The 137,657-nt window shown below is 37.9% G+C and overlaps 2 protein-coding genes across 5 annotated transcripts; both read left to right on the forward strand.

Annotated features, from left to right (window-relative positions):
* Positions 1–46,957: 46,957 nt before the first annotated feature.
* LOC149240533 (protein ENHANCED DOWNY MILDEW 2-like) lies at positions 46,958–103,971 on the forward strand. Of its 4 annotated transcripts, none has more exons than XM_089373747.1 (20): positions 46,958–47,184; positions 50,132–50,499; positions 50,636–50,776; positions 50,892–50,988; positions 55,668–55,721; positions 55,849–56,012; positions 65,659–65,755; positions 65,958–66,056; positions 72,720–72,961; positions 73,079–73,162; positions 73,290–73,778; positions 73,973–74,120; positions 74,247–74,348; positions 74,666–74,758; positions 75,311–75,352; positions 77,365–77,475; positions 101,203–101,274; positions 101,478–101,596; positions 101,812–101,881; positions 102,053–103,971. In XM_089373747.1, exons 2-20 carry the CDS (start codon positions 50,147–50,149, stop codon positions 103,757–103,759), a joined length of 4,284 nt encoding a protein of 1,427 aa, XP_089229873.1. In that variant the 5' UTR covers positions 46,958–47,184; positions 50,132–50,146; the 3' UTR covers positions 103,760–103,971. The 4 variants fall into 4 exon arrangements, with proteins under 4 accessions (XP_089229873.1, XP_089229876.1, XP_089229874.1 ...); XM_089373748.1 differs by lacking the exon at positions 46,958–47,184 and adding an exon at positions 47,210–47,566; XM_089373749.1 differs by lacking the exon at positions 46,958–47,184 and adding an exon at positions 47,614–49,260.
* LOC149240534 (uncharacterized) lies at positions 95,665–98,950 on the forward strand. Its single transcript, XM_089367323.1, has 2 exons — positions 95,665–98,003; positions 98,121–98,950. Exons 1-2 carry the CDS (start codon positions 97,049–97,051, stop codon positions 98,783–98,785), a joined length of 1,620 nt encoding a protein of 539 aa, XP_089223449.1. The 5' UTR covers positions 95,665–97,048; the 3' UTR covers positions 98,786–98,950.
* Positions 103,972–137,657: the final 33,686 nt, after the last annotated feature.

Below are 137,657 nucleotides of genomic sequence, written 5' to 3' on the forward strand. Positions count from 1 at the left end.
GCCCTAATCTTCGCACGTGTGAGGGTACTTGTTGTAGATATAGGGCTTCTTCTAACTTCGCTTGAGGTCCTTCTCTCTACGCTTGGATAGGAGGCCTAGTAAGCCTAGTTTGAAGCCCAAACAATGATATATGTGAGACTATAATATTACTGCTATTGTGACCGAAAATATGGCTTTGTTCCTCTCATGTGTGACTAGTTTTCACCTTAGAAACAGTCCCTTTGACTGCGGCTTTAACTTCTTCTCCTTCGTTGCACTAGAGGCTCCTCAAACTTGTCTTCTCTCCACCTTTATTCATCTATCCTTCTTCGCTAATTTCAGAGCTTGATGATGTGTTGTATGAGGAGTGGACAACCTCTATAAATATAGGTTTGTCCCTCCTCTTTTAGGCCGACTTGATAATTCATCTTTTATTTATCATTCTGCTGCTTGGAGACTTCGTTGAGGCTAGGAGAGGATTTGACTTTGCTTGGAGATGTTCCCATGACCTTGTACATTGACATACATGATGTACCATGCCCTCAAAGAGTCCCATCATAATTACATTTTGACTTTGACTCTCTAGAAGAACTTCAAAATGTGCTTGACCTATTTTCAATGAGCAAGAAACTCATTGACAAATAATATCAAAATAATTTCTTTTGTTCTTGAATAAGTTCAAATATCAATATTACATTTATGAAGACCTAGCCTAGTTATATTTCCTTCAACAGTCATCAGGAATCATCCTTGTGAAGGAATGATTGCTTACGCAGGCGAATGGCATGAAGAGGTTCCTGGTCTTATGTGGAATCAATAAACAAGAATAGTCATGACAAATATACAAGGTTAGTATCATATGGTTATGAGTTGATATTATGTGATTATATTACATCTATGTTATGGAAAGGTTATACCGAGAGATACAACAGCGAAATGAAAGTAGTGTAGTCTGTGACATGCTGGGACAAGCATGGATAAGACATTGAAAGCAAGGTTTCTTGGTAAAGACAATATGGTTTTGGATGTTTGGTACTATTGTTGTGCATGTGTTGCATGTGTGATGTTATGTGCATGTAGTGTTGTGTGGATATTGCATATGCAGTGCTAGGTATATATGGTGCTATGTAGATGTTGGATATGCAGTGTTGTGTACAAATGATGTTATGTACATGTTGGATATGCAGTGCTATGTAGAGGTAGTGTTGCGTGCATGTTATATATTTAGCGCTATGTGCATATGGTGTTGTGTGCATGATTGTTAATCCAGGTGGATATTGGTGTCCACCCACCTATTCCACCTAGACCTCTAGTCGGTTTCATTTGTTTCCTTGTTTATTTCAACATTTACTATTTGTAGCAATTTCTCAGGCCTCGAACTTCCAGAGTAGTTTTGACCCCCTAAACGATTTTTTTTAGGTCTGTTGCAGGCCCTTGCCCATAGGCATAAAGCAAAAATTGTAGTACTCAGAGAGACCTTTCCAAAAAGCTATCATACGCACCAAACAGAGATAATATGACCAAATTATGACCCCGGGCTACCCAACTAACCCCAATAGGGCCCACAAACTCTTGACGTTACCTCTCCTGGGGTTAGGGTTTTGGTTGCTTATAGTTTTCTCATGTTTTTTAACAATAAATAGGCCCTTGAGCCTCATTGTAACATAGTTTAGCGGCATGTAGTTGCCACATCTCTTCTCAGAGATAAGCTACCATCGCCCGAGCTAGTCTTATTTCCATTCTATTTGTAAGCATATTTCAATATTTGATATTAATGAAATGAAGTGTTATTTCTACTGCATCTTTGTATTTATGGTTATATTTGTAATTTGTTATGTTCATGTTTAAATTCAGATAAGTGGTATTAGATCGGTCTTCTCGTTCTCCGTTTTTCTTTGCATGTCCCCAGCAAGGTCCAGATATAAGGGGTTAGGGCTTGAATTGGTCGAAACTTTGCAAGACCAGCCTCACAAATCCTGACGGCCTCCGATGGTGAATGAAAAGAAAGACGAGGGGGTAGGAGATCCTTTCAAAATCTCGCCTGAAGAAGCCCTCGAGCGACAGAGGAACACAATGATGGACAACTTTGCTTAGATCCTTCAACAGCTACCCAAGGGCGACACATCTACTTATAACAGTTACTCTGGAAGTGCCACACCCTTTAAGGTACAAGTTAACTTCGACATTCCCATATTTGAGGGTCAGATAGATGGAGATACCATAGATAAATGGTTAAATCTGCTAAAAGGACATTGTTTTAGTTCATGATTTTTTCACTCGGATAAATATTACTTTTGCTCTTCTCAAAGCTGCCCCCCACATCAAGGACAAGTGGGAAACCTACTATGAGCAGAAGGATGAAAGTACGCCCTCACTATTTTCGGCTGCACCCACTTGGGATTCGTTCCAGGATGCCATCAAGCAGCAGTACTACCTTGTTGGGAGCTATGAGAATAAATACATAAAGTGGACCACACTGCGATAGGGAAGGGACCAATATCTCCCTGAGTTTACCAATGTTTTTCATACCCTTCGCACGAAGTTGGGTATCAAGCATTCTCAGAAACAGTTGGTACTCAAATGTCGTGACTACCTACACAAGTACATCTAAGATGATATGGAGTTCCTGGACATCTCCTCGCTTGGCACGACATATCAATACATTGTCAAGACTGAGTAGAAGCTTAAACAAAAAAAGCGAGACTTTGGATCTGTGAATCCGATGCAAGGGAAAGCCACCCCCAAACCATAGAGCAAAGGCAAAAGCCAAGGTGGGGCGACCCAAGATAACCCGTTGAAGTCATAAGCAAAGAAAAACACCATGAATACAAAGAAGGACACAGTAATGTGGTGTGAGTTCGATAAGAGCTACACTCACAACACAACTGAGTGTCGGGTTGAGCGGTCACTGGTGGTCGGTTTGAAGGCTTCTGGATTCGACACATGTTCCGACTCAAAGTCAGAACCTGACAAGGAGAATGACAAAGGGAAATAGATCATTAATGTGAAGCCCAGTGCCACTGTGGCCACCACCAAGATCCAAAAGATTGAGCCTAAAGATCCATAAGAGGGGGAGCGCCTATTCCACTCACAAATGTCAGTGAAGGGTTCTCCGCTGCAATTCATTTTTGACAGCGAGAGCTAAAAGAACCTTATTTCAACAGAGGTCGTGAAGCGACTGTGCGTACCGACTACAACACATCCACGGTTGTACACCATCGGGTAGCTTCACCAAGGACGAGATCTCCATGTCAGCTAGAAGTGTCGCCTTCCCTACAACATCAAGCCCTTCATGGATGAGGTACTGTGTGATGTCGCTCCTATTGAAGATTGTGATATATTATTAGGACAACCATAATTATGGAAGTGACATGTTGTAGATGAGTCTAGACCTCGCTCTGTTATTATTTCTTTTTTTACTAAGTTATGCAGGATATCGGAGGTAGCCCCCCTATCACCATCTCTTGATCTCTGGTAACCAATGCAGTAAGGTCATCTCCGAGATTGGGAATTTTTTTTTTCTTTCTGATTCGCTCTAAAAGTAAGGGGAAGATCGTGGCCACATCCATGGCCCCCAATAAGGGTTCCTCCAAGCAGTAGAATTACGTGGATACGACTGTGGAAGAATACTGGGACATCTTCTCCTCACCCACAGGGGTACCCTTGCATTGTTAGTTCAAGCATTCAAATGATTTGACTCCCGGAGCACCTCTAACCAACATGCTGATATATCGTCACTCCATTTTGGAAAATGAAGAGATCAAGCGGCAAATCCAGGAGTTGCTGCAAAAAGGGCACATCCGACCAAGTTCCTCACCTTGTGGGAGCCCAATTGTACTTATAAAGAAGAAGGATGGGACCTGAAGGATCTACATTGATTATCAGGCATTAAACAAAATCACTGTCAGGAACAAGTATCCAATCCCGCGAATTGATGACCTACTAGATCAACTCAAAGGGGCTAAGTATTTTACCAAGATCAATCTAAATACTGGTTATCACCAAGTTCCAATAGAGGCCATAGATGTATGGAAGACCGCCTTTAAATCAAAGGAAGGCCTTTTCGAATGGTTGGTTATGCCCTTCGGGTTGACAAATGCCCCTGCTAATTTTATGAGGCTAATGGATGACATCTTGGAGCCCTTCACAAACTTGTTCATGGTGGTTTATCTGGATGGCATCCTCATCTTCAGCGAGAGATGGGATAACACTTGCAACACATTTGGCAGGTCCTTAAAACCCTTCGGAAGCAAAAACTGTGTGCCAAATTGGAGAAATGTACCTTTGGCACGAGTCAGGTCCAATACTTGGGATACATCATAGATGAGCATGGCGTGCATATGGACCTGACTAAGATCCAAGTCATTCGGGATTGGCCAACCCCGCCACTCTAATGGAGCTTCGCATATTTTTGGGCCTTGCAAATTTTTATCAGAGGTTCGTGTTGGGATTCTCCCATATTACTTCGCCTTTCAGTTAGATTACTAAGGGCGGGGTGAAATCAAATTTTTCCTGGTCCGAGTTCCAACAGAAGGCATTCATTGAGTTTAAGCACTACCTCTACTCTGCACCGGTACTCACCTTGCCAGACCTGCAACATCCATTTGAAATCAGGACAGACGGCTTAGACTATGCTATTGGTGCAGTCCTCACCTAGCACGGGCATCTAATGGCCTATCATAATGAGACACTTTTTGATACAATTCAGAAATACCCCACCAATGATAAAGACATGTATTCCATTGTGCAGGCTTGTCGACAATGGAAGCACTACATTATGGGGAAGGAGACAGTCATCCACACAGATCACCAACCTCTTCAATTTATATAGACATAGGGGAAGTTGCAGGATAATTGCCATTAGAAGTAGTATACATATCTGCAACAATTCCACTTGAACATTAAATACAAAAAGGGCAGCACTAATCATGTTGCAAACTGCCTCAACCAACCCCCAGTTGCAACACTGACTACTGTTCTCAACTCTTGTGATCATGAGACCTATAGATGGCCATAACTATACAAAAATGATCCAGAGTTCGCCTCCACTTACCAGATGCTAGTAGATGGAAAGAAAGTTTTTGATTTCCACCTTGAGGATGCATTATTATGCTACCTAGTAAACCTTTGTGTTCCTTTAAGTGTGTGTGCCAAGCTGATTTGGGGTTGATTACAAAGAAAACGAGAAAGAATCAAAACTTGATTCTCTATCTTTGGTACAAAGAGTAGACGAGTTACAACAGAAAGACGGTTCATCTTTCAAAATTAAAGAGGAACACAAAGAATCCCCATACAACAGACATATTGTAGATAAGTAAAAGGTCTCTGATGTTTATGACCATTCCAATGATCACCCAACTAAACTTTTGGAGTAGAATCATGTAAGGAGACAGCACAAAGGAGGTCGTGATGATGAAAGTGGGCGTAAGAAAAATCAAAAGGAAATATCACCATCTAGAGAAAGAATAGATAGACTAGACACAGAAAAAAATTAAAGGGGGAGATATGAGAAAGGTAGGCATGAAACAGACAAATGTGATAAAGACAGATCTAAAAATGAGAGGCATGACAAGGGCTAGTTTGAAAAACAACGAACTGCTACATCACCACCATCAATGACAATGGAATTTGGGAAGCATCAAGATTCAGATAACTTTTAAGAGCAGGGTTATTTACTTATCAATGCCCCCGAGAGTTTTGGGAGGGTATATGAGCAAGGACCTGGTAATAGGGAAGACCTTGTTAGAGGACATCATATTGGTTCAACTAATTTGGGGTAAGAGTTTGTAAGAGGTTACCAGGGAGTGCCACCTAATAATGTTGATGAAGGTTATAGTATGGGTTATCGTAGGATATATGGTGATGTAGATGGTGCTCTTGGAAAAGGAATGCATAGAGGAGTTTCTTAGGAATATGGAAGAGGGTTGAAACTAGGTCGCCCTAGTAATGTTGAAGAGGAATATGCAGCTGGCGAAATAAGTAGAGGTATTCACAGGAATTTCCTCGGTAGTTAGGGATCAGAATATTCGGGGTCTCCTACAAGAGTGGCGGCAGATATTGATTGGGGCTCCCATGTAAACAATATCTACTCCAGAAATTTGGATCTCGTGCCTGATATCCCTTGCTCGTTAATGCTATGGCAACAACATGAGGGTTCCCCTCAATTCTGTTCTAGATTGTTGTATCATTCCGATGCTTATGAATGCACAGGGTTGACCTCATCTGCAATGGATCGTTATGCTCCTCAATTGGATCAACAAATGAACTATACAAGATCAAGTTTGCACCAAAGTGATCAAGCACCTAGGAACATTTATGGGGCTGGATCCCAAGATATTCCTTTCGATTCACGGGGTATTGCACAAGGATAGAAAAATCCCCATCCACATCAGAGTTCATCGGGTTGGATTGATGACTAAAAGTGGCAGATCCTCAAGGACTTGCATATTTTAATATATTCTTTCTATCGCTCTTTCGCCGCATGCCTATGTAAAATTGTTTACATTTAGAAGATGCCTAACATTTTCCAAGATCATATTTGTAGCCTTAACTTTGAATGCTTGTAATCTATTCTTTTTCTAGTGTATTGGACACCATAAATTGGCTCAATTGTGGTAACAAGCTATTATGTTAACTATTCAAAATGCCAACTCTAATTGTTGTCATCCATAAAATAGTGCGTCCAAATGCCATGAAGTTTGAAGCCTCAATTATTTGCTTGTGGGAGTGTGATTGCAGAAGCTGTGTTATTTCACTGACCTGACTGTTGTTCAGTACTGCCTCTAATATATTTACCATCACTTCATCTCAAATTGATGTATGTTTTCAATCTTTGCATACCCTTGAAATGTTGGTTATTTGTTTTATAGCATCACTTTCTATCCTAATGATGTTATTTTCGTCTGTTTATTATTTAAATTCTTGTTATCACTTTTATGTCAAGCATCTAGTTCAGTTAGGCTTTTCTATACGAGCTAAATACGTGAGTACTTTATTGGGAAACTTAATTCACTGGCCTTGTAATTATTTAGGTTCAATTGTTCAAGTAGACAACGATTCCAAGGAACATATAACATTAAATGCATAACACTTTATTACCAATAATGTACAAATATCTTGCTATTTTATTTTATTTTTTGGGGTCATACCTTCCATTTTTAGATATCAAATCGTATGCTTCTCTTACAATCGAATAATATAGAGAGTTAAGGTTATGCAATAAAACTAGTTAAATGAGTTGTGGTATACACTTGCATTGGTACACCTCTATCTCTTCCCATACTCTGCTACAAATATCTTACTATTTTATTTCCATTTTGGGGTCATACCTTCCATTTTCAGATATCATATCACATGCTTCTCTTACAATTGAAAAATATACATATTTAGTTTATGGAATAAAACTAGTTAAAATGAGTTGTGGTATACACTTGCATTTGTACACCTATCTCTTCCGAGACTTGGTCTATACCCCATCCAAATGACCTCTTTAGGAAGAGAAAATGTTGTATCCACTGACCCGCACCTACACCCATGTGCATATATGTAACTTAGATATTACATCAATATGGGTCCCAAATTGGAAAATTGTGAGGTGGGTGGGATTTCCCAGGATCCATGTCCAATTAAGGAGTTGTCAAATTCGTTGTGATCAAAGACTTGTTGTCCTGTTTCTATGCGAAATTCTTAGCCCATGAGTGTAGCTAATGGTAGGTGTGCATGGTCCCTTGTGGGCTTAATGCCTACCGAGGGTCTTCTTCGATTAGTATCAACCTAACCTTCCCTTAGCCTTCCTATGCGGGGAGGGTGAAGGATAGAACTGATCACCCATCTTACCAGAGACAACAAAGTTGTGTGGGAACGATGTTGAGATCCTCATTATATGCTCTACTCAAAATTGAGGTGTCAGAAGGGACTTATTCCAAGGGGACTTTCATCTGTTGTGTTGATTGATTCTAAATCTTAAAGTTTGGATGCCATAGTTGACTGCTTGAAGCAATCCACAAATTAAATGTTACACAAGAAAATGTGTTCTCTACTTTTTAGCTAATAACATCCTCATTTATTCTAAATTCTTAATTTGTGTTATTACAAGGGTCTTCATCGAAATTTGTAAGTTATTACAAGCGTCTCAAGCTAGATAGTTTATACTCGAGAACAATATCCCCTGCCTTTTTAATATATTTGCTCATCTTTTTCCCACATGTGAATAACCAGCTTACCTGTTTTATAAGTTGCATCAAAATCAACTACTAACTAGAAGGCTAGAAATGCATCCGAGGCAATGAACCTTTGACCTTGCTAGTGATCCGGATTTAAACAGGAACGCAGTAAAATATAGAGATAACCATAAAGATAGATATGCAGTGGAAATAATACTTCATTTCATTACTGTAAAATACTGAAATATGCTTACAAACAAAAATGGAAATAAACTAGCTAGGGTGATGGTAGCTTATCTCTAAGAAGATATGTAGTGGCTACATGCCTCTGAACTGTCTTACAATGAGGCTCAAGGGCCTTTTTATTATTGAACAATAAGAGCAAACCCTAAACAACCAAAACCCTAACCCGAGGAGATGTAACACCAAGAGTTTATGGGCCCCGTTGGGGTGAGTTGGACAGCCAACTACCCGGGGTCGCGACTTGGTCATATTATCTCCGTTTGACGCGTATGATAGCCCGTTGGAAAGATCTCTCTGAGGACTATGATAGAAAATATGATTTTAGACAGAAAAATCGTTGGGCCTCAAAACAGCTCCGGAAGTTCAGGACACAAAAAACTACTAAAAATAGTAAATTGTGCTACAATTAAGGAAACTGAAAAGCTGAAAGAGACAGTTGTGGGGTCCAAATGGGATAGGTGGGTGGCCACCAACATCCACCTGGATCAGCTGGTTAGTCAGTGACATAGGCCATGGACACCAGGAATGTAATGGCTCATTCAATCGCCATTAAGTTGACAGTAGAACTTATAACTGTTAGTCGGTAGCATGGGACATGTACAACTAGTATGCAATAGTCTAATCAATCACCAGTGTGTTTGAGCTCGAGTGAAGGCACTCCCATGCTAAAATTTGCAAGATTAAATTTATATCAGTTATCACTAGAAATTGAATTTGATAAATCCTTAGCACATAAGAGATCTGTACTCTGCGTTTCAGTTGAATGGATTTGGATACTAAAGGATTACTAGCAATCTAATGTTCAGCGATTCTTTTATGATTGTGCTAATTTTAAATCTGATGTTGAACTACTCTCTTATGAGCATGCCATTCAAAAGCTTGCGATTAGGATTTAGTGTGAAATATTGTTTTTATTTTTCATTTTTTTTAAATAAATATCGACTAGGTACTGGGTGTCATGTTTATCTTCCAGAGAATGACAATCATTCTATTATAGTTTCAATCTAGTTGGGGGATGACATTTTCCCTACTACAAGTGTCCAAGTTTTGATCTAGTTGGGGGATGACATTCTCCTTAGTGCTAGTGTCCATATGTGATACACAACTTAAAACATCCAAGTGTCACTGGATAGCTTTAGCACTGATCTACGTGGTGGATCAGAAACCCCTTCTACAATGCTAGAAATGTTGTTAGATGAACAACAACATGGTGGGATTTGACAAGGATATGGACTGATCAAGGAATCCACAGAGGTGACAGTGAAACCCTAGCCACAAATGAGTACTCTTGATTTAGTATAGCTCATGGTTGTTAAACCCCAGCCATAAAGAATACTCTTAAATTAGTATAGCTCATGGTAGGTAATTGGTAGATGTTTTCAATTGTTCTACTTTGTTATGCGGCATTCGGTGAAGTTATATCCTCAGATTTTTGTTGGTGGTTAGTTGGTGGATGTTTTCAATTGTTGTACTCTGATTGAAGGATCATATACCCCTTCTAGAGAAACAAAAATGTTGTCATATGAGCAACAACATCGTGGCATTGGACAAAGACATGGAACAACCCAGAAAGAAACCATACCCATAAATGAGTACTCTTAAAGTAGAATAGTTCATTGTGGTTAAATCCTAGCCACAAATAGTACTAAATTAGTATACCTCATGGTGGTTAATTGGTAGATGTTTTCAATTGTTCTACTGTGTATTATGTGGCATTCACTAAAGTTTTATTCTCATATATTTTTTGGTGGTTAATTGGCAGATGCTTTCAATGTTCTACTGTGTTATGTGGCATTCAGTGAAGTTTTACTCTCATATATCTATTTCTAGTGGATTTCTCAAAAAATGTCTCCAATATTGGTAGATGTTTTCAGTTGTTTTATTCCATGTGGAATTCGGTAAAGTTTCTTCCATTGCAGATTTTAGTCTCCAAATATCAATATCTATTTAAATGGATTTGAGAGAAATCTATTCAACAATTTTTAAAGTTGTAGATAATTTCAATTGTTCTACTCTAGAAAATTTTCACTCACAAATATTTTTTTTTTTTAATATACACACACACACACACAAATATATATATATATATATATATATATATATATATATATATATATATATATATATATATATATATATATATATATATATATTTTCACGTGTGGTTCACGGATACCCATGGTCATTGGGTAGCCGCTACGTCCACGGTAATAACTGCGTAGATCGACCCCGAAGGGGATCACACCCCTCGGCTTATATCTAGACTTGACCCCAAGAGCTTTCGGGATTTGACCGGTTGAGCTAACTCTTAGGGCTATATATATATATATATATATATATATTATTTTTTCATCTTTAAAAAAAGTGATGAGAAGTTTTGGAGAATCGATAACTTTGAAAGATTGGGTACCACTATTACACCAGATACAACTTTTCATAAATGTGACTGATGGGCCGGATACAACATGTCTCTATATACTTGAACCCACACAATTGAGGAAACAAATTGTTCACCAAAACACCTTATTTTTTGTAAGCAAGCCAAAATCTTTATATTTTAAAAATTTTACATAAATACAATCATAAAGGTCTAGAGTAGTTGGTATAGGAGAGTTATTTGTACACAAAAAAAGCATGTCTGTCTTGAGGAGAGAATTGGAGAGATCATATGGTCCCCCAAAGGGGGTTCTGAACCATGATTGTAATGGTTTGGCAACATAATAAATCAAATATAATTGAAACTAAGTAGACAAGAGCAACAAAGTAACATAGAAAATTAAGACACTAAGAATGCATGTGTTGGAAATTTAACATGCTTGTTTGGGCCAGTCCTCATCCTGGTCCATCATGGTTTGGGTGAGATGCACTTGCTCCCTTGGAACCTTGCCTTGTTGATCCTTTTCCCTCCTAGCCATTCTTTTTGCTATAGGTAAAGGGGTCATCGAATCCTTTAGGAAGCCACGGGGCATGCTCCCATTCGATGAACGCTTTACTTGTGTAAGTCAAGCTCCTTTCGTGAGGGTTCACCATTGGTTCGGCCCTCAACACATGTTTGGTTGGCCAAGCTTGGCATGTGTCCAACTAGTTTTGGAGAGCTATGGTAATCGACCGCCTTTTGTTTCTTACCCTAAGGTTTTGGGTGAGCTGGACTGCAGGGTCTTTTCCTTGATGAGAAGAGTCCTCTACTTTTGTTACATCATTCAAATTGGAGGACGTCGAAGGAGGGAGAGGAGGGGGAAGGGTATTTCTATTGCTCTAGACGAATTCCTCAAGGTCATGCGCATGTGAACTAGGTAGGTGTTGATTTCAGTTATTTTGCCTTCGACTATCTCCCTAGCTTCTTGCTCTTGGAGTTGTCTTCCAAGGAATTTCTAAATGGCCCAGTGGCCATTGCATGTGTTTCTTCTCTCTTGTACCTCCATGGAAGCAACAAGATGGTAGACGTGCATTGCTATGTCCTCATCGAATTGTTCTTTGCCTTGACCATGCCAGGGAGGGAGAGGTTGGCGCCTGCGACCTCTTTCACCTCTTCTAGGTTGTCCCCTTTCCTTCCCTCACCATGATAAACAAACCCATATAATCTTTGCCTCTGACTTGAAACCACTTAGCCTCATCGCCCAGCCAAACCCCTAAGGACTGTCCACTCGCAAAGCAGAGAGGCTGAGGGAATGAATGTTGAGTTGCATAGTAATGGAGAAATTAATGTCTCACTCGATGCGTAAATGCCTTGACCTCGCTTGAACAAAAGCATGTCTACTATTTGTTTCTTTTATTTTTGTTGTATTTCGAGTTAGTTGCATATTTTCCATTATGACTTCAAGTTAGTGCATATTTGTGTCCTCGTTTAATCTGTCACAATTTAAGTTTGTTGATTGGATACAGATTGAAGTTCTTGAATGATTTCCCTTGTTCATATTCGTCACCAAGGTTTGCAACGCATTACATTATGCTTTTATTACAAAAGAACATGTGAATAAACCATGAGGAACCATCATTCTTAAGAACCCTCTTAGAGTAGTCAAGGTTTTGGGAATTGGCCATTCCATCATCGCTTTATTTTTGTTAGGTACAAAAATTCCACTTCATAAACCTCAAAGACAAAGACACACTTGGAAGGATTTGCATATCATTGTTGCTTTTGCAATAGTTTAGGACCATGTCAACACACACACACACACACACACATATATATATGTTCTTTGCAGGATTTGTTGTAGAGGAATATATCATCAAAAAATATTTACACAAATTTTCCAAGGGAGGTATGAAAATACAATCCATCAAACGTTGGAATGTGTAAAGTGCTTTAGTATGGTCAAACAACATTAATAAAAAAATGACCATGTGTTGTAAAGGTTATTTTAGCGATGTCTTATTTTTTCGTTCCAATACGATGTTATCCAAATTTGAGATTTAAGTTTGTAAAGAAAATTGCTCTTTGCAATTCATCTAATCATTCAATAGTGATAGTAAAAGGAGCAAGGAACAAGTTTCTTTCTCATGGAACTAATGGCACTCAATCTTGACTTATCTAGTTTCATATATGATTGTTTTACCAAGAATACAAGTTTGAGACTAATCTCAAGATTAGTCAGAAACCCTAATTTCCATATTGTATGTTTCAAAAAGTATAGTTAACTAGAAACTAAATTTTTTATTGTTTATATTTCACTATGTCTCCTTGGGTTCCCAAAATTTCATTATCTGAAACTTCCCCAAAAAATAATAGGAAAAATACTAAAGCCACTTATTGGTTGTTATGATGCTAATGTGTTGGTTGAGATAGAGAAGGAGATGGAGATCATCATAATGAGGTTGCAACATTAGAATTTGGGGTAAGAGCATATAGTCATACATGTATGTAAGTTAAGGATTGTTATACGCATTAGGTTTATATACATGTCTATTGAAGTTATGGTTACATACATAATAGATTCTAGTTGATTAGTGTAGTCATACGCACATGTGTCAGATAGTCATGAACGATAGTAACCTATAGTTGTATGCATTGCTATTGTTGTTTTAGGTTAGATGACTCAATGATTATGCTATATGTTTTTGATGAAATCTCTTATGGGTTAACTTGTTGTTAAATGATAGTTAGCTTGATGACTAGTGTTATAACATTTATACCTTTGATGTTATGCGTATCACACTAAGTTGGATTGGCTTATGCAGATGGTTATGGTTATGATAGTTAGGTATAAGATGACATATTCGTGATATGGTGTTGTACTAATCTAGATTTATTTTGCTTATGTGTAAATCATAATTGTTTATGACTTAGGATGTGAACATGTTAGTTAGTGATTATTATGGATAGCATGATCTTATTTATGTTTAAGCCGATGTGTTGAGAATTTATATCGTGTTAACTAGCTTGATTATGCAAACAAGATATCCTCCCTTGAGATACAATAACATACGAGGGTGCTTATGTCGTATATTTGATGCTTAACTATTTGATTATGTCGTCTAGTTAATTTATTTAACATGGTATGTTGCAAGTTGGTTGAATGTTTGATGAATTGCATAATATGAGTATGTGTTCAAATGGTTTTGTTTTAAGATGATTGTACTAACATATATGTGTTGAGATAGTTGATATGTACTTGAATGTAGTTTGACAATTATAACATTATGTCTAATGACTATGAGTTGACTATGGATTATGACATGATTGTCTGTAAAATTCAATTTCAAATTGATAGCTATGATTGCCCTAATATTTGGAACAAGTGGTTGACATGTGTGAGTAGTTGCAGGGTAATGTGCTCCATATTAGCAAGACAAGGTAATAGTTGATGTGTTTATATAACTAACAGTTGGGTGGTGTGACAATACATAGTAAGCCTCGATTCCAACAAAGTAAAAAGGTAAAAGGAAGGAATTGGACAAGAATTCCTTTGGATATGTTCGGAAACCCTAACTCCAAATGAATGAGTGCTTTGAATACATGAAGTCTCCTTAACCTCGATTTTGTCTAACATTATGTGGATATGTGCTAGTCTATAGTTACAAGTGGATCTATCAAGATAATTAGAGCACCTTAAGACATGGCACAAATGTGATTAGATAAAAGGAAACATGCTTGGCACAACAAGATAATGTAACTGGTGAATGGTTATGTTCATTTATTCACTGACATTATGTGTTTATGGAAGTATAATGCAAGGATTTGCATGGCAAGAGAGATTTCCATGAATCTTGAAGAAGGCTCAGGTTGAGTTTTCCTTGGGAACCATGGGGATTGAGTCATGGTGTTTGTTGTTAGTCTTGTGCTTTTATTCTTTTGAGATTGTTGCACTTGATTTTCAATTTTGCATGTGTCTGTTGCATAACTATGCCACTTTGTTGCAGTGTCATGTTGTTATTAGTTTTCATGGTTTTGCTTCTTTTTGTTTCTTGGCATTTCCTTTTATGTTTTGAGCCTTGGGAGTTTGCTGGGAAAGGAGGAAGTTAATGGAGCTCTAGGAGATCTATGTGGTACTTAACATATGATGTGAGACACAGATGAAGATTGGTGCATGAGTAAACGCAGCGAAAGGTAAGACTATGACAGTCGGTTGGACTGGTCCGGTCCATTGTGGTAACTAGATGGTGGCATCACAGACATGAGAAAGGTAACCAAAAAATGTAAAGTAAATGGATCTGGAGCGTCAGATGCCTTGGCCAAGCTGGGAATTGTGGTTCTCAATGTTGTGCATGTTATGCACAAATACGGAAGTTCTCTTAACCTATACCTTATTTTATCTGGTAATTATGTTATGATCATGATTATGCTGATGTTTATATATGTATACATGGATGTGTGTATGTCGTTGTCTGACATAATGATGATTGTTTTAAGTTAATGATAATATATATATGTATGTATCTATGTATCTATGTCAATATTTGATAGGGTCATTGTTGAAGAATCTAGGGCAAAGTAGTGTTGTGATGATTCTTCGTTACTTGATAACAATTTTGTAGAGTCTTTTTACTTTTATTGTTAGCTTATGCTTCTTCTTATTATTAGTGCATATGTGTGTATTTCATCAAACTACTATCAAAACAAAATAACAAGAACACAAAGTTTGTCTCTCTATGAGGGGCAAAACCTCTCTACTCTTGAGAGGAAAACCCTTTGTAAGTTTTCTCTTATTGAAGCTTCTTATTTGAACAACTTTCCAAACCCTAGACCCTTGAATAGGATATCCCCCAAGCACAAGTCAAATCCTTCCTCTTTTTGCACTATAAATTATGGCACATGGACCTCTGTTTTCCTTCTATAGCAAGTAGCTCTTCTAGGAGAGATACCCTTTACTTAGTGATATCCTTCACCTAAGGATATTAATTCTTTATTTGGACCATTCGAGTTCCTTTTGATGTATGGTAGTAGGCTGAGTGTGACAAACTGCAGCCCTAATCTTCACATGTGTGAGGGTACTTGTTGTAGATATAGGGCTTCTTCTAACTTCGCTTTAGGTCCTTCTCTCTATGCTTGGATAGGGGGCCTAATAAGCCTAGTTTGAAGCCCAAAATATGATACATGTGAGACTATAATATTACTGTTGTTGTGACTGTAGAGATGGCTTTGTTCCTCACACGTGTGATTGGTTTTCACCTTAGAAATAGTTCCTTTGATAATGGCTTTAACTTTTTCTCCTTCACTACACTAGAGGCTCCTCAAACTTGTCTTCTCTCCACCTTTATTCATCTATCCTTCTTCGCTAATTTCAAAGCTTGATGATGCGTTGTATGAGGAGTAGACAACCTCTATAATTAGAGATTTGTACCTCCTCTTTAGGCTGACTTGACTGTCCATTAGGCCGACATGATAATTCATATTTTATATATGATTTTGCTGCTTGGAGACTTCGTTGAGGCTGGGAGAGAATTTGACTTTGCTTGGAGGTGTTCCCATGACCTTGTACATTGACATACATGATGTAACATGGCCTCAAAGGGTCTCATCATAATTACATTTTGACTTTGACTCTCTAGAAGCACTTCAAAATGTGCTTGACCTATTGTCAATAAGCAAGAAACTCATTGAAAAATAATATCAAAATAATTTCTTTTTTTCTTGAATTAGTAGAAATATCAAAATTACATTTATGAAGACCTAGCTTAGTTACATTTCCTTCAACACTCCCTCTTAACTAGGGAGGTATTCATACAACATTACAAGGTTTTAGAAATTTTTAATCTTGAAGAATTCACATAAGAGAAACTGGATTTGCAATCCATCTGTTATAGCATCATATCCATCAACATTTTCATAATGCAAGGCCTTAAATAACAACTCCATCTCTTTATAAGACCATGAGCTACAGTGCTAGCGAGATCAATGATTTATAGACACCTTCATCATTGTCTCTCAAGGTACGTACCCACTTGGGTGTTCTTCGAGTATGACCTTCTCGGACTATTCTTATCTTGGGTTCCGAGCCCTTAAAGAATATCCGTCCTCTTGCCTACTCTTGTCTTGGATGCCTACACATCCTAAAAGAGTATCAGATGCCAGATGATTACCTAATCCTTCCATTCTTTCTTCCCAAATGAAGACAAGAATGTTGTGTCTAACTCGTGTCTACATTTCCATTCATGGACTTCATCTAGACTTATGGTTGTTAGTCTTGGTCTAGTGCATGGCCCATGAAATGGAAAACACAATTTTCACTCCTTTGTAATCAGGGGTGATCCAAAAAACTCCCTCTTGATTAGGGACCTGTCAGAGCTCCCTCTTAACTGGAGACTCTTTCCTTCATCAACAACTTCTTCTTCGTGGGTCCTTCAACTGCTTGATTTCCTTTCTTTCTTGATGTCATGAAGTCTTTATTCAAAATTCTTCTAGGTATGGCACCATCCATCTATCACTTTCATTCTTGGTTTTTCATGTCATTGCTTCATGGGAAGTGACTATCAGGTTTTCTTGTCATCTTGGCTACTCCTTTGTCATCTTGTCCATGCTTCATAATACTCTTCTCATGGATGCTTTATAGCACTTGCTAGGTTACATGCTTTGACCTAGTAGACCATCATGACTTCATCCTAATATTGCTTCAACGTTGCTTTTTATTTTGTTGGATGGCTTCTTCGCCATGACATCTCTATAGAGTATAATCAATTATTTACACCTTTTCTATCTCCAAGGTCTTCATAGGTGTCAAGGGTCCTTTCATTATCAGAGTTGTCCTGCCTTCTTTCGGGAGATATCTTAAAGGCCTTTGTCAAATAGTGATTCTCGGTGATCATGGTGTTCTTCACATGTTTGATCTCTTTTATTCATTTGCTTCTCCTCAGATAGATAGGCCAGCCATTTAATGCTTTTTGTGAGAGCATTCCTTTATTGCTTGCTTTTTGGACTTGTCAGCATTTATTCTTGCTTCTTAGTTAGCAATCTTATGCTCCTTATGTGAGCATATTCTTTTGTTGACCTTCATCGCATTGTAGTGCATGCATTCAAGCATGTCCTTTGTGAAAGAGATTCTTTCATGCTTGATCGTGTTATAGAACTGTACCAATGACTCAATAATATACAAATGATAACATGACTTAAACTTTGATGCATACATACCTCATCTTGATTCTCCTTTGATTATCCTTGCTTCTCCTTTGATCATCCTTGCACCATCTAATTAACCTTGGTGTGGCCCTTTTTGCTTCATCTTGGCTTCCCTATATATCATCCCTTTTCTTGAATCCCATGAATGGGATTCCCAATGAGACATCTGCCTTGGTTAATGAACCTTCTTTTGAAGATTTCATCATAGGATCTTAAAGATCATTTCCTTGCAAATGTTTCCCTTCTTTTGATCAAGTAGGTCTTCTAAGATTCTTATCATTATCATTTTTTCTTTCAGCATGTATGAGGTCCTATACTAGGTATTCTTCTTTTACACGAATATATTGAGCTATATATGCCATGCTCCTATATTCTAGAAGATATTTCGACTTATGCATTTTTGTTATTATCATAAATGCTACATCTACATGAGTTTCTAGAACTCTATGTACATCATGCTGCTAGATTCTAGAGGGTGATTCTAGCCATGCAATTTAATTTATTCCTATATGCTCCTATTCTACTCAAAACTTTGAAAGAAGTCTAGAAGTAAAGAGTTTGACCTAGTAATAGTAGAGATCTGGAGGATCTTCCTTATTTTTCTTCTTTCCTTCTTCTTTCATCTCTTGAGTTATGTGAGCTTCTTCCCTCTTCCTTTTGTTGTTGTTTCCCTTACTAAGTTTATGACAATTCCTTTTGTAATGTCCATAATCTTGGCATCCAAAGCATTAGAACTTGGACATGTCTTTGTGTTATAGACAATTTTGTGCCTTGCAGCATCAGGCATGAATTGTCAATAATCCAAGGGATCCAAAGTCCCTAAACATGATGTTCCTACCCCTAGAGGAACAAGGTCAGCAAACCAACAGCTCTCAGATCAGTTCTCCACCTGAAAACACTCAAAAACAAGCAATCCTGAAATCAAAGCAGGTGCTCCACTAGGCTTCTGCGCTGAAACTCAACTCCTCCATGGTGTACCTGCGTTGCAAAGCAGGTAGAACAAAGGCCACCTGCGCTGAGCGAGATGGGACAAGTGGCACACTGAGTCATTGCTCTGGAATCTTCCAAAAATGACACTTGGATCAGGGATTTCGCCTTGTGATGAGTCAGAGGCTCTGTTTCTCCAAGTGGAAGCAAGGTTCTCCAAGTGGACTCAAGAACTGAAGATCAACTGAAGAGAGAGAGGACACAAGGCAGCTACACATCAGTTGCAAGCTGACTCATCCTTTCTCAATTCATCTATATATTGAGCTCTCTCCTATGAGCTCAGGAGGCTGGAATTTTGTGCAAAGTAATGATATGTTGTTGGTTTCACTATAGAACTATTGGGTGATTGCTTGAAGGAGGTGAAGAGGAGAAATTCTTTCTGCTGGGAGGTGTTGCTGGATTGGGGCCTTCAACGGTTGTAACACTCTCAGAACTTTACTTCTTCCATTAATAAAAGCTATTGAGGTTCTTCTATATGCACTTGTTTCAATGATGTATTGTGATAATTGTATATTTGATTTATGCTAATCCTTGAATCAGTTATGATTGCATGCTTCTTGTAGTTTCCTTCTTTGTTATTTTGCAGGATCTCATCGTAGCTGGGCCAACAAAAGAGCAAAGAGCTGGGAGCAAGCAGCAAAGAGAAGAGTTTGGATTCGACATTAAGCGCAAGGCAACGGTTAGTGCATTTCTTCATTCTCTCTTGCTTTCGTAAAGAAGTAAACCTTAAGTGGTTTTTCTTTACAGTTGTTGCTGAGGTACTATCACCCTTAGAGTGGGATAGGGTCATCCGAGTCGGATACTTTTCCCTACAACAAACTGGCGACCATACTGGGGAACGTATCTGTTTGATTGTTTGTAGTATTTTGCTATTCATTTCCTGAACAAAACAGTACCAAATCGAAAAGCTTTTGACTATATCAAAAGCGAAGTAGAGGGCAACTACTCTAGCTCATTTCTGAGCATGTTCATGATTTGAAGAGCTGATCTACAAGGATCCTTGTAAGCTCTTAGTGATAGCTTTTCATCTTCCTTGTCATCCCTTAGTGTTTGCTTGACTGATAGCTTCTGATTTGAGAAAAAACTGTGAATTTTTGAGAAAATTGTGACCCGGAAACTGAGAAAACGCAACTTTCGTTTTCCAAAGCAGGTAGTACACAGGCTACCTACTTTGCAACGCAGGTCCCGAAGGGGCTACCTGCGCTGAGAGCCAGACTGGCTGTGCAGCACTTGCGTTGGCCCAATTTTGCCTTGTGCATTTGGGGTTTCCTCCCTTTTTCTTGCCTGTTTTCACTATAGATTTTGCAGCCAGTTACCAGTCTTGTACCTGTTCTGAAACCAACCTTGCCATCATTCCGCCTCTGTTATATAACGAAATTGTATTTGTTCTTTTGTATTTCTTACATCATTTACAATTTCCCATAACGAAAGTGAACTAGTCTTGCTTTGGCCTCTTAGATCTGAACCTGTGTTAGGCATTTTGCTGGTCTAAAGAGTTAGCTTGTTTGCTGTCCATAGCTGATTAGTCTTTTTACTTTCGTCATTATGGTTTGATTTCATGTATTTCCAGTGATTAAACAAGTAAATCTTAAGGCGTCTTTTGATTTTGGACAAGCTTGTTTGTTTTCGCTTTAAATCGAAATCTAAGTTAAATAACAACTTTCTTTTTGTAATACATCAACATTAAGAAAGGGAAAAGAAAATACATGCATTGTGCATTTTGAATTTGAAAAAGTTTGCATGATGATTTAGGAGAAAGTGCATTAGTTTGTGCTATATGAACTGTGTGAAAAGATATGCCTTTCTTCTCCCTCAGTAGTTAAGATTTTCATCAGTCAAAAAGATTTGAAAAAAGCTTGCTTCTCATCTTAGGCTGCATTTAGGAATTTGTCATATACATCTCGTGGTGAACCTTGAAAGGCAAACTTTAAAAAGATCAACTTAAAATATACTGAATGAACCTAACAACGCATTGAAACATAACGCAAACACATAGAGGTCTAAGCTAGAGACGTGTTCCGGCGTCGTTAAACGTAGTGACTATCGATCTCGAAGAAGGTGGGTGATTCCTCCTGAGATTCGGTGGCACTAATACGGACTTGTACTCCCACGTACCGTCGAGTATATATTGGGAGACCCCTATAGGCATATATCCTTTATCCTTAGGAAGCTGTGTCGGCCGCCCTACTGATCGCAATGCAGTGAACACAGCATTCACGAAGATTGACCACACGTACCGTAAAACGTATTCCGTGGTTTTGCGAAAGGTTTGGCACACCCTCTGCCTAGATCTCCAGAGCAGTTTCTTTTGGCCTTTTTCAAACTCTATAACTGAAAAAGTCCAACCGAGCATTTGTCACTTCGGGCTCGTTAAAACATCGAAGGAGACTAGAGTCATCTTTAGCTTTTTCTCGACTCTTTAAAACTGAAAAAGCAAGTTGTGTCTAAAGCGTCATTATAAAATTTATTTTAAGCGGAATAATCATCACCTTTCCTTCGTTGATCTTCGAAGTTAGTTCACCACAAGTGGAAGTTCCTGTAGAATCGCTAAGAAATCTTTTGGATAGGCTAGATATGTCTGAACAACCGTCGACATCTAGGACTGTGTCGTCCGACACAGCAGCAGCAGAGCCTCCTGCTACTACTCCAACGATGTTCGCTGGTATACCATCTGTCCCGGCCAATTGTCAACAAGCCGGAGTCCAATCGGGGACAACGACATGGTTAGTTCCTATTTCTTCATCCGGATTATCATCTGGTATTTCTTATGTTGAAACTCAACAAATTGATCCAATGTGTCTTCAAAGGCCATTTTACCCTTTAAGTACTGGATTTCCACCATATGGAGGGCAGTATGCTCTTTCATTGTTCCCTCCCAGAGAACAACCATATGGGAGTTTACAACAAAGTTCAGGTCAAACTGGAATTACATCCAGCGGTTGGGTACCAATACTGCCTCAACAACCAGGGGTTGTATATTCAATGCAACCAGTACACCCTGTGTCGAATTTTCCCACCATACCTGCTATAGTGAATGTGTCGCAAGTACAAGCTCCACCTGTTGTATGTCAACCCCAAGTTTCTCAGGTTGCAATACAACAACCTCTTGTCTCAATGACTCAATCACAATCTCAGGGTAGTGCCTCCTTATCTGGAGTGACTCAGGCTCAAACAAGTACCGTGACTCCTCATCCTGGTCAATCATCCAGTATTGGTCAACAGCAAATGGTCCAACAACCAGAGCTGCTTCAATCTCAACAACCGCCATTCCAGTAATCATATCAAGGACCTGAGCAACAAGTCTTTGTAAGTAATGGGCAACCATACTATAATGGTTATGCCCATCAACCTTGTCAAAGTTGTCAGCATTATGCTGGTCTGCAAAGACCCATTGCTCAGGCGATACCATCTTATCCTGGATATGCTTCGCCTAACCTGAACCAACAGTTGCCCTTTGTAGCAACTCTAGAACTACCAGATCTAAACCGGCTGACGAATGATCCAATTGCTTATGCCCCTTGGTGGCCAGCGATTCCACATAAACTTCCGTCAGATATTCCTAAATTTAATGGAAATCTGGGTGAAGACCCGTCGAATCATGTGATGACATTCCATCTATGGTGTTCATCGAACACCTTGAATGATGATTCGATAAGACTTCGCCTCTTTCAGAGGACGTTGACGGGTCCAGCGGCAAAATGGTACATTGAATTGCCTAGAGCTTCGTTCGACAACTTCAGTACCTTAGCCACAACCTTTTTAACCCATTTTCAATTACCGATAAGGTATGAAACGGGAACAGAACTCCTTACCAACTTCAAACAGACGACGGCCACCCATATATCTGATCATATACATGAGTGGCGTCGTCGTCGTAGGATGGTGAAAACATATGTTCCCGATCAGCTGTTAGCTGAATGGTTTATAAAGTCATTACTTCCCGCTATACCGGAAGATGTGGCCAAGGGGGGAGTCGTAACAGAGGAGCAAGTTATCGCTCGTGCACAGTATCTAGACTTGGTCTATACTCAGTCCGGCACGCTCTACGACAAAATACCTGACGCCCCTAGACCGGAATTCTCAATTCCTCCTCCTCCTAAATCAAACAATGACTCTCACGCCGGCGATGGCGTGATTGGCAAGCGCAAAATTTATAGTCAAAATGCAAATGAAGAACTTCTTGCCTCAGAAGTAAATGCCATGTCGACCGACAAGGGCAAAAAACTGAAGCAACCAGGGGGCAAGAAGAAAAAGACAGGGAGAAAAAGGAAACCCCCGGCAGGGTGTCATATATGCGATGAGGATCATTGGACGAAATATTGTCCACATATAGCTGAAGTTAAGAAACTCTTCAAGAGTTCAAAAACCCCAGCAGTATTGACTGATCCGTTTCCTAATCCAGGTCAAAATCTGGTTGCTAATCAAAATTCTTCTGGATCCCAAGTGCTTATGTTGTCTACCTCAAAGCAACAGAATAATGCTTTGACAAGGAATAAAGATTACGGGAATCCAAAGTTGTCGAACAACAAGGTTAATGAAGGACCTAGTAGTTCAACAACAACTTTGACCGAAGTTGTGCCACCCATCGTTCCTGAGCCGATGATAAAGTCGCCAAAGGGAGTAGTACACAAATCGACATTTAATCCTCGTGCCAAAGTAGCACAGAATTATAATATAGTAAAGGACCTGGCCCAATCGCCGTCCACTATGTCGACACTTGAGGTACCACAAAATTGCCCCTCCCAAGAACAAGCTTTACTATCAGCAATAGGTAGGATTGGCCCAAAGGATTCCAATCTTGTGGCCTTTGATCATAAAGGATATGACCCTCAGTTACCAGCTCAACTAGCTTTCCTTATTCAAGTGAAAGCCCTCAACAAAACTGTTCATCGAACAATTATTGATGAGGGGGCATCTACATGTCTTATGTCGATGAGTTGCTGGAAAGATTTAGGCTCACCACCCTTGTCGAAATCGTCAATGACGTTAAAAGCATTTGATGGACGATCATACACTCCATACGGGATTTTAAGTAACTTGCAAGTTGAACTGGGGGGCAAAACAGTAGGAATTGATGTTGAAGTAATTGATGGAAACCTCGATTACAACATCCTACTTGGAAGACCATGGATCTATGCCATGGCCGCAGTTGTGTCGACCTACTTCAGGAAGATTGCATTTCCCTTCCAAGGAGGAATTACAATCGTCGACCAACAAACTTTTCTCCCCAGCAGTCCACAAGTTACGGGAAGCATTCCAATGATCCATGGAAGGAATCATTCGCTCCAAAATATCGGAGTAGGCCTCCTAAAAGACCCTGCCTTAATGGGTACTTTCGCCCTACCGCCTCCAAATAATCTGGCGGGAGTGGCCACGGTGGAAACCTACAAAATGAAATCTAATCCAATCTTCTGGTTGGATTCGGAAGATTCCTAAATATTTTGTCGGCATGGATCATCGCCCTAATAGAAATACTGTAAATACAGTGGGCGCCGAGGACGGTTCTTATCTTGTGTCAACCTCGTTAAAAAATGAAACAAGGAGTCGAGGATAGTTCCTATCTTGTGTCAACCTCATTAAAAAATGAAACAAATCCCCGAGGTAAACCTTCATTCCAACCACCGAGTTGGATGCAATGAAGCTTGGGGGGCATACACCTCGATTTGCATTATTATGCTGGGGGCATGCAAACTTATCTCCGAGCAGTTTTAGCGTCATAGTTCATGCTCGTTAAAAAATAAACATAAGCTTTTGAGCAAGTTTAAGCTCGTTAAAAAATGAACTTCCCGGTAAATAACCTTGGTAAATGTAACCTATCAGCCATAAAAGCCTTGGTCGTGTTTGCACCCACCACCTCCACCGTCATTTGGCCGATCGTTCACCTCCATATGATTGTTTACCCATTTTGAGGAACAGCTGCGAAGAGTGATTTCACTTAGCCATCCTTGTAACACTGCCGTGATTGGAATATTCCAACCTGTACCTGGAATCTGCTGCTGCCCTGTTCATCACTCGTTCCTCAAAAGACGAGTCTTCTTTGAGCTCTTTTCACTGACTCGTAAAATATGAAAAGTTTGCCGAGTTTTGGCCTTCCAGCTCGTTAAAGCAACCGGAAGAGCTATCCCTCCTCTAGATTTTAATCTTTTTGGACCTGAGGGATTATTGCACAAAAAGATCGAGCGCTTGTTTTGTTCGGCTTGTTAAAGCAATCGAAAATTCATCCCTTCTGTATTGTTTTATACTTTTTCGGACTTAAGGGATTAGATGACGAAAAAGGAATTCTGGAGTTGACTTTATGTACCTTTTTAGACTCTCTAAAAATGAAAAGGACCGAGTTATCCTTGTCGTTAGACTCGTTAAATTCATTAAATAGCGACAAACTTGTCTTTAGACGAGAACGAGTTTCCCTATCGCTAGGCTCGTTAAAACATAGCGATGGGCTTGCCCAAAGGGCAGGTTATAGAACAAGCATATGTTATCCTCCTCAAGCTTGACAAAAATAAAGAGGTACTGGTCAGCAATGACTGGGGAAAAATTGGGAGAACCTCACAGCTTTAATGGTAGCAAGTCGCTCTTGAACATGACACTTTGTCCTCCGTATCACATCGGGTTGGGTTGTTTCATTCACCGGTCTCATCACCATGGTCCTCGCCACACCATCCACATTTGGGGTAATGCTACCGATCCATCACATCAGTGTCGTTATATGTTCAAGAGATGTTGTTCTGCAAAGAGTCAACCGTGTCCCATCCACTGCCATACATTGTCCTTCATCCATTTCATGACCGCCACCCTGAATCATACATCACAGTTTGTTTTCACCTCATCACAATCACTAGCTCCGTTTCGTGTCACTGATGTGGGATTCATTAAGGCCCTCCTTTGACGGATCGCTCCTTGTCGACATCAGCTCATTATCCAAGGAGTTGATCTAGGAACAACCCCTTCAGTACTTTGAAGCTTGCATGCCTCAATGGCAAGTTTCTCACTTCCGGCGACAGGTATACATCAATGACCTTCGACCAGAAGATTTTGCATGGTGGTCGACGCCAAGTCCTTTATTCCCACCATGTGAATTGTACTGTCGTACCTTGAGGGTCATCATCCTTATCGGTGATTCCTCTCGCGCTTGTTAACGGTTTACATCATTGAACGGTAATCAAGCGATGTCTTTCCATGTTCGACTTCAAGAAATCCTCACATGGATTGACTTGTACATCGAGTGAAGATCGGAAGAGATTGAAGACCCCGGATCTAGTTTCATCCATCCGGGCTGCGATATATATTCAGGACATAAAGACATTTGATATGTACATCATTGCAGCAGATGATCATCCTTCTCAAAGGATGATAATTTCAGCAGAGAATTATCAGTCTACCATCAGACGATCGTCTGTTCTATGTACCAAAATGAATTTATAAAGCTGAGCATGGGAATGCCCGCCTCAGCTAGATCATGAAAAAGTATGAAAAATAATGTATTGTATTGTATCTTATTACAGGACACTTCTCAGCAGATTGAATGAACTTCGGATCCTCCTAATAAAGCATTTCACCCGATAAACGACCTCATACTTTAGGGGGCATCTGTTATAGACAATTTTGTGCCTTGCAGCATCAGGCATGAATTGTCAATAATCCAAGGGATCCAAAGTCCCTAAACATGATGTTCCTACCCCTAGAGGAACAAGGTCAGCAAACCAACAGCTCTCAGATCAGTTCTCCACTTGAAAACACTCAAAAACAAGCAATCCTGAAATCAAAGCAGGTGCTCCACTAGGCTTCTGCGCTGAAACTCAACTCCTCCATGGTGTACCTGCGTTGCAAAGCAGGTAGAACAAAGGCCACCTGCGCTGAGCGAGATGGGACAAGTGGCACACTGAGTCATTGCTCTGGAATCTTCCAAAAATGACACTTGGATCAGGGATTTCGCCTTGTGATGAGTCAGAGGCTCTGTTTCTCCAAGTGGAAGCAAGGTTCTCCAAGTGGACTCAAGAACTGAAGATCAACTGAAGAGAGAGAGGACACAAGGCAGCTACACATCAGTTGCAAGCTGACTCATCCTTTCTCAATTCATCTATATATTGAGCTCTCTCCTATGAGCTCAGGAGGCTGGAATTTTGTGCAAAGTAATGATATGTTGTTGGTTTCACTATAGAACTATTGGGTGATTGCTTGAAGGAGGTGAAGAGGAGAAATTCTTTCTGCTGGGAGGTGTTGCTGGATTGGGGCCTTCAACGGTTGTAACACTCTCAGAACTTTACTTCTTCCATTAATAAAAGCTATTGAGGTTCTTCTATATGCACTTGTTTCAATGATGTATTGTGATAATTGTATATTTGATTTATGCTAATCCTTGAATCAGTTATGATTGCATGCTTCTTGTAGTTTCCTTCTTTGTTATTTTGCAGGATCTCATCGTAGCTGGGCCAGCAAAAGAGCAAAGAGCTGGGAGCAAGCAGCAAAGAGAAGAGTTTGGATTCGACATTAAGCGCAAGGCAACGGTTAGTGCATTTCTTCATTCTCTCTTGCTTTCGTAAAGAAGTAAACCTTAAGTAGTTTTTCTTTACAGTTGTTGCTGAGGTACTATCACCCTTAGAGTGGGATAGGGTCATCCGAGTCGGATACTTTTCCCTACAACACTTTGTTGTTTGTTCTTCGTGGACCAAACTTGCCAAATTTACCCTTTCTCTTAGCCATGGTAGCAAATGCTTGCTCCTTTGATCCCGCATCTTCCTTTGCCTTAAGTCTGGTTTCCTTTATTCTTCATAGAGACCACATTTCACTGAGAGTGGTTGCTTCCTTCTTGGCATATATTCTAGATGTGAAGTTTCCCCACTCCTCGGGTAGAGAATTGAGTACTACAGTTTTCATCTCTTTATCAGACATGACTTCCCCAAGCTCTTGAATTTGATCTCTTGTTTCAAAGATTTTCATGAAGTAAGGAGCTATTCCTTCCTTTGTTATCTTCATCTTGTATAATTCATTCCTTAGAGATATTACTTCTCTGGTTGTAGATACCGAGAATAGCTCTACTATATTATAATAAATTTCTTTCGATGTCTCAAACTTGGAGACATAAGGAATGAGAGAGTCTTTGATTGATTCTATTAGAATCCTTTGAGCTCTTGTCTCATCCTTATTGTACTTGGCTAAGGCTTGAGTCTGCTCCTTAGCAAGGATAGCGATATTCCCTTTGACATGCTCTAGGAGTTCATGCTCCTTGAGTAGTAAATTAGTCCTCTTCTTCCATGCAAGAAAGTTATTGGTCCCTACCAATTTATTGCTTTCCTTGCAAAAATACATTGATGTATATTCAGAAGGGGACATGTACTTGATAGATTTTGTGATGTGATGGATTTTCTTCCTCCTGGAAGGTTTGATGGCTTGTATTCCATGGATCTTGATGCTCTTCAAGTTGCCTTCTTCGAGTGGACTTGCTTGATGATGAGATTTGTTTGATGACTTGAAGCTTGATGTAGGTTCTGCTCCAATCTGCTCTTCTTTGTAGGTGCCTTTATGTAAGGCTCTTCTTCTAGCTTTGTAGACCTCCTTGGTGAATGATGGATTGTATACCTTTCTTGTCCTTGAATTGGTTGAGACTTCTATGCTTGATTCTTTAACTTTGTAGATGCTTCTTCTTTTGATGAGTGTTCTTGAGTTGCCCTTTCCGTGATGTGTCACCTACGCTCTGATATCATATTGAAGAATCAAGGGCAAAGTAGTGTTGTGATGATTATTCATTACTTGATAACAATTTGTGGAGTATTCTTGCTTTTCTTGTTAGCTTATGCTTCTTATTCTTCTTATTAGTGCATATGTGTGTACTTCATCAAACTGCGATCAAAACGAAATAACAAGAATACGAAGTTTGGCTCTCTGCTAGGGACAAAACCTCTCCACTCTCAAGAGGAAAACCTTTTGTAAGTTTTCTCTTATTGAATCTTATTATTTGAACAACTTGCCAAACCCTAGACCCTTGACTAGGATATCCCCCAAGCACAAGTCAAATCCTTCCTCTTTATGCACTATAACTTCTGGCACACGGACCTCTATTTTCCGGCACTTTGACCTCCTTCCAACACTTCGTTCTTCCTTCTATATAAAGTAGATCTTTAGGAGAGATACCCTTTACTTAGTGATATCCTTCACCCAAGGATATTCATTCTTTCTTTATATCATTCGAGTTCCTTTTGATGTATGGTAGTAGGTTGAGTGTGACAACACTGTAGCCCTAATCTTCGCACGTGTGAGGGTACTTTTTGTAGATATAAGGCTTCTTCTAACTTCGCTTGAGGTCCTTCTCTCTATGCTTGGATAGGAGGCCTAGTAAGCCTAGTTTGAAGCCCAAACAATGCTATATGTGAGATTGTAATATTACTATTGTTGTGACCGCAAATATGGCTCTGTTCCTCGCATGTGTGAGTAGTTTTCACCTTAGAAATAGTCCCTTTGACTACGGCTTTAACTTCTTCTCCTTAGCTGCACTAGAGGCTCCTCAAAAGTTTCTTCTCTCCACCTTTATTCGTCTATCATTCTTCACTAATTTCAGAGCTTGATGATGCGTTGTATGAGGAGTGGACAACCTCTATAAATATAGGTTTGTCCCTCCTCTTTTAGGCCTACTTGATAATTCATCTTTTATTTATCATTCTACTGCTTGGAGACTTTGTTGAGGCTAGAAGAGGATTTGGATTTGCTTGGAGATGTTCCCATGAACTTGTACATTAACATACATGATGTAACATACCCTCAAAGAGTCTCATCATAATTAAATTTTGACTTTGACTCTCTAGAAGCACTTCAAAATGTGCTTGACCTATTTTCAATGAGCAAGAAACTCATTGACATCAAACTAATTTATTTTTTTCTTTAATAAGTACAAATATCAAAATTACATGTATGGAGACCTAGCCTAGTTACATTTCCTTCAATAGTCATCAGGAATCATCCTTGTGAAGGAATGATTGCTTACGCAGGCGAATGGCATGAAGAGGTTCCTAGTCTTACGAGGAATCAATTGAGAAGAGTAGTCATGACAAATATACAAGGTCAGTATCATATGGTTATGAGTTTATATTATGTGATTATATTATGTCTATGTTATGGACAAGTTATACCAAGGGATACAACTACGAAATGAAAGCAGTGTGGTCTATGACATGCTGGGACAAGCATGGATAAGACATTGAAAGCAAGGTTTCTTGGTAAAGACAATATGGTTTTGGATGTGTGGTACTATTGTTGTGCACATCTTGCATATGTGATGTTATGTGGATGTAGTGTTGTGTGGATATTGAATATGCAATGTTAGGGATATATGGTGCAATGTAGATGTTGGATATGCGGTGTTGTGTACAGATGATGCTATGTACATGTTGGATATGTAGTGTTATATACAGGTGGTGTTGTGTGCATGTTGTACATTTGGCGCAATGTACATATCGTGTTGTGTGCATGATTGTTGATCCAGGTGGATATTGGTGGCCACCCACCTATTACACATAGAACTGCAGTCGGTTTCATTTGTTCCTTGTTTATTTCAGCATTTACTATTTGTAGCAGTTTTTTAGGTCTCGAACTTTCGGAGTAGTTTTGACCCCCTAAACGACGTTTTTTTGAGGTTTGCTGCAGGCTCATAACCATAGGCAAGGGTCTATGGCAAAACCTGTAGTACTTGGAGAGACCTTTCGAATAAGGAATCATACACACCAAACAGAGATAATATGACCAAATTATGACCCCAGGAAGTTGGTTGCCCAACTAACCCCAACAGGGCTCACAAACTCTTAGCTTTACATCTCTTAGGGTTAGGGTTTTGGTTGTTCAAGGTTTTCTCATGTTTTTCAATAATAAATAGGCCCTTGAGCTTCATTGTAAAATAGTTCAGAGGCATGTAGCCGCCACATCTCTTCTCAGAGATAAGCTACCATCGCCCGAGCTAGTCTTATTTCCATTTTGTTTATAAGCATATTTTAGTAGTTCATATTAATGAAATGAAGTGTATTTTTGTTGCATATATGTATTTATGGTTATATTTGTAATTTGTTGTGTTCGAGTTTAAACTCGGATCAGTGGTATCAGAGCGGTCTTCTCTTTCTCTGTTTTCTTTGCATGTCCTCAACAAAGTCCAGATATAAGGAGTTAGGTCTTGAACTAGTCGAACCTTTGCAAGACCAACCTCACAAATCTCAACGGCCTCCCATGGCAGAATAAAAAGAAAGATGAGGGGGCAGGAGATCTTTTCAAAATCTCGCTTGAAGATGCCCTCGAGCGACAAAGGAACATGATGATGGAAAACTTTGCCCAGATCCTTCACTGGCTACCCAAGGGTGACACATCTACTTCTAGCAGCTACTCTGGAAGCACCACGCCCTTTAAGGTACAAGTTAAATTTGACATTCCCATATTTGAGGGTCAAATAGATGCAGACGCCATAGGTAAATGGTTAAATCTGCTAGAAGGATAGTTTTTTTGTTCATTATTTTTCCAGTCAGATAAATATTACTTTTTCTCTTCTCAAAGTTGCCCCCCACGTCAAGGACTAGTGGGAAACCTACTGTTAGCAGAAGGATGAAAGTACACCCTCACTATTTTCAGGTGCACCCACTTGAGATTCGTTCCTAGATGCCATCAAGGAGCAGTACTACACTGTCGGGAGCTATGAGGATAAATACATAAAGTGGACCACACTAGGACAAGGAAGGGACCAATACGTGCCGAAGTTTACCAATGTTTTTCATACCCTTCGCACGAAGTTGGGTATCAAGGATTCTGAGAAACATTTGGTACTCAAGTACCACGACTGCCTACACAGGTACATCTAGGATGATATGGAGTTCCTGGACATCTCCTCACTCGGCATGACATACTGATAAGCTGTCAAGATTAAGCAAAAGCTTAAATAGAAAAAAAGCGAGACTTTCGATTTATGAATCCGAAGCAAGGGAAAGGCGCCCCCAAACCGCATAACAAAGGGAAAAGCCAAGGCAGGGCAACCCATGATAACCCATTGAAGCCACAAGCAAAGAAAAGCACCATGAAGACGAAGAAGGACACGGGAAAGTGGTGTGAGTTCCATAAGAGCTACACTCACAACACAAGTGAGTTTCAGGTCGAGCAATTACTCGTGGTTGGGTTGAAGGCTTCTGGGTTCGACGCATGTTCCAACTCAGAGTCAGAACCTGACAAGGAGAATGACAGAGGGAAATAGATCATTAACACAGAGCCCAGTGCCATTCTGGCCACCACCAAGATCCAGAAGATTGAGCCTAAAGATCCATAAGGGGGGGATCACCTATTCCACTCACAAATGTGAGTGAAGGGTTCTTCACTATAGTTCATTGTTGACAACGAGAGCTAAAAGAACCTTATTTCAACAGAGGTTGTGAAGCGGCTGGGCCTACCAACTACAACACATCCACAGTCATACACCATTGGGTGGCTTCACCAAGGACGAGATCTCCATGTTAGCCAAGAGTGTCACCTTTCCTACAACATTAAGCCCTTCACACATGAGATACTGTGTGATGTCACTCCTCTTGAAGTTTGTGATGTATTATTAGGACAATCATACTTATGGAAGTGACATGCTATAAATGAGTCTAGACCTCACTCTGTTATTATTTCTTTGGATACTAAGTTATATAGGATAACGGAGGTAGCCCCACCTACCGCCATCTCTTGATTTCTGCTAAGCAATGCAGTAAGGTCATCTCCGAGACTGGGAAATTTTTATTCTATCTGATTCACTCTGAAAGTAAGGGGAAGGTCGTGGCCACATCCATGGCCTCCAATAAGGGTTCCTCCAAGCAGTAGAATTACGTGGATACGACTATGGAAGAATACTGAGACCTCTTCTCCTCACCCGCAGGGGTACCCTTGCATTGTTAGGTCTAGCATTCAATCGATTTGACTCCTGGAGCACCTCTACCCATGGACTGATATATCGCCGCTCCATTCTATAAAACGAAGAGATCAAGTGGCAAAACTAGGAGTTGCTGCAAAAATGGCACATTTGACCAAGTTCCTCGCCTTGTGGGAGCCCGATTATACTTATACAGAAGAAGGATGAGACCTGGAGGCTCTGCATTGATTATCAAGCATTAAACAAAATCATTGTTAGGAACATGTATCCAATCCCACGATTGATGACCTGCTAGAGAAACTCAAGGGGGCTAAGTACTTCACCAAGATCAATCTAAAGTCTTGTTATCACCGGGTTCTAATAAAGCCCACAGATGTATCGAAGACTGCCTTTATATCCAAGGAAGGCCTTTTTGAATGGTTGGTTATGCCCTTCGAGTTGAAAAATGCCCCTACTAATTTTATGAGGCTAATGGATGACATCTTGCGGCCCTTCACCAACTCGTTCGTGGTGGTTTATCTGGACGACATCCTCATCTTCAACAAGATTTGGGAAGAACACTTGCAACACATTTGACAGATCCTTCAAACCCTTCGACAACACAAATTGTGTGCCAACTTGGAGGAATGCACCTTTGGCATGAGTCAGGTCCAATACTTGGGATACATCATAGATGAGTGTGGCGTGCATGTGGACCCGAATAAGATCCAAGTCATTCGCGATTGGCCAGCCCCGACCACTCTAATGGAGCTTCGCATCTTTTTGGGCCTTGCAAATTTTTATCGAAGGTTCGTGTTGGGATTCTCCCATATTACTTCACCTTTGAGTCATATTACTAAGGGCGGCGCGAAATCAAAGTTTTCCTAGTCCGAGTCCCAACAGAAGGCGTTCATTGAGTTGAAGCACTGCCTCTACTCTTCATCGGTACTCATCTTGCCAGAACTGCAACCATTTGAAATCAGGACAAACGACTCAGACTATGTTATTGGTGCAGTCCTCACCCAAGACGGGCATCTAATGGCATATCATAGTCAGACACTTTTTGACACAATTCGGAAGTACCCCACCAATGATAAAGAGATGTATTCCATTGTGCAGGCTTGTCGTCAGTGGAAGCACTACATTATGGGGAAGGAGACAATCATCCACATAGACACAGGGGAAGTTGCAGAACGATCGCCATTAGAAGTGGACAACATATCTGCAACAATTCCACTTGAACATTAAATACAGATAGGGCAGTTGTAATCATGTTGCAGACTGCCTCAGTCGCCCCCCAGTTGCAGCACTGACTATTGTTCTCAACTCTTGTGGCCATGAGAACTATGGATGGCCACAACTGTACAAAAACGATCTAGAGTTCGCCTCCACTTACTAGATGCTAGTATATGGAAAGAAAGTTCCTCATTTCCACCTCCAGGATGCATTATTATGCTAACTGGGCAACCTTTGTGTTCCTTCAAGCGAGCGTGCCAAGCTGATTTGGGGCTTATTACAAAGGAAATGAGAAAGAATCAAAACTTGACTCTCTATCTTTGATACAAAGAGTAGACGAGTTACAATGGAAAGACGGTTCATCTTTCAAAATTAAAGAGGAACACAAGGAATCCCCATACAATAGACATATTGCAAATAAGGAAAAAGACTCTGATGTTTATGACCATGCCAATGATCGCCCAACTAAACTTTTGGAGCAGAATCATGTAAGGAGACAGGACAAAGGAGGTCGTGATGATGAAATTGGGCGTAAGAAAAGTCAAAAGGAAATATCACCATACAGAGAAAAAATAGATAGACTAGACAAAGAAAAATATGAAAAGGGGAGATATGAGAAAGGTAGGCATGAGACAGACAGACATGATAAAGATAGATCTAAAAATGAGAGGCCTGATAAGGGCTGGTTTGAAAAAGAACGAACTGCTACATCACCACCATTAATGAGAATGGAATTTGGGAAGGATAAAGATTCAGATCATTTGCAAGAGCATGGTTCTTTACCTATCAATGTCCCAGAGAGTTTTGGGAGGGTATATGAGCGAGGAATGGTAATAGGGAAGACCTTGTTAGAGGACATCATATTGATTCAACTGATTTGGGGAAAGAGTTTGTAAGAGGTTACCAGGGAGTGCCACCTAATAATGTTGATGAAGGCTATAATATGGGATATCGTAGGATATCTGGTGGTGTAGATGATGCTCTTGGAAGAGGAATGCATAGAGGAGTTTCTGAGGAATATGGAAGAGGATTGCAACTAGGCCGTCCTAGTAATGTTGAAGAGGAATATGCAGCTGGTGAAATAAGTAGAGGTATTCACAGGAATTTCCCAGTAGTTTGGGATTAGAATATTCAGGGTCTCCTATAGAATTGCAAGTGTTGTTGAGTGGTGGCAGAGAATATAGTAGACAAGGTCAACATGATTTTGATTCTAAATGACCAAGGTTGTCACAAGATGACAAAGGTTCCGAGTGGTTGATGGGTAATACTGCTGAAAGGGGCAGATATTATATTGACTGGGGCTCCCATGTAAAGAATATCTACTATAGAAATTTGGATCTCGTGCCTGATATGCCTCACTAATTAATGCTAGGGAAACAACACCAGGATTCCCCTCAACTTCATTCTAGATTGTCATATCATTCTGATGCTTATGAACGCACAGGGCTGACCTCATCAGAAATGGACCGTTATGCTCCTTAACTGGATCAACAAATGAACTATACAAGATCAAGTTCGCACCAAAGTGATCAAGCACCCAGGAACATTTATGGGGCTGGATCCCAAAACTTTCCTTTCGATTCACCGGGTATTGCACCAGGACGAAAAAATACTTATCCACATCAGAGTTCATCGGGTTGGATTGATGACTAAAATTAGCAGATCCGCAATGACTTGCATATTTTAATATATTGTTTTTGTGGGTCTTTCGTCACATGTCTATGTAAAATCGTTTACATTTTGAAGATGCCTAACATTTACCAAGATCATATTTGTAGCCTTAATTTTGAATGCTTGTAATATTTTCTTGTTCTAGTGTATTGGACACCATAAATTGGCTCAATCATGGTAACAGGTTATTATGTTAACTATTCAAAATGTCGGGTCTAATCATTGTCACCCATAAAATAGTGCATCCAAATGCCACAAAGTTTGCAGCCTCAATTATTTTCTTGTGGAAGTGTGTAGATTATGAGGAAAAATGATTACATTGTAGAAGCTGTGATATTTCACCGACCTGATTGTTGTTCAGTACTACCCTCTAATATATCTACCATCACTTCATATCAAATTGATGTTATGTTTTCAGTCTTTGCATACTGTTGAAATGCTGGTTATTTGTTTTACAATATCACTTTCTATTCTAATGATGTTATTTTCATCTGTTTATTATTGAAATTCTTGTTATCACTTTTATGCCAATCATCTAGTTCAGTTAGGCTTTTCTATACGAGTTAAATACGTGAGTACTTTTTTGGGAAACTTGATTCAGTGGCCTTGTAATCATTTAGGTTCAATTGTTCAAGCAACCAATGATTCCAAGGAACATAGAACATTAAATGCATAACACTTTATTACCTGTAATGTACAAATATCTTACTATTTCATTTTCTTTTTTGGGGTCATACCTTCCATTTTCAGATATCAACTCGTATGCTTCTCTTACAATTGAATAATATTGAGATTTAAGGTTATGCAATAAAACTAGTTAAATGAGTTGTGGTATACACTTGCATTGGTACACCTCTATCTCTTCCCATACTTCGCTACAAATATCTTACTATTTTATTTCCATTTTGGGGTCATACCTTCCATTTTCAGGTATCATATCGCATGCTTCTCTTACAATTGAATAATATACATAGTTAGTTTATGGAATAAAACTAGTTAAAATGAGTTGTGGCATACACTTGCATTTTGTACACCTATCTCTTCCTAGATTCTGCCTATACCCCATCCAAATGACCTCTTTAGGAAAAGAAATTGTTGTATCCACTGGCCCACACCTACACCCATGTGCATATATGTAACTTAGATATTACATCAATATGGGTCCCAAATTGGAACATTGTGAGGTGGGTGGGATTTCCCAGGATCCATGTCCAATTAAGGAGTTGTCGGATTCGCTGTGTTCAAAGACATGTTGTCTTGTTTCTATGTGAAATTCTTAGCCCTTGAGTGTAGCCAATGGTAGGTGTGCATGATCCACTGTGGGCTTAATGCCTATAGAGGGTCTTCTTCAATTAGTATCAGCTTGACCTTCCCTTAGCCTTCCTATGCGGGGAGGGTGAAGGATAACATTGATCACCCATCTTACCAGAGACAACGAAGTTGTGTGGGAACGATGTTGAGATCTCACTATATGCTCTGCTCAAAATGGAGGTGTCATAAGGGACTTATTCCAAGGGGACTTGCATCTGTTGTGTTGATTGATTCTAAATCTTGAAGTTTGGATGCCATAGTTGATTGCTTAAAGCAATCCACAAATTAAATGTTACACTAGAAAAATTGTTCTCTACTTTTTAACTAATAACATCCTCGTTTATTCTAAATTCTTAATTTGTGTTATTACAAGCGTCTTCATCGAAATTTGTAAGTTATTACAAGCGTCTCAAGTTAGATAGCTTATACCCGAGAAAAATATCCCCTGCCTTTTTAATATATTTGTTCGTCTTCTTGTCACATGTGAAGAACTAGGTTACTTGCTTTCTAAGTTGCATCAAAATCAACTACTAACTAGAAAGCTATAAATGCATCTGAGGTAGTGGACCTTTGACCCTGCTGGTTAGTTAGTGACATAGGCCATGGACACCATGAATGCAATGGTTCATTCAATCGCCATTAGGTTGACAGTTGAACTTATAACTGTTAGTCGGTAGCATGGGACATGTACAGCTGGTATGCAATAGCCTAATCAAATTTGCAAGATTAAATTTATATCGGTTATCACTGGAAATTGAATATGATAAATCCTTAACACATAAGAGATTTGTACTATGTGTTTCAGATGATTGGCTTTGGATACTAAAGGATTACTAGCAATCTGATGTTCAACGATTCTTTTATGATTATTCCAATTAGAAATCTGATGTTCAACTACTCTCTTGTGAGCATGCCATTCAAAAGCTTGCGAGTAGGATTCAATGTGAAAAAATTTTGTTTTGTTTTTTTTTCATTTTTCAAATAAATATCCACTGGTTACTGGGTGTCTTGGTTCTCTTCCAGGGAACAAAAATCATTCTATTATAGTTTCAATCTAGTTGTGGGATGACATTTTCCCTACTACAAGTGTCCAAGTTTTTCATCTAGTTGGGGGATGACATCCTTAGTGCTAGTGTCCATCTGTGATATACAACTTAAAACATCCAAGTGTCACTAGATAGCTTTAGCACTGATCTACATGGTGGATCAGATACCCCTTCTACAAAATCAGAAATGTTGTTAGATGAACTACAACATGGTATATGATGATTATATGTGATATATGATTCTAGTTTATGATGGTTACATGTGATTTATGATGTTGATCTACGATGGTTGTGTTTTGAGACAACAAGATGTGATATGTTTATATGTGATGTTTTGATCAAACAGTTAGTTTGACTCGTTGTGATAGGAAGCGAACAAGATTGCAACTGTACCTTATTGACGAACTATCAATAAGGTATGATTTGAGGTTTTATTTCGATTTATTTGAATCTAATGGAAATTATGTGCTTGGAACATGAATGCATAAACATGCCCCGGTTGGATGGTTGAAATTAACTGCAATAATTGGTAGCAACAAAAGAAATTGGAACATGCAGTAGTATGCTGGTAGAGTTCTTCAGGAGCAGGGCCATTGTGGGACACTGGTACCCAATAATGTCAATTGATTTCCATGAGCATGCTATGAATGGTATGATGATTTCGAGGCAGGTATATCCCTTGGTTTTGTATCTTCCGATGCGAGGAAGCCTTGCGAAGGGATGGATCGCCTGGGATAGGGGATTCCGGGGAATTTGGAAGGTGAGTGACTGCACAGAAGGGGGTGACCGGATTTCCTGAGGGACTGTGTAACAGAGAAGGGAAGGTCGCAGATATATTTGTTTTGGTCATGAGCATTTCCAATTGGAATTAGATGCACATTCGCAGTGTGACCGAGAATAATGGGACAAGTGGTGCAAGATTGTAGCGTTGGACATTGGATGCGACTTTGATTGTGATAGTGGATTCTGGACTTCCTGGGAAGGAGGTGAATCCTGGTATTACTTTGAGGGTGGAGGTATGAGCCTCTAGACTCCCTTGTTGATTGATACAAGCATCGTATTCTTTTATTTGTTGGTTTAGCAAATGTGCATATATGTATATGTGGTTATTGTAAATACTATAATGAGCTATGTTATAAAGCTCCAATATGCAGTATGTTGTCATGTTGTCATGATGTTTTTCTTTTGAGCAGGTATTTCATTGTAAATAATGCAATGAGCTAAGTTATAAAGCTCCATGGGCAGTATGTTTGTTTTCAATGGTTTTATTGAGGTCTTGGTGTGGTTTAACACCAAGGACAGTGTTCCCCAAGAGGGAGGGTTCTGTAACAACCCTGGTGAAAATTCCATGTAATAAAAGTTAATAAAGGCAAAATAAGACCACGAGTAAGGGACATGTATTTCAAGATGAATGTTGGGCAAAGATATCCTAGTGGGCATCACTTGATGTGTGTTTTGGCTAAGGAAAATTGGAAAAGGCTAAGGGAAAGGCATTAAATGATAAAAAGGCATTTTTGGCACATTTATTTATGAAAATAAAGGAAATTAGGAGAAAAGTAAGATGAAAGGTCATGGGTTGCATGTGAGGAGGAAATTGAAGGAAAATAATGGAAAATGAAGAAATTAGAGGCCTCATTAATAAAAAGGCTTCTGAGGATCAGTTGTCAAGCTTCTTCTTTTCAAGGTTAAGCTTGGTCAGTGTAACCTTTTGTCAGTTCAAGTTTGGATCTCTCTCATTATTCTCTCTCTCTCTCTCTTTCTCACTCTTGGTCACTTAGAGTTTTCTTGGAGCAATCTAGCTTTGGATCAAGGAAGGAAAAACAAGTAAAGGGAAAGGAAGGAAAGCAAGGATCAAGGAAGAAGAGAAGGATCAGGTAGCTTCAATAGGAATACTTGCAAGCAACCTTTTTCATGTGTGATTTCCTAGCTGGTTTAGACATGCATGACTTTGCATGTTGGTGTATGGTTCTCTTACTATTGGTGGCATGGTTTTGTCGAGTTATGATAGTGGTTTTCAGTCTAGCCTTGACTTTTTCCGGATGCCATGGTATGTTGGGATGTTTATCTCGGTTTTGAGCTTTGGTTTGCTATATGGATTTCAAAATTTGGGGCAAAGGTGGTCTCAAGTTTCATTCCCAAAGGAATAGGAATCCCTTGACCGATTTTGGTGGGATACATAGTAAAACCTGAGGGAAAAGTCTCGATTTAGGGCCTAGTGATATGGGTTTGGATTGCAGTAAATCCTGAGAGACTGGTGTCAGTTTAGGGCCTAGTGATTCGGGATTACATTGCGGTAAAGCCCGAGAGACAAGAGACGAAAAATTCCTTAAGGATAATGATGTATTCCCGATGACATTCAAAGTTCGGTTTGGTTGTGATCGAAGCATCGATTTTGGTGTGATTACGTTTTGATGAGGGTGGAGGTGGTTTAACCTCTGGATTACCTTGATTGTTCTTGGCTTGGTTGTTTTATGCGATCCCACATTCATGCTTGGATTATGGCACGGGGGTGATTAGTTGAAAGAGAGATTTGGTTTAGCCATGTCTATGGTCGAGTGGTACGTGGAAGTCCCGAACCTGGTCAGATTTGCCTATGATTAATAAAAGCTAAGTTCTCTTACTTTTGCACTTACTTATATGTGGATTTAATGGTTGTCATATCTCTAATATTTATATGGTTTTATGCCGGTTCTAAGCATTTTTATATGACTGGTTCATGTCATGGTTATTTCATGTATTTACTTGTAATTGTTAAATGGATGGAATCAAGACCTAATTGATGTTATAACAATTCAGTGGAGAAGGTGGTGATCCTTCTGGTTATGTTTCATAAGTGCTTTCAGTAATTCATGCTCTGTCTTATATCCTAGACATGTAGGTTGCATATTTACTAAGTGTTTGACAAAATGTCTGTCATGGTCAGGCTTGGTTAGGTCAAGCCCTTGATGAAGTTTTTTGTTAGAGGCTTTGCCTTGGTGTCATTTAATGTCTTGGAAAGTCTCATCAAGTTCTAGGAATTGGTTTGGAGACTAGCCCTAAAAAAGTGGCTTAAATATCGCAGTCTCTGGCACATAACTGGTTGAAAAAGACTGTAGTCTCACCCTTGCAGGCATTGTGGGAGCAACTATAGGGTTCCAATGGCATGCATGCCTTATCATGGGAGAGACTCCAGGTTTAATTCATTGAAATTCTAGGTTAACTAAAGGGTTAGGCACCTGGAGTGGCAGATTAGCTCTTGGGGGTCCTGAAGTACTTGAGGGGGAGGTCTATAAGGTCTTGTTTTGTCGACTCCATTTCCTTAAGGTTACCTAGGAGGTTGAGTCTTATCATAGTGGCCTCTTGTCGCATCTTTACCCCGACTGGCCAGTTGCTTGGCCAGATATGGGAGGAGGGCGTTACAAACAACAATATGAACACAAGTATATGCAATAAGAGGTGGCAATTCCCAAAACAATTACCCCCTTTACTTTTATTAACTTAAAAGTATTTTACAACATAATTGCAAAGGGCTAGCCATGCCTAACCTCATGCGCTGCCTAAGATTTACAAAAGAGTGGTAGTTGTTGGCCCAACTCAACACACTTTCCCAAAATGTAAAGTCTTGCAACCCAAAGTTGACACCTTGCCCAATAGAAACCTCAAACTTAGCGCCACAAACAACTCAGAATCCTAACTCTCGACCCCTACCAAAAACAAGTTCACTTGGGCGAGCCTCACCTCTTTCTATGATATGTCTCAACTGCATCTCCCTTTCTGCCATATGTGTCCCTACCTATGGTTCTACGATATTGCACAAACTTACATCTCTGCAATTTCAGTTGATCCTCCTCTAAGTCGTGCAAACTTCTCTTTAGACTCATGTGACCACCCTCCATTCCAACCGATGTGTCATTTCCGTTCAAGTCGGCCCATCGTTCAAGTCACATTAGCACTGGGCCGACTCATCGTTTAGTCGTGTGAGTGCCCCTGCCACGCGGGCTGACCCATCATTTGGTCGTGCGTGCGACCCTCCGTCGTGTGGGGGCGCCTTGCCCACAAGCGTTCGCTCACTCGCTAAACTCTTGCTTGTTGTTTCCTTCGTTCGCACACCATCTTTCACACATCGTGCCTTCATGCAACTCATGTCATCCCTTACCCGTGTCATTCGATCCACACTTGTGCACGCCTTTTACCGATCCGTGTCACTCGAGTTCGTGTCCCTTGAGTCTGTGTCGCTTGAGTATGTGCCGTCCGAGTTTGTGTTGCCTGAGTCCGTGTTGTGTGGGCGGGCATGCCCATCATGACGTGCCCACTATGTATTTCATGGCGCAGTGCCCGATGCCCTGCCATCATGCATGCATGCACCTCTCCAACTCGTGCATGCTGCCCCTATGTGGACCTAGGCGCCCCTCCTCCATGTGGGTGCGCTTGTCGCAGGGGTGCACTCATCGTGGCTCTAAGTCGATTTTTCACTACTCCAAGTGTTCTTGGGTCATCATGGGCGCTCATTGGCCTTGGTGCCAGCTCAAGGTTTTGACACGAGGCCACAAATTTGCGTGGAAAGTTATTTTTCACCAGAATCCAATGATTTTTGTTTTTTCAAAAAAATGATCATATGATTGTTTGAATTGTGTTTTGATGGTGGAAACGGATTAAACACCACAAAAACTCCCTTGGGCACCCAAAATCCTAATGTTTTACAACTGTAACCCAAATTTCCCAAAAATTCTGTCGGATTTTGGCAAAAAATATGCTGGAATTTCCACTATTTTCAGGGCAAATTTGTGGCCTCTTTAGACTACTCTATAAAATTACGCTCACATTAATAAATTAATAAATATTGCTAACATAAATAATTAATATTATCAATAAATAAAATACTTCAATTTTCATTTTAATTTTACAAAACTTTATATAAATAGATAAAGTAATTGAAAGTAAAACAAATTAATTTACTTTTTAGTATGAGGGAGATATGCAATTTCTTAAAAAATTACAAATGACATGACAAAATAATATTAATAATACCAATTTATGTTCAATTGACATATAATATCCAAAACAAAAATATATTAACAACAAAAAATATTTTACTATTGGTTATAAATAACATAATTTTATATCAACTTTATAGAGAAAATATAAGAATTTAAATTATAAATTGTCAATATTACAAAGAGAGAAAAAAAATGCTTTTATTCAATTAATAAATTCTTTCTAATTTAAGGTATGATAGATATTTGTAATTCCTTAAATATTTAAAATGAAGTTGATATGTAGCATTTTTAAAAGTAATAATAACACACACATAACATTTTAAAAAATATTAACAACAAAAATAATTTTATGTATTATACAAAACAAGTGAAAAGTAAAATTTTCTTATAGCTAAAACATTTTATTAATGTGTTGTTCAAAACCATCATAGATCCATCTTAACTCTAGATTTACCAACAATGTAGAGGAATCAAATCTCTAGGAAAAACAATTATTTTCTAATATTTTGCTATTAAAAAGAGGTTTGCATCTTGGAATATCTGTTCCTTCTAAGTGAATTTAGCGATTGCACACACATATATTCTAACTTATAGACGAAATAGTCTTCACCAAAATCCGACATTACAATTGTTGTCTAAAATACGTTTTTGAATGCATAAATGGATCAAGCACCCTTGTTGTCTAAAATATGTTTATGGTGAATTTAACGATTGCACACACATATATTCTAACTTATAGACGAAATAGTCTTCACCAAAATCCGACATTACAATTGTTGTCTAAAATAAGTTTTTGAATGCATAAATGGATTAAGCACCCTTGTTGTCTAAAATATGTTTTTGAATGCATAAATGGATTAAGCACCCTCAAAATCCCCGGGCACTTGAACTCTTTTTTAAAAATATCTGTCGAATTTTGATTGCATAAATGGATTAAGCACCCTGAAAAACCCTGGACACTCGAACTCAATTTTTGTAAAAATCTCTTCGGATTTTGATTGCATAAATGGATTAAGCACCCTTGTTGTCTAAAATAGTTTTTGAATCCATAAATAGATTAAGCACCTTAAAAAACGTATAGGGCACTCGAATTATGCAGATTAAACAATTTAAACTCAATTTTTAAAAAATCTTGAATTTTGATTAAAATTAACCAGAAAAAAATGTAAAATGTCCTGAAATGAATATATATATATATATGTGTGTGTGTGTATGTGAGAGAGAGAGAGTGCATTGAGAATAATATATATATATTTTTCACAAGTACAACAAATTTGTATCTTGGAATATTTGATTCCTCTATGTGAATATAATGATTGCATTGAGAATAATATATATATATATATATATATATATATATATATATATATATATATATATATATTCACAAGCACAACTTTGTATGTTCCACATGGGGCATATACATATATTGTTAACACCCATTATGTCACTTGTAGAAATTGAACTTGGGAGGGAATGATTTTATTCCTTCCTCCCAACCACTTAGGTAGCGAGTGAACTAAAAACACATATACACTTACATTTTTTTTTGAATTTTATATATTTAAATTACAATTACAAAATTATTAATCTTATTTCAAAAAAACAATAACAACACACATTTATAAAAATATATCCATTGTAATATTTAAATAATAAATTGATGTAAATCTATTTTAATTCTAGATTTATTAAATATTATAAAAGTGTAATATTTAATATTTTAATAAAAGAGAATCAACACATAAATTAATATTAAATAATAAAAGAATTACATTTTAAGACATTGGATCTCTCCCTCTTTAATAAAATTTAAAATTAAAATAAAATGATAATAATTTTAAATAATCTTTAAAACACTTAAAATTTTATAATTTAATTAAATTAAACCTAAACCTATAATTTTAATTAATTTCAAACATAATTAATTAATTGGATGATGATGATGATGATGATGATGATGATGATGATGATGATGATGATGATGATGATGATGATGATGATGGATCTCTCATTGTTTAATAAAATTTAAAATTAAAATAAAATGATAATAATTTTAAATAATCTTTAAAACACTTAAAATTTTATAATTTAATTAAATTAAACCTAAATATATAATTTTAATTAAATTTCAAACATAATTAATTGGATGATGACGATGATGATGATGATGATGATGATGATGATGATGATGATGATGATGATGATGATGGTGGTTAACGTCCCCTGAGACCAAACATTGGTCTATGGGACGTAATTTGATGATGATGATGATGATGATGGTTAACCTCCCCCGAGACCAAACATTGGTCTATGGGACCTAAAAACAAATTATTTAATTTGATTTAAGATTTTATTCCTATGCTCAAAAAGCTTGGAGAGAAGCCTTCCGAACTCACTATAATTTTGACATTGTAAAAGGCTAGGAAGTTCAGTATTGTAACAAAGATTGTGAAACTGAGATCTAATGTGGTTGTACCCGGGGCACTTTAAGAGGAAGTGGGTTCAAAAAGCTTGGAGAGAAGCCTTCCGAGCTCACTATAATTTTGACATTGTAAAAGACTAGGAAGGTTAATATTGTAACAAAGATTGTGAAACTGAGATCTAATGTGGTTGTACGTGGGGCACTCTAAGAGGAAGTGGTTTTCATCCTCGATGTTCATATTCTCACATATATGGAAAATCCTTTCTATCCATGGCGTTTTAGGAACTACCCAACAACCTGTTTCACTATGGAGCTCATGAGAATTATAATTATTCAAACATAAAAGCAAACATAAAAACAAATATAATTATTATTATCTAATTGTAAGGCCACGACATACATACTCTACATACTCTACACCTCTCCTTTTGAACTTGTGATCTCTTAGGAAGAAAGACATACTCTTAACCATTAGACCCACTCAAACTATATAAATATTATTGTTAGATGAATATATTATTCTATATATTGAGATGAATATTAATTATCTTATAAACATGAATATATTATTGTATATATTGAGATGAATATTAATTATCTTATAAATATTAAAAATTCTATATACTGATAAACATGAATATTAATTATCTTTTATAATAAATTGGAGTGGTTAGCAACAACTCATTAATATTAAACTAGTTTAGGTCCATCTTAATTTCAGATCTATCAAACTTCAAGAAAGATCAAATCTATTTTCCCTCTAAACAAAATTTCCATTTCAAAAGATTTGATCCTTTCTACACTTGTAGATGGATCTAGGCTAGTGTGTGTGTGTATATGTATATATATATATAACCTCTTACATAAAAATATTATTGGCAAAACAATGAATTGTCAAAACTTGGATCCCAAATTGACTATTTTACCTCAAAATATTACTGGCAAAACAATGAATTGTCAAAACTTAGAACCTAAATTGACTATTTTACCTCAATTTTACTTTATTTTATTTTTATTTTTGCCTTTTGTTTTTATTTGAGTAAAACATTACATCTTTTTCATAATCACTTACCAAATCCTTTTTAATAAAAAAAGGAAACAAAACATTACAACAGACCACTCAACACCCTTATTATAAAAGATTTAAAAAATAAACCTACACTCCCATTAAAAATAAAACTCCATGGTGGGTAAACTCCACACACTTTCGGCTTTAAAACAAATCGAAAAATTATAACATCCTATTTTATAATTAAATTAACATTTATATCCATAAAATTATATATATCACTCTCGAAAGGTAGTTGAATAAAGCAATTTCCTTCATTATCACCTACAGCACTTTTATTTTATCAACAATTTCTTAGTGCGGGTAAAAAAAGCAAAATTTCTAACCATTAAAGCTGGAAACGTTTTAAAAATGACGTGGTAATAGTTTGTGGTGTCACCACTTCTCCGGAAAGGCGCCAATTTAAAACCCTAGATCTTACCATGGGACCAGAAGGTTACTCATTCACGCAACCATGGAGAAATCTCCCGAACTTTTGCCATGGAAAATAGAGGCGGGGATTTAAATATGTAAGTGATATGATATGATAGGATCCAGAGAGTAATATTGTTGGTGTTATCGGCAGTGGTTCGAGGAGCGAACGATACATTTCCTCGTTCTCTGTCCTCGCGAAGACTCTGCTGTCATCACCTGGCACTGTTTCTGACGGAAATCTAATTTCCACTATCGATTCTGCACAGGTGAGTGTTCTGATTGACGAGTTTTATAGACTTAGATCGGCGGGAAGGGACGGGAAATGATATATATTGTTATTGAGGATTTGCAAACCGTGTATTTTGATTGGAATGGCTTCTGTTAATGTCTGACCGCTTTCTAAAATGGCCTGTCCATCCACGCTCTGTAAAACTCGCTAGGGTTCAACTTATGTCTGGTAGGGTTTGCCTAATTTAGGCATCAAGGCTCTATGTTATTAGGTTATGTAATATATGAGGTTCTCAAACATGGCTACATCACGCACATCTGCTCCACAGTTGGATGCCTCTCATTCCATTTATAGGGGTCAGCATTGAGCTACTCATGGTGGTGGAACTCGTATAAAACACTACTGCAAAATTTTTCAAGGTAACCATCAATACATATAATCAGCTTTGATCATCTGGGTAGGGGATACTTGCTGTTTACGTAATGGTAGCAGTCTGAGATGTGGATTGCTTTTACGGCATTGCTTTCTTTTATTCAAGGCCCCTTCTGAGAGACCATGGCAACAAGTGATTACTGCAAGGGTTTTAAATTTGCAGTGGTATTGTTGCGCGAAGAGTTATGGACGATGCGGCTTTTCCTGATGTTGGCTTAGTGTCCGCTTTTGGTTGGCAATGCTTGTCTGAAGTTCCTGAATCCCATGCTATCCATTTGTAGTCGAGCAGGAATATAACCTCAATGCCATCCTAAGTGCTCTGGTTTGAATGTCCTGTTTGGTGATCTCTTGTTTAATTTGAGCCGAGTGAGCGTCCGGGTTCAAACGTAATCAAGTGCCTATTAGACACCCACGTTCTGATTGTGGCTTGTAATGCGGTTCGGGAGGTCTCAACCAGCAGGCTGCTTGTTTCTATACGGACCGTCTATCTGGTTATGATTTTGTCAACAAGGGTGCCCGGTAACCCGAGGCACTATCCAAATCACACCGCACCATATGGATCCAACAAAGCCACTTAAGGCTGGTGAATGTTAAAAGCCAATTAATTTGTCTCTCCAGGCTCTACTTGTACACGTCCTGGCTTGATTCGTAGTAGCCTGTTTTGTCCTTAGCTTTACTATTCTTATAATATCATCCTGTCTTGAATTCATGAATCCCATATCATCATGAATCCCATATCATTTTGTTTTGAAAGAACGTAGACCTGGTTTGTCTGTGTAATGGCCTCTGCAAATTCAGGACAAATAGGACTTATTAGCCTATCCATCCTCGTAGGCTATAGTCCTCCATTAAGGGGATAAAAAACCCAAAATACCCATTATTGGGCAAATTTTGGGTCAGCTGGTCGAAAAAAACCCAGAACTGGGGTTTTGAGTTCCCTCAATCAATTAAAAAGAAAAGAGATGAAACCCCTTAGAAAATCTATAAATGGAGGAGGCTTAGAAAATCTATAAATGGAGGCTTGAATTAATTTTGAGGCATCAAGTGAGGATCATTTCATTAGTTTCTTGAGCACTAGCTCTGAGGGTTTTATGGTCCTTTTTTCTTGTCAATTTCGGTGGTGAAAGATCCCACCCCAGTTGACATCTTCTTACTCCCCTCTGTGTTGGGCAAAGCTTCTATCTGAAGAAGTGAATTTTGGAAGATAAAATTCTGTTTGGCCTAGCGAGATCTCTGTAAAGGAAGCGAATTTTGTGAAGAACAAATATGTATCGGCACAGGGTTTTTTTCTCAATTGAGAGCAGGGGAGCTTTTTCTCTATCGTAAAGCAGATGGAGCCTTTTGCTGGTTCTATAATCTGAGCGGATTGTCCAAGCTTGTGCGTTCATACGAAATATTATGAAGCCTGGGTTATTCAGGAACTACGAATTTACAGTGGCTTAAGGATACGCCAAGTGTTTGAGTCAGAAGCGAGGGTTTCAAGCGTCCAGCACAGTAAGGCTAGGGTTCCTGTGACCGCTCGAGATTCTAAAACCATCTTAATAGAGCGCTCTGAATAAGTTTGATGATTCCAGTATCTTAAAATATACAAATCCGGCAATCCTCTAGCAGGTTTGTGTTCTGCAATACATACGGGTTTGGAAGCGGAAAAGACGGACTTTGAGAAGAGTAACGCGCTGAGGTTAGGGTCAATCCAAGGCTGGGATTTAATGCTTTTTATTTGAACAGATAGGAATCGCAAATGTTTTTAGGACCCACAATCCGTAGGCGATAAAGCCGTGGTTGGTAAGTACGCAGAAGTGTAGAACTTGCAAAGGGAATTTCGTCCAAATTAGAATAGTCGTGTTTGACTTTGGTTCATTATTTGAATTCTCTGGGTAAATTATGCATTGAAGTGCGTGACATGGTTCTTAATTATTTGTTGAATAGGCTGATGTGAATTGTATTAGTATTAACTTATCATTGAACTAGTGATCTAAATTGTTGCACTGCTTACTGAAATATAAAATATTATTTTATTGAAGTACTGTCGAAACCCTAATTCTCAAGGAACCCTAAGGTCAGAAAATTGCCCTATATGCTTACAGAAAGAACGTAGACTTGGCTTGTTTGTGTTATGGTACTTTTACTTGCGTGCCATGACCCTTATATAGTTTTGGTGGACATGACTTAATTACATTTGGTAGCTAGGGTCGTGGAAGGTGGCTATTAATATGTTGTAGAACTTTGTTTACTATCTCTGTTTTGATGTGGTTAACTAAAAGGTTTGTTTTAGTAAAATTCGTGTGCCTGTAAGTCTGTAACTGTTGAAAAACAAACTCCTGAGACTCCAGTCACATTCTGGTGATCCGTTTTGTCTGTTGGTTGTTTCCAGTTTATATTTCTAAGCATAAAAAGTCTTTGGATTTGGTCTATAGCTGCATTGAGTAAAAACAAAACTATATATTACGGCGTCTTAAAAACTTGTCTTATTATTTTGGTGCACTCTGCATTTAACATTAAGATAGTAAAAGTCTATGATTTAAGTTTATCCTGGTGCTATGGCAAATCAGGATACTACATCAGAAATGAATATTGAAAAGTCTGAAGATGCAGCCAAGGGCAACAATAGTAATGACACAGGGCAAAAAATTGCACTTGCCCAAGGTTCTGGAAATTCATCTGATGACGAGGGAGAGGTCATACCAAAGGTTGTTGACAACTTCTATTTTACTGATGAAAATCAAGAACCAATTTCCTTCACAGTGTTACCCATTGACTGGGGTGAAGATGAGAATAAAGATGCTCCCAAGAAGCAGGTGTTCTTAGAGGGCACTGCAGATGGTGGACTGCAAAAAGTTTATAAACAGGCTGTTGCATGGAAATTGAATCTTCAGGAGCAAAGGCCTGTGGTATATGTTAAGATTAAAGAAGGAGATTGGTAAGAGAAACTGTCTATTGTGTAACAAAATATGTGTCTGTATATTAGAAAATAGTTCCACTTTCATGTGCATATATTAATCCTTATAAGTAGCTTAATTGGTCATCCTAAGCATTTTTTTATTTTTATCTTTCAGGATCCAACTACAGAAGCCAAGAAAAAGTTTTGAGGAAACAATCAGGAGCGTTCTTGTTGTAGCACATTTTCTTCATTTTGCAAGGAGAAATCCCGAGGCTTCAGAGAAGGCACATTGGGACCATGTGCGCAAAGCCTTTAGGTAGTAGAAACCAGTCTTGAACTTTGCCGGGAATTGGATTCTGGCATGGGTTTGTGATACTTTGGCAGTTTATAAGTTGTTTAAACCATGTCATTGGCATTTTCTTTCTTTGCAGTATGGCTGATGTCACACCTACAGACAATGATCTGCTGGAATATTTTTCTCTGATTGAGGGTTTGAACCAGCGAGACCAGAAATTGAAAAAATCAGATGTAAGTATTAGTATTTACCATCATGTATTCTGTCATGGGATTGTTACTGTGAAGTTAAAATTGATAAGAAATAGACCACTTCATTCTGTGAAATTTTTCTACCATCATAGCTCTTTCATTGTAATGACAGTGCTTAATTGACCTACATCAATTAGTTAATACAAAGCAGATTGAAGGGAGACAGATTCATTTCTGAAGCTCCATTATTATCTTTTACCAAATTCTACATACTGCTTCACTCTTTTGGCCTATCCAATGCCCCGTCAGGTTGGGGCATTTTGAACATCACAATCTGGCAATACTAAATAGAGACGTCTCAGGGACACAAAATTTAAGAAGCTGTTTGAATAGGGCAGCAACATTATCAATAAGATTGCCAAATTCCTTTTGAGTTTCACTGGTAAAGTACAGTGAGGCCCAGTGTGTCTTACTCACACATGAATTGGCCATTTTTCCACATACAGATTAATGATAGGTTTCCAGTGCATTATAACTTATAAGTGGCTGAATTAAGGGATATCATCGGGATGCTGTATTTAATCATTAATAATGATTAGATAATAGAGTGCCAGTTTAAGTAATAAGAATTAACCTTTGTCGTTGTGCGCACCCCATTCTGAAAGTTTAGTGATGCCACATTTGATAGTCTAAAAGAGGCAACAACTGAAATTTCTTTTCTTGGATGCTATATTATTTGGAATCCTTCTGTAAAGCCTAAATTATTTTTGGGAAAAGAATGCTCACTGTCAAATTTGCTCTATAACAGAATTTCAAGGCTGTATGTAGCTTTGTGTAGCTCTGTTTTCAGGTATTGGATTTTTTTCTTGTTGCTTTTAGCATAGCCAAAGGAGCTTCTTTTGCACTTCCACTGTGCATTACCCTTATTGTACTCTTTAGTCTCATTGGCATACTACTTGTGGCCAGTGGTTGGACATACTACTCTTTTAGTCCCATTGACCTACTTTTCTGGACCCTGTTGGACATTAAAAAATTATTTGATGTTATCTTATCTAATGGATGTCTAGTAGTCTACTTAGGTTTTGAACCGGGGTCCTTAGCATGGTGAGGCCCCATTTCTATCACCAAGTCACAGCCTGTTGTACAAGTACTGGTTCCATGAATAAGAGTTACATAATTTTGTTTGAATTACCGTTGTTTATATGAATACATATTGTCTAGTCTCATAAAAACCAACAGATGATATTACATGAGACAAATACAGAAGATGCCTGCCCTTCTTTTGCTGGACTACAAATTTCTGTCTTTACTAGTTAAACTGACCACTCTTAGTTATCCAAAGACATCTTTTGCTCAAGGTCTTTTCAGTCAACTGGTAGGAATTAATATGACACGACTAAGATGTTTTTTGATTGAAAGCTTTCTAACCAATGTGGAAAAATTTACATCCTAACCTTTGAATTGGTTAGGAGTTTTTGGCCCAGCTTGTAGGGTGTCTACTGGATACAGTGACAAGTAAGAAATAAGCAAAGTAGAAAATCTTTTCTCAAGGGTGTCGCTCTAACACTGTGAATGTGGTAACATATATTGTAACGGATTTGTGCTGATTTATACCTTTTGGCATAGTTACCATATGCAAATTTGTATTCGGGGAACAATGTGTTGGGAAAAATAAAAATATCCAATTTAGTAAAAAATTGATAGTCTGCATATTATTAATATGAAAAAAACAAATTGGGAATATTTAAAATATCTTCGAGAGCATGCTTGAAAGTGATTGCTACAGGGAAAGACTACAGAATGTGTCTCATTTACTGAATGTTTTGAATTTCCATGTTATAGAAACAAGTGCAAATTGAATTTCACAGGGAATTTTGCCTGACTTTCCATATGAAATTGCCTGATTTGGCTGAATTCTGCTACTATCTATTTTGGTTACAGATGACACACCTAGTTTCTTGTCTTTTTATTTTACAAATTTGAAAAGCACCAAATCTGCCTTTCCCAACCCTTGGGGTACATCAACAAATCCTGTTGGAGAAGAAAAAACTCAAAACAAACTGCCCTTTGACCTCCTCCAATAACTTGGCTGCATCAGACATAAAACTTTCTATGCAACGGAGTACTTTAATGTGGCTTTGGAGGATGGAGGACACCTATATTTATATAAGATGGACAGTGGAGTCACATGTCTAAATAACCCGAAGCTGACCTTGATAATTTGCACATATGTGGGTTTCATTTCAAAAAATAAATTTAATGCAATAATTATCTTCATCTAATGAGCTGCCCAAAGTGGAATTTGGCCCTAGTTGCCAATTTTAACACCCCTCAATCTGATGTCTTTGCCCATCTGCACTTAGTACGTAATAGGAGTGTTGTCATTCACCTCCCTTGGCAAACCTCTTTGTTGTGCACAGCTACCAGTTCAACCTTTCATTAAATCTGAAATACCCACCCCAGTTCTGATTTTTGTGCTGACCTGCTCATATGAACTGTGAACCTCTTTGTTCCAGGTTACTGGAAAACCCGAGTATTTTCCCTCATTTCGAGCATGGTGCTCAGGGTAAACCCTAGAATCTTCAGGGCATAAGGCCAGTGAACCACATGGCTTGAAGCCATTACAGCAGTATACTCAATATGAGCTCAACCTGGGTTAAACCCCAATTATATATATGTGTGTGTGTGTGTGTGTGTATATATATATATACATATTAGACAAAGCCTTGGCAAAACCACCGAGTACTTCCCCTCATTTTGAGGATGTCACACAGGGTAAACCCTATAATCTTAAGGACACAAGGCTGGTCAACAAGACTCAAAGCCATTACATAATATACTTGTTATGAGATCAACATGTCACATGTGGGGATTGAATTTGGGTGGGGAGGATAACAATCATTCCTTCCAACCACCTAAGATAGTCCTGATAAGCATGACCTGTGAACAGTTATCGTGCATTTGGTTGGAATTCCCGGTTCCAAGAGCTGCTACTGTAACTTCTCCCACAACTCCTCGTCTTTCTTATCACATGTCTTCCCTACCATGTGTGCCTTGTAAAGTAGTGGTCAACGGTGGAGTGTGTTAGTATAAATCGTGATGCCTCCCTGCTTCTCTTTTCAGACTCCTGCCCATTTACTGATTTTTCTCTTCGCAATCCCTCCAATTAGAGTGGCAAAAATTGGACTGAGCATGTAATAGTGTTTGATGCCTTTTATCTTCTTTCTGAAATCATCTTCTTCTGTAGGAATTTTTTGCTGTTATGTTTTAATGTAGCTGCTTAGCATGTGACAACTGTTGTGCCCTGAAGATGTTGTTTTCCTGTAATTCTGTTTTTCTTGCAGCTGCCCTTAAAGAGCCTTGGTGTTCTTTTTTGCCATATTTACTACGGCCCTTTGGCAATTGTTTACATATTTGCACGTTGGTTTTCCAGATTCTTGGTTGTTGGTTATTGCTTGTATTCTTTTTTGCTTTGCATATTCATTGAATTAAATCTGTTTGTTGCTCATTTTGTGCTCTGCTTGATGTGGTTTATGCATTTTACTAAAGCTGATTTTAATGGCTTTCATCAGTTCTTTGCAGTTTTCATTGGCTGTCATTTCTGTCCCAGGGAAACTACACTATGTGAGCTGATCTTTACAAACTCATTTTGAAGTGTTTCTGCATTTTGATTGCGTTTTGCATTCTTGGTTATGTTGATTGTTCCTCCTTGAAACCTCCTTGATCTCTCTGCCAGCTGAGTTCAACATAGATCGGGTCATGGTCAGACACAGGTTGCTAGCTGTGTACATGATGTGATCTATCTGTTGGTTACGTGTGAACTTTGAAGGATGTGTGCACCTAGCAACAAATAGATTTAACAACATGCATTTTTTTGCAGGCATCTGTCTTTCCCTTGAAGATTCTGTATTCCCATTTATTCCTTTACCAAACAGGCATTTTCTTCATGTCTCATGATTTTTTGACACCTAGCTCCATAGTGACCACTTAAGACCTCGGAAGTTTTAGATTATACATTTGTTATGTTCATGTATTTCAACTAGGATAACTGATCATCACATACTGTCCTCCAGCTATTGCTCCTAATCCTTGATCTCTCCTCCATGAGTATCTACCAATGTTCTGCATTAGTGGTTTGAACCTGCCTTGGGTGACCAGGGCTGCACTATCTTATTCCCTAGCTGTGCTTTAGAATTTGTCTACATTGGCCTTCTCATTCCAAGGTATTGCACCTTGCTGCTACTTTAACTTTCTACCACCTTTTTTTTGTCTTTCTCACTGTTGTATAGGTGTTGGGTCCTAATCAACAACTGATTGGAATTTGATTTCTGTCATGGTTACTTTTTAAGACAACCTTGAGAGGGTATCTATGCTGCTGATCTAAACAGGCATGATCATCTCATTGCTACTTTGAGAATGCTTCTCCTGATCTCCGAAGGGCATAACAATTTTGTTTGTGCCAATTTTTGGTAGTTTTGATAAAATGGAAGTATGTATAATAGAGGAATCAGCTTTTTTTCAGAAGAGGCAGACAATCCAAGACTGTAAGGATGGACAATCTAGCAAACTAGTTTCATTGTGTTATTGTAATAAAGTTAAGTAAGTTGGAAAATCCATAGATCACTTGTTATTACCTTGAAACTTTTTTCAAATAAATTTAAGAAGGGGAGTTTCTTATGTTGACATGATTTTTGGTGTGATGCTTTTGGGCATTTTGACAGGTTTTGAAGAATTTCCTGGACATGAGATCTAAAAAAAGGAAACCAGCTGATGAGGTTGGGCTTTTACAAGATATTTTGAACTTATGGTCATTTCTATTTGTTCTTCCTTAACCCAGCACCTTTCCTTGTAGATTTAGTTGAAGTGTTGCATTGAAATTTAATTGTTTAAGATCTGTGACAGGATTTGGCGGTCAATCCCAAAGCTAAAAGGTCCAAATTTTTAGTAACTGATGAAGAATCTGATGAGGAATTAGGCGAGGATGGTCTGGATGACTCTGATGAGGAACAGGATGATTTGTTTGATTCGGTGTGTGCCATTTGTGATAATGGTGGAGAACTTCTATGGTAAGTTCTTACTAGAAATTTTAGTTTTGTCATATAAGTATCACAGGGATTATGCATCGCATTGCTATTTTGAATATCTTATTTAGTGCAGTGTAATGTAATATAGTTTCTATTTATTCCTTGTTTTCTTTTATTCAACAACAGAGCTTCTTGTTGTGTGCTTTTAACATTAATGCCATGCAGCCAAATAAATTCTAGGATATAATTCACTTATATTAAAGCTGTTGTTGTGGAGGTTTTTGATGCACTCCTTTTGAGATTAATTAAGAATCTAAGTTTTAACTATACATTGTACTTATCACTTGGTGCTGGGACCAGGCATCACAACTGTACTTCTAGTTTAAATCCAAGCATATATGGCAAAATATTGGTAGGGGGCAACTAGTGGTGTTGGTTGGTTTCTTGCATGTTTACCAATTGAATGATTACCACAAGCACATTATTAATCCAGCAAACAACCATTGAAATTCACCAGTGAGCCCATTGAAATGTAAAAGTGTATCAATATTTTTCTTTTAAATTTTATTTTATTTTTATCATTTTTTTCTTTCTATTTTGTCTTAATTTCTTACTGTCACTGAGTTTGCATGCAAACTTTATATTTTTCCTGTTTGAATTTATCCCCCCTCCTCCACTCTATCAGTGAGCCACATTGAATTGTAAAAGTGCAACTAAAATTTTATTATTTATTAGTGTCAAATATTGCATATATATGTATATGCATTTTTGGGTAAAACTCATTAATATGGTGCTACAGAAACCTCTTGCAAACAAATTATAAAATTGTTGCAGCTGCATGGACAGCTCTCTGTTCATCTTCATCTAGAAATCTTTACAATTATTCCTACTTATTTTTACATGGAGAGGAATTTTTTTATTTTATTAGTACTCTTGAACTGCTTCAAATTTGTCTTTCAGTTTTGTGAAAGTCCAATATTTAATGGAGAGGAATTTTTCTATTTCATTTATTACTTCGGCATTGCTTCAAATTGTTAATTTTGGCAGTTAGGGAGAAATTCCCTTACCATCTCTGGGCTTCAAAAATATTATTAAAATGAATTTGATTGTCATCTCCAAGTCGGCTCTAATTATTGGAGAGATTTTTGTTTGTTTGTTTGGTTTTATTTTTAAATTCAATCTTATTTTCAAGTTGGCTTCAATGGATTCATGTCGGCCCATCCAAAGGTTGTGACCCTTCATAAATAGCAAACCACTATAAATACCCCATTGGGGTGATCCTCAAGGTGTGTGAATTTGGCCTCAAATCATTGCTTGGGTATTTTTCTGCAATCTTTGCTTTGGTATCTTTCTCTGCAATCTTTGCCTGGTTTATTGCTCTAAGGTTCTGATATTTATGGAAGAGTTCTTCAAGTTTTTTGCAAGGCAACAATCTGAGGTTTCGTCTCTATTTCTATTTGGATGACAAGTGTTACACTATCTGGACATTTGTCTCATATGGCTTCGCTCTTAGCATCACACAGTTTCATATGATTGCATTTGATATGGAGTTTGCATTTATGTCAAGCCAGATCTTGTTATTTCACTGAGGCATATGTTAGAGTTCCAGACACAGTTCCTAGGCTCTGTAGTTCTGAAACAATAATCTCGATTCAAGTAAGTTATAAACTTATTGCCGGAACCTTAAACAAGAGTTGTTTCACAGTCTGTGTGACAGTTTGCATCAGTTATATTGGCTTTGCAGTTTTCAGAGAATGCATATGAATGAATTAGAAGAATGTAAATGCAATTATGAAAGCAAAGAACAATGAAGCTCCCACAAAAATTAACACACAATTGTCTTTCAATTTTGTGAAATCCCAATATTTAATGTTTTTTTGTTTTATTTCTTATTCAGAAAAAAACTCATTTCCAAAATGAAAATATACAATGAGAAGTCTGATAAAAAAAAAACAAGATCAGAAATTCTCAAAAGACTCTTTAACCTCTCAGGTTGCCCACAAAAAAACTCTTTACATGGCTATCAACTAAAAAATAACACAAGTCTGTCTTTACTTAGATTAATTCACAAAAGTTTTTGTATCATTTCAAACTTTACTATTGAAATTGGACAACTGACCCCCTCCAGCGCTTGATCATCTAGGAAATCTGCTATCTCCAAGGTGGCTGGACGAACCTGTAATGACTCATTGGATAGGCAATCTGCTGTAGCATTCAGCTCTCTCAAGATGTGTTTGCTCTCAAGCCATTCCAGCTTGCTTGCTTCACATCTGATTTTGTTAAGAATGTGGTAAAGATGATGACCCCCAATTCCAATCCTGTTGCACATCCAGTCTACCACCAGTTGTGAGTCCCCAAATATTTGTAATTTCCTGACCCCAAAATAATTTACCACACAGAAAACTGCCCAGGGAGCTGAGAGCTCTTCCTTTGTGTTAGTGCCACTTCCTGGACAGAAACAAATATGCTTGACCAGATGTCTGTTGAGATAAAGGATTGCATTGGCATCGCAAATTGGTGGGTGGACTTGGTTGGCTCCATCAAAGTATCCTAAGGCATTTCTTCCCTCACCGTAGGCATCACAGGAACCCTGGTTTTCTTTTTTCTTGGATCCCCTTTGTGGGCATCAACTGTAGATTCTATAACAGCCATTATTACTTCAACAGGAATAGTTTTGTCTTGAAAAATAGCCATGTTTCTGTTGAGAAATCTACAGCACATCAATTATGTGTTTCTCCTCTACGGCTTGTGAATGTTTTTTACGACTTTAGATTAGGACCTTCTCTTAGATTATTATAGTATTCTTCTTCATCAAACAACAACCAAAGCATAAGCAATAAAGAGACAAACACATAATGTAGGCGATCAGCTAGGGCCAAAACCTCTCCAATTTGAGAGGAAAACCCAAGCAAATTCTTCTTCTTATAGGGACTTCAATTGAATATCAAGACCAAGACCCTTGACCTATTTAACCCCCCAAGACCAAGTCACAAGGCTTCTTATTTTGACCTCTTCTTCTTCTTTGAGTCAATGATGGTCAAACTGCTTACTTCTCCCTCTTTCTTGGCTACCCTTCAGATATCGGCTTCTTAGATCAGACCTGCAGCTTTTCGGCCCTACTTTAGAAACCTTAGTTTTAGTGTTTGAGAGAAATATTATCTCTCAATTTCCTTTGCTTGAGATGGAGCCTATTCCTTAACTTGGTTAGAGGATCCACGTGATTTCCTCCTACACATGTCTTCTCAAGATGACTGTAATATCTCGGTCCTTACTGTAGATGACAACACTATATATTCTTGCACGTGTGGAGGTATTAACCCAAAAACAGATTCAAATGAACTTGGTTGTCTTCCTCTCTCTTTGCTTGGTGATAAGACTTCTGTTTTTGTGATATTCGCACCTTTTCTCATTCAGATTGCCTTGACCGAATTGGTGTTCTCCAAATGAAAGTTGAGCTGCCATCAAATAAGATGACTTGTGCCATTGGTAAGCCGACTTGTCTTCCAAGGAGTGTCCTTTTCTTCTTTTGAAGGCCGAAATAGGAGGAGCTTGTGACAAGGTCTTGGAGGGTTTGTGTCATAATCAAATTTTCTTTTTACAATGTGTAATATGCCCAAAAGGGTCTTCAAACTTTGACATTGACTCTATAAACTTCATGACATGATGACAAGGTCAAGCATGGAACATATGGGAGTGTGGAGAAGTACAGGGCCAAGGTTGTGAACGAGGGCTTCTCACAGATTGAGGGCATAGACTATGTTGAAACATTTGCCCTTGTAGCACAATATTCATCCAACAAGACTATTTTGGCACTTGCAGCTCAGATGGGGTGGAAGATGCATCAAATGGACGTGAAGACAACATTCCTTGATGGAGTGGTTGAGGAGGAGATTTGTATTGATCTGACAGAGGAGTTTGAGCAATTTATGTGCTCAAGTAGGCTTAGAGAGAATGGTACACTCGTATTGACAACTACCTTCAAGGATTGGGCTTCATTAAGAGTGATGCAGATGCCAACCTATACTACATCATGGTTGGTGTGATTTTGCTCATTCTAGTGCTCTATGTTGACGACCTTATTTTGATTGGAGCAGATAACTTGATCCAGGATTGCAAGGAGGAACTTGCAAAGGAGTTTGAGATGGTGGATACGAGGCTTATGCACTATTTCCTTGGCTTGGAGGTTTGGCTAGGTGATGGTGAGAACTTCGTGGCACAGGGGAAGTACATTGCAGAGATACTCTGAGATTTCATATGTAGCATTGCAAGCCCATGGCCATGCCTCTATTCACAAATTGGAGGAAGGTGGATGCTAGTAGAGTACAGCAAGTGAATGCTACACTATACAGGGAACTCATTGGGTCACACGACTTGATATTTGTTTTGTAGTCAACCATCTGAGTTAGTTCATGGTGAAATTGGCCAAAGTTCACTGGGTTGCTGCAAAGCATGAGTTGAGATATCTCAGAGTCTCAACGGATTATGGATTGTGGTATAGATAGGTTGATGGAGTGAGGCATGAATGCAAACAGGGCAAGGAGCTCCACAAATAGGAAGAGTACTTCAAATGGCATCTTCAGCATTGGGTTAGTGTTTGTTTCTTGGTGCAACAAGAAGCGGAGATCAATTGCACTCAATTCAATAGAGGTAGAGTAAATTGCTGCTAGTTTGGCCACATGTGATGCTATTTGGAAGAGAAAGTTATGTGTGGGACTTTTCAGAAAAAGGATGGAGCCTATGATGATACACTGATAATCAAAGTTGCGTCAAGCTCTTTGAAAACCCAGTGTTTCATTATTGCTTAAAGCATATCAAGATCAGGTATCATCAACTCAGAGATTGTGTATAAAGCTATAGTGAAGCTATTGTACATTCTGATAGAGGAGTAGACAACAAATATATTGACGAACACATTGACAAGAAGCAATTTTGTTCATTTCAGAGATAAGTTTGGAGCTTTACAGAATCCCCACAAGGCCCTTGTTCTCATCACTCTCCATCACCCACAAAGATGCCTCCTCACACAGGTATATATATGAACCACTATATGATTTTCCCCCATGACAACTATGAGGGCACACAAACTTGTAGCTTCCAGCACCTTTCCCCCCTCAAGTTTGGTCACATAATTCGCCAAGGGCGTCAATGCTTTCCCCTCATGCATTTTAGTGTCCTCTTCAAACCCTTCCTCCTCATCGTAGATTGGAGCACTCATATGGGTACCACTATCCTCACCTTCTTCCCTCCCATTCCTACTCCCAACGACCACCATGAAAACCAAATGTGGAATGATAGATATAAGCCAAATGAATATCATTTTGGAATATGAATATAGATGGACAACCTGCAATGAAATGATTTAGAAGAAAGAAGCAATTTTGTTCATTTCAGAGATAAGTTTGGAGCTTTACAGAATCCCCACAAGGCCCTTGTTCTCATCACTCTCCATCACCCCACAAAGATGCCTCCTCACACAGGTATATATATGAACCACTATATGATTTTCCCCCATGACAACTATGAGGGCACACAAACTTGTAGCTTCCAGCACCTTTCCCCCCTCAAGTTTGGTCACATAATTCGTCAAGGGCGTCAATGCTTTCCCCTCATGCATTTTAGTGTCCTCTTCAAACCCTTCCTCCTCATCGTAGATTGGAGCACTCATATGGGTACCACTATCCTCACCTTCTTCCCTCCCATTCCTACTCCCAACGACCACCATGAAAACCAAATGTGGAATGATAGATATAAGCCAAATGAATATCATTTTGGAATATGAATATAGATGGACAACCTGCAATGAAATGATCTAGAAGAAAGACCGTGAAAGAGTAAGAGGGAGGATAAAAAATACAAACAACAATGACAAAAAAATGAGGGGTTTTGGGGTTTGCACTTATCTCTTTATCTCTTGTATATAGCAAACCCTTCTTTACTCCAAGCTCCTCCTCCTTCAATCCTCCAAGCTCTCATCAAGCCTTTCTTCTCCAAGCTCTCTTCTCCTCTCTTCTCCAAGCTCTCCAAAGATGCAAGAATGGGGAAAAGAGAAGGGTAAATGGCTTTTAACCCTCTCTATCTTTTTTCTAATTCACCATAAACCAACTCCAGCTCGTCCAGCCTTGGAATCACTCAGGATCTGCCCAGATCTGCTGTGGATTCTTAGCAGATCCCATCCTGAAACACAGATCGGAAATCTGGAACCGCATAATGGGCTTGTGTGGTTCTGGACTTCTAGGAATCGACTAAATTTGGCAGAACTGTGGATCCAATTTTTAGATCTGCAATTCCGTTGGAGGATCACCCAAGGATCCATATGGGACGCGGTTCCGCCCTCAGATCCTTGGGGAGGGGGGGATTGTGCGGGGGAATTGTGCAACACTGATCAAAGTAAAGATTTAGTTGAAGTGGCATGAATCTTGCTATTTTGATAGCAGGTGTTGGGAGGTGGGTGGGTCTTCACATGTTGTACCAACCCTTCCAGATGAATAAATCCACGCAGTAACGAATGCCCCCAGTCACTAAGTATCCAAGCCAAGTGTTTTAGTATACCAGTTGAATAGCCAAGCAGCTTAGTAACCAAGCCAAGCGGAGTAGCCAAGTAGCCCTGGTGGAGTAACCAAGCTCAACTGAGTATCCAAGCGGAATAGCAGAGCCCAGTGGATCAGAGCAGCCACCTTTTGATTTTCTAACAGGTGGCTAGAAGCAAATTGGGAAGAGCCACTTCTGAGCTTGAACAAGGATGATTAAGAGATGAAGATACCATTTACATGTGGTTAGGATTTTGAATTGAACAGGTTTTGAGGGAAGGGCTACAATACCTTTGGGCTTTTGGGGATGTCCCACACAAACCTACTTTGGCAAAAAATAAGGATTTGAAACAACTAAAGTGGGAACTATGGAGGCGTTTGAGGCAAATGCCTTGTTGATTTCAAATGCAGTGACACAAGGAGTAGGGGATGCAATCCATTGTCCACCTTCGCCGTTGTATGGTGACAAACCAGCTTTATCGTTGACCAAAACCTTCAACTCCCAGTAATGCAAATCTGTGTTTCAGAGCCTAGTTTCAATGCCTTTTCTATCGTTGTTTTCCTTTTGATTACCAGCTACAACATTATGTACAAGCCCCTCCATTGAGGTTGTTTGCTTTGTTCTTTGAACATAATTTGCTTGTGAATTTGGATCTAACTACACCTTTGTTGCAAAGAACAAACTGTGACAGTTTTGTGTACTCAGACATCAAATGTCCACAGGGATGGCAGATGGAACAGCAGTTTGGAACCCTAACAGTCCAATTCAAGGTTATCGGATCATATTCCCAATTTAATCTCATTGGAGTTTGTTGGAGATTTAAGTCCATTTCCACACTTAATTGTGCCATTGGTTTGACATTATCTCTCAGGGAATTGTTGAACAATTGCTTTGGAACTTTTGATTGCTATGCCAATCTGTCTCAGCCATCCTTTATTCCATAATTCTAAAGGCAGGGCCAGGATTTTTACATGTTGGGGTTGGAGATTCTCCTTCAATTAAGGGTCATATGACGATCTTCCTACTTCAATCTCAATGGATTCTTGAAATTTGAGATTTAAGTCCTTTTCCACACTTAGTGGCTCCACTTACTCATGTTACCTGTGACAAGAGTGTTACTGTTAACCAATTGCTTTGGAAGTTCTGGTTGCATCACCATGTTTCTCAACGATCTTTCATTGCACAATTACTGTTCATCAATTGTTTTGAAACGTCCAGGTGCTATGACAGTCTGCCTCAATGATCCCTCATTTTTCAATTCGGAGGGTAGGGTCAGGATTTTAACCCACAGGAGTTGCTGTTGAAGTTTCTCCTTTTCCCTCTTGGGGCCAAGACCCACTGACCATTGTTCCAAAGGCAATACAGAAGAAGCAGCACTCATTTGATTCTACTAGCACCAGTGGTCATGTTGAATAAGAATGCTCACCAGCTCCTCCATAGAATAGAAAAGTCTGGCATGTATTCAATTAATGGCTCTCATATTGCTTCACTCTTTTCTGAGATGGTTCTCCTTAAGAACTCCCCCACAGGACCCATTTCTGGAAGTTCAGGAAACTGGCCCAGAATAATAACTTTCTTTAGAATCGTTTTGACTTTACACGGTTGGAATTCCTCTTTTTTCTTCTGGGAACCAGATGTCAATACTTTGGCCCTTAACCTCGCTCCAAAACCAGTGAAGGCTCTGAACATCCTTCAGCAACTTTAGCTCCTTGAGCCAGTGAAACCTACTCATTAGATCCACTAGGCCAGGCCATAAGACGTTTTTTTCATCAGAAGGGTTTGTGTGTTGGGTCAGAAAAGCTTTGAACAGGTGAGGGAATTCGTGAGATAAATGCCCTTTCAGAAACCCCAGTGCTGTTAACTGTTTTGAATATTGAAAATCCCCAAACCCTCCAATTTGCCCTTCTGCTCAAAATTTAAATGAACATATTTGCATGGGTCCAGACTTAAGGTTGTGTTACTGGAGACAGCGCTAGGAGTGGACAGTGGTTCCTTACTGAAATCACAAGGCTTGAGATATTTGGAACCTTCTTCAGTGCCAAGGGCTTTTGAAGGTGAAGCATTGTCATTCCTTTTGCTTTCAACAGCATGTTCCCTTCCAAAAATGTTTCTTTCATCTAGTGGATCAAAGAGTGGTCCAATAGGTCATTATACATGCCCTTCTCTTCTTCCAAATGCTGAGGCGGTTATCCTAGCAATATTCATACTCTCTTTAATTATCAGAGATAGATAGAAATGGGGGAAAAGGTGGAGATTTTGTTATCATATTGTGGGTATATATGATGACACTTTCAGCTGAATGTGCCATCACAGGAAACCATGCTGTGGTGTTTGCTATTTTGCATTTCATGCAAGAAGGGAATTCCTCCCTCAAAGATATCTTGAAACGGACATAATTATTGTCTGCGATATCCAAAGTGAACATGATCATAAAATATTTGTAAATGTTTCAACCTGACATTTTATCTGATACCATATTTTCCAAGCTTGGAATCTTCTGTAGCATGCTTTTTGTGAGAAGAACATTTGGACAATGTGCCCATGAACAGAGCAATCTACATTTAATTTTCACATCTGTAGGTTATCAAGGTTGCCAGGACTTTAACTGGGTCTCGGCTGTGGTTTTCTATGGACGCCTACCTGTGGGGATTTGAATCTGGATTGTATTTAAAATATGTGCTCCAACTTGCTGCTAATCACAGCATGATGGATTTATGGAGCATCTGTCTATTACCCTGAACAATTTGCAGTAATAAAGCTCCATCAGTATTCAAATGATTCTCAAGTTCCATGTGAAGATAATTCAGTATCCTATCCCGATGAACTTTGTTTGTCATGTATTAATTAATTTTTTGTCTGTGATCCATGAGGACAACTGATGATTCATGGAGTTAAGCCCTTACAACACTCAAAATGCTGTGTTATAATGCTATAAAATGTAATCCTTGTGTTTCATTTACAATAGAACTAGGACTTACAAAATTTATTACATCTATTAGATTTCAACTCATTTTACAATTTTAAGACAGTGAATGAAGTGGCAATGTTCTTTCCCATTGGGGTGCAAGCAAAATAATGAAATCTTTACAGTTTTGAAATATCTGTTCTATCTCTGGTAATCATCTTTCATTGTGCTAATAATATTTGTAATATGTTGTAGTTGTGAGGGACCTTGCATGAGGTCTTTCCATCCAAATAGAGAATCTGGCGCTGATTCCAATTGTAAATCACTAGGTTTAACAAAGGCACAAGTGAGGGTAAGTTCAAGATTTCACAACTTCTTGTATAGAGGATGGTAGTTTGTGAGCTTTTCCAATTGTTTTTTTTGTGATTTTCCATTATTGCTTGCATTTAACTGTAAATCACTAGATTTAACAAAAGTGCAAGTAGACATGATGCCAGTTTGTAAGATAAGATTTTCCAATTCTTGTTATTATTTATTCATTGTGTTTGGTGTAGGACATACAAAACTTCTACTGCCTGAACTGTAAGTATAAGCGGCATCAGTGCTTTATTTGTGGGAAGTTGGGCTCCTCTGACAAGTCAGCAGGAGCAGAGGTAAGATACACATCAATAAGCTGTCTGCTAATTTTCTTGGTTTGTTTGTATGTTGGTCAATGACTATGAAAGTAACAGAATAAATTAATGATGCACAGATTTGTAATTGAACCAATTTTTTTCTGCTTTAGTTGTGAAGTTCACAACCAAGACGTTTCCAGGTGTTATCTATATGCAATCAATGTGTAGCAAACTGAAGTTTGAACTTAAATCACTTCCATGTCAAGACTGGTTTATAAAAGATCATATATCTGCCTGTAAATATGGAATCTTGGAGTCCTTTGTCTGTTCTTGGTCATATACAAGTTGGCTGCATGTAGCTTGCGAATATTAACCTTTGGAACACTGTTCTGTTTTTTAAGTAGTAGGTGTTGTATAGAAATTATTACAGTACCTGGCTTTGATATAACCTGAATGTTAATAATGGATTTTGTCTTCTTTTTTTATTATACATAAAAAAATTGAAATGATACTCTAATCAATGAGAGTGACAACTGGCCCAAAGACAGACATTGAATATGTACAAAATAGTAAAATTTTTAACCTTACATGTCAATATTTAGCCTAAAGTATAGTTCTGAATGTGATTTTTTTTTTTCAAATACAAAAGTGTGAACATGTTGAATCCAAATCTTCAAAAGATATTAAAGATCCTAAATAGCATTTGTTTATGCTATAGTTGTATTTGGTAGATTTGAAAGATTAAATTTGAAATTAAACGAATATCAAAACGAGTATTAAATTCATTTAAATATGTGAATATTACCTGCAAGAATGCATGTAACAGTGTTTATGAGAGCTAAGCTGCCTTTTTGTCAATGCGTTGTTCATGGAAAGGTATTGAATGAATGCGAGTGATTGTTGACTGTGTCTGGAATAAAAAATGTCCCACCAGAATGTCTGTGTCTGTAAAAATGGATGGCACCCACTGGCAATCTCAAGGATGTTTGTCATCTTTGCACTGCTATACTTTTTTGCAATCAACATTGTCATATAGCAAGGCATTGACTAAACAAATGCTATACCTTCATTATTGTCTCTCAAGGCACATACCCCATCCAGATTTTCACAAGGTATTTCCTTTTTGGACCATTCTTGTCTTGGATTTACACAACCTCAAGGAATATCTTCTTTGACTACTCTTGCCTATTGGATGCCCTACCTCATCCTCAAAGAGTATCGGTATCGATCTCAGATGCTTACCCAATCCTTCATTCTTTCTTCAGGATATGAAAACAAGAATGATGTGTCAATCTCTCCCTCTTAACCAGGGAGGATATGCTTATTCCTTTACACATGAAAGGAATATACCCAAGCTCCCTCTTAACCAGGGACTTGCTTTCAATATCAGCTGCGTATTCTTCCGAGGAGATCATGGTACCATCAGCTGCTCGTAGGCCTCATTTTTCTTCATTATCAACTTCTATGCATGTCATGGAGCCATCTTCTTTCACAACTTCTCATAGGGACAAGCCATCACTTTCCATATCATCAATCTTTACCTACTGCATATTCACAAACGAATCATTATGGAGCTTGAACATGGCTCTCTCTGAGCATTGAGAAAGTGATCTATCAAGAAATAATGATCGAACCATCTGCAACCTGCTACCTTTCCTTGTCAGTGATATATCTATCCTTTGGACTTAGACTGCTAAAGTTATCTACTCAATTACTGCAATTGAATTCATATCATATCTGTCTGTCACTAAATCTTTTTGCAAATCATTGTTAGCAGAACTATATTGAACCATTAGTCATCGGATTATAATAGCTTCTTTACAACACCTCATGCCTTGTTTCATCAACATCCTTCATCATACATTCAATCATCAGGAAGACTCATCAGGTCATCTTGTTGGGGTTTATGCAGTTCCCTCTCTCTAGTTTTCTTCAAATTGCGTCCCATCTTGAAGATGGAACTTCATCATGCTGCAACTGTACCAACAAACTTCCAAATCTGAGAGTGTAGAAAATATTTGCAATATCATCATGGTCCTTCTACGAGGCGGAGAAATCTTCCCACAAAGTCTTCTAACGGAGGATCCTCACGAACCAATTGCTGTATGAACTTATACTATAGATGTATAGTGGACTTTCTTAGTATGTTGTGCCAAATCTGTCTTTTCACCAATTAGTTCATGAAGACAATCTTCTTAATCAAGTATCCATACGACCGCTCTTACTATATGCATCAGAGTGCCCAAGGATCCAACTTGTTTACCAAGTTACCATTCTCAGGGTCCTTCCATTTCCTTCCTATTATCCTTACCAAACCACAAGATTTGCTTTTCTAAGTCATCTTTCTTTGCTTTCTTCATGATGCTCCTGCAATACTTATTAGCAAACACAACCAAGCAAATATAATAGTAAAAGTATGATGTCTATTAGTCATTCTAGGGTTTCCATGGAATCTAAGAGGATGGACTCCTAGGGTTTTAATTACAAATCTTGAAATCGTCACATCCATTCATACTAGGGTTTATTATATACCCTAAACTACATACAAGCCCTAGAAATCAGGACATAAGGTTTCTATGCTGGAACAAGCAAGTTAGGGTTACCATATAGCTAGGGTTTCTCATGTACCATCTAGGGTTCTCAATCCTAGACATCAACAATTTCAATAAAGACTACAAACCCTAGAACCATATATAAGCAACCAACCCTAAGACATCTCATCTTAACCAAATGAACATGTTGTACATACCTCAAGGTTACATACCTTTGTCATAAGGGCCTGCTCTTCTGGATGCCATGGTCTCCTTGTCAAAACTTCCTTCAAGGTGTAAAGTAACTTCCATGTCACATAATGTATTCTATCTTCCATCTTACAGTTGACAGACATTCCTTTTGACTCCTTGGCTTGCTTCCTTCGAACCCTTGTCTTTTATGAGTGACAGCTACAGGATTTCTATTACTGCTTCCAGGGAGACTATTCTTCAAGGATTTTTCTTTAGTTAAAGGTTTGATACCTTTCCAAGGAGACTATTCCTTCTTAAAACTCAGATCCTCTTACTGTTACAAAATCACAATTTTATATGTCTTGTTTTTCTTTTGTAGACTAGAAACCCTTAAAGGATGACCATTCTGCTTTCTAAATTTGCCTCTTCTTGCTTCAGGATCAATATGCGATTGCTCTTTTGCTTGCAAATTAGTGATGCACAGGTCCAGAGAACTGACTACTATGGATGCAACAATATCCCTTTACCCAAGAATTTTCTGAAGTTTTCTTCTATCAAAATTGTCAGTCAATTTTGAATGCTTCAACAATGATTGTCAAAGCAGAACTTGTCTTGCACTGATTCCAAGAAAATATCCTTGTTGTCATTGTCACACTATTGTGACCTTACTTGCTGCCTGCAGCTTATATCCCTGGACTTTCTTACTGAATACAAGGACTAGGGTTTCCAAGATTGACCCTTAGACGTTTGCTCTTGAAGACTTATTCTTGATGTCAAGATCTCTCAATACAAGATAGAGTTATAATAAATTCTCAATCAAGTGTTATAGATGCACCTTTCTGTGTCAAGAGAAGAGGTCGGCTTACTGTTGATAGGACTCGAACTGTGCGTGTATATATATATATATATATATATATATATATATATGCCAATCTTTGTCACTGTAGTTATACACAGAACCAGGCTCTTGTCTTGTACACAGGTCAGTGAATTATAAAGTGACTGTAGCTTGATGAATCAAAATAGGAGTCTCGGCTCCTTTTCTTGGTGACTGAAGATCCAACTTATGTCCTTTTGAAGTATACTTATGCCCAAAATAATAGGAGGCCTCGGCTCCTACTGAAGTGACTCCTTCTAGCCTTCCAATTAGGCCTTCAATTCGGATCTGCTTGATACTATTGTGAGGACTGTTTCAAATTTGTAAGATGACTCTTTAAACATGAAATTGATCACCCACAAGTAGGCTCAGAACTTCGAACCAGAAGATGACAATGGATTGAATGTAGCTTGGTCTTGGGTTTCTTATATGCACAGGAGTATAGTATAGGTTTCGGTGCTTCCTTGAATTGCGGCTCATTTAACAGTGGCTTTTAATTAGGATGCATGCTCAGATTAGCCCTCCAACGAAGCCAACAATACTCTTAATAAATTCGGTCTTGGACCTTTGATAGAAGATTTAGCTCTCTTTTCTAGGGTTATTGGAGTTGTCAATAGATAGGTCTTTGATGTCTTCCAAAACTCAGAACAGTACTTCAACAGAACTCTAAATATAAATAATATAAACAAACCAAATTTTTATAATCATTCCTTTTTAACTAAGACTTTTAGTCCTATTACAATTTCATTCACTAGATTCAAATAAAAATTAAAAAAATTTTAATTTTAAAATTAAAATTTAATAATCATCATTCATAATGAAAATATTTTTTTTTACAGAACATTCACTTTTTGAAAAATCATTAATATTAATGGGAAATATCATTAATTAATTTTTTTTTTTTAAATTAACAATTAAATTCTAATAAAACATTCAAGAAGATTATAAATAATTCTAAAACATTTAACAAGATTCTTAAAAATTTGATTTTAATTTGATTTTGTTTATAGTACTTTAATTTTAATTTTAAATCTTAGAATTTAACAAGTTTTTATTCAATTAAAACTTAATTTTAGTTAAAATTTAATTATAGTTAAAATTTAATTAAATTATAATTCATAATAAAATAAGAAAAATATTAAATTATAATTCATAATAAAATAAGAAAAATCTTACAAATATTTATGAAAAACATTAATATTAAAAAAAATTTATTAACCAATTTTTATTTGTTTGTTTGTTTAATCTATCTTATATCAGATTCTAATAAAGATTCAAAATTATATTCTAAACATAATAAAATTTTTATTTGATTTCATAAAAAATTTAATTTCAATAATTTATAATAATAAAAAACTAATATTAAAATTAGATTATTATTAATAAAATCTTTAAAATTAAAATAAAAGAAAAACCACAAAATAAGACTAATACTAGATTAAAACCATTATCTAATTAATCTAAATCTGGATTGAATTATTAAATCTTCAAAACTTGTTGACTGTCATTCATCCCCATCACAACCCTTACCTTTATTTATTGACACTTCTGATTTCTGACTTATTCACTCATGGATCTATCCTGATGATGAACCACAGAGGATGGTTCGAAATGTCAATTCCAAAAACATGAATGCGATAACTCCGGAAGATAAAACCACAATCTCAATTTGGAGAAGCCTCAAATCAATAAATTTCACTGATCTAAAATGAGTATAATATACCAGAGATTTGAAGTTGCACAGAAATTCGGAATTCTGGATGGAAGTTTCAGACCTTGTAAGGTCTCTTTAGACCCTAGCTCCTTCACCAGGATGTGCAGTCTTCCATAGGCGGTTTGTCTAGCCTTTTGGTCCCTCGAACACAGAATTGTTATGTCCTTGCTCTCCTTTAGTAAGCCTGCGGTCTTGTTACAGTGATTAGGGCTTGATGGAGCGTCCAGAAATTTGATTTTCTTGTGTTCACAAGTTTGGTCTAGGGTATTTGCTCTTCTTAAGATGAGATAGAGCCAAGTTGATCTTCTTTTCTGCCCTATCTTCAAAGCCCTAGCTCTGAAACCATGTTGAGAAATCTAGAGCAGGGATACAGATAGGGTTTCTTAGTTGATTTCTCTTAAGCTTTTGACACTTTCTTATGATATTAGATTAGGGCATCATGATAATTATTTAGTTCTGTTTATCATGAAGAAAAATGCCAATAAGAAGATCACAATGCAAACAAGAAGACACCAGAAATAGGCTCCAAGCCAGGGCAAAACCCCACAAGGGGAAAACCCAAAAACTCTTCCTTATAGAATCAATTCAATGAAGACTTCCAAGACCTTGACCCAAGACCAACCAAAAGATAAGCCAGCCAAAACTCTTCAACAAAATTTCTGCAAAACAAATCTGCAACTCGCTTGAGTAACCTTGTAGAAGTGCCGAAACAGAATTCTTCTTCCTTCTCTCTTCTTCGCGGCCCACCTGGCTATCGTGCTCCTCTTTCTAGCTCTTGATAAGATCAGAAACTTGTGTCAGATATGTATCTCCAAATGAGGACAAGTTCCTCCTTTTATAGGCAGGGTGGATCAGGCCTCCTCTAGGCTGACATGAAGGGGCTGGCCGACTTACCTTTTGGTGGCTTCTAGACTCAATTTTATACATAAAATATATTACTTTCTTTTGATACTTGAGCTGCACAAGGGCTATTACATCATGACTTGGCCGTTTGACTTTGCACGAGACCCCAGAGAACACAATGGGTGCTCGACCTAGGACAATAAACCAATGGGCAAGGAGCCCATTTACATAATAAAATAATTTTTCTTCTATTTACAAATATTTTTTCTTTCTTTCTTTTTACAAGTACAATGATTACATGACCACTTTCTGGTTTTACACTGATTCCAGTTTTTTATACATTGGGAAGTGGTCCAGTCCTGATAACATTATTCTAGAATTGGACAAGTTTCTGCTGAACTAAGTTCTCTTGGTTTGCTGTATGGGAATGCATGTTTGCGGATTTTAAGAATTTAAAGGGTTTTTAGTTGGACTGGACTTTCATTTACAGGATCAATTTTCAAGGTGATCCGATCCACATAATTAATATTTTTCACTGTTTTTAGGTATTCAAATGCATTTCTGCAACATGTGGACGCTTCTACCATCCCCAGTGCGTATCAAAGATTATTGCTGCGGAAGATGAGGCAGAAGACCTTGAGAAAAAAATTGCTAATGGACAGCAATTTACATGCCCTATTCATAAATGTTTTGTTTGCAAGCATACAGAAAACAAGGAAGATGAAAATCTGCAATTTGCCATTTGTCGACGCTGTCCAAGAGCATATCATAGAAAATGTTTGCCAAAGTAGGTTATTTCTGTTATTTTCTGTTTTTGCATGCTTTAATTTAATTGGGATGACTACGGGAATTAAATTTATCCAATGGCAGTTTTAGATAAGGTCATCTGCTTGTTGTATCTCAGATCCATTCTCTTTGATGACACTGATGATGAGCCACAGCGGGCTTGGGATGATCTCATCCCAAATAGGATTTTAATATACTGCAGGTAAGCAATTAGCAGTTCAATTCTTTGTTTCAGCCATAATTCTCCTTTAACTGCAGGTTGTTGCTGTTAATAAAATCATTAGCTTCTGAAATAGCTTATTTTTAACAACATTTTTTACCCGTCACAGAAAACATAAAATCGACCCAGATTTAGCAACACCAAAAAGGAATCACATAGTATTCCCAGAGACATCTTCTACAGAAAAGAGTGTTAAAAGAAATCATGTAATTTCACCTGAGTCTAATGCGGCAAAAGCCATTGGAAAAAGGGTTAGAGAGTCCCCTGAACCTAAGAAGGAAAAAAGCCTTCAAAAGCCATCTGTGAAGAAAGAAAAGAGCACATTGAGTGCATGTGAAACTCCACCTTTAAAAGTTCGCGGACCTTCTGATTTGTCAAAGAAAGTAACAAAGGACAAAGAAATATCTTCTTCAGTGAAGAAGGAAGATAAATTTTCTACTTTGGAGCTAAGGAAAAGTTTAAGCCAGAAGGAGAGCAAAACCAAAGATTTGGATCTTGCTAGGAGTAAAACAGTGAAGGCTTTATCTTCTTCTAAGCCAGAAGTTAAAAAAAGGCCCACAATGCCTCCATCTTTCACTGACATTGATGTCAAAAGTTCGTGAGTATTTGTCGGCTTTATCTTGTCATCGGACATTATTTTTATGTTTTTGGGGGTATCAGCAACATTGGTCCGAGCATTTATCTAGTCTTTATTTCAGCTACTATTTGTGTAAATTATTATGTTGTGCAAAGTCCCTTCATTGAATTAACTGTTTACAATGGTGCTTAGCAAGATTGCATTTTTTGATATAGGGTTATGGCTGTAATTGAGAGAGCAACAGCTAGCATAAATTTAGATGATGTGTGTGCAAAGCACCAAGTGCCTTCAACACATAGGAGTTACAACATGAGGAATTTGGATAAAACTATTACTCAAGGAAAAGTCGAGGGTTCAGTCGAGGTATCTCTGCTTATAATTTAAAGACAGCAAGATTGACCCATATGGGTGGTAATCATCATAATTTTATGTTTTAAATGTGTTAGAACACTAAATTTTTTATCACTGGCCTTGAACATTTTTCCTCAGGCTGTCAAGTCAGCTTTGAAAAAGCTTGAAGAAGGTGGCAGCATTGATGATGCTAAAGCTGTCTGTGAACCAGATGTACTCCTGCAAATGTCTAAATGGAAGGTTGGATTTGTTTTTGTTGATAGGCTGAATACTGTTTTAAAAAAAATCATTTTAATATGGTTTTTGCATTCTTGTGATTGTCTACCATTGGATAACTAATTATGTCACACCGTCGTCTTATAGCAGGCTAAAAATTCATGACTTTGTCTCTGTTTTATAATATTGATAAAAAATTAGTTATAGCTGATTACCAAAGAAAACATAATATGGCCTACATACTGGTTCAATGGTTTGTATATTTTATTTTGAAAGAGCATATGTTTTGTATAATGAAAGTTTATGATCAAGCTGGTCATTTTCTATTGTTAAATGTGCAGAGTAAATTGAAGGTTTATCTTGCACCATTTATACATGGGATGCGTTACACGTCATTTGGTCGACATTTTACTAAAGTTGATAAACTGCAAGAGGTATTTAAATTTTGCTATTTGCAGCTGTAGTTAAAACCCTTCTGCAAGAGGTATTTAAATTTTAACTATCTGCAGTTACATAGTAGGGTTTTTATATTAAGGAATGGGGTTTCAACAGGGCTTGCAGTTTTTGTTAAATTCTAAAAGCAAGTATATACTATATAGTTCCTGACTTGATACATAGGTAGACGTTGACTGCTTGTTGAACAATTAATTACTTTCTAAATTTGACTTGCTTCTAATTTAATGAGGGAGACACAAAAACATGCACACACTTGTATGCACATGCACACATACATATAGACATAAATATGTGTGCTTGTGTGTATAATCTACATGTTTTAGAATTTTTGTTCTTTTTGCATGGTGGTTTCTTTATATGAAGTAGAATAGTTATTGACATAAACAATATGCTAAAGAGGAATATACCATCATAAATATGCCTTTATTAACATATTATCTATATGCCAAGCTATCAAAATTTGCTGCCTAAATATTCATATCTTAGTTTACTATTATTTGGCAATTAATGGCGTGCTAGGATAAATGCAGGTTGTTGAGAGGCTTCATTGGTATGTACAGAACGGTGATACGGTACAAACCTTCTACCTTATTTTCTAATTTGCAAATGAGTCTATATGCATAATTTTTTTTTCTTTAAATTCGAAAAGTATTGTAAGTTTATTATAAGAGAATTAAAATTACATCTTCTTTAGATGTCATTACAGTAGTCATACATTTCAGCGAAAATTAGACAAGCATGTTTTGCTCAATTGTTCAGATAATCTTCCAGATCTGTTATGTTTTATCAAGTTAAAAGAACTAATTTTTTTCCTACCAGGACAGCCTAAGTGGGTTCAGATGTCTCCCCTCTTGACTGTTTTTGTAATTTTCTGTGTTGGATAGGCAAGCTGTTGCTGTCTTCTCTCTTATTGCTTCATCCCTGATTTTATTTCTTCTTCTTTGGGTATAGCCTTCTTGGGACAGCTTCTTGTGACTTGTGAAATGACATAGGGGTGACATTTGTTGCATCTAGATGTATTTTTGCATAGTGAATATTCTTGTTGACATGACCTTGACCCAAGATTCCATCCTATAACACATTCGTCTCCATTCAAACCTTTGCCATTTACATTCTGGATTACTCATTTTCTGATCAATGCCCAAAATTCTTTTAAGATTATTACCAATCAATCCTCCCCCTATATCCTCAGTTCAATTATCAATCATCATTTACCTGGAACTTAGGAATATATATGTGTGTGTGTGTGTGTGTGTGTGTATGTGTGTTTGTGTGTGTGCATTATTGTAGATATTGGTCCAGTGTCCTTCAGTTTCTTCAAAAGAAGGTCCAAATTTCCCTATTGAAGCAGTGGTGTTTTATACATACCTAATCTTTTCAAGCACCATAACTGATTTCCATGCTTCTTTTGGATTGCCTTTGTACTTACATGTTAATTTTCCGTGAAACTTTTCAACTACTTAGATGAATTACTGAAAACAAAGCAATTAAATGCTGAAACCAAACATACTTTCATCAAGATACAAAGCAATTGGATCTATTACAAAGCAAATGGATCTATTACAAAACCTGCCCTCTAGCACACAACTTTGCTCTCTAGCACACAACTGTTCTTCTGCTCCCTCCTTGACTTGCTCTTCAAAACCTGCCCTCTTCTTCTTCTTCTCTGCTCACTAGAAGCCTCCAAAATCCTTGTGCAAATCTGCCCCTATTTTATAGGGAAAGTCCCTATTTGCTAGCGCAGATTTGGCAGACTAACTCGCTCTAACTGAACTTTTAATTGCCACCTCGTTCTGTAGTCAAAGTTTCAAAGTGATGAAGACTCCTTTTAACTGAAGCTCTAACTCTATGCATGCTAACTTGATGATTATTCCAGTAAACTGGAAATAACTCAAACTTAGCTGAAGTATGACTCATGAGCTTGCACTCATGCTGGGAGAAGGACGCTCCGAGGTTTTCACGGGCTAAGACATTTGCCAAAAGACCTTGCTCGCTACATTTTCAACATTACATCACATACTGCTTCTATCTAAATAATTGTCACTCCAATTGTTGATTCCTTGCAATGTAGAATGGTCTTTCACCTTTACATTTAATGATGATCTTATATTCTTACTAATGATTATCCCCTTCTAGTCACAGCAGCAACTGGGCAGAAATTTTCTTTTGTTAGAAATCAGTGAATAGATATTTATATCTTGTTTCTTTGATTTCATTGTCTTCATTATTTAGATACAAGTAAATTGAAAAATATCATCCATATGCCACCTGAGTTGAAAAAAGCGGTGTAACAGCATTGTGTTTTAAAATTTAATTGATGGTATATGATTCTTATTTTTATGAATTTAGAGCTTGTGATATGAAGTTGAAATGAATTTGATTAAATCTGCATTTGAATATTCTCTTTGTTTATTTAACATTTTGAATTGTTATGATAATGTTATTTAACAGTACGATTTCATAAATTTAAATTTAATGTGTCTACGTGTGAAAGAAAAAGATGATTAAGGTTAGTTATTTAGATATATGGTGGGAGCTGATTTCTTGAGGTACATAATTCTACATTTTCATCTGCTATTCACAGATTGTGGATTTCTGCTGTGGAGCAAATGATTTTTCAAGGCTGATGAAAGCAAAGCTTGAACAGTCTAAGAAGCAATGCTTTTTTAGGAATTTTGACATAATTCAACCAAAGGTGAGATCAAATATATCCTTGTAAGAATTCATTAAATTGTCATTATTTCTTTCCGAAAGTTAGTAGACCTCTTGCATGAGTTTATCAAATATATGGCTTTTTACAGATTTTCTATTGACAAATTATAGTTCTGTAAGAATTTTATGCATGATGAGCATTTCTAGGGAGGAAAACACAACAAACCTCACAAGCCTAGAAACTAGTACTAACAAGAAATGATTGTTTTATGCACATTAGTTTAAAGAGTTGTGTATGTGTATTTGTATTGAACAAAACTATAGTTTTATTAATATAGACAGATTATGGAACTATAAAATAATTATTAAAATCAAATGGAATATAGAAAGTGCATGCTATGATATGATGTATTGAATTAGATTACATGATTTTGGAGAAGACCATATAAACATTGCTTCCTTGTGATTTCATTGTGAACATTAATGAAGGCATTTAACTAGATGAACTTTATATGTAGAGCAGTATCTATATCTATGATAAACTTTATTTATTCTCTTAGACCAACAATTACATTACTTTTTAAGAAGAGAATATGCTTCTTGTACAAAACAAGTTCATGTTTGGCACATAGTAAGTGACAACAAATTTTGTGTTTTCACATCATTCATTCACATGTTGAAGGATTATTTCTTTTAATTCAAGAGAACAAACTATTTGATCGTATTTTGGGAAAAGCCCATGGATGCTTCCTCATGTTTGTGGACAAAATGTCTACTAAACCAATTGGGAACAGGTGTAATGTACCACCTACATGACTGAGGTTAAGCTTTCCACATAATTCCCTCTAAGTAGCCAGTAATGTATATTTCCTCAACTCCCTGGAGTTTCGACTGCTGCTCTTTACGATTCACCCAAACTGGACAGACACTTTGAACCTTGAGAATTCATAGCATGATACCCTACGGGGGCAAATAAACAATGGTGGATCCGCTTATAAACCTATAGCTAGAGCAGAGCGCTAATTAGAGCATAGTGTTCCAAAATAAAGAGCTTTAGCAAATGTGTAGACTAGTGTGCTACGCCCAAGGTTGCAAACTGGGCATTTGCTAGTATAGAGCTAGGCAAATCCCCAATAACATTGGCGACAAATGGTTGAGTTAACCTGTTGGTTTGGGTTTCACGGGAGCGCCCCCCCTGTCCCCGCTCCTAATTTGCGCTCCGGGTGGGAGCTAGAGTAGTCGGGAGCGGTTGGGAAGCAATTGCTCCCCCCTTTGAAAAAACGCTCCCATCCAAAGAAGGTTCGCAATAATGAGGGAGGGCAATGACATGTGGCGGAGGAGGAGAGAGGAAAGTGAGGGAAAGAGGAGGGATGAAAGGGAGGGAAAGGGGAGGGGGAAAAGCATAAATAGACCCTCCCGCCTCATTATTTACTTAATCCATTGATAGCAAGAGAGTTTGGAGCTTGGTGTAAGAGGAGCTTGGGATTGAAGGGCAAAGAGGTAGGATCTATTTCCCATTCCCATTCCAACATTTTTTTGAAGACTCAAAACTTCAAAGTTCAAACATCATGGTTATATGGCTTGGCATTTTCTTCTTCTTGGTTCCCTTTTTGGTTATTATGGTGTTGGAGAGTAGGAGTGTTGATCAAGAAGAGGACGAAGTGGGTTATAGTGAATTTGATGAAAACCCCGGAGAGTACCTTGGTGAGGAGGAAAAGAGTGAACATGATTCAGCCCAAAAAAATAAACAAGACCAAACCCCGTTGTGGAAATATGTTTCTAGGCTTGAAGGAGGGAAAGGGGGTGGAATCAGTAAATTTAATTGCCCCCATTGCAACAAAACTTACATTGGTTCATACAACCGTGCCAGAATTAGCTCTGTTGCAAAAGGTCATGAGATGGAAAATAGGAATCAAAACTTGTGCAAGTGCGTCAGCAACAAATAGAGCCAAATATATAAGGGAAGAGGAGGAAGCTCAATACAAATCTAAAAAATCAAAGGGTTTCTTTGAACATAGATCACAATCACATCAACATGCACAAATAACATTGGCGACAAATGGTTGAGTTAACCTGTTGGTTTGGGGTTGCACGGGAGCCCCCCCCTCCCCATGTCCCCGCTCCTAATTTGCGCTCCGGGTGGGAGCTAGAGTAGTCGGGAGTGGTTGGGAAGCGATTGCTCCCCCCTTTGAAAAAACGCTCCCATCCAAAAAAGGTTCGCAATCATGAGGGAGGGCAATGACATGTGGCGGAGGAGGAGAGAGGAAAGGGAGGGAAAGAGGAGGGATGAAAGGGACGGAAAGGGGAGGGGGAAAAGCATAAATAGATCGTCCCCCCTCATTATTTACTTCATCCATTGACAGCAAGAGAGTTTGGAGCTTGGTGTAAGAGGAGCTTGGGATTGAAGGGCAAAGAGGTAGGATCTATTTCCCATTCCCATTCCAACATTTTTTTGAAGACTCAAAACTTCAAAGTTCAAACATCATGGTTATATGGCTTGGCATTTTCTTCTTCTTGGTTCCCTTTTTGGTTATTATGGTGTTGGAGAGTAGGAGTGTTGATCAAGAAGAGGATGAAGTGGGTTATAGTGACTTTGATGAAAACCCCAAAGAGTACCTTGGTGAGGAGGAAAAGAGTGAACATGATTCAACCCAAAAAACTAAACAAGACCAAACCCCATTGTGGAAATATGTTTCTAGGCTTGAAGGAGGGAAAGGGGGTGGAACCAGTAAATTTAATTGCCCCCATTCCAACAAAACTTACACAGGTTCATACAACCGTGCCAGAATTAGCTTTGTTGCAAAAGATCATGGGATGGCAAATAGGAATCAAAACTTGTGCAAGTGCGTCAGCAACAAATAGAGCCAAATATATAAGGGAAGAGGAGGAAGCTCAATACAAATCTAAAAAATCAAAGGGTTTCTTTAAACATAGATCACAATCACATCAACATGCACAAAGAACTCCTTCAGCATCCTCCCATGGTAGTGGATATGGAGGCACATCACCAAATATCTCTTTAAGGCGTAGAACCATATCAAATTTCCTTGATGAAGGGTGTAGGAATGATGTGGATTTAAAAATTTACCGGTTTCTTTATGCACGTGGGATTCAATGTTCTTCGCTCACCTTATTGGCATGAAATGGTTTCTGCCATAAATGATGGCCCTCAAGGATACAAGAGCCCTGGGTGTGACAAGGGTATGATCATGAAAAAGCAAAAATATCACGTTCTTTGAGTGGAATGACAAATTTTTGGATTGAGCATTGAGTATCCATTGTATTTGAAGGATGGACAAATATAAAGGGCAAGCCATTGATAAGTGTTCTTGGTGTGTTTGTAAGTGGTGCCATGTTTCTTTCAACATATGATTACCCAGAAGTTCAAGACTGACATTAACATTGTAGAACCATTACTTGAAACAATTGAACGTATCGGGCCATACAATGTCATCCAAGTCATCACTGATAATAGGCAACAGGTGTAATTATTGAGGATAAATACCCCAACATATTTTGGTTTGGGTGTTTGGTTCACACAATGAACCTTTTGATGCATGATATTATTAAGAACAAAAACCAACAATACAAATGGATTGGTGGTTTGTACAAGAGAGGCAAGCAAGTGATAAAATTTATTACAAATCATAGCAGTACCCATGGGATTTTCCACAGTCACTCAAGATTGGAGCTATTGAAGACTGCAAAGACTAGATTTGATAGTTACTACCTCACTTTTAGGCACCTTTTGAAGGTAAGAGAGTCATTGGCTAGCATGGTATCAAGTCCACACTGGCATGTATTAAAGGAAATGGTTACAAATGCAATTGGCAAGAAAGGTTTTGAACAGGTTGAAGACACTGCTCTTGATGGTCTATTTTGGGCACATGTGAGGCAAGTATTGGAATTCATTAAGCCCAGTTATAACATGATTCGTTTTGCAGATACAGATAAACCAATGATTGGGGAGCTGTATGATCAGATGGATACCATGTTGGGGCAAATAAAAGATATTGTTTAGAAAGATGATCTCAACTTGTATACACTGATTCACAATTGTGTGTGTACATGGTGGAATAAACTTAATGTTCCACTACATGCCTTGGCGTATATCCTTATGCCAAAATACTACTCCATCTTGGTTGGGCCAACTTGTACCTGGGCGTGGGGTTAGGGTCAAACCTCATACAGATCCAGAGGTATCATGACAAGTTGGTACATGACAGGGAGGAGTGTGCTAATCTGCGTCTTGAATTAGGCAGATACTTCAGTTGCACTGGTTTGTTTGGTTCCTTGCATGCAATGGAAGATAGAGACTTATTTGATGCTCTCACATGGTGGGAAGCATATATTGACAAGGGACTTTTGCCAAAATTGGCAATAAAGTTCTCTCACATGTTGTAAATACTTCTTCTACTGAGAGGTGTTGGAGCACCTACAACTTCATACATAATGTGAGAAGAAACATACCCAATGAAAACCGAGCAAAAAGCTTGGTTTATGTGCACTATAACTTGAGGTTGTTTAGTCATTATTGTGATCGGGCTTATGAGGATGAAACATATAAACTTTGGGACAACCACCCAGAGGACGATAATTTGGAGGATGGCATTATACATCTTGAAGAACTAGAAGCAAAACTTATGAGAAATGAAGATGAAGCAACAACAACCATGCTCCCACCATCCAATAGTAGTGCTTGAGTTCCAAGTCTTGTTCCTTTGTTGTCGCTGCTTCCATGTACATCCACACGTGGAGGGCATTTACCTTTTGGTTTTGGTCGTGGGACTGTGTGAGAGGAGACTCTTAGAAGACCACCGCGACCTGCTCATAAATTAGGCATTATTCGTGGCGACAAGAGAAAGAACGAATCAATGGGAATGGCTAGATCTTAGATGCACTTAAAAGGGTTAAATAAGAAAGTATTATGCAAAATCAATTCATACAACAATTTATCCAAGACATCTATCCCCCACATCAACCTTAGATGGTATCACCTCATATGAAGCTTGGTATGGTACTAAGGCTTTGGTGAATCATCTCCAAGTTTTTGGCTTCACTTGGCTTATGCCTTACTTCCCAAGGAAGAAAAGACTAAGCTAGAAAATCACAACATGAATTGCATCCTTCATGGCTATTCAGATGAAAAGAAAGGATACATGTTGTTATCTGATGGGAAGTTTATCATTAGTTGGGATGTTGGCATTGATGAAACAGAAAGTCAAACAATGCAAGAACTTGATAATCAATTAAGTCATTGGAATAACAAGCAAAGAAGTCAATTCCGCAAATAATATCAAATTGGATTGAGAAAGACTTGGGCCCCAACACGAATATTCATGAGGTAGAGGTTTTGGTAAAAAAGCGACATTATGGCTAGAGGTTTTGCTAAAAAAGAAGGAATCGACTATAAAGAAACATTTTCCCCAATAAAAAGATAGAATACAATCATAATGGATATATATTTGGTTGCATAATGTGGTTGGACACCTGATCAAATGTATGAGAAAAGTGCCTTTCTAAATGGTGATTTGAAAGAAGTCTACATGACTCAACCCTTAGAATTTGAAGTTGAAGGGAAGGAGAATAAAGTTTGTAAACTTATCAAAGTTTTATATGGCTTAAAATAGGAATCTACGGCATGGTATGCCAAAATGGATGGATACCTAAAACACGGTTTTCAATGTAGTGAATTTGATCATACTATATTTCAGATTGGAAGATCAATTTGATCATACTATATTTCAGATTGAAAGACCAAAACTTAGGGCCACTTCGGTACTATTTTGGAGTGGAAGTTTCAAACAACATCATGAAATCTTCCTTAATCATGTTTTCCCTGCTTGATGTGTTTTTCATGATGATGACCAAGTTTTGATCTACTCTTGGAAGTTTGGCATGGTAGATTGCAAACCCTCTCTTACTCCTATGGAGCAAAATCTTAAGCTTCCAAAATTTGAAAAGGGGGGGGGGATTGGTAAACACCACTACCTATCAACATTTGATTAGGAGTCTCATTTATGTGACTAACACTTGTCCAGATTTGTGATATGCATTAAGTATTCTTTCTAGATTTATGTAAGAATCTAGAGAAAGTCACTAGATTGTAGCTAAAAGGGTCTTTACATACATACAAGGAACAAATGATTTTGGTCTTCTTTGCAAGAAGAAACACAACTTTATACTTGTTGCATATTTAGATGTAGATTTTGCAGGTGATATTGATGATAAAACGTCGACATCTGGTTATTTAATGAACATTAGTTTAACAAAAATTTCTTCGAGTTGTAAAAAGCATGCAATAGTGGCAAATTCTTCAGCAGAAGTAGAATAGATCTCAACGTGGGAAGTAGCATGTGAAATTGTTTGCCTGCGTCGGATTTTGCAGGATTTTGGTGCTATACAGATTCACCAACTACATTACTCATTGATAATCAATCAACAATCAAAATGACCAAGAATCCATTTTTTCATAATAAAACCAAGCATGTCGACACCAAGTATCACTTCATCAGGACTCATCAACAACAACATCATCAAGCTAGAGTATTATCCATCCAAAGAACAAATTTTAGATATTTTCACTAAAACATTAGGAAAAATAAAACTAAACCAAGTTTAGAGAAGAACTTGGCATTTGTAAAAATAAACTTTAGGATTAAACGGGGGAATGTTAACCACCTAATCCCAAAGTTTATTTAGATAATCAGATAATTAGTTTTTTCGAGATAAATAAAGTTATTCTAGAATATAGTAGTTCTAGAATAATAAAGTGAATTCTAGATTTGTTGTATTTCCTAGGCGATTGGTAGGCCTTGTCACAACCTTGTCATGGTGATTATCTTTGTTTGGTGAGAAGGTTGAGTGAGAAAGTCAACGATGTTGGTAAGGTTGGTTGTGACGCGCTTGGGAAAAGATGGCAAACATGAAGAGCATTGTCGTCATCATCATCAACACATCCAATATCGACAACTTAGGAGTAAAGATAGACCATCACTAGGTTGTGCATTTGGAGAAAGTGCTCACTAAAAGAGGGCTCATTATTGGATTGTTCACCGGAAGAAGGTGTATCACTAGGTTGCATATGCTAATCAATAGAGAAAAGGTTGGAAGGGACCTTTGAGTAGAGGGGTTGGTTGAGTGAGTAGCTACACAAGTTCTCGATGATTGTCCAAAATAAGAGTTTGAAAAGGTAGCCATAAATGTACTAAGATTTGATGAAAGTGTGGTAATATCCACTATAATAAGGTAAGAGTCACATTGGTTGAAGAAGAGATGTGTTTTATGGAAACACGTTGATAATCATCAATTGAAAAAAAGTGATGGAAGATATGTTGTTGGACCATGATGAATATGCTCGTGAATCACCAAATATTGCCTCAAATATGCTCAGTCACGCGATGAATGATGGGGTCATAAAGACAACATCCTCCTCAAAGGTGCAAGGTTTGGGAGCAAATCAGGGATGGTCTTTTATATAATATATATATATATATATATTTTAGTTTTTTATTTTATTTTTTTATTTTATTTTGATGCATATATGTCAACAAAAACATTTAGAATGATGAATTAGATATAAAAAGCATAAAAACATGGATTACACCATATAATATCAATCATTTAGAAGTTATAATCGTCATAAATCACGTCCACAAGTTACAAGTTCTCATTTATATAGCATGTAAGGGTGTATAGAACAGAAATAACATCTGGTGTAATCCATCTATGAACTGAAAATACATCAACAAATAGGCTCTAGATGGCCTCTAGCATCTAAAAAAATCATGCTACAACAAGTAGTTACATACCATCAAAATGATTGCCTATCTTGGGATCTTTGTCATTAATACCACCCTCTAAGCAATTAACATAAGATAGAAAAATTGTAGCATGTCAAGTCAAGATTTTGTTTGAGTGATGGGTACATTTTTAGTAGGGTCATGATAGAAATATTGAAATTGGTATGACACCTTGGAAATGGCAGTGGAACCCCTTTGTTTTAAAGGGTCTTTGGAATGAACATAGAAAATATTTTTCTATGTGCCCCATGCCCCTCTTGGGCCCCTAGGTGGGATTAGCTCTATGTTGTAGGAAGCGTTGGGCAGGAGGTCGTTTTGGGCAAAAAACAAAACAGAAACGTGTATGGACGGCCTGGAAACGCGTTTCAGGCTGTATTGGCATGTTTCATGCAGTGTTGATAATATCGGTATCGGGAAAATATCGGCGAGGGTCCAAAAAATATCTTATCGGCAATATCGGCGAAAATATCGGCAAATATTGGCAAGCATAAAAAATGCATAATATATATATATATATTTTTTTTTCAGATTTTTAAACATATAAAGCAATAACAACATGAAATAAACACATTGGCACATAAATATGAAGAAAACACTGATATATATGATGTCAAATAGAAATGATATATCAAAGGCGATACCAAATCGTGCTAATCCCTGATAATTGTCCATTCAAGGACTCAAATGTGGAGAACCAATACAAAATAATATCACATATAATAATAAAAGTATCTCATCATCATGAGTTACATGTAGCATAACAAATAAAACTAGCAGCTATCTATCTACTGCCTTCTCCCCCTTTTACGGGAAAACATGATGGGCTGTTTGCCAGGCTTGCCCCTAGTAGTAGAAGGCCTTGACCTTGCCTCTGCACCTAATGTCAAATAATGAGTGCTAGGCATGGAGCTATGCTCTCCCATATCTATAGCAGATGGTGTTGATGCTGATGCTCTCGCAGTGTCCTCCTCCTCCTGCTCCTCCTCTAAGTGCTGCTGCTCCTCTGACTCCGAGTCCTCCTCTTGCTGCCCCTGCTCTAATGGATCATCTGCCACTAGCTCTAACCATGAAGGTGACTCCTCCAATATGGGCTCCTCAGACTCCACCCTCCACGTAGACAATACATCAATATTGTCTAAGGAAATGGCATCTGGATCCACTGGTGATTCTATTTGCCTCACTCGAAGTCGGATGTTGTAAATTGTAATGCACATACACCAAATCGTTGAGGCGTGCGAACTCCAACCTATAAGAGTGTCAAAAAAAGTAATGAGTCTTGACTCTTGACATTTGAAGGTCATAAATTAAAAATTAAAAATTACAATAAGTGTAATTGCTCAACTGAAGGCTTGAGTTCAAAGTTATACCCGTTGCGCTTTTTGGCATGTATTTTCTCAAATACACTCCAATTGCGCTCACACCCTGAAGAGCTACATGTTTGACTCAAGATTCGTATAGCCAATTTTTGCAAATTTGGTGCCCTTGCACCATAGCTTCGCCACCAAATATCTACAACAAAATAATGAAATAAAAAATTCAAAAACTTAAAAGTTAAAAGTTAAAACATAATTAAATTCAAATTTCTAATTTCTAATGAGTGATGACTTGTCACTTACGTGGCATGAAGAGGGCCCTTTCCCTAATGGCATCATCAAAGCCAAATAGGCCAACACAATCCTGATAACACTGTATCTCGCGATTGATTTTGATACGAAGCTCAGGATCAGGTACCATCCTCTGAATACAGGAATGGAGCCCTTCCATCACCTCGCCATCAAAATCAAAGTTGCATTTGTATGAAAATGCGGGGTTGAGGAAGAGTGTTGCTGCATGAATGGGTCGATGAAGCATCCCTGTCCATCGACTATCGATCACATCCCATAACATCATCTGCCTATCAAGGCCAGCAGAACCCTTGTCTGCATAATAGGAACGAATGGCCTCCTTGGCCCTATCCATGCCCTCATACAAATAAGGCATTGCAGGCTTCTCTCCATCCACCAATCTAAGAACCTTTACTATAGGTTCGCTAATTGCACATGCTTCTTCTACTCCACGCCAAAATGTTTCAGAGTACACCATTTTTGCAATGGCTATCCCATCAGGTCTCTTGTTGTATCTACAATTACGCTAATCATCAGACACAAACATTTGCTTCAACTCGAACTGACATCGAAGCAAAGACTGAAGAGTAATAAAGGTTGTGGCAAAACGTGTGATGGCAGGATGCCGCAACTCCTTGTTTCTAGTGAACCTCCTCATAAGGCTAAGAACAAAAGCATGGTTATAAATAAACTTGGGGATGCTCCTAGCCATATCAACTGCCTCCTTGATGAAGGAGAGTTTCCCCATATCCTCAAGCAACAAATCAAGACAATGCGCTGCACATGGAGTCCAGAACAATGTGGGATGCCTCTCCATAAGCATTTTGCCGGCAGACACATAATTAGCTGCATTGTCTGTTATGACTTGCACCACATTCTGCACACCAATCTCCCGAATGAACCTATCTAACAACTCACATATCGTTGCTGCATCTTTGATATGTTCTGATGCATCCAACGATTTAATAAACATGGTACCGTTAGGACAATGTACCAAGAAATTTAGAAGGGTCCTACCCTTCCTATCTGTCCAACCATCAGACATCACTGTGCATCCAGTGACTTCCCATGTCTTTTTCAACTCCGCCAATCTAGAGTTGATGTCCTGTTTTTCTGCTTGAAGAATTGGCCCCCGCAACTCCTCATATGTGGCACTTTTGTACCCTGGGCCCACAACAACAATAGCATCACACATTGGCTGCCAATATGGATTGGTTTTCGTGATGCTGAGAGGTAAGTTGCTCCAAAAAATACACCTCCCCATGACTCAATCTGCTTCTTGCTTCTCCTTTTTTTTAACAAGCGATTTTATGCCAGGTTGTGCTCCAGCTCCCGTTCGTGGAACAAAAAATGATGACCTCGCATTCACACTAGCAGTAGCATGTGATGGTGTGCCAGTTGTGGAGCCCCTCCCACTAGGGCCAGTAGGCCCACTACTCTCAACACCAAAATCAGGAGAACATATCCCGAAAGATCTACCTGCACGTTCAGCTTTGTTTCTTTCCGCCTCTTCCTTCTTTCTGTCCTTTTCTTCAATTGCCTCAAGAGCTTTTTGTATAAGCTCCGGACTAGAAACTGTACAAATGCCAACATCATGTCCAGTGAGTCTAGCAAGATGGTATTTCAGTCGTGTAACCCCACCTGTCATCTAGGTCCCACACAATTTGCATGAAAGATATGCACGATTTGTCCCACCATCAGGGGTCCCATACTCCCAAAATGGGTCCAAGGCTTTTGGCATATTTGTATTTTGTAGTGGGCTAACTCAAAAGGAAACCTACAGCACCAAAAAAAATTGGAATTAGTAACTTAATAAGTAATACGAAATTTTCAAATTACAAAATTCAAATAACCACATCATTACAAAACAGTTTTAACTTGACTGTTGAATAGAAGTGTAATACAAGTTGACTGTTGAAGTGTAATACAAGTTGACTGTTGAAGTGTAGTGTAAAAAATTAAAAATATATAACTGTTATGACTCATGATGACAGTGACATAGATTGCTTTCTTGCTTTCTTGTTGATCGCTGTACTACATGTATACAGAATTTTGAATTTAACAGTGTCAAACAGTGACTGTAGTATGACAAGAACATTCTTGTTGATCACTGTAGTTACTAGTATGACAAGAACATTTCCAACCAGGTCACGTCTCACTGCCATCACAAATTACAAATGACTATTGTTCTTTTGATGATCAAAGTTACTGAGTCGCTGGAACATAGAGCACTGTCATATTGCAGAAATTAGAACGCTGCCATTCCTTACGTTGTTGTCATTGTTATCCTACAGCTCTCAAAGACTTATAACTTATAACTTATCACTAACTAGTTCAGCATTCAAACCATGACAAATGCCAAATATTATCTATTCAGTGGGTTATAATTTTGTGTTAAACACAAATAGCTTATGTCAGATTCCATGTTCATTTTGTATGGGTTTACGGTTACCAGCAAATCCCTTTTTCGTCTGGAATGGGGTCAAGCTCTTGGGAAATTGCTTTGAGGATAACGTGAGGCCCTGAAAAGGGTCAATTTCTTGGGAAATGTCACTTGACGGATATAGTAAAGCCCTGAATGGGGTCAATATCTTAAGACATGTCGTTTCAGCAGTGTTGATAATAAACGTAACGTGTATAAACTATAAACTTAAAGTAAAGCCCTGAAAACTCTGTTACGTTTAAGGTACCTGTATGACAAGTCCACCCTCCTTCACTTGTCCACAAAATCCTCTTTGAGCAGCTCGGTCAAGGTCTGTAATGAAGGCAGAGTTTCAGTCTTCTTCTTCCACGGAAAATCTTGAGCTGGATTACAGTCGCACCACAGTAGAGAATATAGAATCAACGTTCAGTCAGTTCAAACTTCAAACCCTCGGGCCTCCTTCGCAACAAACTTCCAGCGCTCAGAAAAAACCAAAATGACTTAACACAAAGACCAAAAATCGCTTTATACAGCCCGCGCGTATTGTTTTAACAGTCAGTCGCGATATTTATGGTTGTCGCGCGATATTTTGGAATATATCGCCGAAATATCGGATTTCTCGCGAGATTTTAAAACGGGAAAATATCGCGATATTTGGGTGGCGATATCTCGTTTGGCAGAAAATAGCGCAATATTTATGAATATCGCCGATATCTCGGCGATATTATCAACACTGGTTTCATGAGGCTGAAATGTGGCCAAGTTTGATCTGAAATGCGTTTCAAGGCCGTATGGCTGCGTTTTTGGGAAAAAAGTGCCTTTTATTTATGTTTTATTAATATTTTTTATTTTTATTTTTATTTTTTGTATTTTTACTTGGCAATTAAAATATTTTGTCGATGTTTCTAGAAGGCTCTCTCAAAATTATAAAAAGAGTCTCGCCTCATTTCCTCATCACACAGATTGAGCAAGACGTTTCACTTGGAAAGGAGCGATTTTAGCAAGGAGAAAAGAGGACGAGAGCAGTGGTTTCAGCTAGGGCGTTTTCATTGTTGAGCATGCTTTTGCTTCTATTTTTGATAAGGATTATGATGATGAGGATGAAGATTGAAGACTGATTTTGGATATATATTTATATTAAACTTTATTTATCAAGGCTGTTTTTGGATATTGCTGCTTTCATTATGCGATCATTCATTTGTACATGTGATGTAAATTTAGAGACTTATAGTTAATGCATTGACATTGGACAATTTAATCATAATGTAATAATGTAGCATGTATCCTTTATGATTGCACATAACATTTTTGATATATATATATATATATATATAGATGTAGAGGTCATGTTTCGTTCTTGTATCCTTTCGGAAACTCGCACCCCTTTCCTCATATTATGCAACTTGAAATGGTTGAAATGCCTTTGGGAACATTGTTGGCGAACTGTACAATGTTTCCAAATTGGGAAACCTTGTACAATATGGGTTTCCAAATTTTGAAAAGCCATGCAGTGTTGCTGGTGGCATTTCTAAGGTGTTTCACCCATTATACTTGAAATGGCTAAAATGTGTCAATTTTAGGTATGTTCTATGCTAGAACAATTTATTTCAATTTTCACAGTTAGCTCGTTATCTTTTCCAGATTAGCAATCAGATCAGCATTAAAGTAAACTACAGATAGAGCATAAATATAAATCGCAGAAGACGAGGACACAAGATGTGGCACTAGCCAGGGACAAACCCCAATGTCGGGAAACCCTTTATCAATTCTTTTTATATGTTCTTCAATAGTTTAGCAGAGAGAGAGAGAGAGAGAGAGAGAGAGAGAGAGAGTACATTTACAATAGAAGTCAACACTTTGACTTATCTAGATAAGAGCATAGATCATCTCTAGGAAGATGATACATGAGATCAGTTAAAGACATGTTGCTTCAACTAATTTTCCACGGTGACTACTTCACCTATTGTTGTTGCATTTCGTCATCATGTTGCACCTCACCGCGTTGCACCATGCTGCACCCATCGTCACTATGCTGCATCTCATCACGCTTCATTAATCATGATTGTACCGATCATTGTACTGCATTATGTGCCATTGCTGCACCATGTTGCCATCCTGAACTATGTGTTGGCTGTACCTTGCTTGCTTGTAGTCCCTAGCATGCTTGTTGTCCTTACCATGCTTCTTGTTGCATGTTAGTTATCCCTTGCATGCTTGGTGTATTCGCTGCTAAGTACCATACAACTGTCCCAATGTTAGTTAGTTGTCCCTTGCATGTTGCTCTCTTTCGGAGATAGATGCTTCGGTTGTTTCGGCAATTCCGGCTTTTCCTGCAATTCCGGCGTTTCCGGTAGTTTCGGCTTTTCTTGCAGTTTCGGCTTTTTCGGCAGTTCCTGCTTTTCCGTCAGTTCCATCTTTTCTTGCAGTTCCAGCATTTCCGGCTTTTCCGGTAGTTTCGACTTTTCCGGCAGTTCAGTCTTTTTCGGCAGTTCTGGCTTTTCCGTCTTTTTCGACTTTTTCGGCAGTTCCGACTTTTCCGGCAGTTTCGACAGTTTTGGCTTTTTCAGAAGTTCCGACTTTTCCGACTTTTTTGCCAGTTCCCGCAGTTCTGACTTTTTCGGCTTTTTTGGCTTTTTGAGCAACATAGAGCTTATTCTCCCATGACTGTGTTTAGATCTAGGGCATGTTATTTAGGGTAGCGTATACCGTAGGTCACTCCCTCTAGCTCTCATCTCCATCAAACCCAAAACAGGATGAAGTGAGATCACAAGAATGAGTGTGTGTGTGTGACAAATGACTTCAAGTCCTCTTTTATCTATACTAAACGTAGGGGTTGAATAGACATGACTGTTGGGTTTTTGAGCCTACATAAGTTGTTGGGCGACTTGACAATTTGTCCATAATCAAAATAAATTCATATCTTCATAAATACTTATCGAAATCTGATGATATTTAGATCAATCCTACACCTCTCGATGAGAGGAATCCAAGAAAAATATCAGCTGCCATAAATAAGATGACCCACATGGAGTTTAGTTGTAGTTGCCAATTTTAACACTCCATCTCAACTAGGGAGAACTCCATCCGCTGATCCATATGTCCTACTGTACTATCTCTGCCATTAGTGCCCTACATTGATCTGCTCTGCTCTGCTTTGCTGAACCATGAAGAAGAATAATTGATCGAGAATGTCTCATACGATTCTCTACTGACCCGAAGTCAGTTTCATTTGAAGAGAGTGTCACATCACTCTTACTGACCCGAAGTCAGTTTTATTGATCCCAAATCAATATCACAAGAGAGTGTCTTAAACCACTCATATTGATCCCAGATCAGTTTCATTGATCCTAGATCAATATCACAAGAGAGTGTCTCAAACCACTCATACTGATCCCAGATCAGTTTCATTGATCCCAGATCAATGGAGGTCATCCTAACATAGGGAGTACGGTAGATACAACGATGCATCTATCGATAGAACTACTATGGTCCCTATCCTCATTTCCCTGCTCATTGATGAGATGAGAGGTACTTACCATGAGTCCCAGACTGCATGGGTAGGATGCCTCGACAGGAGAACGAATCATCCTGTCCACAGGAGAATGAATCATCTTGTCATTGGATGCCACAGAGAACGAACCATCTTGGCCCACAGTCGCCATGGAGAACGAACCATCCTGGCCCATAGTCGCCATGGAGAATGAATCATCCTGGCCCACAGTCGCCACAAATCATCTTGTTCCACAGTCGCCACGAATCATCTTGTTCCACAGTCGTCACGAATCATCCTGTTCCACAGTTGCCACGAATCATCCTTTTCCACTGTCACCATGGAGAATGAATCATCCTGGCCCATAGGAGAACGAATCATCGTGTTCCACGGTTGCCACGGAGAACGAATGATCCTGGCTCACAGGAGAACGAATCATCTTGTTCCATAGCGCACCACCAGGGGATGGTGAGTCGACATGTGGTCGTATGTTGCTCTAGTAAGTACCCCAAGCCCCCCAGAGCTCTTAGAGTTCAAGGCATGCAACATGTAGGACCCTTATAAGGAGGTCTCTCAACGACTCCAAGTCGTTTGGGAAAGTTACAGATTTGACCTTTCCCCGAGGCTTTGACAAAAAAATGTCTGCAACCTGTCCATCAGTCTCAATGTGATGGAGCATCCTCTCTCATCGACTTACGATATCTAAGATAAGGCAGTATTTGATGTCTATCTGCTAGAGCAATCATCGAATACAAGATTCCTTAATAATCGAATCCCACCTATGGTTGTCACAGAGAATCACAGTGGTATTCATCATGTGTCACCATGTAGCTTCACACGAGATCATACTCGTAGTTGTGTATTCAGTCTCGGCGGTGCTTATAGCAACCGAATTTTGCTTCCTGCTCATCCATGATATCGAAGCAGATGCCAAAGAGAACCAGCACTGAGAAGTGCTTTAGTGATCCTCCACACTGCCTGCCCACTCAGCATTCGAATAATCATGCAGTTTCATATTTCCGGCAGTGTATCTCAATCCATGAGAGATTGTACCCCGAAGATATCTCAAAAGATTCTTGGTACCAATCTAGTGAGGCTCAACCAAATATGAGCTCACCATGCTAATTGCAAAACATATGTCCAGAGGGAAGTTCACCAAAAACATCAATGCGAATGAGTTTATGAAACGCAGAGGCATTTCCCAAATTTGGTTCAACATCACTACCATATAACTTTTGAAAGTTAATATCCTTGAGGTAGTCACAATGTTGCAGTTTATCATTCCACATTCGGAATCCAACTCCCTCTTACTTCTGCAAATGAAAGGGTCTGCACCTGTCAGAAATAGGTCGTCCTCATAAGGTGCCGGTATGAGAGGTCTATCATCCACAACCTTCGGGTAACGGTTTGGATCGGTTTCACTCCTAGTGAAATCTCAGCTTCATCTAATAGCTATCGATCCTCTCATACTATGCCCAGGGAGTTTTTCTTCAAGCCATAGAGAGCTTTCTTCCACATGTATACATGAGATTCTCGATCATGAATCTCAAACTCCTCTGGTTGTTCCAAACCTGTGGACTTGCTACAGGAGGAGAATGGTCCCCTTGTAAGATTTTCCTTTGGTACATCTCAGACATGTACTTTCATGCTCTTTTTGAATTTAGGCATCCATGTCACCATCTGATTCATAGACCTTCGGTGCTATGTGTCAATGGACATGGTCCCCAGTGGACTTCTTGCAACTTGATACAACCCTGAACTCAAAAACATCTTTGAAAATTTTATTTTCAAACACATACCTTTCCATCGATGAGTCATGAGTGCCACCCTGAAACCTTTGACTTCCATTGTTGAAATGGACACCAGGTTCTTGCGATCAGGTACATAAAAGAGATTCTGTAAATGAATTGAGTTACCCTCATTCAATTGAGGGATAACATTCCCTACACCCTTTCCGGGATAGGTGGCATCGCCTCCAAGTATAATCCCACGATTGTTTCCATCTCTACCAAATTAGAGAGTGCACCCATCTATCCAATGAAGTGCCTTGAAGCACTACAATCAATAAGCCAGATTCCCAAAGAATCTGAAGGAGAGGGCTAATACAAGATAATGCTTATCTTATCAGAAACAACATTTGATTCTTCATAAATGAAGTTCCTTGCTTTCTATGAAGAGTCGGCCATTTCCTTGATGACCTGCATTACTTGTCATTCCTTTGATCATTGAAGATGTCCTTGTAATGATTGTTATCATCATCAAGTGATGTGTCCCTGCCATTCGGACACTCCTTTGCATAATGGCCAAACTAGTTATTTGCCTTTCCTTCCACCCTGAGATCCGGTCTTCCAATGAAGTGATCTTTAGGTAGGCCATATTTCACTGCGCCATTTTGATAATAATCTCTGCTTCGACTTCACCCTTGGTGAATTTTAAGAGGGATGAGGAATCCACTGATCCTTTTGTCCTTTCCCAACTGTCTTCGATGATTGCTCTTTCACTCTTGCTTGGGCATTGTCTTCACCTCAGCTTTGATACCATGTTAATTTTAGGCATGTTCTATGCTAGAGAAATTTATTTCAATTTTCACAATTAACTCAATATCTTTTTCAGATTAGCAATCACATTAGCATTAAAGTAAACTGCAAATAGAACATAAATATAAATCGCAGAAGACAAGCGAAGACAAGAGGACACAAGATGTGGCGCTAGCCAGGGACAAGCCCCAATCAGTGTTTTACGAAACGGCCGGGTTGACTCCGAAACGGCCGTTTCGATCCGGGTCATTAAAAAAAATTGCAACCCGGCCCTATGACTCGGCTCGGTGACCGGGTCAGTTATGACCCGGCCGAGTCAGCCAATGACTCGGCCGGGTCATAGCTGACCCGGTCAACCCGGCCGGGTCACGACAAAAAACGGCCGTACCGTTTCCAAACCGCTGGGCAGCGTTTTAACATGAAAAAAATTAACTTTTTGCTGATTTTTGGCTGATTTGGTTAGGGTTTGTGGACATGAAAAGGTTTATGTGATTAGTTAAATGCATTTGGGGTCCATTTCCCCCTCCCAAACTCTATTTAAGACAGCCAAATGCTCTCATTTCACTCACAGCAGTCTTATGCATTTGAGTGAGAGTCTTCTTTGAGAGTTAGTGAGCAGTTCTTGAGCTTGTTTTGGAGCAGCAGTGAGGAGTCTTGGAGGAGCATTGTAGCTGGAGTGAGGAGCTTCTTGGGCAGCCATTTGGAGCAGCATTGAGGAGCTGATTTTTGGAGCAAGTTTGAGGAGGCAGTTTGTGCCTGGAGGTATTTTTTTCCACCTCTATAAATCTGTTTTTACTTATTAAATTTTAGGTGCATATAAAGATAGCTTAGAGAGTGTTTTTAGTCAAATAAATGAACATTGAATCAATTTTTTTTTTTTTTTTTTCATTTTCAGATTGTTTTCCTAGTCAAAAAATGGCACCTAGAGCAAAAGATGCTGCTTGGGCATATGTTGAAATGGTTGATAATGAGATGTGTTGCAAGTTTTGCCATAGGAAAATTAAGTCAGGTCCTGGGGGGATTCATAGGCTGAAACAACACTTGGCAGGGATTAGAGGCAATATTACTGCATGTCAATCTAAGGAAATTGGGGAGATTAAAAAGACTTTGTTGGAAAGCTTTGAAAAATTTCAAGAACAAAAGACTAGGCAAAAAGAGATACAGGATGAAATTGGGAGGAAGAGGGAGATACAAAGAATGATGGCTGCCAACCCCCACTATGAGTTTGAGGGTTCTTCCTCTATCCCTCAAACTGATGCATCAAACCCTTTCCGTTATGTTCCTCCCTCTTATGCTTCTGTTCAAGATAAGGGAAAGGGTAGAATGAAGGGTGATGGGACTATCAAAAGTTTTTTCACTCACTCAGCCTCCTCTCCATCAGATGCACATGGTCCTGAAGTTAGTAAAGGTCTTTCTCAGCCCACTTTAGATGACCATTGGAAGAAAGAATTGAGGGAGACTGCTTGTGACTACATAGCTAGATGGTGGTATGATGCTGATATCCCCTTTAATGCTGCTCGTTCACCATATTATGAGCCTATGTTTGAGGCCATACATGCTGCAGGAAAAGGCTTCAAAGGCCCTACTATGCAAGAGCTAAGGGGGGTTCGTTTGCAGAAAGAAATTTCATCAATTAATGAGTATTTGCAAGATTTCAAGGAATCATGGGCAAGAACAGGGTGTACCATCATGTCAGATGGATGGACTGATTAAAGAAACCGTACCATCATAAACTTTCTTGTCTTCTGCCCACAGGGAACCATGTTTTTAAAATCAGTTGATGCATCTGATAAGGTAAAAGATGGCCACTTGTTGTTTCAGCTATTGGATGAGGTTATTCAGGTTGTGGGGGTGGCTAATGTTGTTCAAATCATCACAGACAATGCCTCTAACTATGTTCTTGCTGGTAGACTGTTAGAGGAAAAACACAAGACCATCTTTTGGACCCCATGCGCTGCACATTGCATAGACCTCATGCTTGAGGATATTGGGAAATTAGATTGGGTCAGAAACACTGTAGATAATGCCAAAAGCATAACAAAATTTATCTACAATCATACACTGGTTTTGAGTCTCATGAGGAAACACACTGGAGGCAAGGATATTATTAGGCCTGCCATCACTAGATTTGCTACACATTTTTTGACATTGCAATCTATGCTTTCCCAACATAGAAACTTGCAAAAGATGTTTTCCAGTGATGATTGGAATAATAGCAGTTGGTCTAACAAACCAGAAGGCAGAGAATTGAGAAGGAAAGTCCATGATGAAACTTTTTGGAGAAAGGCAACAGAGATTGTGAAGGTTGCTGAGCCACTAGTTAAGGTGTTGCGGTTGGTGGATGGGGAAAGGTTGGCTATGGGCTTCATTTATGAGGCTATGGATCAAGCAAAGGAGCAAATAAAGGCAGCATACAAGGATATAGTGGCAAAGTATGGGCCCATTTGGGCAATCATTGATGAAAGATGGAACAATCAACTCCATCGCCCTATACATGCAGCTGGGTATTTTTTGAACCCACGGTATCATTATAAAGCTAAGGAGTCAGGAGCTTTGAGGGGGGAGGTCAGAGATGGACTGGTTGATTGCATTGAGCGCATGGTCCCATCGGAGTCTGATCAGCTACTGATACATCAGCAGGTCACATCCTTCACCAATGCAACAGGTACCTTTGGGAAGAACCTAGCAAAGATTGCAAGAGAAGCAGATGAGCCAGGTAAACAAAAATTTCAATTTTCAATTTCTCAATTTCAAGTTAGATATAATTTGTAATTTTGTTGAGCTTCAGCCTTCATCTAACTCATAATTCATTACACTCCTATGTTTTTTGCAGCACAATGGTGGGAGGCCTTTGGTGGCCACTGCCCTGAATTGCAAAGGTTTGCAATTCGTATTTTGAGTCAAACTTGCAGTGCATCTGGGTGTGAGCGCAATTGGTCTGTCTTTGAGAGGATTCACACAAAGAAGAGAAACCGTTTGGAGCAAAAACGGTTGAATGATCTAGTTTTTGTCCAATACAACCTTCGGCTCAGACGGAACCAATTGCTGAACAAAAGACCTGATTCAGATCCCATTGTGTTGGAAGACATTGATCCAACATCAGATTGGGTAGTGGAGAGTCGTCTACCAGAGTTTGATCCTGATGAGGATCTTGATGAACTTGATGTTGGAGATCCACTGCAGCGTGTTCAGTTGAATGCAGATCCCAATCCACCAGCCTCAGTCTCACAGCCAGCTAGTAGGACTCCAGTTGTAGGTGCTTCGCCTTCCTCTGCTCAGCCACGACAGAAGCGTAGCCGCATTTGTACTCTATCTCAGCTTGCATCTGCTTCACAGCCTAGTGGTACTGGTACTGGCACCACTTCTACAGTTGCAGTTGGAGACGATGATGATGAGGAGGAGTCATGGGCCCCTTGTCTGGCTCTGCCTCTGATGATGATGATCCAGAGATTGGTCGAGATGATCTTGGCTCCTCTGGCAGTAGCCAGTAGCTACTAGCCTCCTTGGTTATTTGTATTTTGTTTTGACTCTTGAGTCTTTGATCATGTATGACAGACTACAGTTGACTATGTATTTACTATTGCCATTGGGTACACCGTACCATTTTGATATAATGGATTGGTTCATGAGCCTACTTTGATCATATGTTGTCTTCCATGTATATTATAATGTTGTGTGTTTCGAAACTTGAATGAAAATATTTAAAATTATGTTTAAACTATTTAAAATTATGTTTTTTTATAAAAAAAATAAATATTTAATGTATTTTTTACAACGACCGAGTCATTGAAATCGAGCCGGCCGAGTCATTGCCGTTTCCGTTTCCGTTTCCGAGTCGATCCTCGGCCGAGTCCGAATCCGAGTCCGTTTTGTAAAACATTGGCCCCAATGTGGGGAAACCCTTGATCAATTCTTCTTATATGTTATTCAATAGTTCAGCAGAGGTAGGCAGAGAGAGAGAGAGAGAGAGAGAGAGAGAGAGAGAGAGAGTACATCTACAACAGAAGTCAGTACTTTCACTTATCTAGATAAGAGCATAGATCATCTCTAAGAAGATGATACATGAGATCAGTTAAAGACATGCTGCTTCAACTAATTCTCCAAGGTGACTCCTTCACCTATCGTTGTGTTGCATTTCGTCATCATGTTGCACCTCACCGTGCTGCAACATGTTGCACCCATCATCACTATGCTGCATCTCATCACACTTCATTAATCATGACTGTACCCATCATTGTACTGCATTATGTGCCATTGCTGCACCATGTTGCCATCCTGACCTATGTGTTGGCTGCACCTTGCTTGCTTGTTGTCCCTAGCAAGCTTGTTGTCCTTAGCATGCTTGTTGTTCTTTTGCATGCTAGCTGTAACATTGCATGCATGGTGTATTTGCTGCTAAGTTCCATACAACTGCCCCAATGTTAGTTAGCTGTCCCTTGCATGCTGCTCTCCTTCGGAGATAGATGCTCCAGTTGTTTCGGTAGTTCTAGCTTTTCTGGAAGTTCAGACTTTTTTGGCAGTTCCAGCGTTATCGACATTTTTGGCTTTACCTGCATTTTGGGCTTTTCCGACATTTTTGGCTTTTCCGGCTTTTCTGTCTTTTCTGGCAGTTCCAGTAGTTTCGGCAATTCCGACTTTTCTGACAGTTCCGGCTTTTCCAACAGTTCCAGCTTTTCTGGCTTTTCCGGCAGTTTCGACTTTTTTGGTAGTTCCGACTTTTCTGGCAGTTCGGGCTTTTCCGGTTTTTCGACAGTTCATGCTTTTTCGGAAATTCCGGCTTTTTCGGCTTTTTGACAGTTCCGGAAGTTCCGACTTTTCCGGCTTTTTAAGCAACGTAGAGCTTATTCTCCCATGATTGCATTTAGATCTAGGGCATGTTATTTAGGGCAGCGTATACCCTAGGGCACTACCTCTAGCTCTCATCTTCATCAAACCCAAAACAGGATGAAGTGAGATCACAAGAGTGAGTGAGTGTGTGACAAATGACTTCAAGTCTTTTTCTATTTATACTAAAATGTAGAAGTTGAATAGACATGACTGTTGGGCTTCTGAGCCTACATAAGTTGCTGGCCGACTTGACAATTTGTCCATAATCAGAATAAATTCATATCTTCATAAATACTTATCGGAATCGGATGATCTTTAGTTCAATCCTACACCTCTCGATGAGAGGGATCCAAGAAAAATTTGATCCAAGAAAAATATCAGCTGACATAAATAAGATGACCCACATGGAGTTTGGCCCTAGTTGCCAATTTTAACAAAATGCCTTTGGAAACATTGTTGGCGAACTGTACAATGCTTCCAAATTTGGAAACCTTGTATAATATGGGTGATAATGCTTCCAAATTTTGAAAAGCCATGCAGTACTGCTGGTGGCATTTCCAAGGTGTTTCACCCATTTCCAATGATGTTTTGAGTGCTCTTTTGGAAGTTTTTTGGGGCCACCTAAGTCCTTGAGAGTGGTGTGGGAACCATATGAAAATATTGGCGTATGCATGCAAATATTGGTGTTGAAAATGCTGTGGGGTATGGCCAGTGTCATTTCCAAGGTGTTTTGGACCTTGGTCATTTCCAGTAATGTTTCAGGCACTTTTGGAATTTTCCAAGCGCCACCTAGGCGTGCAAGATGGGCATGAGATGCAGACCCCTATGAAAATATCACCCTGTGAATGTCAATGACCCTTTAAGAGAAAACATAATTTGGAGGTGTGTCTCTTATCTCAGTAATTATGTCAGGTGCATTCATTGCCAAGGTAATTTTGGGAATGAACTTCATTTGCTGTTCAAGTGTTGTCTTTTGAGTGTTTTTTGAGAGCATGTAGATTTTGGTGGTCGACAAAAATGCGAAATTTGTTTTTGAAGTCATTATCATGGTTAGTCTGATGTGGATGCATTTTCTGTGACATTTACAGAATGATTTTGAGTTTGAAAAACGGGATTGGCTGACTGTTGGTAAAGATGAATTACCAACCGGTACCAGATTGGTAAGTATGATTTCGCACATGCTTCTGTTTAACAAAGATGGCAAAGACACTATTGACTAGAAATAATATTCGTTGGCCTTGCTTTTTTAGTTGTGCAGATTGAATGCATGGGTGGTTATAGGAGGGAATCCTTTATTTGCATATTGTGCCCTTCAATAAAATTCCCTGTAACGTGTGTTGTCATTTCTTGAATCTGTTTCCAGATTATGGGGTTGAATCCTCCATTTGGTGTTAAAGCTGCTCTTGCAAACAAATTTATTAACAAAGCCTTGGAGTTCAAGCCAAAGTTGGTCATCCTTATTGTTCCAAAAGAAACACACAGGTATATTATCATGGAAGGGTATTAAACTGATGAACTCTTTTAATGCAGAACTATAGGGCAATGAAGTTAGGTCATCATAAATCTTGTAATAAACCTACTACATTTTTAAGCTGAGAATACTATAAAATATATACATCTTGAATCAATTATGTGGTCAATATTTGTTATTATTTCTGTGATATGACATTTCTTGGTTTCAAACTTTTCTTGAACAGACTTGATGAGAAAACGGGACCAAATAAATATGATCTTATTTGGGAGGACCCAGAACTTTTGAGAGGCCAGGTGCTTCCTCATGCTTCAATAGAATAAAAATGTGCTTCATTGTGTACATTGATAATAGTTAGGCACAGAGAAATTTAATTGTAATAACTTTCAGCAATATATTACACAAATCTAGACAATTTTGTTTTCATTTGAAATTCATTCCTTAATAATAATTGTGTTTGTTTACAGTCATTTTTTATCCCCGGTTCTGTTGATAGTGATGACAATCTATTAAGCCAGTGGAACTTGGTGGCACCACCACTTTATCTATGGAGTCGACCAGATTGGACTGAAACACACAAGACAATAGCAGCTAAACAGGGACATACTGGTAAGGGGACACAAGAGCAAAATATGGTAACAGCTCAGAACAATGTTGTAGATACAAGGCCTCCCAATGATGGAGAAGGAAATGCTTTTCAGACAGTTGAAGGGAAAGCCACCTCGGAAGTACATTCTGAGAAAGATCAGCAAGATTCTGGTATTGGAATAAATCCTGTTAACCTGTATGGGGCTGATTACAAAGAAAATGAGAAAGAATCAAACCTTGACTCTCTATCTTTAGTACAAAGAGTAGACGAGTTACAACGGAAAGACGGTTCATCTTTCAAAATTAAAGAGGAACACAAGGAATCCCCATACAACAGACATATTGCAGATAAGGAAAAGGACTCTGATGTTTATGACCATGCCAATGATCGCCCAGCTAAACTTTTGGAGCAGAATCATGTAACGAGACAGGACAAAGGAGGCCGTGATGATGAAAGTGGGCGTAAGAAAAATCAGAAGGAGATATCACCATCCAGAGAAAGAATAGATAGACTAGACAAAGAAAAATATGAAAAGGGGAGATATGAGAAAGGTAGGCATGAAACAGACAAACGTGATAAAGACAGATCTAAAAATGAGAGGCCTGACAAGGGCTGGTTTGAAAAAGAACGAACTGCTACATCACCATCATCAATGAGAATGGAATTCGGGAAGGATCAAGATTCAAATCATTTTCAAGAGCAGGGATCTTTACCTATCAATGTCCCAGAGAGTTTTGGGAGGTTATATGAGCGAGGACCTGGTAATAGGGAAGACCTTGTTAGAGGACATCATATTGGTTCAACTGATTTGGGGCAAGAGTTTGTAAGAGGTTACCAGGGAGTGCCACCTAATAATGTTGATGAAGGCTATAGTATGGGTTATCGTAGGATATCTGGTGGTGTGGATGATGCTCTTGGAAGAGGAATGCATAGAGGAGTTTCCGAGGAATATGGAAGAGGGTTGCAACTAGGTCGTCCTGGTAATGTTGAAGAGGAATATGCAGCTGGCGAAATAAGTAGAGGTATTCACAGGAATTTCCCCAGTAGTTTGGGATCAGAATATTCTGGGTCTCCTGCAGACTTGCAAGTGCTGCAGAGTGGCGGCAGAGTATACAGCAGACAAGGTCAACATGACTTTGATTCTGAACGACCAAGGTTGTCACAAGATGACAGAGGTTCCGAGTGGTTGATGGGTGATACTGCTGAAAGGGGCAGATATTATATTGACCAGGGTTCCCATGTAAACAATATCTACTCCAGAAATTTGGATCTTGTGCCTGATATGCCTCGCTCATTACTGCTAGGGCAACAGCGTGAGGATTCCCCTCAACTCCATTCTAGATTGCCATATCATTCTGATGCTTATGAACGCTCAGGGCTGACCTCATCTGCAATGGACCGTTATGCTCCTCGACTGGATCAACAAATGAACTATACAAGATCAAGTTTGCACCAAAGTGATCAAGCACCTAGGAACATTTATGGGGCTGGATCCCAAAACTTTCCTTTCGATTCACGGGGAATTGCACCAGGACGGCAAAATCCTTATCCACATCAGAGTTCATCGGGTTGGATTGATGACTAAAATTGGCAGATCCTCAAGGACTTGCATATTTTAATATATTCTTTCTGTGGCTCTTTCGTCGCATGCCTATGTAAAATTGTTTACATTTTGAAGATGCCTAACATTTTCCAAGATCATGTTTGTAGCCTTAATTTTGAATGATTGCAATTTTTTTTTCTAGTGTATTGGACACCATAAATTGGCTTAATCATGGTAACAGTTTATTATGTTAACTATTCAAAATGCCAGGTCTAATTGTTGTCACCCATAAAATAGTGCGTCCAAATGCCACGATGTTTGAAGCCTCAATTATTTGCTTGTGGGAGTGTGCAGATTATGAGGAAAAATGATTACATTGTAGAAGCTGTATTATTGCACCGACCTGACTGTTGTTCATTACTGCTCTAATATATCTACCATCACTTCATATCAAATTAATGTTATGTTTTCACTTTTTGCATACTGTTGAAATGCTGGTTATTCGTTTTACAGTATCACTTTCTATCCTAATGACGTTATTTTCGTCTGTTTATTATTGAAATTCTTGTTATCACTTTTATGCCAATCATCTAGTTCAGTTAGGCTTTTCTATACGAGTTAAATACGTGAGTACTTTTTTGGGAAACTTAATTGACTGACCTTGTGCATAACGCTTTATTACCAGTAATGTACAAATATCTTACTATTTTTTTTGGGGGTCATACCTTCCATTTTCAGATATCAAATCGTATGCTTCTCTTACAATTGAATAATATAGAGAGTTAAGGTTATGCAATAAAACTAGTTAAATGAGTTGTGGTATACACTTGCATTGGTACACCTCTATCTCTTCCCATACTCCGCTACAACTATCTTACTATTTTATTTCCATTTTGGGGTCATACCTTCCATTTTTCAGATATCATATCGCATGCTTCTCTTACAATTGAATAATATACATAGTTAGTTTATGGAATAAAACTAGTTAAAACGAGTTGTGGTATACACTTGCATTTGTACACCTATCTCTTCCCAGACTCCGCCTATACCCCATCCAAATGACCTCTTTAGGAAGAGAAATCGTTGTATCCACTGACCTGCACCCACATCCATGTGCATATAAGTAACTTAGATATTACATCAATATGGGTCCCAAATTGGAACATTGCGAGGTGGGTGGGATTTCCCAAGATCTATGTCCAATTAAGGAGTGGTCAGATTCTCTGTGATCAAAGACCTGCTGGCCTGTTTCGATTCGAAATTCTTAGCCCTTGAGTGTAGCCAATGGTAGGTGTGCACGGCCCCTCGTGGTCTTAATGTCTACCGAGAGTGTTCTTCAATTAGTATCAGCCTGACCTTCCCTTAGCCTTCCTATGCGGGCAGGGTGAAGGATAGCACTGATCACCCATCTAACCAGAGAACGAAGTAGTGTGGGAACGATGCTGAGATCCTCACTATATGCTCTGATCAAAATTGAGGTGTCAGAAGGGACTTATTCCAAGGGGACTTGCATCTGTTGTGTTGATTGGTTCTAAATCTTGAAGTTTGGATGCCATAGTTGACTGCTTGAAACAATCCACAAATTAAATGTTACACTAGAAAAATTGTTCTCTACTTTTTAACTAATAACATCCTCGTTTCTTCTAAATTCTTAATTTGTGTTATTACAAGCGTCTTCATCGAAATTCGCAAGTTAGATAGTTTATACTCGAGAACAATATACCCTGGATTTTTAATATATTTGCTCGTCTTCTTGCCACTAGTGAAGAACTAACTTACCTGCTTTCTAAGTTGCATCAAAATCAGCTACTAACTAAAAGGCTAGAAATGCATGCGAGGCAGTGGACCTTTGACCCTCCTGGTTAGTCAGTGACATAGGCCATGGACACCAGGAATGCAATGGTTCATTCAATCACCATTAGGTTGACAATGGAACTTATAACTGTTAGTCGGTAGCATTGGTACATGTACATCTGGTATGCAATAGCCTAATCAATCACCAGTGTGTTTGAGCTCGAGTGAAGGCACTGCCATGCTCAAATTTGCAAGATTAAATTTATATCAGTTATCACTGGAAATTGAATCTGATAAATCCTTAGCACACAAGAGATCTGTACTCTGCGTTTCAGTTGATTGGCTTTGGGTACTAAATGATTACTAGCAATTGGATGTTCAGCAATTCTTTTATGATTATGCCAATTAGAAATCTGATGTTCAGCTACTCTCTTATGAGCATGCCATTCAAAAGCTTGCGAGCAGTATTCATCGAAATATTGTTTATATTTTTCAGTTTTTAAATAAATATCCACTGGTTACTGGGTGTCTTGGTTCTCTTCCAGGGAACGACAATCATTCTATTAATAGTTAAAATCTAGTTGGGGGATGACATTTTCCCTACTAGAAGTGTCCAAATTTTCATCTAGTTGGGGGATGACATTCTCCATAGTGCTAGTGTCCATCTGTGATATACAACTTAAAACATCCAAGTGTCATTAGATAGCTTTAGCACTGATCTACGTATTGGATCAGATACCTCTTTTACGGAACCAGAAATGTTAGATGAACAACAAGAAGGTGGGACTTGACAAGGATAGACAAGGATATGGACCGATCAAGGAATCCAGAGGCCCCTTTTACGGAACCAGAAATGTTGTTAGATGAACAACAACTTGGTGGGACTTGACAAGGATATGGACCGATCAAGGAATCCAGAGGCCCCTTTTACGGAACCAGAAATGTTGTTAGATGAACAGCAACATGGTGGGACTTGACAAGGATATGGACCGATCAAGGAATCCAGAGGCGACAGTGAAACCCTAGCCACAAATTATTACTTTTAATTTAGTATAGCTCATGGTTGTTAGACCCCAGCCACAAATAATACTCTTAAATTAGTATAGCTCATGGCAGTTAATTGGTAGATGTTTTCAATTGTTCTACTCTGTTCTGCGGAATTCGGTGAAGTTATACTCTCAGATATCTGTTGGTGGTTAATTGGCGGATGTTTTCAATTGTTGTACTCTGATCGAAGGATCATATACCCCTTCTAGAGAACCAGAAATGTTTTCAGATGAGCAACAACATCGTGGCGTAGGACAAAGACATGGAACGACCCAGAAAGAAACCCTAGCCACAATCTTAAAGTAGTATGGTTCATGGTGGTTAAATCCTAGCCACAAATGGTACTACTAAATTAGTATAGCTCATGGTGGTTAATTGGTAGATGTTTTCAATTGTTCTACTCTCTGTTATGTGGCATTCGCTGAAGTTTTATTCCCATGTTGGTGGTTAATTGGCAGATGCTTTCAGTGTTCTACTGTGTTATGTGGCATTCGGTGAAGTTTTACTCTCATATATCTGTTTCCAGTGGATTTCTCAAAAATGTCTCCAATATTGGTAGATGTTTTTAGTTGTTTTATTCCATGTGGAATTCGGTGAAGTTTCTTCCATTGCAGGTTTTAGTCTCCAAATATCAATATCTGGTTTTGAGAGAAATCTATTCAAAGATTTTTAAAATTTAGATAATTTCAATTGTTCTACTCTGATAAAGTTTGAGAGGTTTTATTCTCTAAATATGAGTGCCTATGTGAATGTCTTGGAGAAAAGTTTCTTGCCTATTTGAATGGCTTTGAATGGCGAGAAGTTTCTTAAAACTTTTTAAAAAGTGTTTAATTGTACATAGTTTCAATTGTTCTACTCTGGAAAAGTTTCAATCACAAATATATCTATATATATATATATATTAATTTTTTCATCTAGATATAATTGTTTTATTATTTAAAAAAAGAGTGATGAGAATTTTTGGAGAATCGGTAACTTTGAAAGATTGGGTACAACTATTACATCGGATACAACTTTTCATAAATGTGACTAATGGACTGGATACAACATGTTTCTAGATACTTGAACCCACACCACTGAGGAAACAAACTGTTCACCAAACTACCTTATTTATTTTGTAAGCAAGCCAAAATTTTTATATTTTCAAAAATTTACATAAAATTTAGTCATGGAGGTCTAGAGTAGTTGGTATAGGAGAGCTATTTGTAGACAAAAGAACATGTACGTCTTGAGGAGAGAATTGGAGAGACCAAATGGTCTCCCAAAGGGGTTTTTGAACCATGATTGTAATGGTTTGGCAACATAATAAATCAAATATATTTGAAACTAAGTAGACAAGAGCAACAAAGTAACATGGAAAAGTAAGACACTAAGAGTTCCTGTGTTGGAAATTTAACATGCTTGTTTGGGCTCCTTATCCTGGTTTGTTGTGGTTTGGGTGAGATGCACTTGCTCCCTTGGAACCTTGCCTTGTTGAGCCTTTTTCCTCCTAGCCGTTCTTGTTGCTATAGGTAAAGGGGTCATCGAGTCCTTTAGGAAGCCATGGGGGACGCTCAAGCTTTCCTTGTGTAACTCAAGCTCCCTTTGTGAGGGTTCCCCCTTGGTTTGGACCTCAATACCTGTTTGGTTGGCCAAGATCGACATCTGTCCAACTGGTTTTGGAGAGATATGGTAATCAGCCACCTTTTGTTTCTTACCCTGAGGTTTTGGGTGAGATGGACTGCAGGGTCTTTTCCTTGATGAGAAGAGTTCTTTGCTTTTGCTCCATCATTCAAATTGGAGGATGCCAAAGGAAGGAGAAGAGGGGGAAGGGAATCTCTATTGCTCTAGACAGATTCCTCAAGGTTATGCGCATGCGAACTAAGTAGGTGTTGATTTAAGCTATTTTTCCTTCGACTATCTCCCTATCTTCTTGCTCTTGGAGTTGTCTTCCAAACAAATTCCAGATGGCCCAGTGGCCATTGTATGTGTTCCTTCTTTCTTGTGCCTCCATTGCAACAACGAGATGGAAAACATGCATTGGCATTTCTTCATCGAATTGTTCTTCCCCTTGACCATGCCAGGGAGGGAGAGTTTGGCGCTTGTGACCTTTGTCACCTCTTCTTGGCTGTCCCCTTTCCTTCCCTCACCATGATAAACAAACCCGTGTAATATCTGCGTCTGACTTGAAACCATTTAGCCTCACTGCCTTGTCAGGGCCCCATTGAGGGAATGAATGTTGAGTTGCACAGTGATGACAAAATTCATGTCTCACCCGATGCGTAAATGCCTTGACCTCGCATGAACCTCTTATCATCTGGCTGCAATGAATGTGATCTGTGGTGATTTTAGAGAATGGTCGCCACCCATTCATTCCCATTAAAACGTAATGCATCATTGGCATGTAATAACTGCCTCATTTTGATTGTAATGCTATCACCTAGTTCCAAGGTTCACCAAACCATTTGAGCTAAATCTTTTCACAAAAAAAATAATTATCTTCAATACTATTGCTTACTAAAATTCCTTATAATATACATTTTACTATTAATGTATTAAAATTCCTTTGAATTATAAATACTTATTCTCACATATATAAAACCAAATTCTTTATAATATACATTTACTATTAATGTATTAAAATTCCTTCCTTCAAAATAATTATATGATACTTATTCTCACATATATAAAACCTTTACCACCAGCACCTCAAAGAAATAAAAAAAATCTACAATTATTCTTATGGGCATAAAGTTACGTTGAGTCCTTCTCGGCGTTCACTTCGAGTCTACTTGACAAACCCAAAAAATTGAAATAATTTCGTATTATTAATTTTGAAATTAAGTTTATTTTCTTATAATTTTGTGTTATTGAAACCTGGTTTATTATAGTTATTTTGAATTGAATTAATGTAATTTATGGATATTCTATATTTTGTAAAACTATTTTCCATTTAAATGAAATTTATATTTTAATATTGTTATTTTAAATTAAAAATAAAATAAATTAAATAGCCTAGTAATTTTAAAAAGTATGGAAATTTGATAAAAGCATGTCTACTATTTGTTTCTTTTATTTTTGTTGTATTTGGAGTTAACTGCATATTTGCCATTATGGCTTCAAGTTAGTGCATATTTGTGTCTCCATTCAATTTGTCACAATTTAAGTTTGCTGATTGGATATAGATTGAAGTTCTTGAATGATTTCCCTTGTTCATATTCGTCACCAAGGTTTGCAATGCATTACATTATGCTTTTATTACACAAGCACATGTGAATCAAACCACCAAGAACCATCATTCTCAAGAACCCTCTAAGATTAGTCAAGGTTTTGGGAATTGGCCATTCCATCATCGCTTTATTTCTGTTAGGTCCAAAAATTCCACTTCATAAACCTCAAAGACAAACACATTTGGAGGGATTTGCATATCATTGTTGCTTTTGCAATAGTTTAGGACCATGTCAACACACACACACACACACACACACATATGTTCTTTCCAAGATTTGTTGTTGAGGAATATATCATCAATAAATATTTACACAATTTTTCCAAGGGAGGTATGAAAATATAGTACACCAAACGTTGGAATGTGTAAGGTGCATTAGTATGGTCGAACAACATTAATAAAAAATGACCTTCATGTGTTGTAAAGGTTGTTTTAGCGATGTCTTATTTTCTCATTCTAATACGATGTTATCCAAAATTGAGATTTAAGTTGGTAAAGAAAATTGCTCTTTGCAATTCATCTAATCATTAATAGGAGCAAGGAACAAGTTTTTTTTGGTGGAACTAATGGCACTCAATCTCGACTTATCTAGTGTCATATATGATTGTTTTACCAAGAATAAAGTTTGAGATTAGTTTCAAGATTAGTCAAAAACCCATACTCTATATTTTTAAAAGTATAGTTAACTAGAAACTAAATTTTTTATTGTTGATATTTCACTGTCTCCTTGGGTTCCCAAAAATTTCATTATCTGAAACTTCCCCAAAAAAATAATACGAAAAATACTAAAGCCACTTATTTAAAGGATCCAAACATAAGAATTGCATGCTTTAAAACCAAATATGAACATAACACTAAAAAAACATAAAAATAGAAAGAAAAACAACTACAGACCTAAAAAATGAGATAGAAGAATGAAGGAGAAACTCCTCTAAGTGGTAAACTTCCTTTATAACAAATGCACAAGATGAGATGATTTATAAAAATAGGTCTCCTTGGTATATATAGGAGATAGAACACAATTACAATTAAAGGTTCTAGCCAACCATTAAAGGACGTAGCTAAGAAAAATGGAAAACACTAATATAACAATAATAATTTTGTTGATGGAATTTTCCTAAGATTGAACTTCAATGTGCCCTCAACTCTTGCTCATATGGAGGACACAATTGACATCATCTCAACTTTAAACCTCTATAATTCCTATTACAAATCAACAATATGAGATTTCTGGTTTTGTATCTCCATTTACATTCCAAATGTTGTACTTTTCAATCATTCAAGAATTTTTGGTTGAGCTCTAACCTCCATCATTCTTTGTTTGACACTTTCCTACAAACACCTCTCTTGATTTTATAAGGACTCTTACCTTCTTCACTATCACATTCTTCTCGAATTTCTTTAACCTTGAATGTTGCATCAATACTTTCCAATTTACCACCTTTCAAAATTTCAACTTGCTTGTCACTGTTTTTCTTCAATTTTCACACTTCTGTATTAAATTTTGCAATCTTCTTTTCATGTTTGCATTTCTCTTTCAATTTGTTTTGAAATCTCATCCTTTAAATTTTCAATTATTTTTTCTTTCTTTTTCAAGTTCTTCACAAGTACAATGTTAGGACCAATTACATTGTTTAATGGAGGTATTCAAAACCTTTCTATTTTCTAGACCAATGTCTATAACTTCTACCCTTGAGCTTAATTTTTAGACCCATGTAATTATTTAAAAGTCACGACAAACACCAATTTCTTCAAGACTGACTATATTATTGAAAACTCCCATAATTCAATAATGTTCTCTAGAGGGTATTCATGTATTTCTTTTAAAGTCACGCAACAGAAACTCCTTGAGGGGTGTTTAAATCATTGAAATTGCCACATCTTCCACATTATTGTCTGGAGACTATACAAGTTCTTCCTCATTTCTTTTCTTCATGTAGATCTCTTAATGTAAGTTTCAATAGTCTTTGTAAATAGGATCAAGTTGATATAAATCGATAATTTTATGCAGTGTACCCAATAAACTAAATTTAACCCTCTTCATTTGACTCTCATCTAGGACAAAATGCAATTTCTTAGCCAATAGCTGAGGGACATCTATGTCTAATATTCAACCCAATGTATGACCTACCTTATATAACCCCTACTTGTTATGTTTCATAATGGTCTTAAAGACATTTTGAATCAAGGTTTTATATAGTCTGAAGGGAACATCTTGCATTTTAAAACTATTCCTAAGAACATATACCTTTCCCCACAAATTTTATTAGTCATCTCAATCTTCTCTAGCTTTGGGGTTTTCTTGGATTTAGACATTGCTCCCCTTGCACATGGAATTTTTGTTGCTTTGGCAACCAAATCAAGGTTTCGATAAACCCTCTTCCCAAAAGTTATCAATTGCATGACTCAAACATCATAATTAATAACGACATCATCTATCTCCTAAGTTTGAAAATTGAACTATCTAAAAACAAAATCATACACTTATGTTGTTCTCGAGATATATACCATATCTATTAGCCAATTATTTTTATCTATCTATTCATCAACACACTCTTGGAAGTTTTTCACTATGAACTTATCATTATAGGAACTCCTTGTTTCAGCAGCTTCCATGGTAGAGGATGCTCCTATTTCAATTGTTTACGCGCTAAAAAATGCCATTGTTTCAATTACATCCATGGTTGGCTAGCTTCAAAGTTGAAGCTATGGACAAGAAGCATGTTCACTACAATGTAAAGAATAAAATTCATACTCACAAGTTAAATACTCCAGATCACTTGGAATATGAAGATGTCCATTGATTATATATATATATGATTCGGTTACAACTAAGGGTCCCATATATATATATATATATATATATAGAAGCGTACCCTTTCATGAACAATAATGTCAATGTCTTTAGAGACATGCCTCGTCAATATACTAATCATTATTAACTATTAATTATTTATATTCATAATATGCAATTTCGTAGAGTTTTCTCATTAACTGATAATTGGTTTTGATTATGCACATTGCGAAATGCATGATCAAATAAGGTTTTTTTTTTTCAAATATATAAGTTAATGAAGTGAATATGATTCTCAATATGTTATATCATAATAGAGATTTATTTATGAAGTAGTTAATATTTGTAAGAAATAATAAACTTTATAAAGTGAATACTTTTTTTTTTCTATGGTACTTTAACTTAAATATAAAAATACACTCAATCGTAAACATGGCTAAGCAAGATATCCAAAATGTATTTGAAATCAAATATAGGCGTGGGAGACTTGGGCATGACTACTTTTCCCTAGGCTTACATTTTTAAGTTCTTAACATACATTTTCCTGAATTGTGGAAATAAGAACAATTTAGTTTCTAGGACAAGAGAACGTAGGGGTGGATTCATGGCACAAAGTCAAAAAAGATTATATGATATTGGATGTAGATTTTAGATCAATTTTTAAAAATTCCTCAACTTGGCCTTGATGGGGAGCTAAGCAATGATGATGCATATTTTCTTTCATTGTGAAAAACGTCATAGAGTAGTTTTGAAGGGCTACTATGTGAGTAAAGATTAATTGATGAAATGTAAGATGTGGGCTATGTAACCAACTTAGAAAATTAATTATAGAATAATGATGATGTTTTTATTGTACCATGAATGTGGAAAATTTGGTATGAATTATTTTTAGGCTTACAGACTTTGGTTTTCATAATGAAATATATGGTTTTTATTTACTAAAAAAAATCAAAACAAAAACTCATTTTTGCCATGAAATAAATCTTGGGCATGAATTTTCATGGAGTAAGGCAATTATATTCAAGTTCAACACTCAATACAAAAGTTGTTGACTTGGAAGATTGCATGCCAACAAAATTAGGTGAATTTGAGAATCTTGATATATGGTTTTGCTAGCAATGCAAAATTAGCAAACAATAGGCATTGATTTTTCAAAAGGACAATTATACAAAACTTGGCATGGATTTTTATGAGCCCACTCACATAATTTTGTAGCCTATTTTAATAATGGACTTGGAATTTTTCAGAAATTAACGCAAATTCTACCTACATGGTAAATTTTTGTAAACATTGGGAATATCAAAAGTAGTAATTTTAACTTGAAAATTTAGGCTAGTTGAAATGTCAATGCTAATGAGCACAAGCATAAAGACGATGCTTCTAAATGAACAAAGGTTCTTTATCTCTCCTTTTGATTTGGATTTTTGTAGAGTTTATCATTGTGGGAAACTAGGCACCCGTGCATAGGCCTTGTGAATATAAAGAGTCCAAAGAGAATTCACCATTGACCGAATAAAGTTGAAAATATTGCTACTGAAAATATTCAAAAGTTTTGTTGTTTGTTTTGAGTGTACATGGATAAGCAATATATCCTTTATGCATTTGAATTCATAGGTGTGTAGGACTTACATGTACTTCTAGTTCAATTCTTAGGACTTGGGAATTGTACTTTGCCCCAATGTTATTTTTTAAACCATTAACATGCATTATCCTGAATTGTGGAAATAAGGACAATCTTGCTTCAAGTAGAGTAGAATGCATGAATGGATTCATCGCACAACATCAACAAGACTTATAAATAATTGAATGTAGAATTTAGATAAACTTTAAAAACATGATTTGGATGCTCAACTTGCTTGCCTTGGTAAGTATTCTTGTGAGATTATTTGCATTTTCTTTCAATGGAAACAATAGTGTCATAAAGCAATTTTGTAGGCACATTATGTGCATTTAGAGATGCATTGAATTTGTATAAGACATAGTCTATGTGCCCAACATAAAAAATTACATAACAAGAAGAATATTTTTGTTTATATCACGCATGTGAAAGATTTGGCATACTTTTTTGGTTAGGATTCATAGACTTCGTACATTTTGTAATAGGCGGACAAATTTTGAGTATTTTGCACAATAACAACTTGCAAGACCCAAATTGAAAATATTGAGATGTAGGAAGGCGGAGAATGAAAAAATACACATTTTAATATGAATAACTCAATTTTGCCAAGAAATAAACCTTAGCTGTATATTTAAGTGAAGCAAGGCAATTCTCTTCAATTTTAGTGAAAAATACAGAATATGTTAATTTGACATATTATATGCTAGCAAAATGGGGCAAATTCGGAAACAAATAAATCTAGAGACACTACATATGGTTTTTTCAAAAAGAAACTTTTACAAAACCCGACATGCATTTTTCTAAGCCCCTTCACAAAATTTTGTAGCCTATTTTAACAATTGACTTGTAATTTTGAGAAACTAATACAAATTTTACATGCTTGATAATTTTTTCTAAACAATAGGAATATTAGGGATTGTAAATTGAATTTGAAAATTTAGATTATCTAAAATCCCAAAATCCAATGAGCACTCTCCTTTTGATTTCATTTTTTTCTAGAATTTATAGTTTTGGGATCTAGAGACCTATGCATAGGCCTTGTAAATGTAACGAGGTCAAAGAACATTGGATATGAAGTCAATAAAGTTGATTTGTAACTTTCCATGGATATACCACCAAAGCAATTCATCATAATATATTTTTGAAAATAAGAAAATACTAAAAGGGGGTGAGCCGATATATTAAGGCCTTTTGAATGATTTCATCTATTTTTAACAATGAGCATAATTATTTAATTAACCAACATTTAACTCTATGAAATCAATGCTCAACTATACAATAAAAATCACACATATAAATAGAAAGCACATTTAGATGCCATGTTTACGTGGAAACTCATAAAGGGAGAAATCCACCAAGATTTTGTTCTAATGTAATAGCAAACACCAACTTCTTTTTACATCAATTATTGTAGGCACCACAACCTAGAGGGGGCTCCAACCTCTCTTTTATTTTGTAAGCTACAACTTGCTGTAAGCACCAACTCACTTTTCTCATAGGTCTCGACTACTTGTTCTTTTTCAAGCCATACCTGAAGGAGACACCATTCCCCTGATAAATTGAGGCAAAAATTTATTTCCATTGAATTACTTGGTCTTCTCTGTTCTACCTTCCTGTGTTTAACACCGTGCTGCTATCTTCACTACTCCTCTTTCGTCTTTAGTTGTTTATCCCAATTTTCTTGAACAATTTGTCTTTAGCCCTTCAACATTTAGCTAATTAAATCACCAATTCTTTCTCTTTCTCTTTGCATCTTTCTCACTAACTAGATCAAAAATACGAACCGGGCCTTAAAAAATTTATCTATTACAATTTTGAAATATCAATTTATATGAAATTTCACGTAACATTAAAAAAATGCATTTATACCAGAGTTTAGGGAATTCGGGATTTCGGAGGCCGTGAATAAGCTTAGAGTCCCAAACAATAATTGAGTCTTGAAAAAGAGTGTGATCCACAAAGGCGTTCGAGATATTTCTTTAATTGGGCCCGACAAAGGAAAATTCTCGAACAAAACTTGAGGGCTCGAATAACTTAGTCATTCAACAGTTTGGGATTTGTTTTGATTAATAAAGTTAATAAAGGAAGAATACTCAAACATGGGCTCAACCCAAATAGACTTCAATTTTTGTGCTGGTTTTAAACTTAAGAGTTTTTCTTCCGCATCATTCTTTTTGTTGTTGTTTAGAATAAGAGGTTTGCACCCTTCGACTTTCATTTAGCCTTAACTTTTTATATGAACTTCTGACTCCATTAACATCATGGCAATCAATTAACTGTTGAAGTTTTTAGTTTTTTGTAGTGTCATATATTATTGGAAAGGTTTTTCTGAATCCGATCCATATGAGCACTTTTCAAGAGCTTATGAATTAGTCCATTATAGTAAAAATTCCTTCAAAGGTCCAATTGTAACTCTCTCTATGGCTCTTCTGTGGCTCCCCTTAATTTTGACACCTCTATACATCAATGACTTCTATTTTGACATCAATGAAAACATTTTGCCCAATAATATGCCCCTTTGGCATTGATGGAAACATGAAATATTGTAAGTCATTGATATATCTGTCCCTTTGCAATGCCTCTCCTTCAATGTTTGCTAATTCTCCCCCTTTTATATTAATAATGAATGGTCTGGTCTAACCATTATTCCCATGGGGAAGTAAGTTGGTGATGATTTCTATATATAAAAAATACTTGTTGTGATTGAGTGTTGGGTGTGTGTTATATTCTTTCCATAACTAGTCACACACATGGGGGGGCAAGCCACCCTGTTTGTTGTGCCGAGCGCAACAAGGGGGTCATAGGGGGGTTTCATGGGGGCGGTAACCCCCTGTACGGGGTTCGAGGGAATGCCCCGAGAAATTTTTTTTAGACCCTATATTAGGTGGGAAAACTTACCTATGGTTTTGTGCATGGGTTTTTCACATGGTTTTGGGCATGATGGTTTTCTGCCCATGGTATTTTGTATATCCGGTCAAGGGAACTATGATTATGTTATAATCCAGATTTAATGGATTTTGGTTTATGAATGCTTCGACATGTATATATATGTATTGTAACATTGAAAGGAAAATAATGGAAAATCAATCTGGTAGTCTTGATTTTGGGATCCAGGGGAAAATCTATGTGTATTTGTTTTGTGTTTCTCACTATTGTATATTTTCTGTTTTTTAAGAATTCGTTTGCAGGTAATTTCTGTATAGGGTTAAAACCTGCATTTGGTATAAGAGATGTTTCGGCTTCAAGGGGATGCCTTTGTTGATGAGGGGTTTTTCTTAGGCCTGTGGTAGACCATGTTCAGTAGGAGATCTATGGGGTCGATTCTTGCGGTGAAAGAAGATGGTGAGTAGTCGGAAGAGAGAGATCGAGAAATTTAACGGTCAAAGTTTTGAGTTGTGGAAACTCAAGATGGAGGATTTGCTGGTGGATAAAGATCAGTGGATCGTGGTAGATCCAGGTACTAAACCAACGACAATGTCAAAAAAAGATTGGGAAAAGTTTGATCGGAAGGAAAAGAGCACAATACAGTTGTGTATCTTAGATTCATTATTGTTGAACGTATTAGAGGAAGCTACGATGAAGGATTTGTGGGTTAAGTTAGGGACTTTGTACCAATCTAAGTCTCTGGTGAACAAATTGTTCCTGCGGAAAAAGCTGTATAACCTGAGGATTAAGGATGGAGACTCGGCGACAAAGAATTTGAATGCCTTTAATACTATGGTAAGCCGGTTGTTATTTGTTGATATAAAAATTCTAGACGAAGATAAGTGCACCATTTTGTTGTGTTCTCTACCAGATTCGTGGGATAGTCTGGTTGTTGCTATAGGTAGCAATAAAACTACCTTTAAGTTTGATGAAATAGTATCATCCTTGTTGTCGGAGGAGATGAGACAAAAAAATATGGAGAGCCAGAATTGAGATACCTTGTCTGTACGAGGACGGTCCCAGGAACATAAACAAAAATAAGTCCTCAAGTGGGAGATCTAAATCTAGAGGGAGATCTAAATCTCCAGGAAAACCTGTAAAGGTATGTTGGAAATACCGAAAGGAAGGGAATTACAAAAAGGACTGCAGACCTAAAGCTCCCCAGAAAGGAAAGGGATCTAATGATGCTCCTTTTGCAGAGGCAAAAACCACCTCAGATAAAGGTGGGGATGTGTACTTGGATTCTTCTTTAAGTACACATGTAGATCATGAGGCATAGTTGATTGACTCAGGTGCATCCTTTCACTTCAATCCCCATAAGGAGTGGTTCTGCGAGTATGAGAAATATGATGGTGGGGATGTCTTCTTAGGGGATGATAGGAAGGCCAAAATCATTGGACGTGGAAAATTCAAGCTGAAGTTTCTAGGTGGAAGGATCAGAACACTTCTTGGTGTTCTTCATATTCCTACATTGGCCATAAATATGATTTCTGTAAGCAAGATGGATGATGCTGGAGTAAAAATAGTGTTCGAGAAAGATACTTGCAAGATGGTTCGGGGAGAACTGTTATTGATGATAGGAGTTTAGATTGGAACTTTGTACAAAATTATAGGTAGTACTGTTATTGATGGGTGCGAAATTTCTATGGTTCTTGAAAGTGGAGCAGAAAATCTAGTGGTCTATGGAGAAAAGACCATGATATGGCATCAAAGGATTGGACATATTGGAGAGAAGGGCCTTCGAATACTTCATGGTAATGGTATGGTAGAAGGTATTTCTAATTTCTCTCTAGATTTTGATTTCTGTGAACATTGTGTATATGGGAAGCAAAATTGGGTGAGTTTCCCCTCTGGTGCTAAGACGGCTAAAGGGATATTAGAGCTTGCGCATAGTGATGAGTTTGGACCTGTGTCGGTTCCATCACTGGGTAAGTCTGTGTAATATGTATCATTTATAGATGACTTCTCAAGGAATACATGGATATATTTCCTCAGGAAGAAATCTGAAGTGTTTGACAAGTTTAAAGAATTTAAGACTCTAGTGGAAAACCTGATAGAGAAAAAGATAAAGGTGCTAAGGACAGAGAATGGTGGAGAGTTCTGCAAGAAGGAATTTGAAGATTTTTCCAAGAAGTGTGGTATAGCACGACAGAATACTATTCCATACACACCTCAACAAAATAGAGTTGCAGAAAGAATGAACAAGGCGTTGATGGAAAATTCAAGAAGCATGCTCAATGGTGCTGGGTTAGGATAGGAATTCTCGGCAGAGGCGGTGTAGATTGCATGTTAATTGATCAACATTGGAGGATAAGACTCCACATGTGGTATGGACTGGTAATGTAGAAATTCCCACTGTAGATCAACATATTATGCAATATACTAAAGTAAAATACAAGATCTACTTCTACAACAAACTTTTCGGAAACTTAATCGAATATGAGCAAGATCAAATAGAACACATATAACTAAGAATGAGAAAGAAATCACACATGAACACAGAAGAATACTTTGGGGAAAGCCTCAGCCTAAAACCTTGATCTTTGTAATATCATACAAGTGGAAAATAGTCCCGATTACACAAAGCCTTAGCTCAGAAGCTATCCAGCTCTCAGTACAATCCCTCTGCTGCTCATAGACAATCAAAGGCTTCTCACAAACCTTCTCCTCTGCCCTCCAAGCCTCTTATTTCCTTGTGCAGTTTTTCTCGGGGTCCAGTGCTTCCACTTGTGTGAATTCCTTCCTCACACTGCTCACTTGGCTCAGTAGTAACTGCGCAATCTTGAAGGAGATAATTCCTTCTGCATGGATGAGTTTCCTATATAGGAAAAATCTTCCAACTGATAGTACATTGTCCCTTCCTCTGATCTCAACTGGGTCTCTGACTGAACTGACATGCATGAGTTATTTATGAGAGAATATTTAGTTATCTAAAGTGCAACAGTTACATGCATGCAAGCATTAACTAACTGAACATACAATTAATTCTAAAAATTGTTAGAACTAATCTAACTGGACTTAACTCAGTTAACTGAGCTAACTAATTACAACTCAAAGTACAAATCATCCTGATCTCCTTAACTAAGGAATAAATTCCTCAATCAATGGAGAAACTGTTGCATGTCTTCACATAGACTTCATGTTTGATTTTCTACAACTAATTAACTCAAGATGAATTAATTAATTATTTTACAAATAGCTGCTAAGATCAAATTTGAATTTACTTCTCAATTTTAGTTCAGGGACTAACTAAAATTAGAATCCATCTCGAAATGCTATTTATAGAAATGCTATTTTTAGCACTTCCATGTTTCATTCCTTGTTGCTATGTCCAACACTGGTACTCGAACTGCTATTTATAGCAGTGCTATTTTTAGCACTTCTATTTTTAGCATTTCTTGTTGCTATTTTCAACAGGTAAGAAACCCTCTCTTTCACATCTGATGGTATTCGGATGTGATGCATATGTACATGTTCTAAAGGAGAAAAGAACCAATTTAGATAGTAAATATGAAAGGTGCATCTTTATTGGGTATAAGGATGGTTTAAAAGGTTATAAGCTTTGGAACCCATAAACAAGGAAGGTTGTGTACAACTGAGATGTCGTGTTTAGAAAGGCGAAAGATGTTATTAAACATGAATTCCTACCAAAGGAACCTAATAAGATATAGCTTGAGCTAAAAGAGGAAGAAACAAATTCTACAACAGAACAATAATCAAAAGATGAAGAGCCACAAACTCCAGTTGTGAGAAGATCAGTTTGAGAAATAAGGCAACCATAAAGGTATAGTCCATCTTCTTTCTATTCAAAATTTTCTTTATCTATTACTATGATGATCCTAGAACTGTCAGGGAGGTAGTAGATTCAGAGGATGGAAAACTTTAGAAAGAGGCCATGGTTGATAAAATGGCATCTTTGGACAAAAATGAGACTTGGGATCTAGTGGAGTTTCCGGCTGGAGGGAAACCTATTGGAAGAAAATGGGTATTTAAGAAGATGAACGAAAAAGACAAGGTGGATAAATACAAAGCTAGGTTGGTAGTAAAAGATTATTCCCAGGTGCTAGGAATTGATTTTGGTGATATTATTTCTCATGTTGCCAAGATAGCTTCTATTAGATCACTTTTCTCTGTTGCTGCTGATTTTTATTTTGAGGTAGAATAGATGGATGTGAAGACAAAATTTCTTCACAGGGATCTGGAAGAAGATATATACACGAAGCAACTTGAAGGATTTACGATGAAGGGAAAGAAAGAACTGGTATGCAGGTTAAAAAAGTCTCTGTATGGGTTAAAACAATCACCAAGGATGTGTATCCGAAATCTGATACAATTATACGGGGACTTATCTTCACCAGAAGTAAAGCGAATCATTTTGTGTATTTTAAATTAATTGGTGGCCGTGTTATTTATTTGGACTTGTATGTGGATGATATGTTGATTGGAAATGACAAAGAAATTATCCATGATTTGAAGACCTAATTGTCCTCAAAATTCGACATGAAGGGTCTTGGTGTTGCAAATTATATTTTGGGCATGGAAATTAAACAAGATTGGGCAAAGAGGAAGCTTTGGTTAAACCAGAGGAAGTATATGTTGAGACAATACTGCGAAGGTTTAATATGTAGGATAGTAAACTGATGAAGGTTCCTATTCTTGTAGGTGTAAAATTATCCGTTGAACAATGTCCCAAGACACAAGAAGAGGAAGAGGACATGCCCCGTGTTCCATATGCAAGTGCAGTTGGCATCTTGATGTATACAATGGTCTGTACTAGACCAGACATTGCAAATGTAGTGGGAGTATTGAGCAGGTTTATGTCAAAACCATGGAAGGATCATTGGACATCAGTGATGCGTGTTTTTCAGGTATTTGCATGGCACTAGTGATTATGGTCTGTGCTACCAAGGAAGACCAGGGTTGGACATAGTTTTGGACATCCGTGGCTTTGTTGATGCAGACTGGGCTAGAGATCTGGATTATAGAAGATCTACAAGTGGGTATGCGTTTAACCTATTTGGAGGTGCAATCATTTGGATGAGAAAGAGACAATTTGTAGTGGCACTTTCAACTACAAAGGTAGAATACATGGCAACCACTCATGAAAGCAAGGAAGAAATTTGGTTGCAGAGATTGTGTTCAAGTATGGGGTTGGTACAAAGAGCGATAAGGATAGACTGTGACAGCCAAAGTGCAATTTTCTTGGTAAACAACCCTACTTATCAGTCAAATACAAAGCACATTGATGTTCAGTATCACTTTTTGAGCGATATGGTTGAGGAAAAAAAGTTGCTGCTGGTAAAGGTGGAAAATTTGAAGAATGCTACAGATGCATTGATGAAGTTTGTAAGCACTGAGAAGTTTTCTTGGTGTAGAGAAACAATGTACGTTGTAGAGATGGACCAATGACCAAGCTCTCCTACAAGGAAAAGAAAACAAGAAGTGGGAGAATGTTGGGTGTGTGTTATATTCTTTCCACGACTAGTCACATGTGCGGGGGGGTCATAGGGTGGGCGATAGCCCATCCTGTTTGTTGAGCCGGGTGCAACCCCCCTTGTTGGGGGGTTTCAGGGGGGGGGGGCGGTAACCCCCCTGTACAGGGTCTGGGGCAACACCCCAGGAATTTTTTTTTGGACCCTATATTAGGTGGCTGGACCTACCTATGGTTTTGTGCATGGGTTTGGGCATGATGGTTTTCTTCCCATGGTATTTTGTAGATATGGTCAAGAGAAATACGATTATGTTTTAATCCAGGGTTAATGGATTGGGGTTTGTGAATGCTTTGGCATATATATATATATATATATATATATATATATATATAATTGAAATGAACATAATGAAAAATCAATCTTGTAGTCCCAGTTTTGGGATCCAGGGGAAAATATCTGTTTATTTGTTTTTTGTTTCTCGCCATTGTATATTTTATGTTTTTTAAGAATTCGTTTGCAGATAATTTCTGTATAGGGTTAAAACCTACATTGAGCATGTATTGTCTCTCTGGTTCGTTCATCCATATTTTTGATATTCTTTGGCTAGTGATTCTCTATTTTTTAATACGCCTCTGTATTAATATATGATTCAAACGAATCATTGTTTCTCTTCATGTGACTTTACAAACTCCCCCTATGATTATGCTTGAATTTATCAATCATTCAAGCATATTGAGATGCTTTTCTGAAGTAAAATTAAGGAAGAAAATAATAAGATACTACTCCCAACTTTTGTCTTAGATATTAAAAGGGATTCCTTGCCAAAGGCTTGGTGAATATATAAACTATTAAATTGTTCTTTAGTTAATATGCATTCCAACTTTACAATTTGATCAACTACCAGCTCTTTGAGAAAGTAATACTTGATGGGAATAAGCTTGGTTTTATAATGAAGAATACAATTCTTTGATATGCTTATTTCACTTGTATTATCACATTTAATAGGAATAAGTTCATCATTTGTTACCTTCATGTCTTGAAAATTCACTGCATCCATAGTACTTGTGTGCAACATGTTGCAGATGCTATGTATTTAGCGTTAGAATTAGATAATGAAATGAAGTTTGCTTCTTACTTAACCATGCCCCCAATGATTCTCCTAGAAATAATTCACAGCCATTTGTACTTTTTCTATAATCTATGCAACTGGCCTAGTCTGCATCTATGTATGTTATAAGTAAGAAGTTCTTTCCTCTTGGATACCACAATCCACAATCCATTGTGCCTTTTATATATTTGAAATTTGTTTTGTTGCTAAGAGATGGATTTTCTTTTCTGTTGATTGATATCTTGCTACTAATTCAATTGCTAGAATTATGTCCGGTCTTGAAGACATTAGATACAATTGGCCGCCACCACAGACCTCTACAATTTTTGATCAAATTTTGGTGATTAATCATCCTTTCTTAGCTTACATCCAATGACCATGGGAGTGTTGACAAGGAAAAATTCCTCCATTCTAAATTTTTTCAATATTTCTTTTAAAAATTTTCCTTGGGAGATGAACATGCCTTTTGAATTTTGTATGATTTGTAAACCAAGAAAGAAAGATGTTTCTACAATCATGGACATTTCAAACTCATATTTTATTTTAGTAGCAAACCATTGGACAAGTTAGTTTTTATTGCTTAGAAAAATTATATTTTCAACATAAACAACTACAATCAAGATATTTTCATCATCAAATTTCTAGTATAAGTTGCTATCAGTGTCCCTCTTTTGAAACCTTGATTTTGTAGATATTTGTCTAGCTGAGAGTACCATGCTCATCATGCTTGCTTGGGACCATAAAGTTCCTTTTTCAACTTGCATACTTCATCAATATTTTTAGATAATTGACAGCCTTTAGGCTATTCTTTATATACCTCTTCTTCATGTTCTCCATCAAGGAAAGAATATTTTACATCCATTTGATATACTTTGAAGTCTTTATGATAGGAAACTGCAAGAAACATTTTGAAGTCTTGCCAATGTAGCAAAATTTTCTTCAAAGTCTAATCCCTTTACTTGTGCATACTAATCTTGATTTATTTATGATAATATGTTAATGTTCATTTAGTTTGTTCTCGAAAACCCATTTTGTACCTATGATATATATATATATATATTTATTTTTTATGGTCTTTGAGTCAATTACTAGGTCTCATTCTTTTCTAATTGGTCTAATTCGTCATTCATAGCATCTATCCAATTTATATATTTTCTTGCTTCAATTTTTTTTGGGTTTAGCCATGGACAACATAACAATTTGTGCTTGAATTGAAGTGTCAACTATTTTTCTTCTTGTTTGGAGCCCTACATCATTGTTACTAATAATACGAATTTCAGGATGATTCTTTTGCAGATACTTTGAAGGTGGCTTTAGATGAGTGTCTTCTATCACCAAATCTTCTCGATTTATTGATTTTTCACGTTGTTGTTCTTCCTCTTCACTGATTTTCTAATTGAATGGATTAATAAAACATGTTTGTTTGCCCTTGAAAGGTAGTTCCTCATAAACTTTAACATCAATACAATCAATTATTGTGTGTAAATTTTATTGTAGCATATATTCCCTTTGAATTTTTTTTGATTACGCTAAGAAAATTCCTTATCTACTCTAGCATCAAACTTACCCAATTTTTCATCATTGTTCTTGATGTAACATTTGTTGCCAAATACTTTGAAGTTTTTTTATTGATGCTAGTTTTCCGTGCCATAATTCGTAGGGTGTCTTATCACTATTAGGCCCGAGATGTGCTTTGTTTAGAATATGGACTGTTGTGTGTATGGCTTCTTCCCAATATACCTGTGGTTTATTTCTTTCATCCATCATAGCCCTAACCATTTGTTGCACTAACCTATTCTTCCTTTCAACTACTCCATTTTGCTAGGGGTTATCTGCAATTGTGTATTGTCTTTTTATTTTGTTTCCTTCACAAAAATATTCAAATTCATTTAAGGTAAATTATCCACCTCATTCTAACCAAATACATTTTATTCTAAAACCTGTTTGATTCTCTACCAGCACTTTGAAAATTTTAAATTTCTCAAATGTTTTTTATTTCTCTTAGGAAATATACCTATGTTAGTCTAGCATAATTGTTAATGATTTAAATAAAATAACACTCACCTCTAGGTGCCTCTGTTCTTGAAGGTATGCACAGATTCACATGTAACAAATGTAACATCTTGCTGATGGATAAGTGTTCTTTTATTTTGAATGATACTTGAGTCTGCATACCCATTTGACACAATTTACAAATAGGATTATTATGCTTTGTGATTTTACTACTTCCATTTGGCTGAGCTTTATGATATGGTCAAAATTCAAATCCCCTAGTCTTCTATACCACAACCAACATTCATATAGTTTTCCTAATTGCCATTCCTCATTTTTTTCCTTGCGAAAACATACATTACTTGAGGTTGGTTTGCCTTAGCCATTATTTTTTGTATGGTAGCTGATTTTGTTTTATAATCTTGAGCCCGAAAAGTGACATCATACCCTCTGTCACAGATTTGGCTTATGATCAACAAGTTGGGTTTAATTCCTACAATCAAAACATCTTGTGATTTTCCTTTACCATTATTTAATATTACTGTTCATTTTCCCATGATCTTGCTTGAAAAGTCATTACCAAATGCAACATTCCCTAATTTGATTTGATTAATTGATAAAAACTTAACTTTATCACTAGTCATATGCTTGGAGAAACCACTCTCTACGTGTTGAGAAATCTAGGGACAACTAGATTAGATGATTTCTCTTACTTTGATAATTGCTTGTGATGTATTTTTAATTAATTAGCTTTCTTCTTTCACTTGATTATATTTAGTGTTCTTTTCATCAAACAAATACCAAACCATAAAGAACAATAAAATAAGAGCACACAAGATATAGGTGATCAACCAGGGCCAAAACCTCTCCAACTGAGAGGAAAAGCCACAAAAACTATTCTTATAGAATATTCAATTAATAAATTCGAAGACCTAGACCCTTGACCAAATACTCCTCCAAGACAAGGTCAAACCTTGCTTCCAACTTCTGTAATTTCGACCTTCCCAACAGATTCTTCTGGAACTTCGACCTGCCCAACAAATTTCTTTTGCAACTTTGGCCTACCCAGCAGATTCTTCTCGAATTTCAACTTGCCCAACAATTTTTTTCTGCAACTTTGACCTACCCAACAAATTCTTCTGCCTAACAAATTCTTATGGAGTTTTGACTTGCCCAAGAAATTCTTTTTCAACTTCATCCTACCCACCAAATTCTTCTGGAACTTCGTGTAGAAATTCCTTCTAGATTCAAACTGCTAATTGTAATTTACTAAAACAATAGACTTGAATCTACTCTACTCATCAACGGAAATAATTAAACGATCGCGAAATCACGAAGCATACAAGAGAAAGAATTCAATCAACACATTACACAATGATTTCCTGGGGAAATCCATAACTAAAAAACCCCTGCTATCTGTATATTGCATTAGTTAGAAAATATGAGAAGATTATAATGCTTTTATCAAGCTCGATCAACTTTTGCACTATTTCTATCTCCCAAATGGCTTCCAAGACATGCCTTATCCAATACTTGACCAATTTTCTACTTTCCCAAGTCCCTATTTCGTTACACTATTTCCTTGGGAATTAGCCCCTATTAATTAGGGAAATTTCTCAAAGGAATTGCGCAATCCATCATAGGCCTTCCTCTGACTGCATGCATGACCTGTACAATTCAGATGATTATACAACTGATAGTACATTGTCCCTAAACTCCAATCTCAGCTGGGTAACTCTCCGATCTGACATGTATGATTTATTTATGAGTGAATAGTTAGTTAACTGGTTGAGCATTGCACACAACACCACACTACTAGACCTCCCACTAGTTCCTCCAACAGTTGGAACTAGTACAACTGACTTTAACTCAATTAAGCTGAATTAATTAACTACAATTCAAAATAAACTGAACCAGGGCTCCTATAATGTAGGAGAAACTCTATATGACTCAAGTTAGACCCTCAACTCGAATTAACTGGGAAAACTAAGTCAAAATAACGTAGTTAACTAATACAAGTTGTCATGTGATGTGTAATTACAATTTTATTCCCAATTTAATTAAAGGAAAAAATTAAATTAGGATTTTCTTGTTGCAATTTTAACACTCCCTCTCAACAAGAAATGAATTCACTTCTATCCCAATCTAGTACTTTTAGAATGTATTGCATGTAACACTTCTCATTGTTGCTGTTTCTACTGCAACATCTGCAACTTAAAAGCATCCAAAAGAAATAAATAAAAAAATAATCACTAAATCAATATGAAATTGTCTACTTGGAAAACTGTGCTTTTGCCGAATTTGCTACTGAGCCTCTTGCTCTATTGTTAACACTGATTTTCACTCCTTATTATCTGGCTGAAATTGATCCTCCTGCCATTTAATACTTTGGCCCCTCGTATCAAGGTAATGATCCATGAGACAAACACACCTCAATGGACCTTGCCCAAATTCTGAAACTCTTCGACTAAGGTTTCATATCGCCCCACCTTACACCTAGAGGTATGGCTACATGAGCTTCCTCTAGCCACTTAGCTTGAAATCCACCCCTACTAGAGGTATCTGCTTGATTGGATGTCTCCACTCGGCCTCCTCTCTGCTTCTCCATCTGTGGTTGCTCCAAAACTTGCTGAGGCTGCTTGTTGAGAGGTAATTCATTCTCCATCTCAACCACCAAGTCTCTAACTTTTGCCTTTCTCCTCAAGGATTTGCATGCATCTTTTACCTCAAGTGCATACAGGGTCTTGACTTTCACATACATATGTTTCACCTTTACTGTGGCAATGTGTTGAAGGAAAACCTTCCCTTTTCTAAATACCACATCATAGCCACAATATTCTAGTACCACGACAAAAAAAGGATTCTTCTTTAGTCCTGGAACAAACATCACATATGAGAGTCTGAGAGGGGAGCCAGACTACTTTTGAAAAGTACTTTTACCGATATCGATCGCGCTATACCTCCCTTCATCTCCAAACATAATGTTCTGCTTGAGGTATTTCTCCTCCAAGTCAATGAAGATATCTCTATTCCTTGTCATATGGAATGAGGCACCATTGTCGAGATACCACATGCTTCCCATTACAGTGCTTTCCATGCATGCAATGAGAGTAAAATCAAGTTCGAATTGTGAAGCTAGAGTTTCACCTGCTGCTGCTATTATAGGATCCTTCTTGCTTGCCCTCTTTTGTGGACATTTCATGGCATAGTGCCCGAAATTGTGACAATGAAAACATTTGATGTTGGACGAGTATTTCTTCTTGCCCTCATTTACTTGGGACTTCTTTCCCTTGGATTTGTTTTCTTTGCTGACTAATGCAAAATGACTCTTCTACTTCTTTGGATGAGGTCCCATCTTTGGTATTCCGTTGAATCTCTTCTTGCACCAAGTCAGACCACAAATTCTCCCACTCTGGTAGCTTCTCCCTCCCATTTACCGAATCCTAGTAGTTGTGCTAGATCTTGGGAAGGCCTAAAAGTGCTAGGATGACCAGATCATATTCAAAAACTGTAACACAAACACTTCCACGCTCATCCCAACAATGGGTGAACTTGGTCAAGTACTTTGGTATTGTGTCGCCCTTCTACATCTTGATTTTTCTTAGCTTTTCCTTCAGTACCAACTTCTTGTGGTCACTGTTGTTTTGAAACAGGCCTGTCAAGGCCTTCCACATTGCATATGGAGTCTCCTTACCGTGGAGGTTCGAGACAGTATGATCTTGAACTCCTTCTAGGATAATCCTTCTCATCTTTGCAACATATTTTCTCCACTCTGCCAGATCTTGAGCATCAATTTCTGGAGGCTTAGGAATATCTTTGTTTATGAATTCCTTAAGCCCATTGTCTTCCAACACTGCCTCCATCCTGTCATTCTAACCAATATAGTTTGAACTACCCTAAAGGGCATATTCGAGTCTCAATCTATAAAATGAAATCCTACTGACTCTGAAGAATGATACTACAAATTCGATTTCACCTACAAAAGTCAAATTCCTATTATCCTCTTCTATAGTGATTACCGCTCTGATACCATGTAGAAATTCCTTGTAGATTCAAACTGCTAATTGTAATTTACTAAAACAATAGACTTGAATACTCTACTCATCAACGGAAATAATTAAATGATCACTAAATCACAAACCATACAAGAGAAATAATTCAATCAACACATTACATAATGATTTCCTGGGGAAATCCAAAGATAAAAAACCCCTGCTATCTATATATTGCATTATTGTTGGGAAGGGGTCCCTAGGGTCATTTTGGTCAAATTTTTGGTAAATTTTGTAATAGATTTTTGTAGCAAATGTAAAGTCTTAGCGAAATGTGGAAGCGGAGCATGAAGTTAGTAGAAGTCAAAGGGGCTTTAGTCCCTTAGGTGGGTAGGTGATAGAGAGTTTTGGAGACCCGCCCATGGTCTGCGGACCATGGTATTGTAAAGCAAATGCTATATGTAAATGAGTCATAGCGAGTTTTAAGAAGTAACTTTTGAAGAAGAATCATTGTAAAGGAAAGGTGCTAAAGAAGGAAAAGTCTGTTTCCTATACTTAGGCGAAAGGGGAAGGCTCTTGCAGCTGAGTGCGCAGAGACCTTGTTAAGTTCACAGGCTAAGTGCGTGGGCCCCTGTAGCTAAGTGCACAGGGAGAAGAAGTCTGTAATATAATGATTATACTTAATAAAGAATATTTTGAGCTGATTTTGGTGCATCTGTGTCTTGTTATTTACTTAGAAAACTTTATGTATCTTCATTCTGTGATTAGGATTTACATGAATTAATGCTTATTTATTGCGCGAAAGTAGTATATCTATAATCTTTATGCATGTTAAGGATAATTAGGAACCTTCAGGAACATCTGGAAGTCGTTTAGATATATTTACAATAGTTGTCTGTTTGGAAGGGTTAAAGGTGCGTGAAGGTAGATCTAAGCCATAAGGACTTCAGAACCCATCACACAGGCCTCTGGATGCTGAAACCTGGTTCTAGCATCCCCCAATACTGCTTTGGGTGAGAGTGTAACCTGGGCTACGTGGGTTGTTGCCGAAATGGATAGCAGTTAAGGTTTTTTTGGTTGGCACAGATAACGCTGAACCTGGGTGAGGCGCCATCAATCCAAAAATTCCGTTGTTGGGACCGAGATCTATCTGAGGAATGTGTGGTGTCGAATAAGTGGTTCCCTACTAAGAAGGAAATTGAGAAGTGGATTGATCGGAAGTTGCATGCGTTTGCAGCTCAGGAGAACAGAAACCCGTGGTTATCCAAGGAGTAATGGATAAATATATACCTGTAAACATATGAGATAAAAGGCTTCTTTTGTTTCTTTCCATGCGAACTACACGAGTGGCTGTCTAGACTGGCGGATAGTCAGGGTACTTGGAGGCTTGATGACCCTATTGTGTGGACTCCAGAGCTGGTGAAGTGCCTGGAAGCTTCATAAAATAACATTGCGTGGGCTTTTTATCATTGGATTGATAGTATCTTAGGAGGATTCATCATTGAGCTCGCGATTGATACAACCATCAGCTATAACGAAGCAGAGCGCAGGTTCTTCAAGGGACTGCGAGGTAAGTATTTAAAATCTCTGAAAACTTGGATTAAGATGCTGTTGTGTGAAAAATAGGTAATGCCATTACCTTAATTTTTGGGACTACGCGAAGTGGAAAACCCTTTTGAAGGAATGAAAAATTAGGCTTTGAATACAGTTCGCTGTCAGGATCCTCTTCCAGCGACGACGAAGGAACTATTCTGAGTACATCACAAAGTGTGCTGCAATTGGTAAGTTAGGGTATTGCAGGGATACCTCTTCCATCCACACCACCTCCACCTCCACCTACGCCGCATACACCTACAACTCCACCTCCACCTACACATCAACCATTCAACATGGCAAGCACAATGAAGATGCCAATATTTAAAGGGGTAGGAAGCGAAGACCCCAAACAATTCTGGTTCGTTGCAAATATTGTGTGGATAGAACAACAAATTATTGATGATAATATAAAGAAATTGTAGCTGGTCACAGTGTTGCAGGATAGGGCGCTGACTTGGTATATCAAGTTCTATCAAGATGGACTTGACGCGAAAATGGCAGAGACTCAGCAGGCGTTGAACAATGAGTTTAAGAAGCCTAAGTCTTAGGTGCAATTTGTAACAGAGTTTAAAGAGATACAACAGAGGGTAAATGAGTCCATATGGGACTTCAATCAGAGGTTGAAGTGCCTAATACGACATGATAACATGTCAATCACATATTCTCAGCATAGGGATTGGTAAATCACGCCCCTCCTTCCACATCTAAGATTACCGTTATCGCAACAGAAGATAAGAACACAAGTAGAGGCCGTGGAGATTGTGATGAGGTTGGAAGCCTCACTAGTGCATGACACGAATGTTGGAGTACAACAAATTCAATCGCAGCTGGCAAGTTGCACATGGAGTTGCAAAGCTTGAAGACTGGAAAGGATGCTCAGATTGAGGTGCACGATGAAGTTTGGTGCATAAAATGTAAAGATAAGGGACATGATAAGGATCACTGCCATGTTTATCAAATTATGTGATTGGAGGAGGTCCCGTGCCTCAATCCTGAAAACATTGCGGACCGAGCGCGGGAGTACCATTATGGTGCGCTATTTTCTAGATAATTGGGAAGCACGCAACTGATAATTGTCACCTTTTGCAAAATTTTGTACAGACTCCACAACCGTTTTTCTGTACCTTCTATAAATCGGTTGGGCATGATGAGAAAATTAGCTGAAGCTACGAATTAATGATGGAGTAGAGCCCTATGTATCGAATGCAGGCGGAAAATCAGCCTCAGGATTTGGGTGCAAGGAGGATTTCAAGGCCATGGAAGAGGAAGAGGAGGAGGGGATGGTAGAGGTCGTGGACAAGTCATTTGTTATAACTGTGGTGAAGTAGGACATTTTGTGCGTGACTGTCAGAACCCAACACATCCATCTTGTCAATACTGTAGATAGTTCGATCATGTGATAGAATATTTCCCAGTGCTGATTGCCAAAATGAAGGAGAAGAAGATGCAACAAACTATAGAAAACATACAGATGATGAGGGTAGAGCGTCGCGAAGAGGACCATAACATCAATATCATAACACGAAGTGGTATGGTCACACGAGAAGATAAAGGAAAGCAACTAGAAACTGAAGGATGGGTGCTTAAGGCTACCTCAAAGGAAGTTAGATTTGATCTCAACCGGCTAGAGAAACTTTTATGGAGGCCAAGAAGAATTTTGCTGAAGCTTCTACGTCAGGGAGTCAAGAGAAATCAGCTGGAAATAGTGAAGTACATGACGTGGATCCCTCGCTATTGGCTACTTTTCTGAAAACTTGTATGAAGTTGTTGTGGGATAAGAAGACGATAGAAGGGCTCCAGAACCTAATTGATAATTGTACGGGAAAAATTAAGACTCCTGAAAAACACGCTATAAGGAAAGTGGGTAAACATAATAAGAGGATAGGGTGCAAAATGAGGCTGCCCATGCAGATTGGAGAGTATGAAATGGATCACATTATCCTGGATCTAGGATCTGATGTGAACGTACTGCCTAAGTAGACCTGGGAAAGGATGGGGAGATCTACGCTAAAATGTCTCCTATATAGCTACGTATGGCCAATCAACAGAAAATCATTCCTATGGGGTGCTTCTATGGGTAACAATGGATATTGAAGGAGAAAGTGCTCTGACCGATTTTGAAGTAATTGAAATAGTGGATGACAACAATCCTTACCCTGCACTACTAGGAATTGATTGGGCCTTCAACATGGATGCTGTAGTTAATTTGAAGAAGCGGAGGATGACATTTGAGAAGCAGGTTCTTAGGGTTATTGTGCCACTGGAACCCACTGAAGGAGTGCGCTACACTGAACTAGTCTACAACTATGTGGAGGATGATGATCTAGATCAGATATACAAGATAATTGTGCACAAAGAAGATTGGATCAATCCCACTGCAGATGGGTGAATCACGTGGGATAGAGATAGCTCCTGTACCTTAGATTCATATGAAGAAATCGAGCATTGGAAGAATATGTTGCACGAAGTTTCTACGCTACGTTGCAATATGATGACAAAATCTTTCCGATGCGTATCTACGAAGGTAAGAAATCTTCCACATTATGATGGATTAGTTAATGTTAGTTTATTTATGGATAAGTTTGAAAGGGAGGTGCCAAAAGAGCATCGGTTCCAAGAACTTGATCAGGCACTGTGCGCTACTCCTACCCATTGGTGGGGCACACACAAGGATAACTTCACTGGCTGGAAGGAGTACAAGCGAATGATGAAGCTAAGGTTTAGGTACGCTAATAATCATATAACTGAGAAATACAACGGAAAGTATGACCTGCGTGAACACTTAGCATGATGGACCAAAGCTTGGGGGAAGAGCCTCAACCTGAATGGGTACATGTCTTTTTTCATGCCCTAGATACTATTCCCATGAATTGGTACTTGGAAACAAAGCTACACCATGGGACGACCGAGTGGGATATCTTAAGGGAGAGTGATTTGTTAACTTTCAACTTTGAGGATGGATTTGAGTGCATTGATGAAACACTCTAGGAAATTAAGGCCACAATATTTAGGACACTTGAGGATCCGGTAGAATGGGTTCAACTGGATAGGGATACATATCTGTGCCATGTGATGGAATGCTACAATGTGACTGCAGAAGAAGAAGAAGAGGATCCATGGAATATCAACATTCCCAAGACCAAAGGACAACGCGAGGTTGAAGGACCCAAAGTAGTGAACCTTGATATAGCAGAACCTTTGAAAACCAGGCAAGTAAACATCAGATCCGATGGGTAGCCCAAATTTTCAAGTACAGGTGATTATTATCATGAAGATACAGTTGATAAAGTTGCGGAGTTTCTACGCGAATACCAGGACTTATTTCCCACCAAGTTCTCAGATTTGAAGGGAATTGTAGGAGATCTGGGTGTAATGAAGATCACTCTAAATCCCAATGTGAAGCCCATAAAGCAGAGACCCTAATGTCTAAATCCCAAGTATAAGGAGAAGGTGTGCAAAGAGTTGGAAAAATGTTGGAGGCTGGAATCATTGAGCCAGTTGAAGAGTCTGATTGGGTAAGCCTTATGGTTGTTCAGGAAAAGAAGCAGTGTTGAGTTCCAAAACTGCCTTTCACTTAAGCAACTTTCTCATCCTTCTTTCTTTGCTTTTCCATGAAAAATGCATCCTTAATCATCAAAAACCATTACACATTGCCTCAAGGAGTATATTTTAGTGATTTATAAGTTATACTATTATGTTTGCTATTTGAATAGGTTTTTGTCTTTCAGCTACAAAACATAGCCACATTCCGTAGCTAATCGGCTGTTCTGCAACAATATTCATGCTTTTGTAGGTTACAGATGTCAAGAGAGGAAAAGGACCACATGGGTAGCTTGAAAAACATCAGAGCATGGATCATATCCTATCCATCTGGCCTATATCGGTGAAGAGGACTCCGGCCAAAGGGAAGTCAACTATAGAAACCTATGGCAAACAGGACTCTGTTTTGCACATGTTTCTCAGTGATGGGATCCGAAGCAGTCTCCTAAGGCCACGGATTTCATATGCCACCTGCAAAAATGGAATCTAACAAGCCACTACCATATATTTATGTTTCCATGAAACTAGGGACAAGAATTCCGCATACTGGCCTGTTTACGTGTTTTGTTGTAGCTGATTTCTCTCTTCAAAATGGTTGTATATTTTTCTATAAATACCAGCGTGTAGAACGCAGAACAAGTTCAAGTTTTTGCTTATGTAATAGTTCATATTTTCGCTTTGTAATTTGAAGAACTCAGTTCTCTGTTTTAATATAAAGACTCTGTTTTCAATGGATACCTGAAGCGTTGTTGATTGAGTGCTCATAATCCGAGACCTTTGTAGAGGGCCCCTGCGTGGTCAAGGGTACATTTTATTTATGTTTTGTCTTTCATAGTTCAATTGTAAATTCACTGTGTTTTTCCATAATGTTTATAATCATTTTCTAACTCTGTTTATAATGCAACTTGTGTCATCTTTTCACTAACTCAGAGTAGTTTCATTTCACCTCATAATAGTTCTTTGGTTTTCACTACTTTCTAGTTCCTTACTAGTAGCTTTAAGTTGATGTCAGTAGCATAAATTGATTCATTTCATTTGCTGTTCATTAGTTTTTTTAGATTTTGAATTAAGCTGTTCAATGCCATTTTCTTATTAGTTTAGTAACTCATATTATAAATGAATATTTCCAAAAGCCTTTCAGTTGATGGTTAATCTTAAAACTAAATTGTGAAAGGTTTCATTTATGAATGAGTCTTTCTCTACATTTTTATGTTTACTTCTCTTAGAATAATGAAGAATGAAATATCTCAAAACGCTATCACAAGGAGGTAGTTCTCCCTAAATTGTGTAGTAGAGTGACAAAAATACTTCATTTAGCCTTGCTTTCATAATAGAATAGTTACAACTGCATTTTCAATTATGGTTTTTCACTTAGTTTAGCTGCAATTCCATCTTCAGTTGTTCATTAAGTTTTGATTCTACAATAGATAAGGCAGTAGTGGTAATCTTATTTCTAGTATTTCCTTTTTGGTTTATCATAGATAGCTGCAATCTCATTTTCTCACTTAATCTTTGGTTTTGTAATTAAGTAGATAGTAGTTTCAAGTCCTTTTAGTTCATGTTTTGGAAACTATCATAATAGCAAGAAGAGAAGCTCTGCTTTCATTTTCTTGTTTAAAACTTTACTTCCAATATGGCTTAAAGCACTTTTAGCTCTCATTTCATTTCTCTAGATTCTTAGCAGTAGTAGATTAAGATTTTGTAAATTACATTGCATAACATTAGGAATAAAAAGAGAAAAACCCCCCAAAAAGCATAAACTCAAAAATAGTGAGGTAAGAAGGGTTATCTAGCACATATAGTGCACTACGCTTCATCAGTTCATGATACCCAGATTGATAATTTATGTAGCAATTTAGGACACTAAATTGACTGAACATTTTGGCGCCATTGTCGGGGAAGTGTAACTAGGTAGCCTTAACTCTTACATTCATAAAAAAAACAAAAAACAAAAACAACAAAACAAAACAATGACATGCATAGAGAAAGAGACTCTAGGGGTAGATTTATAGCTAAATGTAGAAGTTCGATTTCCACAACTCCACCTACTCCAGCAAGAGTTAGAAAAGATACACCTCTATCCCAGACTCATACTCCCAGCCATAGGACTCCTGGAATTCAAGGGGCAGCAACTCAGTTAGAAGATTCTCCTACTTCATCCACTAAAACAAACCTAGGAGAGAAGACCTTTTTCACTTCTATAGGGGAGCCTATTGTAGTTGAGGAAGTAGGAATACCTAGTGAAGAAGAAGAAGTAGAAACTTTCTCCCATAATCCATTAATAGAAGAACCAGAGGACTCTGAAGAAACTATAATGGCAGAAGGAGAACAAGATGGAGAATTCTCACTATTTAGAAGAGGGGGTAGAGGGAGAGGTAGAGGAAACAATGGAGGAGGTAGAGGTAACAATGGAGAAGGTAGAGGTAATAATGGAGGAGGCAGAGGAAATAGGGAAGTAGATAACTCATTTGGATTCCCTATAGTAGATGAGGAAACACATACCACAATGAAAAACATTTCACCATCTGTCCTCCCAAACTTTTATGGGTTGAGAAGTGAGGATCCTGAAACATTTTTGTTTGAGTTTGAAGTCTTGTGCAGAACCTATGACTATCTAGAAGACTCTCAAAAACTCAAATTGTTCCCTTCAACACTAAAAGGGGCTGCTTTGAAATGGTTTATGGGGTTAGTCACTCAATCCATTAGAACTTGGAATGACATGAAACATGCATTTTTGGATAGATACTTGGATTATTGTATGCCTACCAATCATAAGGATGAAGTGTTCAAATTATGCAAAAGGAAGATAAAACTTAGAGGATATGCTTGAAAGATTCAACTTAATTTGAAAAAGAAAAATGAACAATTTAGATGAAGAAACTTTAAAAGCTCTT

Source organism: Pinus tabuliformis, chromosome 8, assembly GCF_031772625.1.
Source record: "Pinus tabuliformis cultivar Carrire ecotype Pingquan chromosome 8, CPIR1, whole genome shotgun sequence".
NCBI lineage: Eukaryota > Viridiplantae > Streptophyta > Pinopsida > Pinales > Pinaceae > Pinus > Pinus tabuliformis.

What these genes read in the sequence shown, in the direction of transcription:
- LOC149240533 (XM_089373747.1), top strand. Translation starts at nt 50,147, where the DNA reads ATGAATATTGAAAAGTCTGAAGATGCAGCCAAGGGCAACAATAGTAAT. An exon ending in AAGATTAAAGAAGGAGATTG is followed by an intron (nt 50,500 to 50,635) that starts GTAAGAGAAACT and finishes TTTATCTTTCAG; the next exon opens with GATCCAACTACAGAAGCCAA. An exon ending in ATGTACAGAACGGTGATACG is followed by an intron (nt 75,353 to 77,364) that starts GTACAAACCTTC and finishes TGCTATTCACAG; the next exon opens with ATTGTGGATTTCTGCTGTGG.
- LOC149240534 (XM_089367323.1), top strand. Translation starts at nt 97,049, where the DNA reads ATGTTTTTAAAATCAGTTGATGCATCTGATAAGGTAAAAGATGGCCAC. An exon ending in AAGAGAAGCAGATGAGCCAG is followed by an intron (nt 98,004 to 98,120) that starts GTAAACAAAAAT and finishes TGTTTTTTGCAG; the next exon opens with CACAATGGTGGGAGGCCTTT.